The 144179-nt window shown below is 44.0% G+C and overlaps 2 protein-coding genes across 2 annotated transcripts; one reads left to right on the forward strand and one right to left on the reverse strand.

The window, feature by feature from the left end:
* Positions 1-8156: 8156 nt before the first annotated feature.
* Positions 8157-28144, forward strand: LOC141182575 (oocyte zinc finger protein XlCOF7.1-like). The gene is made up of 7 exons (XM_073660728.1): positions 8157-8221; positions 22510-22704; positions 22834-22938; positions 23022-23145; positions 23229-23323; positions 23510-23600; positions 26980-28144. The coding sequence occupies exons 2-7, from the start codon at positions 22633-22635 to the stop codon at positions 28026-28028; spliced, it is 1536 nt and encodes a 511-aa protein (XP_073516829.1). The 5' UTR covers positions 8157-8221; positions 22510-22632; the 3' UTR covers positions 28029-28144.
* A 15361-nt stretch (positions 28145-43505) lies between these two features.
* On the reverse strand, positions 43506-113970 carry LOC141182577 (uncharacterized). The gene is made up of 9 exons (XM_073660730.1): positions 113887-113970; positions 98786-98935; positions 98477-98656; positions 98282-98393; positions 98101-98198; positions 97812-97902; positions 86709-88183; positions 72623-72628; positions 43506-46017 (listed from the first exon to the last, which is right to left on the reverse strand). Exons 2-9 carry the CDS (start codon positions 98855-98857, stop codon positions 45223-45225), a joined length of 2829 nt encoding a protein of 942 aa, XP_073516831.1. The 5' UTR covers positions 98858-98935; positions 113887-113970; the 3' UTR covers positions 43506-45222.
* Between the last annotated feature and the right edge of the window lie 30209 nt (positions 113971-144179).

Genomic DNA, 144179 nt, shown 5'->3' on the forward strand with positions numbered 1-144179 from the left:
GTTCTCTGACCCGTGGTAATGATTTTACCGCCGATCAGAGCCCATGTTTCCCACACAGTCAGGCAGATGACAGCGTGGGAAACCACAGATGTTCGGGCCTCCCCATTTATATGAATGAGGTTCAGGTTCAGATACCGTTCGGGTACCCAAACCACCAAACCAAAGGTTTTTTTAGATGTTCAGCAGGACCCGCCGAACCCGAACATCCACGGTATCGCTCATCACTACTCATCAGTTAAAGGTGCACAAATCTCTCCTGTAATGTGTTCAACCTCAAGAATTTATTTTTCCTTTCAGTTAGGCTGTGTGCCCACGTAGCATTTTTCAAGCGTATATGCTGCGGAATTTCCGCAGCGTAAACGCTTGAAAAACGCATGTATATCCGCACCCCATGGTCCCCAATGGGATTCCGCAAGTTCTATGCACATGCTGCGGATTTTTCCGCAGCGTTTATGCCGCGTTCAAAAATCAGCAGCATGTCATTTAATTTTGCGTTTCCGCAAGCGGAATTGCCTTTGTCCAATGCATAAAAAACGCAAGGCAATTCCGCATGTGGAAAACGCGTGATAAACTCGCGAAAGATGCGCGATAAACGCGTGCGGAATTCCGCGTGCGTTTTTCCGGGAGAGGACTTGCATTTATGCAGCAGAAATTTTCTGCTTCATAAATGCAACGTGGGCACATAGCCTTACAGTAAGCAGAGGAACACGTGCGGGCTGGATCTTATGGATATATAAGGCCAGATAGGAGATAGGTAAAGATAAATCATTCCATTACTCTCATCAGTGTAAGCAATCAGCAATCATTCCATTACTCTCATCAGTGTCTCAGGGGCCTCAAATAGGCTATGTGCGCATGATGCGGATTTGAAGCAGAAATTTCCTGAGCGTTTTTGCCTCTCCCTGGCAGAAAAAACGCATGCAGATTTTACATGCGTTTTTGATGCGTTTTTACATGCGTTTTTTGAAGCGTTTTTGTACATCAATGAATGCTTTTTGGAGCTAAATAAAGTTATTTGGTGGGACATTGCTTAAACCCTTGGATTACCATAAGAACTGGGGTGAGTATATTGGTTCATTTAAATTATTAAAGAATGGGTCTGTTGTATTTCAAATAAAGTTTTATACTGTGTCTGTGTGTTTTTTTAACTCTTTACTTTAATTTAATTAAGTTTGGTCATGAAAAGGTCTGATTGACACCTTGACACGACCAAACTAAAGAGCTAGGTGTCAGCTAGTCCCATTCACCCAATCTTGATTAGCATTTCTATTCATGTAATTTATGAGGTTGCTGTGAGCTGCTAATTTTAGCCTGGGAAGGTGCCATTAGGCAGACATGGTCCTTGGCCATAATTAACATCTCACAGCTGGTTCGTTAGCCGCTATGTCCCTCCGATCAGCACTCAGCAGTGCTTTGGATACAACATGTTGTTGTTGCGTCCAAAATGCGGTGTTCTAATGCCGCACTTTTGTTGTCGGTGCATGTGAATCCACCGCATATAATGACACTTCAATCGGTTAAAATCTGCAGCGGAGACTGGCGTGTCCAACTACAGAAATTGGCATGCTGCGCTGAGTTTGGGTACGTGGCTACTGTCAGGAGCCGCTGCAGGTTTGGCGCTGCGTGTTTATATAGCATCAAACCCACAGCGTCCAGATGTTACAGTATAGTGGATGGGATCTCTAGAAATCCCATGTCCACTACCAGAATGATAATATTTGTGGACTACGTTGCGGCAGATGGGCTTTGGTGACTAATTTATAAAATGGGTGCAATTGCTTTATTCGGCCACATTTGCAAAAATAAGAGCGAATGACTCTATGTCTAATCAATTTTTCTTGCACAGAGGTAGAAGACAAGGGTTCCCCCTGTCTACCTTATTATTTGCAATAGCAATTGAACCTTTTGCGGCAGTAATTAATAAAACGTCTGAGATAAATGGATTTAAATATGGGACCAAGGAAGAGAAAGTGGCATTGTATACAGATAATTTACTTTTATTCCTAGGGGATGCTCGGGAGTCTATGGAGAGCACAAAGGCAAATATTTCTAGTTGATTTATTCCTTCTAAAGACCATACTAAGCACTAGGGGGCACTCAATAAAGGTGGAAGAATGGCCATTCCAGCAAACAGGAAAGGGTTCTTTAGTCAGTCAGACCGTGGATTGCCCTACCACAAACGGTAGTAATGGCAGACACTATAACAACTTTTAAAAAAGGGCTGGATGATTTCCTCAGTACACATAACATTGTGTGTTATAGATAATTTAGTGACAACAAATGTAGAATTGAAGGAGAAAGGTTGAACCTGATGGACCTAGGTCTATTTTCATCCTATGTAAGTTTGAAACATCCCCATGTTTCTGTATGGCGACCTCCACACCAGGATATTTAGGACCTATGTGAGAAAATTCACCAAAATGAGGATGAAAACCATAATTTAAAAAAAAAACGGCAAGAGTCCAGTGGACTGATTGATCCGAATGTTAAAGGTGAACTCAGCAGGAAGTAAGAATGAAGACCAGTCCTCCTGCTGAGCCGCAAAAAGACACCTTAAAATGTGTTCTAAAGATTGACTGGCTCTTACTTTCTGACCTTTGGTTTCAGGGTGGTAGGCACAGGAAAATGTCAAGTTAATCCCCAGTTTTTTATAAAAAGCTCTCCAGAATTTGGAGACAAATTTTACTCCCTTAGCAGACAAAATGTTAAGAGGAATTCCATGCAATCTCAATGACAAATAAACAATGTGTCTCAGCATTAGGTAACCCTGACAAAGGAACAAAATGAGCCTGCTTACTAAATTGTCAACAACCACCCAAATAATAGTCTTACTACCAGACAGAGGCAAATCCGTGATGAAATCCATGGACAGATGAGTCCACTAATTTTCTGCAATTGGCAATGGAGCAAATACTCCGGCTGGGAGATTATCACAGGCTTTATCTCGTGCACAAACTTCACAAGAGGATACAAAATCTTTAGTATCGTTAGTCATAGGCGGCCGCTAAAAAAGCCTAGTAATTAGTTTCCACAAATCTTTGACCCCAGGATGACCACTCAAGGTGGAATCATGAAACTCCTGCAACAAACGCAATCTTAGGTACACAACTACTAATAATTTGAACCTAGGAGTGGCGGAAGGAGCCAACAATTTACCTTTTTACGGATCTCAGCTTTCAACTCTGAGGATACCAAAGAAACCACAATGGCCTTAGGGAGAATGGAGGTTCTGGAACAGAAACTGAAGTTAAACTCTGTAATAGCGCGTCAGCCTTCATATTCTTGAACCCCGGCCTGAACGTGATAGAGAAATTAAATCTAGAGAAAAATAAGGACCCTCAGGCCTATCTAGGAGTTAGCCATTTAGGTGGTTCAATACACACTAAATTCTTATGGTAAGTGACTTGATGAACTGCCCCCTCCAGAAAATGTCTACATTCCTTAACCCCATTCTGACATTGTCAGTAATGGTACGTCCCTGTGCCCTATGGACCAGGTACGTACTATTACGACTGTGTGATCGTGTCCACACAGAGGCTGCCGCTGACACCCGCCACGCAGTGTCAGGAGTGTTGACCGCACCGCTCCCCCGCACTTTAACCCCCTAAATGCTGCAATCGCTGCAGCATTTAGCAAGTGAGCAGGGGGACAGATGCCCCTCTATTCTTGTATCACAGATCCTGTGCTGTCAGTGCAGGGTCCCGATCATTGCCATGGTGACCCGATGTTGTCATGACTAGCATTGAGCGAATTTGTTCGACATTTCAAATTCGGGTTCGGAGTTCGCGCCAAAAAATCGTCTCCTCCCACGAACATCCTTGATTTGCAACGCTGTCACGCAGAAACATCTGCGTGACAGCATTGCAAATCAGGGATGTTCGTGGGCGGAGCCGATTTTTTTTTGCGCAATCAAGCCAGAACCCCAAACACGAACCCGAATTTGAAATGCCGAACAAATTCGCTCAACACTAGTCATGACGACATCTGGGTCACCAGGCCCCAGCAAGTTACTTTGATCATGCGCAGTGCATGTTCAAAATAACTTGTGTCTGTTGTATAGCAGTGATCCTGCACTGCTATTGTTACAATTTATGTTGTTTTACTATCTGCCATCTTGTTTTGGTTTGCTGGCTTCTAGTCTTTTCCTCTGGTGCTGGGTTTCTTGGTCACGTGATCTCTGCACTCTTTATTACCCAGCACCTGGCACCCATTCCCTGCTGGACATCAGTGTTGTAACGCTCGTGCTCTGGCTAAGTAGCCTGGTTTAGTTCTTCTTGCTTTGGACTATTGTTATCCTGGGACTTCTTGTTCCACCAGTTTTGTTTCCTTTAATTTTTGTTTCTGCAACTAACTTTTCTGTTAGGAGGTCTCCTGCTTTTGCTCCCAGTCCTTAGATCTTTTAGGGACCCCTTTCCCTTTCCTACAGGTCTTCGTTTAAGTTCAGTGCAGGAGTTTCGGTGGGGCTATTCATAAGGAATAGGGCACCCACTCCAGTGTAGGGTAAAGCTGAGTCTCAGTGCAGGGAATGCTATTCCCTCCTATTCCTTAGTTCTAAGTTGCAGTACATAACAGCTATACATTATAACTGTGATCAGACTGCAGAAAGTGGAAGTCCCATCCATAGTGGGACTAAGTAAAAAAAAAAAGTTATAAAAATATTACAAAATATATAATTATCTATATTAAATATATATATATATATATATATATATATATATATATATGTGTATATCATACACACAGTTTGTTGAAACCAGAAGTTTACATACACTATATAAAAAGACACATATGCATGTTTTTCTCAATATCTGACATGAAATCAGAATAAACCTTTCCCGTTTTAGGTCAATTAGGATTACCATAATTTTTAATATTTGCCAAATGCCAGAATAATGAGAGAGAGAGAATGTTTTAAGGCATTTTTATTACTTACTGCAGTCAAAAGTTTACATACAGTACATTTCATTAGTATTTGGTACCATTGCCCTTAAATTGAATGACTTGGGTCAAACATTTGGGATATCCTTCCACAAGCTTCTCACAATAGTTGGTCGGAATTCTGGCCCATTCCTCCTGACAAAACTGATGTAACTGATCCAGGTTTGTAGGTCACCTTGCTCGCACCGGCCTTTTCAGCTTTGCCCATAAATTTTCAATAGGATTGAGATCAGGGCTTTGTGATGGCCACTCCAAAACATTGACTTTGTTATCTTTAAGCCACTTTGTTACCATTTTGGCAGTATGCTTCGAGTCATTGTCAATTTGGAAGACCCATTTCTGCCCAAGCTTTAACTCCCTGGCTGATGTCTTGAGATGTTGCTTCAGTATTGCCACATAATCTTCTTTTCTCATGATGCCATTTATTTTGTGAAGTGCACCAGTCCCTCCTGCAGGAAAACAACCGCACAACACGATGCTGCCCCCCCTATTCCGTGAGGGATCTAGTTTCCAAAATGGCATCACTTGTGAGGGGTTTCCACTGTTTAGGCACATCAGGAGTTCCCAAACGAGACATGACGTCCGCTAATTATTCAAGCAAATTTTACATTCAAAAAGTCAAATGGCACTCCTTCCCTTCTGAACCCTGCCGTACGCCCAAACAGTGGTTTCCTCCACATATGGGGTATCGGCATGCTCAGGAGAAATTGCACAACAATTTTGTGTTCAATTTTTTTCCTGTTACCCTTGCGATGTGGTTTTCACCACCATGAGAGGTGCAGTTTTTAGAATGGTGTCACTTTTGGGTATTTTCTGTCATAAAGGCCCCTCAAAGTCACTTCAAATGTGATGTGGTCCATAAAAAAATAGTTTTGTAAATTTTGTTGCAAAAATTAGAAATCACTAGTTAACTTTTAACCCTTATAACTTCCTAATAAATAAAAATTTTGGTTCCAAATTTGTGCTGATGTAAAGTAGACATGTGGGAAATGTTATTTATTAAACACCAGCCATATCAAATAAAGTTTACCACTATCATGGAGTACAATATGTCACGAAAAAACAATCTCAGAATCAGTGGGATAAGTTGAAGCGTTCCAGAGGTATTACCTCATAAAGTGACAGTGGTCAGAATTGTAGAAATTGGCCTGATCATTAATGTGCAAACTATCTTCAGTGGTAAAGGGGTTAAAGGCTGATTTAACAACGAGTTACTCATAATTCTTAACAGCATAATTTATTTCAGCAGATGAAAATTTTCTTGAGAGTAATGTACATGGCTGCAAATTGGTCAGAGCTTTGGAACCCTGAGAGAAAATGGCCTCTACCCCGACCCATGAAGCATCCACCTCCACAATGAATGGTTCTTGGAGATGGGGTTGGATTAGAACAGGATCAGACATAAAACACTCCTTCAATTTTTCAAAAGCCCTCAAAGCATCCGGTGGCCAAACCTTGAGATCCGCCCCCTTACATGTGAGGTCAGTAAGAGGTTCAGCAATCTGAGAAAAACCCCTAATGAATTTCCTATAATAGTTGGTGAATCCTATAAAACCTTACAATGCGTTCAGGTCACTAGGTTGGAACCAATCTATTATGGCTTTCACCTTTCCAGGATGCATCGGAAACCATCAGACGATAAAATGACCCGGGAATGAAACTTCCTGAACAGAAAAAAAACATTTCTCAATTTCATCAAACAAAGAAAGAATTCTCCCTCAATCTTTGAAATATTACACGGATATGTTCCTGGTGAGAATCCAAATCAGGAGAGAAAATTCTATATCATCAAGATAAATCACAAGAAATCTCCCAAAGTAATCAGAGAAATATCATTCAGAGAGTTGTGAAATCCTGTTGGTGCATTGGAGAATCCAAATGGGAGGACGAGATTATCGAATAAACCCTCAGACGTTAAAGACGCCGATTCCCACTCATCACCTGTCATGGTGCAAATCAAATTGTAATAAGCCCCTCATCTCCGCTCCGTACACCTCGTACACACGCGGCTCCGCTCCGTACACCTCGTACACACGCGGCTCCGCTCCGTACACCTCGTACACACGCGGCTCCGCTCCGTACACCTCGTACACGCGCGGCTCCGCTCCGTACACCTCGTACACGCGCGGCTCCGCTCCGTACACCTCGTACACGTGCGGCTCCGCTCCGTACACCTCGTACACGCGCGGCTCCGCTCCGTACACCTCGTACACGCGCGGCTCTGCTCCGTACACCTCGTACACACACGGCTCCGCTCCGTACACCTCGTACACACGCGGCTCCGCTCCGTACACACGGCTCCGCTCCGTACACCTTGTACACACGCGGCTCTGCTCCGTACACCTCGTACATACGCGGCTCTGCTCCGTACACCTCGTACACACACGTCTCTGCTCCGTACGCCTCGTACACGCGCGGCTCTGCTCCGTACACCTCGTACACATGCGGCTCTGCTCCGTACACCTCGTACACACGCGGCTCTGCTCCGTACACCTCGTACACATGCGGCTCCGCTCCGTACACCTCGTACACACGCGGCTCTGCTCCGTACACCTCGTACACACACAGCTCCGCTCCGTACACCTCGTACACACGCGGCTCCGCACCGTACACCTCGTACACACACGGCTCTGCTCCGTACACCTCGTACACACGCGGCTCTGCTCCGTACGCCTCGTACACACGCGGCTCTGCTCCGTACACCTCGTACACACACGGCTCTGCTCCGTACACCTCGTACACACGCGGCTCTGCTCCGTACGCCTCGTACACACGCGGCTCTGCTCCGTACACCTCGTACACACGCGGCTCTGCTCCGTACACCTCGTACACACACGGCTCTGCTCCGTACACCTCGTACACGCGCGGCTCTGCTCCGTACACCTCGTACACACGCGGCTCCGCACCGTACACCTCGTACACACACGGCTCTGCTCCGTACACCTCGTACACACGCGGCTCTGCTCCGTACGCCTCGTACACACGCGGCTCTGCTCCGTACACCTCGTACACACACGGCTCTGCTCCGTACACCTCGTACACACGCGGCTCTGCTCCGTACACCTCGTACACACGCGGCTCTGCTACATCCACACTGTAAACCCCTCCTGACCCCACACATAAACTTCAGCTCATCCAGCACCATGACAACCAGCACAGCAGAGTCCTGCATCCACTGAGGCCCCTGATCATGTGACCCCTGACTCCTCCCCTCCTGTGACCTCATCACAGGTCCTGTGCGCACAGAGCAGCCATATATGTGGTGGCGGCTCTGCAGGTGGAGGTATGTGGAGACCCCATTACTGGGGCAGGGGGCATTAACCCCTTCAGCACGGAGACTCTTTTGGGGTCTTGTGTTGCCCCTTTATAAGAATCATAAGGTTTTTGTTCTGTTTCCTGTAATAGATACATACGACCCAACTATGGAGACAGGAAGGGAGGAAACGTATTGTTCTCATAGTACAGGACCCCTTTACTGGCCCCACAGTGTAATGCCCCATTATGCCCCTTATGCAGGATGTATGATGCCCCCCACATAGTGTAATGCCCCCATTATGCCCCTTATGCAGGATGTATGATGCCCCCACACAGTGTAATGCCCCCATTATGCCCCTTATGCAGGATGTATGATGCCCCCCACATAGTGTAATGCCCCCATTATGCCCCTTATGCAGGATGTATGATGCCCCCACACAGTGTAATGCCCCCATTATGCCCCTTATGCAGTATGTATGATGCCCCCACACAGTGTAATGCCCCCATTATGCCCCTTATGCAGGATGTATGATGCCCCCCACACAGTGTAATGCCCCCATTATGCCCCTTATGCAGGATGTATGATGCCCCACACAGTGTAATGCCCCCATTATGCCCCTTATGCAGGATGTATGATGCCCCCACACAGTGTAATGCCCCCATTATGCCCCTTATGCAGGATGTATGATGCCCCCACACAGTGTAATGACCCCATTATGCCCCTTATGCAGGATGTATGATGCCCCCCACAGTGTAATGCCCCATTATGCCCCTTATGCAGTATGTATGATGCCCCCACACAGTGTAATGCTTCCATTATGCCCCTTATGCAGGATGTATGATGCCCACCACACAGTGTAATGCCCCCATTATGCCCCTTATGCAGGATGTATGATGCCCCCACACAGTGTAATGCCCCAATTATGCCCCTTATACAGGATGTATGATGCCCCCACACAGTGTAATGCCCCCATTATGCTCCTTATGCAGTATGTATGAAGCCCCCACACAGTATAATGTTCCCCCAGTAGCGCCTGAGGTCCTGTAGTTGGAATAATCCCTCTGGAGTTGGTTTTCCCTTTGCCTGCTCCCCTACATGTAGACCCTCGAGCATGTATACATGCATGTAGGGGAGCAGGCCTTACTAGATATCGAGGCTTTGTACAGTAATATACCGCATGAGGATGGTATCAGAGGAGTAAGACATTTCTTGAAATCGAGATCAATAGAGTGTAGCAGACATAATGACTTCATGGAGGATCTTCTAAAATTCGCTATTACTCATAACTTCTTTCTTTTTGACAGGAAGTACTTCCACCATCTCAGGGGTACTGCGATGGGGAGCCACTGTGCACCCTCACATGCTAAAGTATTCCTGAGCTGGTAGGAGGAAACTACAATATTCAGGGATGATCATAAGTGGTGGCATCCATATATTGGGGTATGATATAGATATATTGACTACATTTTTATCATCTGGTCAGAGACGAGTGAGCAATCTTTTGAATTTGTCAGAGAACTCAATATCCATAGAGTGGGCCTGAGATTTATATCAGAGTTTAATTATTACCAGCTGCCTTTCCTAATCAAGAAGGATTGCAATGGGACCCTAGGAACACTCATCTATCATAAACCTTCAAGCACTAATAAACTATTGAAGTGGGATAGCCACCACCCCATCCTCATAAAAAGAAGAATACCCAAGGGCCAGTTTTTACGGTTGGGTACTGCTCTAATGTCACAGATTTTAATATACAGGCTATAGACCTGAACATCAGATTCAGGGAAAAAGGGTACTCATGGTACATTTTGGATTCCACATCATCGTTTGCAGAAAAATGGGAGAGACAGACACTCCTCCATCCCTAACCTAGAGACCAAGAAAAAGATTGGACAACACGAGTAAGAAAAACTTACGACAATCAGAGTGACTGTATCTTTCATATCCTCAGAAAACACTGGGATATACTTGTGGCTGATCCGGACCTGAGGGTCCTGTGGGATCTACTCCCACAATAACTTTCAGAAACGGTCAGACAATTAGGGACCATTTAGTGCATAGTTACTGTCAGGGAAATATTGAGAAAGTATTAACAATTTCTCTCTGTCCCTGAAACCCCTCTTCATCCCTCCCTTATCCACCATTTGTCACCAGAGGAGAGCTGAAACTCCAGCTGTTGGTATGCAAAAAACAGTACAAGAAGTTCAGTAGCCTATTCTACTTAACATACAAATGCATCTCCTCTTAGCACAGACCTGGGATAGATTGACACCTTCCAGCATAGGGGCAGAGATGGAAGGAAAGAGGAAATGACTCGTTTAGGCTCAAAAGGGGTTTAACAAAGACTGCAGAATCTTCGAAATAACTAAAGTTTCATAATTCTCAAAATGAAGGGACCCATATTTTTAGTGACAGGGTCAGCTTGGGAATGATATGGATATTTTCCTGTCTCTGTAGGTCACTCTGGGGGGCTGTGGCGCAAAAGTCCCAAAATAACAGATCGCAGCTATACCGTGTGAGGTCTCTTGAGAATGGTAAAATCATAACGGAAAAAAATGTATCACTTTCGGGCCTCTACGATCAACCCACAATAAGTTATCTCAAAAAACAGATATCTAATAAAGATATGAAGGCTGGAGACCAGCCCCCGTAATGTCATCCCAGGGGGTGTGTGGGCCGGTCTTTCACTTCAGCATAAAAGAATCTGCTGAGGTTGGAGTAGTATTCATTGCGGGAGTATATATTTATTATAGCAACGGATCTTGCTCGATAACAGTCAAATCAAGCTTAGTGTCTCCCCTTCACCTATATTGAATTGTCTCAGCGATCATTATAGTAAGTCTTCTTTAATCCTGTTTATTTTGTGTAACTACTTATGTATTGTATTGTCCACTTTTGTAAAATCTTGTATATTTTTCATAATACTGCCTCCCTTTTGGATTAAATATAAAATGTAATAATTCTTTTTCTTTTTTGCTGTAATTGTTCCCTCCCCCGAAGCCATACGCTATCAGAACGCAGGCGTCCGCCCAGGCCTGTATTATATTTCAAATCTGGACGGCGGTGGCAACAATTTATATTAACCCCTTGAAAGCCTGAGGCGTATTAGAACGCCCCAGGCCATCACCCCCGGTCCAGTTAGGGCTCCGGCTGTGAGCCTGCATTCAACCGAGCACATGTCAGCTGATTCTTAAAGCCCATCGGTGACCCCAGTGGTTGTCATGTAATTATCACTATGAGAGCCACCTAGTGGTCGGCGCTCATAGCACAGGAGCATTTCTGCTACATAGAGGTGATCTGCTCATCACCTCTATGTAGCAAAGGCGATCGGACAGTTGCTGCTTCTAGTCTCCTATGGAGACTATAGACGCAAGCAAAAAGTGTAAAAAAAAAGTTTTTAAAAATATTAAAAAAACATAAAAGTTTAAATCACCTCCCTTTCGCCCCAATCAAAATAAAATAATAAAAAAAACAACCCACATACACATATTTGGTATTGCCGTGTTCAGAATCGCCCGATCTATCAATATAAAAAAAGAATTGATCCGAACGGGAAACGGCATAACGAGAAAAAAATTCTAAACGCCAGAATTACTTTTTTTGGTCGCCGCAACATTGCAATAAAATGCAATAACGGGCGATGAAAACATCAGAGCTACTCCAAAATGGTACTAATAAAAACGTCAGCTTGGTGCGCAAAAAATAAACCCTCACCCGGCACCAGATCCCGAAAAATGGAGACACTACAAGTCTTGGAAAATGGTGCCTTTTTTTTTTTTTTAGCAAACTTTGGATTTTTTTTCACCACTTAAAAAAAAAAGAACCTATACATGTTTGGTGTCTACGAACTTGTAATGACCTGGAGAATAAGAAGGGCAGGTCAGTTTTAGCATTCAGTGAACGTGGTAAAAAAAAAAAAAAAAAACATCTGTGGTATTGCACTTTTTTTGCAATTTCATTGCATTTGGATTTTTTTCCTGTTTTCCCGTACACGATATGGTAAAACCAGTAATGTCGTTCAAAAGTACAACTCATCCCGCAAAAAATAAGCCCTCACATGACCATATTAAAAATAAAAACGCTATGGCTCTGGGAACAAGGGAAGCTAAAAGCGAAAATGCAAAAACGGAAAATCCCAGGGTTAATTGGGCTATCGTGAAGCTGACAGTGACCGTACGGGGGCGTAGACACACATTCCATGCGTTGGAATCTGGAGGTGTGATGCCATACGCTCACTGGTCGCTTGCCGATACCTACGTAGTGGGTAGTCGGGATCGTGTGCTCGCCACTCCCTGACGAAATCCAGACATAGTAACGGCAACGGTGAGATATTGTGTGATCTCCCCGGTGTCGTCACTGTGGAACCCTGACAATTTCTATAAAAAACCTGCACCCAAGGGGACTTGGCTAGATAGAGGAATCTACGATTTCTTTAGATTTGCAGAACATTGTCCATTTAATTGGATGAGACCATGTAAATCTTTCTTGAGTTCCTCCATGCTTAAAATCTTTTTCTAGTGGGATTATTCCAACTGTAAATCCTCAGGACTAGTATATATGATCACACCTGCCCCTAGATTATGTAGGCAAGATCAAGAGGGAGTCTGGGAGGATTGTGGGGGGGCATTTGGGCAGTATACGCCATGGTTGGGACACCCCATTAGCGAGATATATGAACAGTGTACATTGAGATCAAACTGGAGACATCTCCTTTTGTATCATTGAGATGGTTAAACCCAATGTGAGAGGTGGTGATCACAATAGATGTATCCTCAAAAAAGAAAGTAAGTGGGTTGTTAGACTGGATTCACAAGCCCCTAAGGGACTCAATGAGCAAATTTCTTATGCCTGTTTTGTGTGAATACAGACCCATCCTGGATTATATTTTTAGATTGTATACTCTACCCATTGCTACTCAGTTCCCTGTGAATGGGATTCACATATTATTGTACTTCATCGAGATATCTGAGCTTCTATATCAGAATTATTACTTAGCAATTATTCCACATATACTATTTATTAATTAACAAGTGTGGTGATCCTTGTGTATCTCTAATTGTGCAATAGAGGTCAAATTTGACCATTTAGGAATATACTGTGGGCCATCATCCCATATCTTATGAAGTGATAAAGTAGATCTACTTGCCTATTGCATGATGGGAGGATGTGCAATACTTGTTTTTAGTCTCCCATGACGCTGATCTCAGAGATAGAAAAATCTTATGTTGGTGTAATGCAATCCAAAACCATTATGCGCTCCGGTGTGGAACACATGCTTCTGGACATGCACAATCGCAGATAGGAGACTGTGATGCACTCCGGCGTGGAACGCACATGTCCCGGCACGTTTGTGCTTTCTGCCTGCCTGTCTCCGTTGTTTTGTGCTGGATTTTGGGGAATACTTGAGAATTTATTTTTGTTCCATCTGTCTTTAATTAATCCATCAGATAAGTCCTCAGAGAATTATAATTAGAGGAACCCATGGACACATTAGGATTTGTGAAGCTGACCTCCGCTCTCCTCTATTTCCTTTGAATTTATTGTGTGACTTGTATTTCAAAACAGTAGCTCTTGGTTTGTTTCACTTCCATGTGTAAATTGAATTTGACTCGTAGTCTTTGATATCTCTTTCAAACTTAGTTTTTTTGATGTCTGAGATCCATCCTCCAGACTTTGTAAATTCTTTTGCATATTTTGTTTGATTTTTGTATCCAAAAAGACTTCTACACTTGGCGGAAAACTTTCAACTAGTTATTTTCAAGAAACAAATATCAAACGCTATGTGACTTGGTTATCCTTGGTTAGGTTTTTTTTTTTATTTAGATTGTGAGCCCCAATGGGGACAGCGATGATAATGTATGTAAAGCTCTGCGGAATATGTTGGCGCTATATAAAAATAAAGAATATATATATATATATATATATATATATATATATATATATATATTATAATGTGGACATATACCCTGTAAAGCATGCAACTATGTTAACCGCTTCCCGACAGCCCACTGTACATAAATGTCCGCGCTGCCTGGGCTCTGTGCAGCGCAGACGTTTAAAAACGGTGGGTGGTCTCGCAGCGCTCAGGACCCCCAGGGTCCTGCAAGCGCTGCGAGAGCGGTGCAGAGCGTTAGCTCTGACAGGGAACATCATCGGGACCTGATTGGATCAGGTCCCAGTGATGTTAACCCTTTGCTGCCTTCTATATGCCGCGATCTATCGTGATCGCGGCATATAGAAGACAGCAGGAGGAGAGGGGGTGGTATACTTACCTCTCCGAAGACCCCTGATACCTTTCAGGACCTTGGGTTGCTATGGCAGCTGGAGGTCACATGACAGCCTCCAGCTCTACCATATATGGTGTCCTGCCAGTGTCAGCCTACAGCTGAAGCCTGGCAGGACACACTGACTGTGTGAAGATCTCATGTAATGTAATATATGTCTATTACATTACATGAGATCAGCGATCAGAAAAATAAAAATTAATGTCCCATACAGGGACTAAGTAAAACTGTAAAAAAAAGTTTAAAAAAAATGTTTTGAAACTGTTAAAAAAAAATACAAAATAAATTAAAATAAATAAAATATTAAACCGATAAATCCGTATATTTATGCAAAAATAAAAAAAGTATACATATTTGGTATCGCCGCGTCCGAAACAACCCGAGCTATAAAACTGTCACACTAATTAACTCCTTCTGTGCACACCGTAATAAAAATAAATAAAAAATGGAGGAAAAAACTATGCTTTTTCCTCATATCGCCAAACAAAAAGTGGAAAAAAATGCGATCAAAAAGCAAAATGGAAATAAAAATGGTACCGTTGAAAACGTCATCTTGTTCCGCAAAAAAAAGAGCGGTATGGCGGCTTATCAGCCGAAAAATAAAAAAGTTATAGCGCTCAGAATAAAGCAATGCAAAAAAATTTTTTTTCTATAAAATTGTTTTATTGTGTAAAAGCGCCAAAACATAAAAAAAATATACAGTAAATGTAATATCGCTCTAAACGTACCGACCCGAAGAATAACGCTGCCTGATCACTTTCACCACATGCAGAACGGCATACAAAAAAACCCTCAAAAAACAATTCCTTAATTGTTGGTTTTTGTTAATTTTACCTCCCAAAAAACGGAATAGAAAGCGATCAAAAAATGTCACGTACCCAAAAATGGTACCAATAAAAATGTCAACTCGTCCCGCAAAAAACAAGCCGTCACATGACTCTGTCGGCCGAAATATGGAAAAATTATAGCTCTCAAAATATGGTGGTGCAAAAACTAGATTTTGCAAAAAAAAAGCGTCTTAGTGTGTGACAGCTGTCAGTCATAAAAACCCGATATAAATCTGGTATCTCTGTAATCGCACCGACCTGAAGAATAAAGTAATCTAATCAGTTATATCACACGAGGAACGGCGTAAAAAAATAAATAAAACCAATTCTTCACCTGCTACTGATTTGTTTATTATGTCTCCCAAAGATCGCAGTAAGGCTCTGCTCACATTTATCCTGCGCTCTGCGCTGAGCACTTACGCCAGAGTTTCCGTGTAAATCTCTGAAATACGTGACTCAGACGGAACCCATGACGGAAGATTCCCTGTAATGAGGCAGATATAGGCCACTGTGAATGCCGTCTGGCCTGTGATCCCACGGTGTCATTTGTTTTAGGCGTGCATAAAAGTGCGGTTGGCCACAGTTTTGTGCACTTCTGAAAAAAAGGACACCGCTAAACAGAGGCCAGACGGAGTCCAGAGCAACTCTGCTGCCTCATTACAGTGAATGGATCCTGCAGGGGTTTCATCTGAATTACATCACTTTGAAATTTAGATGGAAACCCCGATGTAAGTGCTCAGCCTAGAGCGCCGGATGTTACGTAAAATGTTCCCAATAAAAGCTTCCGCTCAGTCCTCAAAAAAAGCTAGTCCCCACTCAGGTCCGTCATCTGTTAAAAATATAAGGGACTTCCAAGTTACTGGTAGCAGAAAGGCTCTGGAAAAGCGAAATGGCCCTTGCCCCCCCAAAAGAAATTCAGAAAATTTTGTGCTCCCAAATCCAAATGCCTATTCTACAATAATTTGTTCTCCAAATGTCAAATAGCACTCCGTCCCCCCCAGATCTCGCCGTATGGTTGAGCGGTACGATGCAGCCACATATGGGGTATTGCCACTTTTAGAAGAAATTGTGTGACTCATTTCGGCACCATTTTTACCCATTGCCCTGTGTGAAAATGTAAAATCTGAGGGTAAAACATTTTTTTGTGGTAAAAATATAATTATGCTTTTTTCACTGCCCAATGGTATAAATGTAAAAATTAAAAAATACTCACTACTTCCCTAGATGAATTCCTTGAGAGGTGTAGTTTACATAATGGGGTCACTTGTGGGGGTTCCTGCAGTTTCAGCATGTCAGCGACTCTTCAAATGTGACATGGTGTCTGCAACCTATCCCAGCCAACATAGCGCTCCTTTCTCTTCCGAACCCTGCCGTACACCAAAGCAGTGGTTTTCCCCCACATATGGGGTATCTGCGTACTCAGGAGAAATTGCACAACAAATTTCATTGTGAAATTTATCCTGTTACCCTTATGATAATACAAAATTAGGGAATGAAAAACATTTTTTGTGGGAAAAATGTGAAAATTTTATTTTTATGGCTCAATATTATAAACTTCTGTGAAGCACCTGGGGGTGCAAGGTGCTCACCACACATCTAGATAAGTTCCCTAAGGGGTCTAGTTTCCAAAATGATGTCACTTGTGGGGGGTTTCCACTGTTTAGGCACATTAGGGGCCCCCCAAATGCAACATGGCGTCCGCTAATTATTCAAACAAATTTTACATTCAAAAAGTCAAATGGCGCTCCTTCCCTTTCGAACCCTGCCGTGCGCCCAAACAGTGGTTTGCCTCCACATATGGGGTATCAGCGTGTTCAGGAGAAATTGCACAACAAACTTCATGGTGCAATTTATACTATTACCCTTATGATAATGCAAAATTAACGGATGAAAAACGTTTTTGTGGGAAAAATGTGAAAATTTTATTTTTACAGCTCAATATTATAAACTTCTGTGAAGCACCTTGGGGTTCAAGGTGCTCACCACACATCTAGATAAGTTCCCTAAGGGGTCTAGTTTCCAAAATGGTGTCACTTGTGGGGGGTTTCCACTGTTTAGGAACATCAGGGGCTCCCCAAATGCAACATGGCGTCCTCTAATTATTCAAACAAATTTTACATTCAAATGGCGCTCCTTCCCTTCCGAACCCTGCCGTGCGCCCAAACAGTGGTTTTCCCTCACATATGGGGTATCATCGCGCTCAAGAGAAATTGCACAAAAAATTTTGGGGTCCATTTTTTCCTGTTACCCCTGTGAAAATAAAAAAAATTGGGTCTAAAGTAACATTTTTGTGAAAAAAGTTAAATGTTAATTTTTTTCTTCCACATTCCAAAAATTCCTGTGAAGCACCTGAAGGGTTTAATAAAGTTATTGAATGTGGTTTTGAGCACCTTGAGGGGTGCAGTTTTTAGAATGATGTCACTTTTGGGTATTTTCTGTCATAAAGACCCCTCAAAGTGACTTCAAATATGATGTGGTCCCTAAAAAAATGTTTTTGTAAATTTTGTTGGAAAAATGAGAAATCGCTGGTCAACTTTTAACCCTTATAGCTCCCTAACAAAAAAAATTTTGGTTCCAAAATTGTGCTGATGTAAAGTAAACATGTGGGAAATGTTATTATTAACTATTTTGTGTGACATATCTCTCTGATTTAAGGGCATGAAAATTCAAAGTTTGAAAATTGCAAAATTTTCACCAAATTTCCGATTTTTTCACAAATAAACGCAAGTGATATCGAAGAAATTTTACCACTATGCTGAAGTACAATATGTCACGAAAAAACAGTCTCAGAATCAGGGGGATCCGTTGAAGCGTTCCAGAGTAATTACCTCATAAAGTGACAGTGGTCAGAATTGAAAAAATTGGCCCAGTCACGAAGGCAAAAACAGGCTCTGGTGCGAAGTGGTTAATAAAACCAACACATTTGAAGAAAACCTAACAGGACTACAATTTTCAATACACAATTTCATCAATTGTAACACTATAGGGGTCATCTACTAAATAGAGTGTATAGAGAGTTAACTACAATATGTGGGATGGATGTCAGATCCGCTATAAACATGTATTAGAAGACATTTATCTGACGCAATCAATCCCACAACATTAAACCTGTCTGTGGTTTCAAGACGCTTTTCACAAAAACATAAAGGGGATATCAGACCCTTCAGATATTAGGAATAGAAAAGGTTTATAAACCATTAAGAGGTGGAGATATGAAAAGAAAAATCTTAAATAGAAAGTCATATTGGATATTTAGATTACACACTAGAGCCCCACAGGGAATGAACATCAGACAGGATTAATATTACAGTACAATTAATTGTATTTGTTTTTGATTTCCAGTGATTTTATTGAATGTCTCATGCATGAGTTGTATTTGTGTATTCTCTTTTACTTCCATACAATACAGGGTTAAATTGTCTGAGAAGAGCTCAGTAATCAATGGACACCCAGGAAAGGGAAGGATATAAAAGTATCACAGAGACTCGCATGTTGTAAATAATGAATAAGCATTGGTTTCATATGCGGGCACTTGGTGGTATGCCATCACAACAGTTTTATGAACTCACAATAAGGCTATGTGCCCACGTAGCAGATTTGATCCAGAGCGTTTTTGCCTCTCTATGGCAGAAAAAAACGCATGCAGATTTACATGCTTTTTTTCTGCCAGAGAGAAGCATTTTTTCAGCGTTTTCGCATGCGTTTTTTCAAGCAGTTTTCCAAGCGATTTTGAGCATCTCTTGGAAAGTGCTTGACAAGTTGGTCACACTATATAAATCCCTGCAACCGGCATGGATTTATATATTGTGACCAAGTAATAGTTAAAAAAAAGAATAAGAATGATAAAAAAAAAAAGATTATACTCACCTTCCGATGTCTTCCTGGTGTCATCTCTGCTGCGTCCGGTCTCTTGCAATGCTCGCGCTGTTGTGAAGGACCTGCGGTGACATCATTGAGTCATGTGATGGGTCACATGACTCAGTGACGTCATGGCAGGTCCTTCACAACAGCGCAAGCATTGCAAGAGACCGGACGGCGTGGACAAAACACCGGGATGACATCGGAAGGTGAGTATAATCTTTATTTTTTGTATTAAATTCTTTTATTTACAGATTCTATGGTACCTGAGTCTGGAGGAGAGTCTTCTGTCCTCCAGGCCTGGGTACCATCCGCACATTAGAATGCGTCAATTACGCAAGTACAGATGCAGTCTTGCGGTATTGACGCGTTCTAATGCAAGTCAATGGCGGCGATTACGCTGCGTGTCCGCAAAATTAATGGACATGCTGCGTATTTTTGAGCGCAGCATAAACGCTGCGGAAAAATACGCAGCATGGGCATTGAAAGTGCGGATTTGCATTGGAGACCATGGGGGAAGGTTTACCAAGTGTTTCCCAAGCGTTTACGCTGCGGAAATTCCGCAGCATAAACGCTTGAAAAACACATCGTGGGCACACAGCCTTAATGTGAGGTTTTAACAATATAGACAATGCTGGAGAATCCATCTCTCCTCCTTGCTCTACTTGAACCTTGAAATATCCCTGACCAGGGCGGCTCCATGCGGTGATCTTCAGACAAAGTGCATTGAATAAACAGTGAGCTGACCTCCCTCTCCATTTTCCCATTACATGCATGTTTTCCCTATAGTGATGAATATTTATTTTTGCTAAAACTGTGATATTTTCACTTTAAAACTTTTTTAAACCTTTTTTATAAACTTTTTTTAAACAGCTCTCCTTAGTGCGATCATACAACACAGAAGCCTCTGATCGCTCCGGTGATGCACTGTACTACTGTAGTGCCGTGTATTATCCCTGCCTGTGCAATAGTAACGTCCCCATACACATGAGATAAGTGTTGACTGATCGGTCATTTGGCAGACGGCTATCTCTCCCGACTCCCCCATACACACAAATATTCCAGCTTTTCTGTGGTCTGTATGAGAGAGTCGCCTCCAGACTCCTCTAGCGGAGGATTATCTACAGGAAGAACAAACATTTTAGCCTCTGAAATTCAGGATCACAGATCCTTCTCTGCCCTGACATTATCTGTTGGGAGGCCCCCAAATACATTATATAGTCAACCAAACCCCCCGAAATCAGTGCTTTCATGCAGCTTTAGTCTAATGTGTCTGGGGGCGTTAAAAGGTAACTTATTGAATGCTGCCTCTGGCCCGGCCTAATAGACTTTCGTACATTGCAGGCCCAAACACCATTATTAGGCATTTAAGTATCATAGTAACTAGGCAGCCCCATACTATTGAGTACTTGAGGGAGGAAGGTCATTCAGCCGAACTCTGTCAAACCTTCTTAGATGCCATGTTTGCTTTTTGCAGGAGCAAGTGGTTAAACTGCCAGGGATTTTATTGCAGCCGCACCCATGCCATCCCTGCGGTGTACATCTATGTTCTGGTGCTCAAAAGAATTCATATAAGAACAAACACAAATGTTTAACATGTTAAAAAATGACAATGTGTCTTCTGCTTTTTGCATGTTTTTTTTTCTACAAGAATTGTTGGTGACAGTTTTCTTTTGAAACTTTTTAATATCTGCTTTTTTCTGTTTTTTTTTTCTTGTAATATAGGAAAGCCTAAGGCCAGAAGTAAACCCCATAATACACTATACATGTAGACTTCAGTATCAAATCATTTCTGTCTGCGGTGTGTGTGCAAACAAAACAGCTTTTATAAAAGCCTCAAACTTCTGTGTGTGAATCAGACATGAGATCTAACTTGATAGAAGATTACAGTCCGGGGAAGACGAGAAACATTCATATAGATGGCCAGTGGTGCAGTAGTCAGTGACGGACTCTGGCCAAATATGGTTTTAGATCCGTATTAGAAGATGTTGCCTCATCATGACGTAGTTATTTCTCATGTCACTTGTAATGAATATCTCCTGCAGTATTGCTAATTCCAATTCCATTGTCGGAAAATGGGACGAGAATTAGCGTTATGGAAGGTGTCATGAACTCACAAAGAGATGACACCGGGGAGATTACATAATCTCTCACCGTTGTCGTCACTCTGTGGGGATATGTGTATATGCCCCCGTACGGTCACTGTCAGCTTCACGATAACCCAATTATTATTGTTCGCTGCCACCACCGTCCAGATTTGAAATATAATACAGGCCTGGTCGGACGCCTGCGTTCTGGTAGGGTATATGGCTTCGGGGGAGGGAACGATTACAGAGCAAAAGAAACAGGACTATTACATTTTATATTTAATCCAAAAGGAAGGCAGTGTTATGAAAAATATACAAGGATTTTACAAAGGGGACAATACAGTACAGAATATACAGTTACACAATATAAACAGGATTAAAGAAGACTTACGTAATAGATCGCAGAGACAATTCCGTTTAGCTGGAGGGGGGCGCCCCACTTATTGATTTGACGGTTATCGAACAAGATCCGTTTATTATAGTCTCTATACCCCCCTGGCAATGAATACTCATCCATCCTCCTTGGATTCTTTTATGCCTAAGGGGAGACCTGCCCACACAGCACCTGGGATGACATTAAGGGGGCTGGCTCTACCATTTTTTCCGTTATGAATTTACCTTCCTTTAGAGACCACACATGACATAGTTGTTGTCTGTTATTTTGTTACTTTTGCACCCCAGCTACCTGGAGGGACTCACAGCTACGATAAAATAAGCATATTGTTCCTTGGCTGACCCTGCCACTAAAAACATGGGTCCCATTATTAGCGGAGTTATAGAACTTACAATATTTCATATTTCGTATCAGCTCCGGACATCCTGAAGTTTGTGTTAAACCCCTTTGAAGCCTAAATGAGTTTTCCTTCAATCTCTGCCCCTGCTGGAAGGTGTCAACCTATCCCAGGTCTGTGCTAAGGGGAGATGCATTCCTATGTTAAGTGGGTCAGTAGCACCTTTTGTGCTGCATTTGTCTACAAGTGACTTCTGCTGTGTGTGTTAAATTGCATGGAAACAGTTGGTTTGGTCCAAATGGTGGATAAGGAAGAGGTGAGAGAGAAGAGGGGTTTGGGAGAAATTGTTAATATTTTCTCAATATTTCCCTGACGGTGAGTCTATGAGAAACGTATTCAGCTGCAGACTCCGAGGAAGAAACTGCTTGTTGTCTGTGGCCTTAGGTTTTATTACTAGATGTAAAGAAAAAACAAAATACTGTCAAATAATAAATCTCCTTATATGTTTCCCCTCGTTATCTCCAATAGTTGTATTATTGCACAGGATTTTTATGATGTTCCATCGGCTTATCTTCTCATTCATGTCTCTACAATACCGGATCCTCTCAGTGCAGATCTTCTATATAACAAAATTTTCCTGATTTACCTGATATGGACAGGGAAAAGATGGCGGAGAGGATATTCCACCTCACCCTAGAGATCCTCTTCCGGATTACTGGAGAGGTGAGAGATTCTGATGACGTCACATTACATCAATCTTATCTATAGGAATAACAGACGGACAGAACTGGAGAGGTGAGGACTCTGGAAATGTCTGTAGTGAGATTTATTAATGTTTCTCTCCATAACCAGCGATTAATCACGGGGCCTCCACCTTACCTCCTGATACATGAGGACATCAATGACCAGAAGATCCTAGAACTTGCCTACAAGATGATTGAGCTTCTGACTGGAGAGGTGACACTGCTGGGAATTCTGGGACATTATACAGTAACGCTATGGAGGAATCGGGGGGATGACGGTATCATTGTATGTGTCAGGTTCCTATAAGATGTCAGGATGTCGCCGTCTATTTCTCCATGGAGGAGTGGGAGTATTTAGAAGGACACAAAGATCTGTACAGGGACTTCATGATGGAGGTTCCCAAGCCCCTCACATCACCAGGTAATAGACAGGACTAAATACACACAACCTATAATTATCTGTATGTAAAGAATGAATTCAGCCCCTGTATGTGTTTCCTCCAGATATATCCAGTAAGAGGACAACACCAGAGAGATGTCCCCATCCTCTTCTTCCACAGGACTGTAAACAAGATCCCAATGTTCCTCAGGATCATCAGGTAGATGGAGAGAAGGTGTCATGAGATCTCCCCTATGATGTGTAGACAGCTGTAAAGGTCTTGTTTTATCCACCAGTATTATATGTTTTATACTTGTGTAATGAGAACGGTGGAGATGGCAGGATTAGAGCTGATCATAGATGGGACTTCTCCATCTGTCTGTGACTTTTATAATATTTGTTTCAGGGTGAAGATCTGACCCATATTAATGCTACGGAGACATATGTGAGGGGTGATGAGCGGTGTAAAGAGGAGATTCCTACATATGACTACCCAGGTGAGTAGTAATCACTAAATGCAGAGAAGTCACAGATTCTTCTCAGTCACCGGCTGTGGCTGCTTTATCGGTGGTGTAGTCTGGCCGTATAGCAATCGTGCGATCACCATTTTGCCACTAGACCACAACATTCTCCTCCGTCCGAAAATGTTCAATTTACTTTGGGAAATTGTGAAAGACCTTTTCTATACAACTTACAACCTGAAGGAATCACCTACCCCCTGGGATTAGGAGACGCTGACCGTTACCTGCCCAGGTCTGTAAACTACAAAGCCAAATGACAGTGTACGTAGAATGTGCTGACAAGTGAGAAAATCACTTGAAGAAAAATATTTTGATTGGCCTGTAAGAGAAAGCGGAGAGTAATGATGGTGTTGGCTTCCTAGATCCCTGATATCTTATTGGATGAATCTACCTTCTCTCCCTTCTGTGCTGCTGAATGTTCTCATATGGTCCCTACAAGACCAGGTCCAGTCTTTCCAGACTTTTTTGATCGACAACATTAAATGTGCAGTGAGGCCAAGTGTGAATTTCTGTACAATAACAACAGAGTTTCCCTTTATCCTGATTTTTCAATATCTTTTAAAACCAACTAACTTCAAACAGGATTGTGATAAACTACATAAAAAACATTACACCTGTGCCATGATATATCTCTAAGCTGTGCGTGGCTGATGGCTGTAATATACATTTATTCACGCCTGCAGGAGATGTGTTGGCTCCAGCCCTGGTTTCATGGAGTCACTCCGCGTCATAAATTCCATTATGTTTTCGATCCTAAGAAATTCAGATTACTGCACAATCTCTCCTGAAATGGGGGCGATAATACTTTCTCTACTCTTCTGCTCAGGACTCATAGTAGCTCCAATGGTCCAACATAAATGAGTGTGACTCCAGTTTAGTGTTGGATTTCTCCCTTCATGCATATGTAGTAGTTGGGGATGTTACATGTTTTTATATTCTTTCTTTTTTTACAAGTTCATTCTGTATGATAGTTTCAATGCGGTGGGATCGGCCGGCCTCACTTATGTGACGCTGTAACTCCCTGGTAGTCTTTCAAAAAGAAGGTCTCCATTGCCTCTTCCAAATGCTCGAGATCTAAATTTAAGACCCCTCAGCTCTGCAGTATTATAAAAAGTTCTCTTTGAAGGTCTAATATTTCTTCTTGACACTCATCTGACAGAAAATATTGTCCCTTACGATAGTTTAGATTGCCAAGAGCCACAGAGCCCAATACTCTAATTACCCCAGAGAGGTTTCACCACTAGTTACTCATTTATTACTGATGAAGACTGTTGAGTTTGATCATTTCAGTCGATGTTTTATTGTGTATAGTCACAGTTTTTGACTTCAGTAATCCTCTGATTTAACCTCTTCAGGCACCCAGTTTTCTGTTCCTAATCAGGGCCATTTTTCAAATCTGACGTTTGTCACTTTACGTGGTGATAACTTTGAAATTCTTCACAAAGGATAATAGGAAACAAATGGACCTTACAAATTATTTTTCAACTTCTTTTGAATGTGACAATACCCTATATATGGTTGTACACTACTGTCTGGGCACATGGCAGGTTAAGAAGGGAAGGAGCGACATTTAGCTATTAGGAATGCAGATTTTGCTGGAATAGTTCCCAGACACAATGTATTGGGGGCACTGTTTATGGTCACCTGGAAGCTCGAAAGATGGCCACCACGAACAGGCTTGCCTTATCTACCCCATTTATAGATTTCAAAAATTACTTTGCTCATCACCCTTTAACCCCTCTACATGGTTCTGGACTAACACAGAGATCCCTAGGCTTGGGCCACGGTGTTACCTGCTGTTCTGTGGAGTGAGATAGGAAGAAGAATAGTCAGATAGCCGGGTCAGAACCAGGAGGACAGAGAAAATACTAAATCAGAAGACACAAGAGTAGTAAGTAAACGGGCCGAGGTCACAACAGGAAACAAATACACAAGCCGGGAGCTGAGCACAGAGGACTGAACCAGAGGAGAACAAGGCTGTATCTGGCAGCTCCCGGTAATATGCTCCGAGCTTTAGTAGGGTGCGGTGCTTTCCAAATGGCTGAAGCAGGGAGCAGATTACTTCAGCTGGACAGCACACACACCCATACTGCCAGACTGGATGGTACTACTGGTCCCAGGCTCCCTAATCTTAGTGGCAGCGCAGAGCCTGCGCCACCCAGAGCTTCTGGTTCTAACGTCTCTTCCATCACAAGTGCCGCCTGCGGAATGAATAAGGCTTCTCCTGGTGACAGAAGGAGACGTCACACAAGTCGAAGCAGGAGGAGAAGTAGATGTCCCAGAGGAGATGGTACACACCTTTTGCAGAAGCCCTAATATAACAAAATGGCAGAAAACCAGAGCAGTAGAAATCCCCATAAAGTGACTCCATTTTGGAAATTATAACCCTCAGTGAATTAATCTATAGGAGAAGTGACTATTATGACTTCACAGTCACTTTCCAAAAATTAGCACACGGTGGATGATGGAGAGTGAAAATTGCAAATATGCCATTTTATTACCCAACACATAGTGTCCAGATTGTGCTCCAGGAGACACACACCATCAATTAAGTGGGTTCTTCTCACTATAGGAATGCCAAATACATGGATGCTAAATGTGGTTTGGGCACACTGCAAGGCTCAGAAGCGAGGGGGAGATCTGACTTTGGGAGAGCGGATATTGCTGGATTGGTTTATGGAAGCCATGTTGATTCTCAAGAGCCTTTGAGCCACTAATAATGTGGAAACCTCTGTTTTTCCATTGACAGATGATGGACTTGAGTGGGGACTTGTTTTTTGTGAGATGAGTAGAAGTTTTTATTGGTGTCATTTTTGCCTACATAACATTTTTTGATGGCCTCTTATTCCATATTTTGGAGGCAGAATGAACAAACAGTTGGACACCACGCTCTACTGGTTCATCCTATGAGGTTTTCTATTAGACTGTGAACTGTCATTCTGTCAATAACTTGCCATTCCTACAGGCATTTTAAGTACAATTATCACAAGAATCCCATAGAAAAATAAATAAAGATTGCATGCCACTTCTAAATCAATCTAAACAAACACATCTCTGGGCTACATGCTATTCCAGGAAAATGAAGATATATATGCTCAAGTTTAAAAATCTATTTTATTAGACACAAATCGAAAAAATAGAGGAATATTGAAAATATTTTAAATATTCCTCTATTTTTTAGATTTGTGTCTAATAAAATAGATTTTTAAACTTGAGCATATATCTCTTCATTTCCCTGGATTAGCATGTAGCCCAGGGATGTGTTTGTTTAGACATTTTAAGTAGAAATCTTCAAAAATATAAATTTCAGGGACATTTTATTCAAAATTAATAATTGTGTTTTTTTTCTTGGTAGATGACTGTACCAGGAGATCAGATGGACAGGAGATTTTTAAATCTGACGATCTTGAGATCCCACAAGATACAATTGAAGTGAATGCCATTACTCCAGATATACCATCATCCCTTCACAGCAAACATCAATCATCTGATCCTATGAAACAGGTCCTATCTTCTGATTCATTACCGACTACTAAGGAAAATCAAAATAAAATAAGCATTAATAAACGAACTGCTCCTAAAGCAAAGAAATCTTTTTCACGTTCAGAAAATGGAAATAGTTTTACCCTTGAAAAGTCTATTCTTAAACATCAAAAAATACACACAGCGGACAATAGATTGTTTTGTTCCAAATGTGGAAAATGTTTTAACCAGAAATCAGTTTTTGTTGATCACCAGAGAACCCACACAGGAGAGAAGCCTTTTTCATGTTCAGAATGTGGGAAATGTTTTAAACGGAAAGCGCATCTTGATAACCACCAGAGAATTCACACAGGGGAAAAGCCCTTTTCCTGTTCAGAATGTGGGAAATGTTTTAACCAGAAATCAGCTTTGGTTAACCACCAGAGAACCCACATAAGGAAGAAGCCTTTTTCATGTTCAGAATGTGAGAAATGTTTTAACCAGAAAGCGCATCTTGATAGCCACCAGAGAACCCACACAGGGGAGAAGCCCTTTTCCTGTTCAGAATGTGGGAAATGTTTTTACCAGAAATCAGCTTTAGTTAAGCACCACAGAACCCACACAGGGAAGAAGCCTTTTTCATGTTCAGAATGTGAGAAATGTTTTAACCAGAAAGCGTATCTTAAAAACCACCAGAGAACCCACATAGGGGAGAAGCCTTTTTCATGTTCAGAATGTGGGAAATGTTTTAACCGGAAAGCGCATCTTGATAGCCACCAGAGAACCCACACAGGGGAAAAGCCCTTTTCCTGTTCAGAATGTGGGAAATGTTTTAATCGTAAAATGATTCTTGATAGACACAAGAGAACTCACACAGGGGAGAGGCCTTTTTCTTGTTCAGAATGTGGGAAATGTGACTTTCAAGAATCATTCTATGATTAAAACAAGAGAACCCACACAGGGGAGAAGCCCTTTTCCTGTTCAAAATGTGGGAAATGTTTTACAAGGAAATCAGGTTTGATTAAGCACCAGAGAACCCACACAGGGGAGAAGCCCTTTTCCTGTTCAGAATGTGGGAAATGTTTTAATCGTAAAATGATTCTTGATAGTCACAAGAGAACCCACACAGGGGAGAAGCCCTTTTCCTGTTCAGAATGTGGGAAATGTTTTAACCAAAAATCAGTTTTGGTTGCGCACCAGAGAACCCACACAGGGGAGAAGCCTTTTTTATGTTCAGAATGTGGGAAATGTTTTAATCATAAATCACATCTTAATAAACACCAGAGAACTCACACAGGGGAGAAGCCTTTTTCATGTTCAGAATGTAGAAAGTGTTTTACAGACAAATCATCTCTTGTTACACATCAGAGAACTCACACAGGGGAGAGGCCTTTTTCTTGTTCAGAATGTGGGAAATGTGACTTTCAAGAATCATTCTATGATTAAAACAAGAGAACCCACACAGGGGAGAAGCCCTTTTCCTGTTCAGAATGTGGGAAATGTTTTAATCGTAAAATGATTCTTGATAGTCACAAGAGAACCCACACAGGGGAGAAGCCCTTTTCCTGTTCAGAATGTGGGAAATGTTTTAACCAAAAATCAGTTTTGGTTGCGCACCAGAGAACCCACACAGGGGAGAAGCCTTTTTCATGTTCAGAATGTGGGAAATGTTTTAATCATAAATCACATCTTAATAAACACCAGAGAACTCACACAGGGGAGAAGCCTTTTTCATGTTCAGAATGTAGAAAGTATTTTACAGACAAATCATCTCTTGTTACACATCAAAGAACTCACACAGGGGAGAAGCCTTTTTCATGTTCAGAATGTGGGAAATGTTTTAACCAGAAATCAGCTTTGATTAAGCACCAGAGAACTCACACAGGGGAGAAGCCTTTTTCCTATTCTTCTTTTTTTTAATGCAAGAAATTTTTATTGAGATTTTTTCATTAGTTTTTTTTTTTTTTTACAAAACAAGAAATCAGTACATAGAAATAATAAAATAACATACCATAGGGATCACATACATGCATCTCTCCTATATATCCTTTCAGCTTGCCCATTACCGTCTGATAACTTTCAGTTACTATTTCTTACAATTAACATTCCACATTCTTGATATCTTTTATATAACCTTAATATTGTAATAAACATTATAATCCTATACACATATAGGTGTGCTATATTACCCATACCACATGTATATTGGAATTCCTTAACATTACAATGAAACATTAGACCTCACCAATACCCCCCTTCTCCCATAAGTCAATGTCTCTCCAACAATAACCCCCTTGATGGCATTCCAGGTGTATCCAACCATAAGCCCCATATTTTCTCTAATTTATTCATTCAGTTTTGTTTTTTATATACCCCTTTTTGTAATCTGATAATATTATTTACCTTATTTTTGCATTCACTAATTTCTGGAGGTGAGGGGTTAATCCATTTGGATGCAATATGTTTCCTAGTTTTAAATAAAATACGTGAAATCCCTATTGAAATTGGGTCAAATTCCATATCATCCTCTAATATACCTAATAGGCATTTTTTGGGGTCTGGTTGAATATCTATTTTATATACCCTCTTTATAATAGACAGAACTCCTTTCCAGTAGTTACCTAACTCCCGGCATTCCCATAGCGGATGTAATAGGCCCGCAGCATCCATTTTACATCTTGGACGTTCAGCAGCAGTCCGGTATCCTATGTTACATAGGAATCTAGGCGTCTTATATTTCCTGTGTATTAATATGATCTGGGAAAATCTCTGAGCCTCATTTACAGATAATTGGGGTACCAGTTCTAATACCGCTCTCCATTGATCCTCAGAAATTGGACCTATATCTTCCATCCATTTTTGTCTAGCTGGAGAAGGAAATATTTTTAAATAATTATCAAGAAGGATTCAGTAAATATCAGAAATACGACCCTTAGTATTTCCCTTCTCTAATACCAGCTTAACAAAAGTATTATTTTCTACCCAAAAGGGCGTCCATCTTGATTGTGCATTAAATGAATGCCGAAACTGTAGATATTTATACAATTGTTTATTTGTCAACCCAAATCCCCCCTTTAATTGATCAAAGGACTTAAGTATCCCTTCAGACAATGTTTTATATCGTATATACAGTACAGACCAAAAGTTTGGACACACCTTCTCATTAAAAGATTTTTCTGTTTTTTCATAACTATGACAATTGTACATTCACACTGAAAGCATCAAAACTATGAATTAACACGTGGAATTATATACTTAACAAAAAAGTGTGAAACAACTGAACATATGTCTTATATTCTAGGTTCTTCAAAGTAGCCACCTTTTGCTTTGGTGACAGCTTTGCACACTCTTGGCATTCTCTTGATGAGCTTCAAGAGGTAGTCACCGGAAATGGTCTTCCAACAATCTTGAAGGAGTTCCCAGAGATGCTTAGCACTTGTTGGCCCTTTTGCCTTCACTCTGCGGTCCAGCTCACCCCAAACCATCTTGATTTGGTTCAGGTCTGGTGACTGTGGAGACCAGGTCATCTGGCGTAGCCCCCCATCACTCTCCTTCTTGGTCAAATAGCCCTTACACAGCCTGGAGGTGTGTTTGGGGTCATTGTCCTGTTGAAAAATTAATGATGGTCCAACTAAACGCAAAACGGATGGAATAGCATGCCGCTGTAAGATGCTGTGGTAGCCATGCTGGTTCAGTATGCCTTCAATTTTGAATAAATCCCCAACAGTGTCACCAGCAAAGCACCATCACACCTCCTCCTCCATGCTTCACGGTGGGAACCAGGCATGTAGATTCCATCCGTTCACCTTTTCTGCATCGCACAAAGACACCGTGGTTGGAACCAAAGATCTCAAATTTGGACTCATCAGACCAAAGCACAGTTTTCCACTGGTCTGATGTCCATTCCTTGTGTTCTTTAGCCCAAACAAGTCTCTTCTGCTTGTTGCCTGTCCTTAGCAGTGGTTTCCTAGCAGCTATTTTACCATGAATGCCTGCTGCACAAAGTCTCCTCTTAACAGTTGTTGTAGAGATGTGTCTGCTGCTAGAACTCTGTGTGGCATTGACCTGGTCTCTAATCTGAGCTGCTGTTAACCTGTGATTTCTGAGGCTGGTGATTTAGATAAACTTATCCTCAGAAGCAGAGGTGAGTCTTGGTCTTCCTTTCCTGGGACGGTCCTCATGTGAGCCAGTTTCTTTGTAGCGCTTGATGGTTTTTGCAACTGCACTTGGGGACACTTTCAAAGTTTGCCCAATTTTTCCGACTGACTGACCTTCATTTCTTAAAGTAATGATGGCCACTCGTTTTTCTTTACTTAGCTGCTTTTTTTCTTGCCATAATACAAATTCTAACAGTCTATTCGGTAGGACTATCAGCTGTGTATCCACCAGACTTCTGCACAAAACAACTGATGGTCCCAACCCCATTTATAAGGCAAGAAATCCCACTTATTAAACCTGGCAGGGCACACCTGTGAAGTGAAAACCATTTCCGGTGACTACCTCTTGAAGCTCATCAAGAGAATGCCAAGAGTGTGCAAAGCAGTCATCAAAGCAAAAGGTGGCTACTTTGAAGAACCTAGAATATAAGACATATTTTCAGTTGTTTCACACTTTTTTGTTAAGTATATAATTCCACATGTGTTAATTCATAGTTTTGATGCCTTCAGTGTGAATGTATAATTTTCATAGTCCTGAAAATACAGAAAAATCTTTAAATGAGAAGGTGTGTCCAAACTTTTGGTCTGTACTGTATGTTATATATGTTTTATATTGTATAAATTTCTTTATCCACCCAACTTCGGAATCCCTCTAATTTATAGAACTCTTCATATTTATAATTAAAGCATATAGATGTAGATTCATTGCTGTCTCCTATTTCCATTATATCTTTACCCCTATCCCAGACCTCGTAGAGTAGAGCAAGTGTAGGGTATATTGATTTCTTGTGTGCGAGGTCATTCAGTTCCACTATATGAATAGGAATATTCCAAGATGTTCCTGAAGTAATTAACCGCTTAATACTATTTGGGTTTGCAGCGCTATGCCACCCACCCAAATGTTACAATTGCGCTGCCATATAATACAGTGGGGCAAGAAAGTATTTAGTCAGCCACCAATTGTGCAAGTTCTCCCACTTAAAAAGATGAGAGATGCCTGTAATTGACATCATAGGTCGACCTCAACTATAAGAGACAAAATGAGAAAACAAATCCTGAAAATCACATTGTCTGATTTGGAAAGAATTTTTTTTCAAATTTTGGTGGAAAATAAGTATTTGGTCAATTACAAAAGTTCATCTCAATACTTTGTTATATATCCTTTGTTGGCGATGATAGAGGTCAAACGTTTTCTGTAAGTCTTCACAAGGTTGGCACACACTGTTGCTTGTATGTTGGCCCATTCCCCCATGCAGATCTCTAGAGCAGTGATGTTTTGGGGCTGTCGCTGGGCAACACAGACTTTCAACTCCCTCCAAAGGTTTTCTAAAGGGTTTTGATCTGGAGACTGGCTAGGCCACTCCAGGACCTTGAAATGCTTCTTACGAAGCCACTCCTTTGTTGCCCTGGCAGTGTGCTTGGGATCATTGTCATGCTGAAAGACCCAGCCACGTTTCACCTTCAATGCCCTTGCTGATGTAAGGAAGTTTGCTCTCAAAATCTCACGATACATGAGCCCATTCATTCTTTCATGTACACGGATCAGTCGTCCTGGTCCCTTGGCAGAGAAACAGCCCCAAAGCATGATGTTGCCACCCCCATGCTTCACAGTAGGTATGGTGTTCTTTGGATGCAACTCAGCATTCTTTCTCCTCCAAACACGACGAGTTGTGTTTCTACCAAACAGTTCTACTTTGGTTTCATCTGACCATATGACATTCTCCCAATACTTTTCTGGATCATCCAAATGCTCTTTGGCAAACTTCAGACAGGCCCGGACATGTAATGGCTTAAGCAGGGGGACACGTCTGGCACTGCAGCATCTGAGTCCCTGGCGGCTTAGTGTGTTACTGATGGTAGCCTGTGTAACGTTGGTCCCAGCTCTCTGCAGGTCATTCACTAGGTCCCCCAGTGTTGTTCTGGGATTTTTACTCACTGTTCTTGAGATCATTTTGACCCCACGGGGTGAGATCTCGTGTGGAGCCCCAGATTGAGGGAGATTATCAGTGGTTTTGTATGTCTTCCATTTTCTAATTATTGCTCGCACAGTTGATTTTTTTCACACCAAGCTGCTTGCCTAGTGCATATTCTGTCTTCCCAGCCTGGTGCAGGGCTACAATTTTGTTTCTGGTGTCCTTCGACAGCTCTTTGGTCTTCACCATAGTGGAGTTTGGAATGTGACTGTTTGAGGTTGCGGACAGGTGTCTTTTATACTGATAGCAAGTTCAAACAGGTGCCAGTACTACAGGTAATGAGTGGAGGACAGAGGAGCCTCTTACATAAGAAGTTACAGGTATGTGAGAGCCAGAAATCTTGCTTGTTTGTAATTGACCAAATACTTATTTTCCACCAAAATTTGAAAAAAAAATTCTTTCCAAATCAGACAATGTGATTTTCAGGATTTGTTTTCTCATTTTGTCTCATAGTTGAGGTCTACCTATGATGTCAATTACAGGCCTCTCTCATCTTTTTAAGTGGGAGAACTTGCACAATTGGTGGCGGACTAAATACTTTTTTTCCCCACTGTATATTAGTGCATTAGGAATCGCCAAAACACCAGATTCCTTGTCACTTTGTAGATATTCACATTTTATCCTAGCCGATTTCTTTTTCATATAAGAGAACGAAACTTGCTATGAATTTTCTGAAAATGGGAATTATGGATCCAAATAGGGGCATTATGCAGAATGTATAAGAGTTGGGGCATCAATATAATTTTTAATAAGTTCCCTCTTCCTACAGCTGATAATGGTAATCTCCACCACGCATCGATTTTCTTTTTATACTTTTCCAGAAGAAGATATAGATTCAGTGCAATGTAATCCGGAGATCTTTTTGTTATACTTATACTCGGTATTAGAATTTCTCAACCGTTTGTATTCGTGCATGTTCTAATATGCTGGAATCAGGGATATCCTCAAATGGTAGAATAACCGACTTATCCCAATTAATGGATAGGCCTGACCATTCACCAAACTCTCCAATAATGTTCAGAATAGGATCAATAGACTTCTGGATATCACCTACTGTACATATATAACTGTTTGTGTATTATACAATCACTGTATTTTATGTAGTGTGGGCCCCCGCTTCTGCAGTGCCACCATGTAACCAATTGCTGGTGAAATAAAGGTTTTTGACTGACCTCATGATTGGTGTTTCTGCTTTGGGTTTCTGATTATTCACAAATGGTCTGCCATTCATATCCTAGCATAGATATGTCACCATCTTATTGGTACTAGACAATTGTCTGATATGTAGATACTTTCCTTTGGTTTGATATATATTATTTGCTTCGTTCAATTTTTGTTTTTAATGTGTTAACCCCTTTACCCCCGAACGTGGTTTGCTCGTTAATGACCAGGCCAATTTTTACAATTCTGACCACTGTCACTTTATGATGTAATAACTTTGGAACGCTTCAATGGATCCCCCTGATTCTGAGATTATTTTTTGTGACATATTGTACTTCATGATAGTGGTAAAATTTCGATGTGACTTGCATTACTTTGTGAAAAAATCAGAAATTTGGCGAAATTTGAATTTTCAGGCCCTTAAATCAGAGATTTATGTCACACAAAATAGTTAATAAATAACAATTCCCACATAAAACACACGTCACCCACTATAGGCAATACTAAGGGGTGTAATGGAGTCTAGACACAATGAAATTTAAAAAATTACAGTTTTTATTAAGTCATATATTAAAAGAAAAAAGTTTTTTTCCATAGAACAAAACAATGATTAAAAAGTTAAGAAGGAAAATTTTCAGCTGTCCAGGATTAGGTATATGGGACTCAATCCAAAGGCTCTTGTAGGATCGAGGGTAGGGTTAAGATATTTATTCCCTCAATGAATATATAGATATCAGCAATCCAGCTTTTAATGCTTACTGGCCAGAGGGTATAAAGTACAAATGCCCTATAAAGTGCCAGTGCCAGCAGCATGGGCATGTTACCCTAATAGATATACAGATATCAACAATCCAGTTTTTTGATACATGATGACCAGAGGGTATAAAGTACAAATGCCAAATAAAGTGTCAGTGCCAGCAGCATGGGCTTATTGCCCCAATATAGCTATATCAAAGGGACATTCAGATAATAATATTGTGGTGAGACCCAACCACTATATCCCCAGTTGTCATAATGTCAATTACTTACAGCCAGAGGAGAGAGAAAGTGACCCAGTGATCCTGGTGCTGCACCCCGACGACGCTGTTTCGCCATGCTTCTTCCAGGGGGGGTTAACCACTATAGCTTAACTGGCTCTTTAAATAGTGCCCGTGCCCTATCAAATCGCACTGATATGTACATGTGATGCTCGGTGTATTGGGCGCATGAACGCCGTCTGGCATCTCGTAACTACAGAAGAGACTTGGAACGCAAGCGTGGAATGCTTCGCCCTCCTAGGTGCGCCTGACCGGAAGTCCACGAGCGCCGCCGGCTGCGCATGCGCACCCACCGAGCGTGACACAGGAGATGGAGAATGAGCGATGCGCCCAGTAGCGGAGTACAAAAGAGGCGGGGCTAGTAAGGTCAGAAAACGAAACAGTCTTCATCCTATTCCCAATGAAAGGGAAGAGATTGGTCTCTACCCTATTTTCTCTTCTGTTTTCAGTCCATATGTTTATGTATATAAATATATATATATATATGTGTATATATGTCTTTTAGCTACAGCAATGTAACCTATGATTAAGAACCCCTGTTTGGTTGGAAACGCGTAAGATCTGCCTTACATATGGCGCTTTTTTAATGGAACTAATAAAATGGACGTTTTAACTTCACATCTCTTGTGATGGATACGGAGAAGGTGCTGGAGTTTACTTCTAGTATGTGATACTGTGCGGGCGCCATATTGCTGCAGGCAATTTTGTTTTTCCTCCAACAATATGGCACCGCCGGCCGCGCTTGCGCAATGGCATCTATCGGCAAATGAGAGACGCTATTGCGCATGCGCGGGCGTAGGCGCCATTTTCATGCATATAAATGTCAGACTTGGATATACCCAATTGCATATGCATTATTTAAAATAGGGGGCAGGTCACTGAACGCACAGTGACCTATCAGAAAGCAGACAAATGAATACACAAGCAGATCACCAAGATAAAGCCCCTCCCCAAATGTCCGCCCCAGAGCACGAGCATATCATTACCTCAGAAATGAATATAAAGATTAAACAAGAACCACTGGATGGATTTCATCAACAAAGGTATCATGTCAATCACCTGACTGTGTATGTACTTTAGTTTGCACAATCCTGCGCTTTAAGTGAGGCAGCCACACATAGAACTAATCATATATAAATACAGACGTATAAACCTGCTGCCAATCTATTGTGAGTATATGTGATCTCATATTAGCTATGGAGCGATGATAAACCCTTATGTACAATATGTGACTCCATATTATTGTACATTAGCTTAAATAATTTCAATTTCAGCTAAATAAAATGCCAAATTTGGTATTGATTTATTATTTTTAATGCATGCTACATCAATTTGATTGAAATACTCAGTGACTGTGTGTAGAAGCATAAGGAGGAGCACAATTACGATAATATAGTACATTTTTATATATTTTCAGTTTTTTTTGTGTTTTATAAGAATTCTTAGTGACGACATTTACTCACTATATGGCATCAAAATACACAAGACCGGTAATCTAACAATAGACCGCAATGCATACAGAACAGAGGTTTAGACAATGATTCAAAATCAGCGAGATAAGAAAAACCTATTAGAAGAACATGTGTGGAAGCCGCACGCTAACAATCGCTGGGTATCTAAGGTGGAGACAAGCTGGCGTGTCAGCCATATGCTGCGGAAGGAGAACAGATCATTCGGGGGGAGACAGACTAGTCACAGCGGGGATTTACGGGCCGTCTTTTCAGTAAACTTGTATACAGCCCCCATAAAGAACGGAGTTTTTCCGTATATAAAGATCCAAGGCCGCAGTGTTTCAAGGCAGATGGAGAGACTAATGGAGGCTCTAATCCTGGTGATCAAGAGATGGAGAAACAGCAAATGCCGATAAGTGTGAGAGGAAGAGGAGGGTGGAGATGGAGATGTAATAGAAAAGCATGATGTTCCTTCTCAGATTTACACCATGCGGTACCCCGGTGCTTCGCTGACAGACCACCAAGCCTATCTGGTTCTCAGTATCTTCTCCGTATCACCACCTCTAAGGGGTTTATGTGTTTTATCAATTGCATAAATGATTAATGTGCTGAGATGACTTTGATGTTCCTGTATAAAATGTTTGGAGATTTGTGATATGTTTCTATTTGCACCTTAGTTCTCGATATCATTAATACGTTCTCTGATTCCAGCCTGTAACCGGCGTTTTGTGCTGCCGACATATTGTAGATTGCCGGCCGTGCATCCATCTTGTATATTACACTGCTCGTGTTATAATTAAGAGACGTTTTGATCTGATCGGTGTTTTTGTTACTTCAGTCAGTAAAATTCTGACATTTGTGGGAGTATTTGCATGTTTTGCCGGATGTTGTTCCACACTTGAAAAAACCCTTTAAGTGTAGAAAACTAGAGGAAGCAGCTTGTGTAGTTGTCAAAAATCTAGGGGAGAGGCTCGATCCAAAGATGGTGCTTTTCTGGATACTACTACACCCACCTTTGATTATTTTAGCTATATCTGGGTCCTCTATCAAAATGGATAAATTACTATAATCGATTGTTTTAATTGAGGAAACTGACTGCTGTATTGCAGGACAAGTGTAGGGGGACGTCCTTATGATCTGATTGATTAGATTTATGTTTGAACCGGGTTTTGTGCACAACTATTTTTTCGTCTCTATTTAGCCTCCAATTGCTATAACCTCTCTTGGATTGTCTATTTCTGATGTTTCTTACTTCTCTTATATAGTCAGTTTCCATGCTACAATTACGTTTTGCCCGGATCATCTCCCCTACAGGTACACCTCTAGTTGTATGTTTTGGGTGATGACTCTTTGTGTGCAGGATTGTATTACCTGCTATACTTTTCTGAAAGTTGAGGTGATTATAGTTTTAGAGGGAATGCCAACCAGATTTAAATACAAAAAATCTGTGTGTGTCCGTTCTTGATGGAAAGTAAACCTTAAGATAAATGGGTAGCAATTGAAATAATTAATTTTGTACAGCAGATACATCGATGATATGGAATTCTGATGTATCTGCCGCATCACCATATAAAGTCTCTATATGGATTGTCCACGCAGTATACATACGACTCCTCATATCAGCTCAAAACTAAGTTGGCTAAAGAGGGGGAGTATTTTGCCCCCATTGAAACTCCATTGATTTGCATGTAATGTTTCATTAAATGAAAAATAATTGTTTTGTATGAGCAAATGTACAACATCCAAAATAAATAATTGTAAATCTGATGAAAAATTACTGTATTTTTTCATGTGAAAAGTGAAAATTTAGAGCATAAAGAGCTATTTTGTGGGGGATCGATGAATACAATGAGAAACTATCCAAGAAAAATTTGGACCGCTCCTTCACTGTATCTTTTACCAGCTTCTCTTCCCTTCCCCTTATTGTCGGGGTCCCTCAAGGATCAGTCCTAGGCCCCCTTCTTTTCTCCTTATACACTGCTCCTATTGGACAAACAATCAGCAGATTCTGTTTTCAGTACTATCTCTATGCTGATGACACCCAATTACACACCTCTTCTCCGGACATCACCCCTGCATTATTACAAAATACCGGTGATTGTCTTTCCGCTGTCTCTAACACTATGTCCTCCCTCTATCTAAAACTGAATCTGTCAAAAATTGAACTGCTCGTATTTCCTCCCTCCACTAACCTACCTGTGCCCGATATTGCCATTTCTGTTTGTGGCTCCATCATTACTCCCCAGCAACAAGCCCACTGTCTTGGGGTCACACTCGATTCAGATCTTTAATTCACTCCTCACATCAAATCACTCTCTCGCTCGTGTCATCTACACCTCAAGAACATTTCAAGAATCAGGACTTTTCTTACCTTTGACTCGGCAAAAACTCACTGTAGCTCTTATTCATTCTCATCTAGACTATTGCAACTCTTTACTTATCGGCCTCCCTCTTTCTAAACTTTCCCCTCTCCAATCCATCCAGAATGCAGCAGCCAGGATCATATTCCTCTCCAACCGATACACCGATGCCTCTTCCCCACATACTGGCTGGTGACCAGTTCATGTAGTGTTATGTACTTACCCTATTTAGCATATTATGGCTGTATTATACAAAATATGTATATGTTACCTTTTGTGTCTCCCCTATTTCCTCATAGACTGTAAGCTTGTGAGCAGGGCCCTCACTCCTTTTAATATCTGAGTTATGCTTATTTGGTAATGTCTTTTTGTCTGTTCAAGCCCCCCCTAAAATTGTAAAGTGCTGCGGAATATGTTGGCGCTATAAAAATAAAAATTATTATTATGGTTGCCATATGATGTCACTCATGGCCTGCAACATCTCAGTACTATCCTGAAGGAAACCAGGTGCCCTCTGGACGAGGGTCTGGAGGAGCCAGGCAACCCACTCCCCCAGCCTCTCACCCAGAAAGCCAATGCCAGACACGATTGGTCTCATGGGGGTGGATATATTTCTTTGTGGGCTTTGGGCAGAGCATACAAATATTGGCATGGCAGGATTTTCTATTTTCAGATACTACATTTCTTTCTTTGAAAAAACCCTAAACTGAAACCTTGTTCCAACAAAGTAAAAAGTTTAGTTTTAACAGGCTGAGTTGGATTATCTGATAAACGCCTTTACACATTATTGTCAAACAGCATATCTTCAACCCAGTTCACATAATCCTTTTATCCGTGACAACCACTGATCCTCCTATGTCTGAGGTTTTGATAAGTTGTTCTTGGTTCTGAGTTGTTGTAGGGCGCACTGTAAACTGGGTTGGATATTGCTGGTATAAATTCATCCATCTTGGAATTTCTCAGAATGCGTCTTCAGCTCTGATTCTCTTATTTTGTAATTGATCCACAGCTGGTTTGTGTTTTTGTACTGGATATAAATTTGGATTTGGTACACTAATAACATCTTGATGAGATTATCAGCAGTACTGTTATGAGTATTTTCTTTTTCCAAGCAGAACAGTGAAAGTTTCTCCGTAAAGCGTAATGACCTGAAGGCGTTTTCTGGATTCAATTCACCACAATGTACATTAATTCCATCATTGTCAGAATGATTTCTAAGAGGGATATTCCTGATGAATTTGTTGACATCACAAATTGTGGAAAAAAGGTTGAAATTGTAAGTGGGTACAAAGTTTATACCATATGACGAGTCTGTATCGGTCCTCAGTTAAGGCTGTAGTAGATAAGTTACAGGGAATCTGTCACCACTGGCACTTATCTGACCTCTAAAATGGTGTAAACGTGATAGAAATGTAAATCTATACCTACAGTGGGTGCTCCAATTGAGCATCTCTGGAGAGACCTGAAAATGGCTGTCCACCAACGTTCACCATCCAACCTGAAGGAACTGGAGAGGATCTGCAAGGAAGAATGGCAGAGGATCCCCAAATCCAGGTCTGAAAAACTTGTTGCATCATTCCCAAGAAGACTCATGGCTGTATTAGCCCAAAAGGGTGTTTCTACTCAATACTGAGCAAAGGGTGTGAATACTTATGACCATGTGATATTTCAGTTTTTCTTTTTTATTAAATTTGCAAAAATTTCTACATTTCTGTTTTCTTTCAGTCAAGATGGGGTGCAGAGTGGACTTTCATGAGAAAAAATGAACTTTTTAGAATTTACCAAATGGCTGCAATGAAACAAAGAGTGAAAAATTTAAAGGGCCCTGAATACTTTCCGTACCCACTGTACCTGTATGCCTCATATTAAAAGTCTTGTTCCTATGAAATGTTTTTTTATTCCTACAAGTTTCTGATGCGTTCCCGTCGCGGGGCCCGCAAGAAATCCCACCTCCTGTGTGAATTACACGTTTCCCCTCTCCCCTGCACGTCCGTGCCCTGTGAGGTGCAGTTGCCGCTGCCAAACCACACACCAGCCAAACCAGGAGTGGTATCCGCAAGGCTCCCAGCACTTTAAATGCTGCGATCGCAGCACTTAGGGGGTTAGAGACCAAACAGAGGGACAGAAGCCCCTCTGCTCTTGGATCGGACACCCCGCGCCATCAGCACAGGGTCCCGATCGTTGCCATGGTGACCCGATGTTGTCATGATGACATCCGGGACACCAGAAAGTTACTTGGATCATGCTCAGTGCATGATCAAAGTAACTGGTGTCTGCTGCACTGACAGGTTATAATGTACAGCAGTGATCCTGCACTGCTATATATTATAGCTGCGATCAGACTGCAGAAAGTGAAAGTCCCATAGTGGGACTAAGTAAAAAAGTGGAAAAAAAAACCTACAATAAAAGTACACATATTTGGTATCACCGCGTTTGGAACGACCTGACCTATAAAACTGTCCCACTAGTTAACCCCTTTAGTGAACACGGTAAAAATAAAAAAACTAAGCAAAAAATGGTGGTTTATCATCAAACAGCCAAATAAAACGAGATCAAAAAGACAAATGTAAATAAAAATGGTACCGCTGAAAACGTCATCTTGGCCCGCAAAAAACAAGCTGCCATACAGCTCCATCAGGGGCTCCCCAAACACGACATGGCGTCCGCTAATTATTCAAGCAAATTTGACATGCAAAAAGTTAAATGGGGCTCCTTCCCTTCTGAGCCCTGCCGTGCGCCCAAACAGTGGTTTTCCCCCACATATGGGGTATCTGTGTACTCAGGAGAAATTACACAACAAATGGTATGGTGAAATTTCTCCTGTTACCCTTATGAAAATGCAAAAGTGGGGGCTGAAAAACATTTTTGCTGGAAAAATTTGAAAATTTTATTTTTATGGCTCAATATTATAAACTTCTGTGAAGCACCTGAGGGGTCTAGTTTCCAAAATGGTGTCACTTGTGGGGGGTTTCCACTGTTTAGGCAAATCAGGGGCTCTCCAAACGCGACATGGCGTCCGCTAATTATTCAAGCAAACTTTACTTTCAAAAAGTCAAATGGCGCTCCTTCCCTTCCGATCCCTGAAACACCGAACATGAGGTCAGTGAAAAACCTTTATTTCACAAGCAATTGGTTACATGGTGGCACTGCAGAAGCGGGTGCCCACACTACATAAAATACAATGATTGTATAAATACACAAATAGTTAAATATATAATATATATACATAAATACATATACATACACACACACACATGTATTCTGAACCACAAAGGAGCAAGTATGTACAAGTAGAATGAGGCCAAGCGTATAAAGCAATAGACCTAGTGTAGCATGTCAATGATCCTGGGGTAGCCTAAAAATAATAACAAGACAAGTGCCCAGAAGATGCTGGTTAGATGTTAGAGGAAGTGTTCAACATGAGGGCCAGGTCAAAACTTGTAGACAAGAAGACAAGATAGGTAATATGCCTTGACTTCTGTTGTACGTGGTCCAGGGTACCGACCGAGTATGCGCCACACTCGGCACCCTGGGCCACTTAGGTAATATGCCTTCTATGACCTCATGTTCGGTGTTTCTGCTTTGGGTTTTGGCTTGCAAAATGCAGATTTCATTAGAATAGATTGTGGGCTCCAGTAGCTGAGCCCCTGAGGTTCCCATATTGGAAACTTCACTGCCTAAGGAATAAATCTAGGGGTGTAGTAAGTATTTTGAACCCATAGGTGCCTTACAGAATTTTATAACATTGAGTCATGGAAATATGACATTTTAGTGGTAAAAATGCAATTTTTGTATTTGCTACAAATTTATCAGGTACACAAGGGTTAATAGGTGAAACTGAACCCCATAATTTATTAAATAATATCTCCTGAAAGAGGTGATGTCCCATATGTCGTCAGAAATTAGTTAGCCCACATCTCAGGGGCCACTCATTGCCATGGTGACTCGATGTCATCATGACAACATCCGGGTGACCAGAGCTAACAAGTTATTTAGGTCGTGCGCAGTGCAAGATCTACCTAACTGGTGTCCGTGCAGCACTGACAGTTATAAAGCATAGCAAAGCTCCTGAAATATATATATATATATATATATATATATATATATATATATATATATATATATATATACATACATGCATGCAGTTGTGCTCAAAAGTTTACATACCCCGGCAGAATTTTTCATTTTTTGGCCTTGTTTCAGAGAATATGAATGATAAACTTTTTTTGTTTTCTCCACTCATGGTTATTGGTTGGGTGAAGCCATTTATTGTCAAACTACTGTGTTTTTATATCTTAATGACAACCAAAAACATCTAAATGACCCTGAGCAAAAGTTCACATACCCTGGTGATTTTTGCCTGATAACATGCACAGAATTTGACCCAAATGGGTTTGAATGGCTACTAAAAGTAACATCCTCACCTGTGACCTGTTTGCTTGTAATCAGTGTGTGTGCGTAAAAGCTAAGTGAGTTTCTGGGATCCAGACAGACTCTTGCATCTTTCATCCAGCCACTGACATTTCTGGATTGTGAGTCATGGGGAAAGCAAAAGAATTGTCAATGGATCTACGGGAAAATGTAGTTGAACTGTATAACACAGGAAAGGGATACAAAAAAATATCCAAGGAATTGATAATGCCAGTCAGCAGCATTCAAACTATGATTAACAAATGGAAAATCAGGAGCTCTGTAAAAATCAAACCACGGTCAGTTAGACCAACAAAAATTTCGGCCACAACTGCCAGGAAAATTGTTCGGGATGCAAAGAAAAACCCACAAATAACACCAGCTGAACATCAGGACTCTCTGAAAACTATTGATGTGGCAGTTTCAAGATGCACAATAAGGAGGCACTTGAAGAAAAATGGGCTGCATGGTCGAGTCGCCAGAAGAAAGCCATACTTAAATGCAAAGTATCTTACCTAGAATATGCCAAACAGCATAGAGACAAGCCTCAAAACTTCTGGAACAAGGTAATTTGGAATGATGAGACCAAAATTGAACTTTTTGGCCACAACCATAAACGTTACATTTGGAAAGAGGTCAACAAGGCCTATGATAAAAAGGAACACCATTCCTACAGTAAAGCACGGAGGTGGATCGCTGATGTTTTGGGGATGTACGAGCTACAATGGCACAGGAAACTTGGTAAAAGTTGAAGGAAAGATGAATGCAGCATGTTATCAGCAAATACTGGAGGCAAATTTGCACTCATAAGCCCGGAAGCTGCTCATGGGACCTACTTGGACGTTCCAACATAACAATGATCCAAAATACAAGGACAAGTCGACCTGTCATTGGCTACAGCACAACAAAGTGAAGGTTCTGGAGTGGTCATCTCAGTCTCAGTCTCCTGACCTCAATATCATTGAGCCACTCTGGGGAGATCTTAGGCGCGCAGTTCATGCTAGACAGCCCAGGAATTTACAGGAACTGGAGGCTGTTTGCCAAGAAGAATGGGCAGCTTTACCATATGAGAAAATAAAGAACCTCATCCACAACTACCACAAAAGACTTCAAGCTGTCATTGATGTTAAAAGGGGGCAATACACGGTATTAAGAACTGGGGTATGTGAAATTTTGATCAGGGTCATTTGGATGTTTTTGGTTGTCATTAAGATTTAAAAAGAGAAAACACAGTAGTTTGACAATAAATGGCTTCACCCAACCAATAACCATGAGTGGAGAAAAAGTTTTTTGTTATCATTCATATTCTCTGAAACAAGGCCAAGAATGGAAAAATTCTGCCGGGGTATGTAAACTTTTGAGCACAACTGTAAGAGATTTCAAGAATGTGGAATGTTAATTGGAAGATATAGGAACTGCAAGTTGTCAGGCAGTAATGGGCAAGCTGAAAGGATATATAGGAGAGATGAATGTATGTGATCCCTATGGTATGTTACTTTATTATTGTATGTACTGGTTTCTTGTTTTATCAAAAAAAAGAACTAATGAAAAAAGTCTCAAAAATGTATTGGATTAAAAAAAAAAAGACTAAGAAAAAGTTTTCTCCACTGTGTGGGTTCTCTGGTGCCTAATCAAATCTGATTTCTGGTTAAAACATTTCCCACATTCTGAACATGAAAAAGGCTTCTCCCCTGTGTGAGTTCCCTGGTGCTTAACTAAAGCTGATTTATCGTAAAAACATTTCCCACATTCTGCACATGAAAAAGGCTTCTCTCCTGTGTGAATTCTCTGGTGGCTAACCAAAGCTGATTTCTGTTTAAAACATTTCCCACATTCTGAACATGAAAAAGGCTTCTCCCCTGTGTGGGTTCTCTGGTGGATATTAAGATGTGCTTTCTGGTTGAAACATTTTTCACATTCTGAACAGGTAAAAGGCTTCTCCCCTGTGTGAGTTCTCTGGTGCTTAACCAAAGATGATTTATCGTTAAAACATTTCCCACATTCTGAACATGAAAAAGGCTTCTCACCTTTGTGGGTTCTTTGGTGCTTGACAAAATCTGATTTCTGGTTAAAACATTTCCCACATTCTGAACATGAAAAAGGCTTCTCCCCTGTGTGGGTTCTCTGGTGGATATTAAGATGTGCTTTCTGGTTGAAACATTTTTCACATTCTGAACAGGTAAAAGGCTTCACCCCTGTGTGAATTCTCTGGTGCTTGACCAAAGCTGATTTCTGGTTAAAACATTTCCCACATTCTGAACATGAAAAAGGCTTCTCCCCTGTGTGGGTTCTCTGGTGGATATTAAGATGTGCTTTCTGGTTGAAACATTTTTCACATTCTGAACAGGTAAAAGGCTTCTCCCCTATGTGAAGTCTCTGGTGCTTAACCAAAGCTGATTTATCGTTAAAACATTTCCCATATTTGGAACAAAAAAATCTATTGTCCGCTGTGTGTATTTTTTGATGTTTAAGAATAGACTTTTCGAGGGTAAAACTATTTCCATTTTCTGAACATGAAAATGACTTCGTTCCTTTATGAGCAGTTTGTTTTGTAATGCTTATTTTTTTATTTTGATTTTCCTTAGTAGTCGGTAATGAATCAGAAGACAGAACCTGTTTCATAGGATCAGATGATAGATCTTTGCTGTGAAGGGATGATGGTATATCTGGAGTAATGGCATTCACTTCAATTGTATCCTGTGGGATCTCAAGATCATCAGATTTAAAAATTGAAGATATCAGTTGTTCCTCTGATCTCCTGGTACAGTCATCTGCCAAGAAAAAAAACAATTATTAATTCTGAATAAAATATCCCTGAAATTTATATTTTTGAACATTTCTACTTAAAACGTCTGTAGAAACGACAAGTTATTGACAGAATGACAGAGAAACGTGAAAACCTCATAGGATGCACCAGTAGAGCGTGGTGTTCAACTGATTGTTCATTCTGCCTCCCAAATATGGAATAAGAAGCCATCAAAAAATGTTATGTAGGCAAAAATGATACCCATAAAAACTTCTTCTCATCCATAAATCAATCCAGCAATATCCGCTTCTCCCAAAGTCAAATCTCCCCCTCACTTCTGAGCCTTACAGTGTGCCCAAACCACATTCAGCATCCATGTATTTGGCATTACAATAAGAAGAAGAACCCACTTAATTTACGGTGTGTGTCTCCTGGAGCACAATCTGGACACTATGTGTTGGGTAATAAAATGGCCAATGTGCAATTTTCACTCTCCACCATTCATTGTGTGCTAATTTCTGGAAAGTGCCTCTGGAATCAAAATAATCGCTACGTCTATAGATTAATTCACTGCGGGTTATAATTTCCAAAATAGAGGTCACTTTGTTATATTAAAGAAGTTGTCCAGTACTTTTTATTGCCCCAATGTCCCCCAATGTATTTTCCCTGTGCCCATAAGTCTTTTTGTAAATACCTTCTGCAGTCCTTCTTGCCTGTGAGCGGCGCTATCTCTGGCCGCTGTCAGGCATCACGTGACCCCCCCCCCGATAGCGTCACTCACAGGCAAGAAGGACAGCAGAAGGTAATTACAAAGATTCTTATGGGCACAGGGTAAATACATTGGGGGGCATTGGGCAATTGTAAAAAGTACTGGACAACTTTTTTAAGGCTTCTGTAAATAGGGTGTCCAATCTCCCCTGGGATCTGCTCCAACATCTGCATCTGTCACCAGGCGCCGCCGTAATCATTCTGCAGGTAGCGCTGGTGATGGAGGAGACGTTGGAACCAGAAGCTCTGGGCAGCACAGGCTCTGTCCAAACACTAAGATTAGGTAGCCTGGGACCTGTAGTACCATCCAGTCTGGCAGTATGGGTGTGTGTGCTGTCCAGCTGGAGTAATCTGCTCCCTGCTTCATCCAATCGGAAAGCACCACACCCTACTAAAGCTGGAAGCATATTGCCGGAAGCTGCCAGATACAGGCTTGTTCTCCTCTGGTTCAGTCCTCTGTGCTCAGCTTCCGGCTTGTGTATTTGATCTCTGTTGTGACCTCGGCCCGTTTACTGACTACTCTTGTGTCTTCTGATTGGTATTTTCTCTGTCCTCCTGGTTCTGACCCGACTACCTGGCTATTCTTCTTGGGGTTAAAGGGTGATGAGCAAGGCAATCTCTGAGATCAGGAAAATGGAGTATATAGCACCAAGCCTGTTCATGGTAGCCATCTTTTGAGCTGCCAGGTGACAATGAACAGTGCCCCCAATACATTGTGTCTGAAATATATTCCAGCAAGATCTGCATTCAGATAGCTAAATGGCGCTCCTTCTATACAACCTGTACAACGATATATAAAGTATTGTTGGATTCAAGAGAAGTTGGAAAATAATTTGTAAGGTCCATTTGTTTCTTATTATCCTTTGTGAAGAATTCCAGAGTTATCACCATATAAAGTGACACACGTCAGATTTGAAAATGGGCCCAGAGAGGAACACAAAACTGGCTGCAGGAAGGGGTTAAATCAGAGTATTTTGGGAACTAACTGCTGCAGTCAAAAACTGTGAGTATAGACAATAACACATCTACTGAAATGATCAAACTCAACAGTCTTCATCAGTAAAAAATGAGTAACTAGTGGTGAAACTTCTCTGGGGTAATTACAGTATGGTGCTTGGTGGCTGTTAGTAATCTAAACTATCGTAAGGGACAAATGAGTTTCAAGAAGAAATATTACACATTGAAACAGAACTTTTTATAATAGTGCAGAGCTGAGGTGTCTTAAATTTAGATCTCGGGCATTGGGAAGACGTAATGGAGACCTTCTTTTAAAGACTACCAGGGAGTTACAGACTCACATAAGTGAGGCCGGCCGATCCCACCAAAATCAAACAAAGTGAATCTGTAAAATAGACAGAATAAAAGATATGTTACATCCCCAACAACAACGTATGTAAGAGGGGAGAGCTCCAACACTAAACCGGAGTCGCACTCATTTATGGTGGACCATTGGAGCTACTATGAGTCCTGACCAGGAAAGTAGAGAAAGTATTAGTGCCCCCATTTCAGGAGAGATTGTGCAGTAATCTGAATTCCTTAGGATGGAAAACATAATGGAATTGATGACGTGGAGTGAATCCATGAAACCAGGGCTCGAGCCAACACATCTCCTGCAGGCGTAAATAAATGTATATTACAGCCATCAGCCACGCACAGCTTAGAGATATATCATGGCACAGGTGTAATGTTTTTTTATGTAGTTTATCAAGATCCTGTTTGAAGTTAGATGGTTTAAAAAGAAATTGAAAAGTCAGGATAAAGGGAAACTCTGCTGTTATTGTACAGAAATTCACACTTGGCCTCACTACACATTTAATGTTGTCAATCATAAAAGTGACGTTTGGTCAGAAAGACTGGACCTGGTCTTGTAGGGACCATATGAGCACATTCAGCAGCACAGAAGAGGGAGAAGGTAGATTCATCCAATAAGATATCAGGGATCTAGGAAGCCAACAGCATCATTACCCTCCGCTTTCTCTTACAGGCCCATAATAATTTTGATTTTCTCACTTGTCAGCACATTCTACGTACGCTGCCATTTGGCTTTGCACTTTACAGATCTGGGCAGGTAATGACAACGTCATCTAATCCCAGGGGGTAGTTGGATCCTCCAGGTTGTAAGTTCTATAGAAAAGGTCTTTTACAATTACACAAAGTAATGTGAACATTTTCGGATGGAGGAAAATGTTGTGGTCTAGAGGTAAAATGGTGATCACACGATTGTGATACAGCTGGACTACACCACCGATAAAGCAGCCACAGCCGGTGACTGAGAAGAATCTGTGACTTCTCTGCATTTAGTGGTTACTACTCACCTGGGTAGTCATATGTAGGAATCTCCTCTTTACACCACTCATCACCCCTCACATATGTCTCTGTAGTATTAATATGGGTCAGATCTTCACCCTGAAAGAAATATTGTAAAAGTCACAGACAGATGGAGAAGTCACATGTATGATCAGCTCTAATCCGGCCATCTCCACCGTTCTCATTACACAAGTATAAAACATATAATACTGGTGGATAAAACAAGACTGAGCACAAGACCTTCACAGCCGTCTACACATCATAGGGGAGATCTCATGACACCTTCTCTCCATCTACCTGATGATCCTGAGGAACATTAGGGTCTTCTTGTTTACAGTCCTGTGGAAGAAGAGGACGGGGACATCTCTCTGGTGTTGTCCTCTTACTGGATAGATCTGGAGGAAACACATACAGGGACTGAATTCATTCTTTACATACAGATAATTATAGGCTGTGTGGATTTAGTCCTGTCTATTACCTGGAGATGTGAGGGACTGGGGAACCTCCATCATGACGTTCTTGTACAGATCTTTGTGTCCTTCCAAATACTCCCACTCCTCCATGGAGAAATAGACGGCGACATCCTGAAACCTTATAGGAACCTGACACATACAATGATACCGTTATCCCCCCGATCCCTTCATAGCGTTACTGTATAATGTCCCAGCATTCTCAATAGTGTCACCTCTCCAGTCAGCAGCTCAATCATCTTGTAGGCGAGTTCTAGGATCTTCTGGTCCTTAATGTCCTCATGTATCAGGGGGTGAGGTGGAGGTCCTGTGATCGGGCTCAGGGGTCTTCCCCATCCCTCAGACACAGGGTCCTGACAGCGCTCACTAGAGGTCTTCTTCACTACTGTGTAATCCTGGTTATGGAGAGATACATTAATAAATCTCATTACAGACATTTCCAGAGTCCTCACCTCTCCAGTTCTGTCCATCTGTTATTCCCATAGATAAGAATGATGTAATGTGACGTCATCAGAATCTCTCACCTCTCCAGTAAGCCGGAAGAGGATCTCTAGGGTGAGGTGTAATATCCTCTCCACCATCTTGTCTCTGTCCATATCCATCCTTGATAGGCGATTTAGAAAAATTCTCTTAATATAGAAGATCTTCACTGAGAGAATCCGATATTGTAGAGACCTGAATGAGAAAAAGAGCTGATGTAAAATCATAAAGAATTCTGTGTATTAATACAATTACTGGAGACAATAAGGGAAATATATCAGAAGATAGAATGTGTAGATGTTGTATTCTCTAGTCTTTTATGGACTGGAACATAAGTTGAATTGATGACTTAGACATCTCCTCCATACTTCCAATCACTGGCTAAGTTGGCCACTGCTTCAGTAAGAATCACCCAGAAACCCAAGCAGCAATGGTATTTTTATTATTTTACAACATTCTGCTTTTGTCCCTGACGTACTAATAAAACCTATATATTTTAGGCCACAGACAACAAGCAGTTTCTTCCTTGGAGTCTGCAGCTGAATACATTTCTTATAGACTCATCTTCCATAATGCTAATTCTTGTCATATACATTACACGTGACATGAGAAATAACAACTTCATGATGAGGACGACATCTTAATCTTCTAATACGGCTCTAGAAACAAATTTGGCCAGAGTCCATCACTGACCTCATCATCACCGACTGTCTATATGAATGTTTCCCGTCTTTCCCAGGTTATAATCGTTTATCACGATAGATCTCATTTATAAGAGCTTGTTTGTAAGAACACCAAGACAGGAGTTATTTGATGCTAATGTCTCCTTGTACAGTGTTTTTTTTACCTGGATATTATGTTTCTAAAAGCATTTTACTATAGGTTTCCATATATTACATGAAAAACAGTAAAAAAAGAAAACTAAGTGTTAATACATAAAATAAAATTGGGGTTGGCGGGACTGTGACAACATTATACTGTATGTGGGAAGATGGCGGTACTGTGAGAACATTATACAGTATGTGGGAAGATGGTGGTACTGTGGGAACATTATACTGTATGTGGGAACATTATACTGTATGTGGGAAGATGGCGGTAATGTGAGAACATTACACTGTATGTGGGAAGATGGCGGTACTGTGAGAACATTACACTGTATGTGGGAAGATGGCGGTACTGTGAGAACATTACACTGTATGTGGGAAGATGGCGGTACTGTGAGAACATTATACTGTATGTGGGAAGATGGTGGTACTATGAGAGCATTATACTGTATGTGGGAAGATGGCGGTACTGTGGGAACATTATACTGTATGTGGGAAGATGGCGGTACTGTGAGAACATTATACGGTGTGGGGAAATAGAGGTACTATGAGAGCATTATATTGAGAGGCTTAATGACCGCAGTCGCTCCTGTGCCCGGGCCCAGCTAACACCAACCCCTGCTGCAGCTGGATGTGTGTTCTCGGACTGACATTCAGCTTAGTGCCACAATACACGCTGCCGACCAATCAGAGGCCAGCAGCTGACATCAGCATGTACGTCATTAGGGGCGCATGGAAGTAACATCATGCTCTCCTGTCGCTTCCAGCTGAAGTCAGCGGCAGCTCCAGAAAAAGACACCGCGCGGTGAGGGAGCGGAGAGAAGGTGAGGATAATGTTTTTTTTTTAAATCAGAGAGTACACGGTGCCCTTGGCCATAATACTACATGTAAGAGGATGGGCTGTGCATTACACTACATGTACGGACTATGGGCTGTGCATTATACTACATGTACGGACTATGGGCTGCGCATTATATTACATGTACGGACTACGGGCTGCGCATTATGCTACATGTAAGAGGATGGGCTGTGCATTATGCTACTACATGGAAGACTATGGGCTGTGCATTATACTACATGGATGACTATGGGCTGCGCATTATATTACATGTACGGACTACGGGCTGCGCATTATACTACATGTACGGACTATGGGCTGTGCATTATACTACATGTACGGACTATGGGCTGTGCATTATACTACATGTACGGACTATGGGCTGTGCATTATACTACATGTACGGACTATGGGCTGTGCATTATACTACATGTACGGACTACGGGCTGTGCATTATACTACATGTACGGACTACGGGCTGTGCATTATACTACATGTACGGACTATGGGCTGTGCATTATACTACATGTACGGACTACGGGCTGTGCATTATACTACATGTACGGACTATGGGCTGTGCATTATACTACATGTACGGACTATGGGCTGTGCATTATACTACATGTACGGACTATGGGCTGTGCATTATACTACATGTACGGACTATGGGCTGTGCATTATACTACATGTACGGACTATGGGCTGTGCATTATACTACATGGATGACTATGGGCTGCGCATTATACTACATGTACGGACTACGGGCTGTGCATTATACTACATGTACGGACTACGGGCTGTGCATTATACTACATGTACGGACTACGGGCTGTGCATTATACTACATGTACGGACTACGGGCTGTGCATTATACTACATGTACGGACTACGGGCTGTGCATTATACTACATGTACGGACTATGGGCTGTGCATTATACTACATGTACGGACTACGGGCAGTGCATTATACTACATGTACGGACTATGAGCTGTGCATTGTACTACGTGTACGGACTATGGGCTGTGCATTATACTACATGTACGGACTACGGGCAGTGCATTATACTACATGTACGGACTATGAGCTGTGCATTGTACTACATGTACGGACTATGGGCTGTGCATTATACTACGTGTACGGACTATGGGCTGTGCATTATACTACATGTACGGACTATGGGCTGTGCATTATACTACGTGTACGGACTATGGGCTGTGCATTATACTACGTGTACGGACTATGGGCTGTGCATTATACTACGTGTACGGACTATGGGCTGTGCATTATACTACGTGTACGGACTATGGGCTGTGCATTATACTACGTGTACGGACTATGGGCTGCGCATTATACTACATGTACGGACTATGGGCTGCGCATTATACTACATGTACGGACTATGGGTTGTGCATTATACTACATGTATGGACTATGCATTATACTACATGTACGGACTTGTGCATTATACTACATGTATGGACTATGCATTATACTACATGTATGGACTATGGGCTGCGCATTATACTACATGTACGGACTATGGGCTGCGCATTATACTACATGTACGGACTATGGGTTGTGCATTATACTACATGTATGGACTATGCATTATACTACATGTACGGACTATGGGTTGTGCATTATACTACATGTATGGACTATGCATTATACTACATGTATGGACTATGGGCTGTGCATTATACTACATGTATGGACTATGGGCTGTGTATTATACTACATGTACGGACTATGGGCTGTGCATTATACTACATGTACGGACTATGGGCTGTGCATTATACTACATGTACGGACTATGGGCTGTGCATTATACTACATGGATGACTATGCATTATACTATATGTACGGACTATGGGCTGCGCATTATACTACATGTATGGACTATGGGCTGTGCATTATACTACATGTACGGACTATGGGCTGTGCATTATACTACATGTACGGACTATGGGCTGTGCATTATACTACATGGATGACTATGGGCTGTGCATTATACTACATGGATGACTATGGGCTGCCCATTATACAGTATGGAGGATTTTGGGGAGTGCATTATACTCCTCTTATGGGGCCCCATCACTTCTATGTTCGCCCCTGGTGAGTGTAATAGTTTATTAATTTCTATACACTAAAGAACCGAGGCAGAACAGGGGACATATACCAGGTTGGGGCCAATGATAAGGGACATACATATACACTGGGTACGGAAAGTATTCAGACCCCTTTAAAGTGTTCACTCTTTGTTTCATTGCAGCCATTTCGTAAATTCTAAAAAGTTCATTTTTTTCTCATTAACCCCTTTACAACCCGAGGTGGTTTGCACGTTAATGACCAGGCCAATTTTTACAATTATGTCCACTGTCACTTAATGAGGTAATTACTTTGGAACGCTTCAACGGATCCCCCTGATTCTGAGATTGTTTTTTTTGTGACATATTGTACTTCATGATTGTTGTAAAATTTCTTCCATATCACTTGCGTTTATTTGTGAAAAAAATGGAAATTTGTCGAAAATGTTGAAAATTTTTCAATTTTCAAAATTTGAATTTTTATGCCCTTAAATCAGAGAGCTATATCTCACAAAATAGTTAATAAATAACATTTCCCACATGTCTACTTTACATCTGCACAATTTTGGAACCAAAATTTTTTTTTTTAGGGAGCTATAAGGGTTAAAAGTTGACCAGCGATTTCTCATTTTTCCAACAAAATTTCCAAAACCATTTTTTTAGGGACCACATCACATTTGAAGTCAATTTGAGGGGTCTTTATGACAGAAAATACCCAAAAGTGACACCATTCTAAAAACTGCACCCCTCAAGGTGCTCAAAACCACATTCAAGAAGTTTATTAACCCATCAGGTGCTTCACAGGAATTTTTGGAATGTGGAAGAAAACAATTAACATTTAACTTTTTTCACAAAAATGTTACTTTAGACCCAATTTTTTTTATTTTCGCAAGGGTAACAGTAAAAAATAGACCCCATATGTGGGGAAAAAACACTATTTTGGCTCATGGCAGGAAGGGAAGGAGCGCCATTTGACTTTTTGAATGTAAAATTTGCTTGAATAATTAGCGGACGCCATGTTGCGTTTGGGGAGCCCCTGATGTGCCTAAACAGTGGAAACCCCCACAAGTGACACCATTTTGGAAACTAGACCCCTCAGGGAACTGGTCTAGATGTGTGGTGAGCACCTTGAACCCCCAGGTGCTTCACAGAAGTTTATAACATTGAGCCGTAAAAATAAAATGTTCACATTTTTCCCACAAAAATGTTTTTCAGACCCCAGTTTTGCATTTTCACAAGGGTAACAGGAGAAATTGCACCATCCAACATGTTGTGCAATCTCTCCTGAGTAAACCGATACCCCATATGTGGGGGAAAACCACTGCTTGGGCATACGGCAGGGTTCGGAAGGGAAGGAGCACCTTTGACTTTTTGAATGTAAAATTTGCTTGAATAATTAGCGGATGTGCCCCTGCTGTGCCTAAACAGTGGAAAAACACCACAATTGACACCATTTTGGAAACTAGACCCCTCGGGGAACTTATCTAGATGTGTGGTGAGCACCCTGAACCCCCAAGTGCTTTACAGAAGTTTATAACATGGAGCCGTGAAAATAAAAAAATCAAACTTTTTCCACAACAATGATGTTTTAGCCCCAATTTTTCTATTTTCACAAGGGTAAGAGGTGAAAATGGACCCCAAAAACTGTTGTGCAATTTCTCCTGAGTACGCCAATATGTGGAGAAAATACAGTGTTTGGGAGCACGGCTGAGTTCAGAAGGGAAGGAGCACTGCGTGGTCTTTTGAATGCAAAATTGGCTGGAATTGAGAGTGGACGCCTAAATAGTAGGGTGCCTAAATAGTGGAAACCCCCCACAAGTGACCCCATTTTGGAAACTACACCCCTCAAGGGGTATAGTGAACATTTTGAACCCAGAGGTACAACACAGAATTTGATAACATTAGGTCATCATATTGAATAAGCTGTCATTAGTCTTGAGCGCACGTGCTCGCTACTTGAGTTTGCATCGGGTACTCAGGTATGCACCATGTATCACGCGTGCTCGAGTGACATGTTCAAGTCCCCACCCGCATGTTTCACAGTTATAAGACACCCAAAAAAAAACATGCAGAGATCGTTCGTGCATGACAGGCAATCCCCGCAATGTTTTTTTGGCCGCGAAGCATATGGGGCGGAGACTCGAACATGTCACTCGAGCACCCGCGATACTCAGTGCATACCTGAGCACCCAATGTAAACTCAAGTAGCGAGCACTTGTGCTCAACACTAGTCGCCATATCGTCATCTTTTTTTTTTTACTTTTGAAAAAAAAAACAACCTTAACCCCAACCCTAATACAACCCCAACCCTAACCCTAGAGTTTATTTTTTACGCAGTTCCTCGTGCAGTATAACTGATTAGACGACTTTTTTCTTCGGGTCGGTGCAATTACAGCGATACCAGAATCATATGGGGTTTTTATGATTGACAGCTGTCACACACTAAAAGACGCATTTTTTTTGCATAATCTAGTTTTTGCATCGCCATATTTTGAGAGCTATAATTTTTCCATATTTTGGCCGACAGTCATGTGACGGCTTGTTTTTTGCGGGATGAGTTGATGTTTTTATTGGTGCCATTTTCAGGCACGTGACATTTTTTGATCGCTTTCTATTCCAATTTTTGGGAGGCAGAATAAACAAAAAACAACAATTCAGGAATTGTTTTTTTTTTTTTCATTTTTTTATGCCGTTCCGAATGTGGTAAAATTGATAAGGCAGCGTTATTCTTCGGGTCAGTATGTTTACAGCGGTACCACATTTATAGAGTTTTTCTATGTTTTGGCGCTTTTACACAATAAAAGCTATTTTATAGAAATAACATTCTTTTTGCATCGCTTCATTCTGAGAGCTATAACTTTTTTATATTTCGGCTGATGGAGCTGTATGGCAGCTTGTTTTTTAAGGGACAAGATGACGTTTTCAGCGGTACCATTTTTATTTATATTCGTCTTTTTGATCGCGTGTTATTCCATTTTTTGTTTTTGCGGTATGATGATAAAGCATTTTTTTTTTTTGCTTTGTTTTTTATTTATTTTTTCTACCGTGTTCAATAAAGGGGTTAACTAGTGGGACAGTTTTATAGGTCAGGATGTTCCGGACGCGGCGATACCAAATATGTATACTTTTTTTTTTTTTTTTATAATAATAATATTTATTGATGGGTACATTATATTTTTATTTTTGGTGGATTCTTTTTTTGATTTTTTTAAATATTTTTACAATTTTTTTCTTTTTTTACTTTTATACTTTTTCCCCACTCTGGGACTTTCACTTTTTTACTCTGATCGCCTGTATAGCATAGGGATGGAGCACCATCCCTGTGCTATACAGGCTGTCAGCGCTGCAGATGCAGAAGATAATTTGGTCGTGCACTGCGCATGACCAAAGTATCCTCCTGCTGTCTGGTGACCCAGATGTTGTTATGATGACATTGGGTCGTCATGGCAACACCCGGGAAGCCGCGGCAAACAGCGTTGGACGCCGGCAGGAGAGGTGAGTATCGGTGATCACCTCCCTTTGCCCTGGCAATGCTGCGATCGTCTTCAATCGCAGCGTTGCAGGACCGCTCCTAGCACATAGCACCGGGTGTCAGCTGTGACAATCAGCTGACACCCAGGTTGTGCGGGCGAAATCAACAGGGCGTACTAATACGTACCTGGTTCTTAAAGCCTAGGGCGCAGGTGCGTATTAGTACGCCCTGGGCTTTTAAGGGGTTAAAGTACACTCTGCACCCCATGTTGACTGAAAAAAAAAACAGAAATGTAGAAATTGTTGCAAATTTATTAAAAAAGAAAAACTGAAATATTACATGGTCATAAGTATTCAGACCCTTTGCTCAGTATTGAGTAGAATCACCCTTTTGAGCTAGTACAGCCATGAGTCTTCTTGGAAATGATGCAACAAGTTTTTCACACCTGGATTTGGGGATCCTCTGCCATTCTTCCTTGCAGATCCTCTCCAGTTCCGTCAGGTTGGATGGTGAGCGTTGGTGGACAGCCATTTTCAGATCTCTCCAGAGATGCTCAATTGGGTTTAGGTCAGGGCTCTGGCTGGGCCAGTCAAGAATGGTCATAGAGTTGTTCTGAAGCCACTCCTTCGTTATTTTAGCTGTGTGCTTAGGGTCATTGCATGTTGGAAGGTGAACCTTAAGCCAAGTAAGAGGTCCAGAGCACTCTGGAAGAGGTTTTCATCCAGGATGTCTGTACTTGGCCGCATTCATGTTTCCTTCAATTGCAAGCAGTCGGCCTGTCACTGCAGCTGAAAAACACCCCCATAGCATGATGCTGCCACCACCATATTTCACTGCTGGGATTGTATTGAGCAGGTGATGAGCAGTGCCTGGTTTTCTCCACACATACCGCTTAGAATTATCACCAAAAAGTTCTATCTTCATCTCATCAGACCAGAGAATCTTATTTCTCATAGTCTGGGAGTCCTTCATGTGTTTTTGTTCAAACTCTATGCGGGCTTTCATATGTCTTGCACTGAGGAGAGGCTTCCGTCAGGCCACTCTGTCATAAAGGCCCGACTGGTGGAGCGCTGCAGTGATCGTTGACTTTGTGGAAGTTTCTCCCATCTCCCTACTGCATCTCTGGAGCTCAGCCACAGTGATCTTGGGGTTCTTCTTTACCTCTCTCAACAAGGCTCTTCTCCCACGATTGCTCAGTTTGGCTGGACGGCAAGGTCTAGGAAGACTTTTGGTGGTCCCAAACTTATTCTATTTAAGGAATATGGAGGCCACTGTGCTCTTAGGAACCTTGAGTAATGCAGAAATTCTTTTGCAACCTTGGCCAGATCTGTGCCTTGCCACAATTCTGTCTCAGAGCTCCTTGGGCAGTTCCTTTTGAGCTCATGATTCTCATTTTGTCTGACATGCACTGTGAGCTGTCAGGTCTTATATAGACAGGTGTGTGCCTTTCCAAATCAAGTCCTATCAGTTTAATTAAACACAGCTGCACTCCAATGAAGGAGTAGAACCATCTCAAGGGGGATCAGAAGGAAATGGACAGCATGTGACTTAAATATGAGTGTCTGAGCAAAGGGTCTGAATACTTATGATCATGTGATATTTCAGTTTTTATTTTTTAATAAATTTGCAAAAATTTCTACATTTCTTTTTTTCAGTCAAGATGGGGTGCAGAGTGTACTATAATGAGAAAAAAATGAACTTTTTAGAATTTACCAAATGGCTGCAATGAAACAGAGTGAAAAATGTAAAGGGGTCTGAATACTTTCCTTACCCACTGTATGTATCAGGATGGGGGGTGGTCGAAATCTCGCAACGGGTCCCGTCAGACCTTAGTTATACCTCTGATTATACTGTGTGGGGGCATGGCGGTACTATGGGAACATTACACTGTGTGGGGGGCATCATACATCCTGCATAAGGGGCATAATGGGGGCATTACATTGTGTAGGCATCATACATCCTTCATAAGGGGCATAATGGGGGCATTACACTGTGTGGGGTCATCATACATCCTGCATAAGGGGCATAATGTGGGCATTACACTGTGTGGCGGCATCATACATACTGCATAAGGGGCATAATGGGGGCATTACACTGTGTGGGGGCATCATACATCCTGCATAATGGGGGCATTACACTGTGTGGCGGCATCATACATACTGCATAAGGGGCATAATGGGGGCATTTCACTGTGTGGGGGCATCATACATCCTGCATAAGGGGCATAATGGGGGCATTACACTGTGTGGGGGCATCATACATCCTGCATAAGAGGCATAATGGGGGCATTACACTGTGGGGGGCAACATACATCCCGCATAAGGGGCATAATGGGGGCATTACACTGTGTGGGGGCAGCATACATCCTGCATAAGAGGCATAATGGGGGCATTACACTGTGTAGGGGGCATCATACATACTGCATAAGGGGCATAATGGGGGCATTACACTGTGTGGGGGCATCATATATCCTGCATAAGGGGCATAATGGGGGCATTACACTGTGGGGGCATCATACATACTGCATAAGGGGCATAATGGGGGCATTACACTGTGGGGGGGATCATACATCCTGCATAAGGGGCATAATGGGGGCATTACACTGTGTGGGGGGCATCATACATCCTGCATAAGGGGCATAATGGGGGCATTACACTGTGTGGGGGCATCATACATACTGCATAAGGGGCATAATGGGGGCATTACACTGTGTGGGGGCATCATATATCCTGCATAAGGGGCATAATGGGGGCATTACACTGTGTGGGGGGCATCATACATCCTGCATAAGAGGCATAATGGGGGCATTACACTGTGTGGGGGCATCATACATCCTGCATAAGAGGCATAATGGGGGCATTACACTGTGTGGGGGGCATCATACATACTGCATAAGGGGCATAATGGGGGCATTACACTGTGTGGGGGCATCATACATCCTGCATAAGGGGCATAATGGGGGCATTACACTGCGTGGGGGGCATCATACATACTGCATAAGGGGCATAATGGGGGCATTACACTGTGTGGGGGCATCATACATCCTGTATAAGGGGCATAATGGGGGCATTACACTGTGTGGGGGCATCATACATCCTGCATAAGGGGCATAATGGGAGCATTACACTGTGTGGGGGCATCATACATACTGCATAAGGGGCATTACACTGCGTGGGGGGCATCATACATACTGCATAAGGGGCATAATGGGGGCATTACACTGTGTTGGGGGCATCATACATACTGCATAAGGGGCATAATGGGGGCATTACACTGTGTGGGGGCATCATACATCCTGTATAAGGGGCATAATGGGGGCATTACACTGTGTGGCGGCATCATACATCCTGCATAAGGGGCATAATGGGGGCATTACACTGTGTGGGGGCATCATACATACTGCATAAGGGGCATAATGGGGGCATTACACTGTGGGGGCATCATACATACTGCATAAGGGGCATAATGGGGGCATTACACTGTGGGGCCAGTAAAGGGGTCCTGTACTATGAGAACAATAAGTTTCCTCCCTTCCTGTCTCCATAGTTGGGTCGTATGTATCTATTACAGGAAACAGAACAAAAACCTTATGATTCTTATAAAGGGGCAACACAAGACCCCAAAAGAGTCTCCGTGCTGAAGGGGTTAATGCCCCCTGCGCCCAGTAATGGGGGATCTCCACATACCTCCACCTGCAGAGCCGCCACCACATATATGGCTGCTCTGTGCGCACAGGAGCTGTGATGAGGTCACAGGAGGGGAGGAGTCAGGGGTCACATGATCAGGGGCCTCAGTGGATGCAGGACTCTGCTGTGCTGGTTGTCATGGTGCTGGATGAGCTGAAGTTTATGTGTGGGGTCAGGAGGGGTTTACAGTGTGGATGTAGCAGAGCCGCGCGTGTACGAGGTGTACGGAGCGGAGCCGTGTGTGTACGAGGTGTACGGAGCGGAGCCGCGCGTGTACCAGGTGTACGGAGCGGAGCCGCACGTGTACGAGGCGCACGTAGCGGAGCCGCGCGTGTACGAGGCGTACGGGGGCATTACACTGTGTGGGGGCATCATACATCCTGCATAAGAGGCATAATGGGGGCATTACACTGTGTGGGGGGCATCATACATACTGCATAAGGGGCATAATGGGGGTGTGGCACCCCAGGGGTCTGGTTTCCACAGTAACAGCAATGTTATGTCTGAGAGCAGGTGGGAGGTCTCTTGGTCAGGGATCCTATGCATGCCACACCTCCTGCCCAGTCCTGGGAGGGGAAGAACTTCCCCTATATAAACCTAGGGCTGAGGCAGGGTTAGTGTGTAGAGAAGAAGTAGAGACAGAGAAGAGAAGCAGATATAGGAAAAGAACATCAGGAGCTCTGTGGGAGCAGTGCTATAAGGAGTCAGGGGCTGGCAGCTGCAGGGCTCGCCCTGACTGGGAAGCTATCACCGGACCCGGAGTCCGAGGCTGTGGGGACTAACTTCTACCCAGCAGCAGAAACCGACCGGCAGGGGATTTCAGGTCCTCCGGCCAAGAAACCCGAAGGCACGGTCACACGCGTGGGACCAGCACCGCCGTCGTGGAGCGGAAGCTACTAGAAGGCCCCGAGTCACCGGCCATACGGGTGAGCACCACACGGTACACTCAGGGACGTGGGCTACTTATACCCGCCTCTAGCAAGGTAGCCAGAAGAGTACAGTCAGTTTGGGAGGCCTACAACTCCGCCTGGCCAGGGGAGATCCCATCTGCTCAAGGACTGACCAGGCCCCGATCGCTAGCCAGTACTCCGGGAGGGTCTATCTTTATCACCAGTAAAGACCCTGAACTACACCGCATCGTCTCTGAGTGATTCCTGCTACCCCCATCATCCACGTCGGCTGCCCTGAGGCCATACCCCTCCCGTTGGGGGTGATACTATCACGCTGCACAATCCTACCACCGGCCTCAGCGGTCTGCCCTGCAGCGGCAGCTCCTTCGCTGCATTCAACGGGTGGCGTAGTCGTCCAACATCTACCGCTAATACAACGCCACTTAGTCTGACTCCCTGGGCACAGACCGGGTCACCGCCACGAGACTACAACCCTCAACAGATCCGGCTCCGGGTAAGCTCCTGCATGCGCAACGCTGTGCGACACAGGCCCAGGGGTGCGTCAATTTTTGGCGTAGTCGGCAGGATCTCGTGCCCGCAACCACCGGGTACTGCGTGCCTGAAAAAGACTGTTCAAACTTACCAGTTTTGAAGATTCCCGCCATCCGCGAAGTTTTCCCGCCATCCGGCGCCATCTTCTGCCTTCTTCCCGCCATCCGTGGAGTTTTCCCACCGTTGGACGCCATCTTGAAGACGCCGCGCGGGAAGAAGAGGGGCGTGGACTCCAAAAGCGCGCGAGAACTGAAGCCCCGCCTCACGTCCGGACGTTGCGTAAGGTCCTGGAAGGAGCCCAGCAGACGCCGACGTCACAGGAGCGCGACGGAAGGTCCTCAACCCTGACGATCCACTGCGGAGCCGCGGCCTACGGAAGAGGATCATCGCAAGGTAGGCCACGGTCCACTAGGGGGGAGGAAGATGTCGGATACGGAGGAGAGCTTCACTGCCTCAACCCCCGCCAGCGCCACCGCTGCTGCAGTCATGCCTTTCACCATGCCCTATATCCCGGGAGCGGCCTGGCTACCCCAGTACTCAGGGGAGTCACATACCCTGCATGACTTTAGAGAAAAGCTGGATAGCCTCTTCCAGGTGTATCCCCTCACAGAAGAGCAAAAAGTGAGCATCCTGGTGGCCCAATTAACCGGGGCAGCCCAAAGGGAGGTAAAGTCCTGGCCACCTGGGGGGAGGACTGTTGCAGGGATACTAACCCGGCTGAGGGACACCTTTGATACCCGCACCTCAGCCGAGATCAAGCTTAGATTCTACGGGTGCAAGCAGCGAGCACACGAGAGTATAAGGGACTATGCCCTGAACCTACAAGAGGCCCTGAGAGCCATTAAGCAGACCGACCCTGACGGCGTGGGAGACGAGGACAGGCTGTTGACTGAACAATTTATAGAGGGTTTATATTGCAATGCCCACCGAACCCAGTTGCGGGCAATGGCCTTACAGGACCCTCATCTGGGATTTGCACAGTTCAAGGACAGAGCCATCCGAGTGCTCCGAGAACCGGCACCAGGTGGCGTTGTGACCCACAGACGCCCCACTACCACTTACCACCAGGAGGCGGCACCCTTGTCGGCAGGGCCTGTGGGAGCTGATGCGCAGGCTTTGAACAATGACCCGGCTCCAGACCTGCACCATCAGGTCCAAGAGCTAGCTAAAAGCGTTGCCGCGCTAACCCGAACTGTGCAGTCTTTACAGGTTTCCACTCCAGGGAAGATCCAGCTGGCATCCGGACCGGAGGACATCCCGTGGCGTCGACCAAGGAGGACCCCACCGGCCAGAGGAAGACCCAGCGACCGATACAACGAGGACGGACGACCCATCTGCCGCCGCTGCAATCAACCCGGACATATGGCAAGGTACTGTCCTTTAAACTGGCACAACCTGGGGTAGAGGGCCAAACCCCAGGAAAAAGATCATCAGGCCCATCGAACTGGCGCGACAAATATGTGGGAGGACGTCCAGTCTTGCCTGTGGTACTGGATGGCATCCCCATGAGTGCCCTACTGGACACCGGGTCACAGGTTACCACTATCCCGTACGTGCTCTTCAAGCAGTACTGGAATGACTCGGATATCACCCGCTACCCTGACGACGACTTGAGTATCATCGCCAGCAATGGTCAGCCCGTGCCACAGATTGGATTTAAAGAGGTGACCATTAAAATCGGTAGAGTCAAATTGGCGGCACAGGGACTGATCATTGTAGACATTGACAAGCACGAGAGTCACCCAAAGATAACTCTAGGAACTAATGTAATTGAAAATTGTCTTGCAGAGGTGATTTTCCTTTTACAGCAGGTTGCCAAGAACGCCAGCTCCGGCCAGCAGCGAGTGCTCCAGAAGGAGATCCGGGCACTGATGCGACGGCAACAGATAGAACTCTCCGGTGGTGAGATTGGTAGCGTAAGAATGTGTGACCCTTTTCCTATTGCCATGCCCCCAAAAAGTGAAATGATGATTTGGTGCCGGGCAGCTATTGGTCTGAGAGGTAGAGATTACCAGGCAATGGTAGAACCAGTTTACTCAGACAGTAGGCCCACCATTTTGACAGCACGGGGGGTGGTCAATGTACGCCATGGGAGGGTGCCCGTTCGCATAATAAATATCGGGAAGAGGGAAGTGTACCTGCCCCGGTATGCCACGCTAGCCAAATTGTATACCATCAATCAAAATTCCATACAGTCCGTAGAACCCTTGCCTCCATCTTCCCCGGAGGAAGGTAACGGCTCTAAGGAAACAATGGAGGACTGGTGTCAGCAACTACATTTGGGTACTGACTCCACTCCCTCACACCAGAGACAGGGAGTCTATCGGGTGGTTCAAGAGTACGAGAGAGTGTTTAGTAAACACCCGTTAGACTTCGGGCGAGTCAAGGGGGTAGAACACCACATCCCCACGGGAGACCATCTTCCCATAAAAGAGAGGTATCGACCCGTACCCCCTGCACACTACCAACACGCCAAGGGGATGCTTAGGGACATGAAGGAGGCTGGGGTGATCAGGGATAGCTGTAGCCCCTGGGCAGCTCCACTAGTCTTAGTCAAAAAGAAAGACAACACCATGAGGATGTGTGTAGATTACCGGAAAATCAACCGTATCACACACAAGGATGCGTACCCCTTACCAAGGATAGAGGAGTCTTTGGCTGCTTTAAGATCTGCTAACTTCTTCTCTACCTTGGATCTCACTAGCGGGTACTGGCAGGTTCCTGTAGCAGAGGCGGACCGGGAGAAGACCGCATTCACCACCCCGATGGGACTTAGCGAGTTTACCTGCATGCCGTTCGGACTCTGTAACGCACCAGGAACCTTTCAACGATTAATGGAGTGCTGTCTGGGCCACAAAAACTTCGAGACGGTCCTGTTGTACCTGGACGATGTCATCGTATATTCCAAGACTTATGAGGACCACCTGAAACACCTGGCGGAAGTGTTCGAAGCTCTGGCAAACTACGGCCTAAAGGTAAAACCCTCCAAGTGTCACCTCCTAAAACCAAAGGTGCAGTACCTGGGACACGTGGTGAGCGCTGACGGAGTGGCTCCCGACCCTGATAAGATCACCGCAATTAAGGAATGGCCAAGTCCCTCCAGTGTAAAGGAAGTGCGGCAGTTCCTCGGGTTGGTAGGCTATTACCGCAGATTCATCCCCGGTTTCACCAAAAAGGCAGCTCCTATGCAGGACCTCCTGATAGGCCAGTCCCGGAAGGCCAAGAACCAGAAGCCGCCCTTCAAATGGGAGAAGTTAGAAGAAGAGTCCTTCCGCCAGCTGAAGATGGCCCTCACGGGGGATGAAATCCTGGCGTACCCTGATTACAGCCAGCCCTTTATCCTCTACACCGACGCAAGTAACATCAGGCTAGGAGCCGTACTGTCCCAGATCCAGCAGGGGAAAGAACGAGTAATCGCTTACGCCAGTCGAAAACTGCGACCCACCGAAAGAAACCCTGAGAATTACAGCTCATTTAAGCTAGAGTTCCTGGCAGTGGTGTGGGCAGTCACCGAACGCTTTAAGCACTACCTCGCTTCTTCCCGGTTCACCGTGTACACGGATAACAACCCGTTGACACACCTGGACACGGCAAGACTCGGTGCCCTAGAGCAGAGATGGATGGCCCGTCTGTCCAACTACGAGTTCACAATCAAATACCGGGCAGGACGCTCCAATACCAACGCGGACGCCCTGTCCAGGATGCCAAACCTACCGGACGTAGGAGAAGATCCAGAGGGACTGGAAGAAGTCGAACTCCCCGCGTTCCACCGTCCTGGGACTATCCAGTATTCCCATCGGGTAAGGAGTAAGCAAGCCGCTACGTTTAACCCCTTGCCTCACTACAACTGGGAGGAAACGCAAGACAGTGACCCTGCCGTCCGACTGGTGAAGGAGATGCTGACTCGGCCAGAGGCTCGCCTTGACCCAGACGCTCCGGAGGAAGCCAAACAACTGTGGGCTGAGAAGAGTCGACTGTTCCTTTACAAGGGGAAGTTGTGCCGCAGAATGGTTAACTCCCGGACGCATGAACTAATCTGGCAAGTAGTGGTGCCACGAAGAGACGCAGCCATGGTGATGGAGGCATACCACGACGGGGCTGGACACTTCGGATGGAAGAAGCTGGAGTTCCTGCTGCGCGGGCGGTTCCACTGGGTAGGCATGAGGGGAACCATCGAGAGGTGGTGCAGAGACTGTGGCCCGTGCAACCTAAGAAGGAAGGACCGTGCCAGCCAGAAGACCCCCCTTCAGTCCATCGTCACCAAGCAGCCGTTGGAACTGGTAGCCTTGGATCATGTAAAACTGACCCCAAGCAGAAGTGGCTACGTCTTCGCGTTAACCATTGTGGATCATTACTCCCGGTTCTTGGTTGTCGTCCCCGTTAAGGACTTAACAGCTCAAACAGCAGCTAGAGCCTTCCAGCAGCACTTCTGCCGTCCACATGGGTACCCGGACCAAGTGCTGACGGACCAGGGACCTGCCTTTGAAGCGGAGGTCTTCCAGGAATTCTGCAATCTGTATGGCTGCCGGAAGATAAGGACGACACCCTATCATCCGCAAACTAATGGACTTTGTGAGAAAATGAACCAGGTGGTAATGGATCTTCTGAAAACGTTGCCCCTGGAAGAACGCAGTCTGTGGCCTGAGAAGCTGCCCGACCTGGTGGACCTATACAACTACATCCCTGTAGGTTCCACCAACTGTACCCCGGCTTACCTAATGAGGGCAAGGCCTGGTAAGCTACCTGTTGACCTGGAGATGGGAGTCCTGACACCCGAGGACACTTCACCGGAAGCAGACTGGGACACAGAGAGGCAGCAGCAGTACCGGAAAGTACAGGAGAGCGTGGAGCGAAGTCTCTGTCTCGCTAGGGAAAGACAAGAGAAAACTTACAACCAGTATGCTCCCGCTGTTCCCCTGGTACCCGGAGAGCAGGTCTTGAAGAGGAAAAGACGGCTCCACAAGTTGGACGACCAGTGGGAGAAGGACCCGTACACCGTACTGCCCTCAAGCCACGACAACCCAAAGGTCTGTACCATCAGTAAAGACGGAGGGGAAACCACAGCCATTGTATCCCGGGATCACCTGAAGAAGTGTCCCGAACAGCTACGGAACCCAGAAGGAGAGCAAGAAGACCCTCGACCCGTAGAGGAAAGGGAAGATATGGTTAGTACTGTGCTCGGAGACTTCCCTCGGTCCTGGACTCAAGTCAATGGTGCAGTTGTGGTACCCGTCCTCACGTTCCTCCAACCAGCATCCCAAGTGCCTACGGAGCAACAGGTAGAGCTGGAAGAGCAGCCGGTCCAGGAGGCAGCAGACTCCACACAAGCAGAACAGGAGGATCAACCCTCTGCTCATAGTGAGCCTGCCGTACCCCTAGTGAGCCAAAGAGCCCGTAGACAGCTGCCCAGTTTACCCTTGACAGCTCCTACACCCTGTAGTTCAGGGCCAGATAGTCAGCTCTGTAGGTCCACTAGGGCCACTAGAGGCCAGTTACCCGCACGTTGGAGGATTTGAAGTGTTTAAATTGTTTTATTTGTGGTCACCTGTCTGTTACTTGTAAATAATTATGTGTTTCTAGTTATTTTTAGGAGTCCTTGGTGGATTTACCGGGAATCCTTGTACAATTGGTTGGAGCGTAACCTAGGAATGGACTAAAGACTGTTAAGGACTCGGGGCAGGACAGACCCCTACCTGGTTACGTCTCCCTGTTTTGGTGAAATGGACACCTTGCTTTTCTTCAAAACTGCACCCGGCTGCGGACACGCCGTAACCATCTTTATGTGTTTTTCTTATTGTATTATTATTGTTTATACCTTGTTATGTTTTTCTAAAAATATGTTTAGTCCCGGAGTACTAAATTTCACTAGGGGGGAATGTGGCACCCCAGGGGTCTGGTTTCCACAGTAACAGCAATGTTATGTCTGAGAGCAGGTGGGAGGTCTCTTGGTCAGGGATCCTATGCATGCCACACCTCCTGCCCAGTCCTGGGAGGGGAAGAACTTCCCCTATATAAACCTAGGGCTGAGGCAGGGTTAGTGTGTAGAGAAGAAGTAGAGATAGAGAAGAGAAGCAGATATAGGAAAAGAACATCAGGAGCTCTGTGGGAGCAGTGCTATAAGGAGTCAGGGGCTGGCAGCTGCAGGGCTCGCCCTGACTGGGAAGCTATCACCGGACCCGGAGTCCGAGGCTGTGGGGACTAACTTCTACCCAGCAGCAGAAACCGACCGGCAGGGGATTTCAGGTCCTCCGGCCAAGAAACCCGAAGGCACGGTCACACGCGTGGGACCAGCACCGCCGTCGTGGAGCGGAAGCTACTAGAAGGCCCCGAGTCACCGGCCATACGGGTGAGCACCACACGGTACACTCAGGGACGTGGGCTACTTATACCCGCCTCTAGCAAGGTAGCCAGAAGAGTACAGTCAGTTTGGGAGGCCTACAACTCCGCCTGGCCAGGGGAGATCCCATCTGCTCAAGGACTGACCAGGCCCCGATCGCTAGCCAGTACTCCGGGAGGGTCTATCTTTATCACCAGTAAAGACCCTGAACTACACCGCATCGTCTCTGAGTGATTCCTGCTACCCCCATCATCCACGTCGGCTGCCCTGAGGCCATACCCCTCCCGTTGGGGGTGATACTATCACGCTGCACAATCCTACCACCGGCCTCAGCGGTCTGCCCTGCAGCGGCAGCTCCTTCGCTGCATTCAACGGGTGGCGTAGTCGTCCAACATCTACCGCTAATACAACGCCACTTAGTCTGACTCCCTGGGCACGGACCGGGTCACCGCCACGAGACTACAACCCTCAACAGATCCGGCTCCGGGTAAGCTCCTGCATGCGCAACGCTGTGCGACACAGGCCCAGGGGTGCGTCAGGGGCATTACACTGTGTGGGGGTATCATACATCCTGCATAATGGGGGCATTACACTGCGTGGGGGGCATCATACATCCTGTATAAGGGGCATAATGGGGGCATTACACTGTGGGGCATCATACATACTGCATAAGGGGCATAATGGGGGCATTACACTGTGTGGGGGCATCATACATCCTGTATAAGGGGCATAATGGGGGCATTACACTGTGTGGGGGCATCATACATCCTGTATAAGGGGTATAATGGGGGCATTACACTGTGGGGGGCATCATACATACTGCATAAGGGGCATAATGGTGGCATTACACTGTGTGGGGGCATCATACATACTGCATAAGGGGCATAATGGGGGCATTACACTGTAGGGGCATCATACATCCGGCATAAGGGGCATAATGGGGGCATTACACTGTGTGGGGCATCATACATACTGCATAAGGGGCATAATGGGGGCATTACACTGTGGGGCCAGTAAAGGGGTCCTGTACTATGAGAACAATAAGTTTCCTCCCTTCCTGTCTCCATAGTTGGGTCGTATGTATCTATTACAGGAAACAGAACAAAAACCTTATGATTCTTATAAAGGGGCAACACAAGACCCCAAAAGAGTCTCCGTGCTGAAGGGGTTAATGCCCCCTGCGCCCAGTAATGGGGTCTCCACATACCTCGACATGCAGAGCCGCCACCACATATATGGCTGCTCTGTGCGCACAGGAGCTGTGATGAGGTCACAGGAGGGGAGGAGTCAGGGGTCACATGATCAGGGGCCTCAGTGGATGCAGGACTCTGCTGTGCTGGTTGTCATGGTGCTGGATGAGCTGAAGTTTATGTGTGGGGTCAGGAGGGGTTTACAGTGTGGATGTAGCAGAGCCGCGCGTGTACGAGGTGTACGGAGCAGAGCCGCGTGTGTACGAGGTGTACGGAGCGGAGCCGCGTGTGTACGAGGTGTACGGAGCGGAGCCGCGTGTGTACGAGGTGTACGGAGCAGAGCCGCGTGTGTACGAGGTGTACGGAGCGGAGCCGCGTGTGTACGAGGTGTACGGAGCGGAGCCGCATGTGTACGAGGTGTACGGAGCAGAGCCGTGTGTGTACGAGGTGTACGGAGCAGAGCCGTGTGTGTACGAGGTGTACGGAGCGGAGCCGCGTGTGTACGAGGTGTACGGAGAGGAGCCGCGTGTGTAAGAGTTGTACAGAGCGGAGCCGCGTGTGTACGAGGTGTACGGAGCAGAGCCGCGTGTGTACGAGGTGTACGGAGCAGAGCCGCGGGTGTACGAGGTGTACGGAGCAGAGCCGCGGGTGTACGAGGTGTACGGAGCAGAGCCGCGTGTACGAGGTGTACGGAGCAGAGCCGTGTGTGTACGAGGTGTACGGAGCGGAGCCGCGTGTGTACGAGGTGTATGGAGCAGAGCTGTGTGTGTACGAGGTGTACGGAGCAGAGCCGTGTTTGTACGAGGTGTACGGAGCAGAGCCGCGCGTGTACGAGGTGTACGGAGCAGAGCCGCGCGTTTACGAGGTGTACGGAGCAGAGCCGCGCGTGTACGAGGTGTACGGAGCAGAGCCGCTCGTGTACGAGGTGTACGGAGCAGAGCCGCGCGTGTACGAGGTGTACGGAGCAGAGCCGCGCGTGTACGAGGTGTACGGAGCAGAGCCGCGTGTGTACGGAGCAGAGCCGTGTGTGTACGAGGTGTACGGAGCAGAGCCGCGTGTGTACGAGGTGTACGGAGCAGAGCCGCGCGTGTACGAGGTGTACGGAGCAGAGCCGCGTGTGTACGAGGTGTACGGAGCGGAGCCGCGTGTGTACTAGGTGTACGGAGCGGAGCCGCGTGTGTTCGAGGTGTACGGAGCAGAGCCGTGTGTGTACGAGGCGTACGGAGCGGAGCCGCGTGTGTGCGAGGCGTACGGAGCAGAGCCGCGTGTGTACGAAGCGTACGGAGCGGAGCCGCGTGTGTACGAAGCGTACGGAGCGGAGCCGCGTGTGTACGAGGCTTACGGAGCAGAGCCGCGTGTGTACGAGGCGTGCGGAGCGGAGCCGCGTGTGTACGAGGCGTACGGAGCAGAGCCGCGTGTGTACGAGGCGTACGGAGCAGAGCCGCGTGTGTACGAGGCGTACGGAGCAGAGCCGCGTGTGTACGAGGCGTACGGAGCAGAGCCGCGTGTGTACGAGGCGTACGGAGCAGAGCCGCGTGTGTACGAGGCGTACGGAGCAGAGCCGCGTGTGTACGAGGCGTACGGAGCAGAGCCGCGCGTGTACGAGGCGTACGGAGCAAAGCCGCGCGTGTGCGAGGCGTACGGAGCGGAGCCGCGCGTGTGCGAGGCGTACGGAGCGGAGCCGCGCGTGTGCGAGGCGTACGGAGCGGAGCCGCGCGTGTGCGAGGCGTACGGAGCGGAGCCGCGCGTGTGCGAGGCGTACGGAGCGGAGCCGCGCGTGTGCGAGGCGTACGGAGCGGAGCCGCGCGTGTGCGAGGCGTACGGAGCGGAGCCGCGCGTGTACGAGGCGTACGGAGCGGAGCCGCGCGTGTACGAGGCGTACGGAGCGGAGCCGCGCGTGTACGAGGCGTACGGAGCGGAGCCGCGCGTGTACGAGGCGTACGGAGCGGAGCCGCGCGTGTACGAGGCGTACGGAGCGGAGCCGCGCGTGCACGAGGCGTACGGAGCGGAGCCGCGCGTGCACGAGGCGTACGGAGCGGAGCCGCGCGTGCACGAGGCGTACGGAGCGGAGCCGCGCGTGTACGAGGCGTACGGAGCGGAGCCGCGCGTGTACGAGGCGTACGGAGCAGAGCCGCCCGTGTACGAGTTGTACGGAGCAGAGCCGCGCGTGTACGAGGTGTACTTAGCGGAGCCGCGCGTGTACGAGGTGTACGGAGCAGAGCCGCGTGCACAAGGTGTACGGAGCGTAGCCGTGTGTGTACGAGGTGTACGGAGCGGAGGTTTAATTTGATAATCTTGTTCTGCCATTTGGATTCTCCAATGCACCAACAGGATTTCACAACTTTCTGAATGATATTTCTCTGATTACTTTGGGAGATTTCTTGTGATTTATCTTGATGATATAGAATTTTCTCTCCTGATTTGGATTCTCACCAGGAACATGTCCTTGTTGTATTAGAAAGGTTGAGGGAGAATTCTTTCTTTGTTACAATTGAGAAATGTTTTTTTTTCTGTTCAGGAAGTTTCATTCCCGGGTCATTTTATCGGCTGATGGGTTTACGATGGATCCTGGGAAGGTGAAAGCCATAATAGATTGGGTCCAACCTAGTGACCTGAAAGTGTTGCAACATTTTGTAGGATTCGCCAACTATTATAGGAAATTCTTTAGGGTTTTTTTTCTCAGATTACTGGCCTCACACGTAATGGTGCAGATCTCAAGGTTTCGCCACCGGATGCTATTGGGGCTTTTGAAAAATTGAAGAAGTGTTTTATGTCTGCTCCTTTTCTAATCCAACTCGATGTCCAAGAACCATTCATTGTGGATGTGGATGTTTCGGAGGTCGGGGTAGGGGCCGTTTTATCTCAGGGTTCCAAAACTCTGACCAATCTGGGGTCATGTGCTTTTTTCTCGAAAAAATTTTCATCTGCTGAAAGAAATTATGCTGTTGGGAATTGTGAGTTACTCACTATTATATTGTCCTTTAAGGTTTGAAGACATTTTCTGGAGGGAGAAGCTCATCAAATCACTGTGGTCACTGACCAGAAGAATTTAGCGTATATTGAATCAGGTAAATGGCTAACTTCTAGACAGGCCAGAGGGTCCTTATTTTTCTCTAGATTCAATTTCTCTATCACTTTCAGGCCGGGGTCCAAGCAGTTTTAGTTCTGTTTCTCCTCCAAAACCTCCATTCTCCCTGAGGGCATTGTGGTTTCTGTGATATCCTTGGAGGTTGAAGCTGAGATCTGTAAAGTCCAATCGTCTCCTTTCGCCATGCCTAGGTCCAAATTATTTGTAGTTGGGTACCTAAGATTGCGTCTGTTGCAGGAGCTTCATGATTTAATCATGAGTGGTCATCCGCGGTTCACAGCTATGCAGAAAGCTATTACTAGGCTTTTTTGGTGGCCATCTATGAATAATTATATTAAAGATTTTGTATCTGCTTGTGTAGTTTACGCACACGCTAAAGTCTGTCTTAACAGTCCAGGTGGAGTATTGGCTCCATTGCAATTCCAGAAAGACAGTGAAGTCCATGGATTTCATCACAGATTTGCCTCTGTCTGGTGGGAAGACTGTCTTTGGGTGGCTGTTGACCGATTCATTAAACGGGCTCATTTTGTTCCTTTGTCAGAGGATTACCTAATGCAGAGACATTCTACAGGTTTTTTATTTCTCATAAAGTACGGCTACATGGGATCCCTATTAACATTGTGTTTGATAGGGGAGTGTAATTTGTCTCCAAATTCTGCAGAGCTTTTTGTAATAAACTGGGAATTCATTTATTTTCCTGTGCCTACCACCCTGAAACCAATGGTCAGACAGAAAGGACTAATCAATCTCAAATTTTAAGGTGTTTTGTTGCAGCTCAGTGTTTTGTTGCGACTTCATTCTTACTTCTTGCTGAGTTTGCCTTTCAGGCCACCGCCCCACTATTACTATTTGGGCAGTATTGTTTCTCAGGAGTGGGAGCCAAAACCAGGAGTGGGTGATAAATGTAGAATTGGTGACTTGTTTCTATTATACCTTTTTTCTGGTTGTTCCTCACCTGGTTTTGGCTCCCACTCCTGAGGAAAAATACTGACCAAATACTGACAGTGGAGCCGTGGCCTAACAGTCGGGTTAGTCAGTCTGCTGGAACCTCGCCGTTTTATTGTAATTATGGTGATCATCCCCATTATTTTGAATTTTCCTTTCTTTTTCCTGTTTGCCCGAATGGCCATTTCTCCACCCGTAATAAGTGCTCCCTAGTCCTTAGTATGGTCTTTGGAAGGAATAAGTCAGCTAGAGATAGTCGCCATCATGCTCTCCAGAGACCCCCAAGCATCCCCAAGGAATAATCGTAAATCATGGGCAAACAATGCCACCTTCTTTTCCTTGGTCCCATATTTAAATCCATTTATCTCAGACATTTTACTAATTACTGCCACAAGAGGTTCAGTTGCTATTGAAAACAATGAGAGACAGGGGGCATCCTTGTCTTGTACCTCTGTACAACAAAAATCGGTTAGCCATAGAGCCATTCGCTCTTATTTTGGCCTTTGAGTCCGAATAAAGCAATTGCACCCATTATATAAATTTGTCACCAAAGCCCATCTGCCGCAATGTAGGTCACAAATATGGCCATTCTACACTGTCAAAGGCCTTAGCTGGGACCAAAGACAGGATCACTCTCTGACCAATATTATCAGTCCTTGCTTGTATATTAATATAAAGCCTTCTGAGATTGATCGCTGTGGACTTATTTGGCATAATCCCAGACTGATTGGGGTGTATTATTGAGATTACTTTTGAGAGTCTGTTAGCAAGAAGTTTGACGTCTACTGTTAAAAGAGAGATGAGTCTATAGGATGCCGGCAAGCTGGGGGTCTTGCCTTGTTTAGGTAACACTGTAATTATGGCTTCCTGCATGGACGTGGGCAATGATCCACCTTGAAAACATAAATTGTATACATCCAATAACACTGGTAGTAATATTTCCTTATATCTCTTATATACTTCCACTGGAAGACCATCCATTCCCGATGCTTTATCGTTGGCCATTGAGCCAGTTCCCATTCTAGCTCTTCTACATCAAGCGGTTCATCTAATAAATTCCGAGAGTTTAAGGAAAGGACCGGGAGCTGAGCTTTATCTAGGAAGGTCCTGGGTCTGTTCTTCTGAGGGTTGAACCTGAGAAGTATACAGCTTGCATAGTATTCCTCCAACACTTTCAGTATGTCCACTGTGGACTGTACCACATTACCCTCCCTAGTCTGCAGACTGGATATAAAGGCGGAGTCCCTCTGGGTGGCAGCTATCACAGATATAAGTGACCTGCTTTATCCCCCTCTTCACAATATTGCATCTTATGAAACAGCTTCTTCCTTCCTGCGGCTGCAATGTTCCCTGATTCAGCAGGTCCTGAGCTGCTTTCAGCCTGTTTTGCGCAGCCGGCGTTGGATCTGTAATCATCGCACTCTCTGCATCTCCCAATTCCTGAAACACCAATTGATCCTGCTGCTTAGTTCGGGATTTAGCTGCTGAGATTTCTGTTATAAATATTCCTCTAAGGTCGGCCTTCATGGCTTCCCATACATATAAGATAGAAGGTGTATTTTTATTAATCACAAGATACTTCTTTAGTTCCCCTTTAATTTTCCCCTTAAGGTCTATAACTTGTAACCAAAAGGGGTTAATTTCCCTGTGGGTCTGTACTGCATTGGGGGATTAAGCTTAGGGAGACACAGAGGAGAATGATGGGATAGCGCTCTGGGCAGGAGCTGATGTCAGATATAAGACCCTGCATCAGTTCATTTCCAAGAGACAAATCATTTCTCCACAAAGAGGAGAATGTGGACGAAAAACAGGAGTATTGGTATACATTAGGAGGACGGACTCTCCAAAGAGCAATTAAAGCTGTCTCCTTAAAGGGGTGGTGCCACCATAGAACATATAGGTAATCCTGTAAGTATCATGTAAAGAAATGCTTTTGTAAATTAAACCTATTACAGATGATGCCACATTCAAAATATATGTTCCTCTGATGATCAGTATGGCGCCCCCTAGTGATAGCATTACTGGTATTTATGTCCATCCTTCTAGCCATCTCTAGAGGCCGAGCATGCGCGGTTCCCTCTCCAATGCAGGTTGGATCCCTCCGCCCGTCAGCCTGCCGGATCTCATCCAGCTGACTAACAGCCGCTGTGAAGTGTGAAGTCCCTTTGCCTCGGCTGTCCTCACTCAGGCAGGTGTTTTCTATCAATGGCGGCTGCTGGAAAACAGCTGAGTGTTGGCTCTAATCCTGATAATACATGGAGGAACGCACAGACTTAGGACATTGTCCTCCCACAGACATACAGGACAGGTCACCAGCAATTCTGGCTCCAGCACAGGTATGTCTCAGACCTTCCCTGCAGTCAATGAGTGACAGGAATATTCATAAGCCACATGTAAACCAGGGCTGGGAAAGTGCAGAATGTGAACCCAGGTAGAGGATAACACCTCTCTCAGGGACACAGATAACAATAGGAAACAACTTTACATCTATGTCCCCTCATCCAGTAATAGTGACTGCAGACACGGGATTACAATATCTGTGAGTGCAATACAGAGGACCAGTATACGAGGAGTCCTACACCTCCATTTATGATGAAGGAATCCATATCACCTGATAATCATATGTGGCATGCAGAAGTAGTGCTGTTGCTTCAAAAGCATCTAGAGGGGTTAACACAATCACAAGAGACAGGGAGTGGTTAGCAGAGCCCCAGGGGGATTGTGGGGAACTTGTTTACTATTCTGGCTGCAGCCAAAGAAAGAAGTGGTGTGTGTGATCTGTATCTCACAGAAGTGCAGGAAAGAGAACAGGATTCAAGTCCAGGGTGAAGCTCAACTCAGGTCAGATACCCTGCACTGTTAGTTCAGGAAGTCTATCATTGGGCAGGAAGATAAGGACTGGAAGGAATTGTGTCACAGAGATCATCTTCCTCATCAACCCCCCCCCCCTCCATCTCCATGCAGGATGAAGAACGCTGTGTACAATTGAGTCCTTGTGAAGGAAAAACCTGTGGTTGTGTATCCATTAAAACTGTGCTGTACTGTGCTACCGGATAATAGACTGTGTACTGCTGTGCTGCAAAGGAGACTGTACTGTTATTACTGGAGCCTGTTGCTTAAAGAGACATTTACATTGCACTGGCCATGCCTCATTAAATGTTACTGTTCTACCGTTTTTGACTCTTGTCAAATGTGTCTGGTCAGCAATTGAATCTGTCCTGTGCCTGAGAGAAGCTGCAGCCTATGGTTGCCTGGAATAATGGTTCCCCCAGGATTCCAACGAATTCATGTAACCGGTCTCGCCCCTATCTGAACTTAGGCTGCGTGCGTGTAACACATATGATTAAAATATCTGTGAGTGCAATACAGAGGACCAGTATACGAGGAGTCCTACACTGCTATTTATGATGAAGGAATCCATATAACCTGATAATCATATAGTGAATTTTACTCCAATAACATTTACTGTCATTTGCCTGTGGATGAAGAAAGCGATAATTCTGAAGACACTTCCTCAGATCCTGATAAAAAAATAAAGGATGAAATCCTTAAATTTGTATCAAAAAGTCCCGATGAATACACCGATGTCTCATCTTGCGCAAAAGACGTACTAGATAACCAGACAGTAGAGGACGTGTAAGTATGTATACTTTGTTCTTTATTATTCTTTATTCTTTCCCCTGTTCCCTTTCCTCTATTTTCTTCAGGCTGTTAGTATAGTATTTAGATCCTTTTGTGTGTAATGTATATCCTCCCCTTCTAAAAAAACACAATAAAAATAATTTGACAGAGAAGAGAAAGAACTTACTGATGGCTTTACTAATTCATCTCCTTCTCTCCTCCCACTGGTCGGCCTCCCTCATCTCTTCCATTGCTGATTTCTCCTCCCATGTATCTTGCTGTCCACCTTACTTGACACTGCTTTCCCCCCTGGCTAGCTGAGTCAGTAGAGCAGTCAGTAAGTGCTCTACCTTCTCAAGTATCTTACAGGCACAACTAAGAAGGGAATAGGTTTTTCTTCTTGGTCAGCTGAGGCAGTAAATGCTTTTCATCCTCTCAAACAGCTTTCTCTAGGGCTCCTGTTCTGAGCCAACCTGAGGTCAATCTGCTTTTCTTTGTCGTGGTAGAAGCTTCTGCTATTAGTATGTGAGCTGTTCTTTCACAGAAAAAAATAGGGTATCTACATCCTTGTGCTTTTCTTTCCCAGAAGTTCACTCAAGCAGAGTCTATTCATGATATAGGTGACCGAGAGCTTCTGGCAGTTAAAAGAGCCTTTGAGGAATGGAGAAATTGGTTGGAGTGGGCAAGACATGAGGTGGGCAAGACATGAGGTTCTTATGATCGGTAGAGACAGATCTGTCTCTACCGATCATAAGAACCTGTTGTATAGTGACGCTGCTAAGTGCTTAAGCACCAGACAGGCTTGGTGGGACCATGTTGCCTGGTTTGATTTTGCCATTACTTATCTCCCCAAATCCAAGAATGTCAAGGCTGACTCTTTGTCCCTTAGTCTAGTCGCAGAGTTGATGGACGAAAATCCAGTCAAGATTCTTATTGAGGGGGTGGTGTTTAGTGCTTTGGGGGTAGATATCAGGCAGCGCATTCAGTGTGCCGGAAGGTTTACCTATAAATAAACTTTATGTTCCACCTTCTTTAAGTGTAGATCTTCTTAATGAAATACATGATTCCATTTTAGCTAAGTACTCGGTCTCTTCTGCCATTTGGAGATCTCTTTCCAGGTCCTTTTGGTAAATAAAAATGGAAAAACTGGAAAGACAAGAAATACAAGATAGGGTCTTATCTTGTCAGAAAAGGGTGTAGGGAGTTAAGAAATAAGCTCACCTGATGGGGTTGTGACAGTCACAATCCCTGTGTGAAGCATGTGAAGGCTGCTGCAGGATCACCAATGGGGTTTGATGCAATAGAATATGGAATCTGTTGATTCAAAAAACACGCTGCCAAGTATCCAAAGTGTGATCATAGACGCAGATGTGGTATGATTGCAGTTTATTGCGTCAACGCATTTCAAGGTCTACAAACCTCTTCATCAGGACAAAACCACAGTAAGGATTACAATTCAAAAGTACTGGAATATATGGACAATACATTTAAAAGAAAGGCGAGCAGTAACGGACCCCTGAGATCATATGATGCTACGTCACAGTGACAAGTGCACAACATAAAAAAGTGTGTGTATTTTTTAAAAGACCAGGAAAAAACACAAGGATAGTTGGTATATAGTAGTTTTTATAGTAGTTTTTCTTTCTCTAGTCCTACAGTGCCTCGCAGAGAAATAAATTCATTACCTTCTCTCCCCCTTTTTTTCTGCTTTCAAAATATTTTCATTTGACTCGTACTTGGCATATCTACCCCACATCCACATCTATAACTTTGCTAGTCACATACACACCCATCACAGGCAGAGCTAGACTCTGCAGATTTCCCTCTTCTCCAGTCTCAATCCAAGGTCCCCAACAGCCTCGAATACAGTATGGTCACCATAGACCCAGTATTATATCCCCCACAGCCCCCCTATACAGTTTGGTCACCTCAGCCTCCTATACAGTGGAATAGTAAAATTAACAACCTCATCCACAACTACCACAAAAGACTTCAAGCTGTCATTGATGTTAGAGGGGGCAATACACGGTATTAAGAACTGGGGTATGTGAACTTTTGATCAGGGTTATTTGGATGTTTTTGGTTGTCATTAAGATTTAAAAAGAGAAAACACAGTAGTTTGACAATAAATGGCTTCACCCAACCAAATTTTTTTTTTGTTATCATTCATATTCTCTGAAACAAGGCAAAGAAAGCAAAAATTCTGACGGGGTATGTAAACTTTTGAGCACAACTGTATATACTGGACTCTAGTTAGCAGTCATTGCTAGAGAGAGCCTCATGCTGCATGGTTAGGAGTTTGGTGGTTTGTTGTTGTTTGAGAAGGCGTTTGGTGGATTTATCTAAGACTGTTGCATGGTTTTGGTTGTGTATTAATCCTCTCTTTCTCCTACTTTGGTTTTTCCCATCCTCCACTCACCACTGTTATCCTCTGTTGTTTGTGTGCATATATTTGTATGATTGGTATTTTCCTTTATCCCTGTTTGCATTACCTTGTTACTCTGGTTGGTGTATTGCCTTACACTATTACTCCTCTCTTCCCTTGGTGGAGGAAGAGAACAGGCAGATTGAGGAGTTCAGACAAGGTACGTGGTCCCGGCATTTTCACCTTCAGAAGTAATTCGAGGAACATGGGCAAGTTAGGACGTCCCTAGCGTTAGGGACAGGGAAGGAGCCCCTGGTCCTGGGATACCCGACAACAGAGTCATGACATTAACTCTGGCTGAAACTGTTTTCTGATCCATCATGGATCCTATCACGGCTCTCACAGGGCAACTGCAGCAACTTAGCCTAGAGGTTGCAGATCTATGCACTGTCATGTTGCAGCTCCCTAACACGTCAGGTCCTGGGACCATGACTCCCAGGCAACCCCCTGTGGAGCCCAAGATTGCTTTGCCTGACAGCTTCTTTGGGGGGGCGTGACATGTTTGTTTTCTTCAGGGAGGCCTGTAAGCTGTACTTCAGGTTATGTCCTATCTCCTCAGGAACCGAGGAGCAATGGGTGGGGATACTAATCTCGCTCCTTCAGGGTGACCCCCAAGTATGGGCATTTTCTCTCCCGCCAGACTCCCAATTGCTCCGGACGGTGGAGGAATTTCTTTTAGTCCTGGGTCATATATACAACGACCCTGACCGCATCTCCCTGGCTGAGTCCATGCTATGTCAGCTTCAGCAGGGAGATCGGCCAGCGGAGGTGTATTGCTCTGAGTTTCGGAGGTGATACACTGACACTAAGAGGAATGACCCCGCACGACGTAGCCAGTTTTGTCAAGGGCTATCGGTATGCCCTTGTCGTATAGGAGACTCCAGTTTCTCTTGAAGCAGCCATGTCTCTGGCTATCCAGGTGGATCACAGTCTTCGCCAGAGACATAAAGAAACACCCCAATATGCGAGAGGTCCAGCGCCAAGGGAACCCTGGTCTGAGTCATCTGAGGAGCCTATGCAGTTGGGTGTGGTGACTCGTTCTGTGTATCAAACTCGAGTTCAGCGTAAAGGGGGAGTATGGAATCCATCTGGACAAAAATAAGGTGATCATTTCGGCCTTTCTGGACAGTGGGGCGGGTTTAATTTGATAAACGTTAGGTTCGTCCAGGTCCGGGGCCTCAAACCATATACACTGTCCAGACACATACCCATAATCAGCATCAACTCTGCATCCTTGAGCCAGGGGTGTTTTACTCAAGTCATCCGAGGGTTACATCTACAGGTAGGCCATACACTCAGAATGTATTGAGTTTTATGTGCTAGAGGGTCTGCCCTCTCTTGTGGTTCTGAGACTACCTTTGCTCACACTGCACAACCCTGTGGTAGATTGGCAGACTCAGGAGGTAGCAAATTGGATCAAGTATTGTCAAGGACACTGGGCACCTGGCTGGCTAGTGTGGATACCCAGTCTGTGCCTAAATACCTGTCTGACTTTGAGGATGTGTTCTCGGAGCAGGGGTGTCAAAATCTCCCTTCCCATCAACCTTATGACTGTGCCATTAATCTTGTTTCTGGGGCCAAGCTGCCTAAGAGCAGACTTTGTAAAATCTCTGGTCCATAGAAGCGGGCCATGAAGGACTATATCACGGAAAGTTAAAAAAAAGGATCATATCACACCATCGTCATCCCCCATTGCTGAAGGGGTTTTCCTTGTAAAGAAAGACGGGGGGTTACGCCCCTACCTAGATTTCCGCAAACTAAATCCAATCACGGTCTGGGAACCGTATCTGATCCCTCTCACCCCGGACTTATTTAATCAGATCGTGGCAGCAAAATGGTTTTCTAAACTGGTTCTCAGGGGGGCATATAATCTCATTCGTATTAAAGAGGGGGATGAGTGAAAAACAGCTTTCAATATGCCTGAGGGACACTATGAGAACCTTTGCCATGCTATTTGGGTTGAGTGATGCTCCCGCCGTCTTTCAGCATTTTGTAAATGTCATGTTTAGTCACCCGGCAGGTATATTTGTTGTGATCTATCTTGATTACATTAATTTTTGCGCCTGACCTTGAGTCATATCAGGTACATGTCAGGTAGGTCTTACAGATACTCAGAGTCAATGAAGTATTTGTTAAACCAGAGAAGTGTATGTTCTCTTGAGGAGATCCCTTTTATAGGCTAGATTTTATCATCCACCGGTTTTCACATGGATCCAGCAAAAGTCTGGGCGGAACAGGATTGGGATTGTCCTGAGGATTTAAAGGCGTTACAAAGGTATTTGGGTTTCGCCAACTACTACCGCAAGTTCATAAAAACTTTTCGGTAGTGGCCAAACCTCTGGCGGATATGACCAGAAAATGGACTGACTTTTCTAAATGGTACAGTCCGGCCAGGGAGGCATTCAATACCTTAAGGAGTGTTTTGTATTTGTGCCGATTCTCATGCAGCCTGACGTCACTCAGCCATTCATTGCTGAAGTTGACATGTCAGAAGTGTGTGTGGGGGCTGTTTTGTCGCAGGGTGCATCTCCTAGTAAATGGCATCCATGTGCATACTTTTCTAAAAAACTGTCACTCGCTGAGAGAAATTATGACATTGGTAACAGGGAACTCTTGGCAACCAAGTGGGCTTTTGGAGAGTGGCATCATTTTCTGGAGGGGGCAGATCATCCGATTATGGTAATCACGGACCATAAGAATCTGGTATATCTAGAGTCTACGAAACGTCTAACGCCTAGACAGGTGGGATGGCCGTTATTCTTCACCAGATTTAACTTTTTCGTTACATATAGGCCAGGGAACAAGAACATTAAGGTGGATGCCTTTTCCAGCGGTGGAGATAATTGTGAACCAGTTTCTATACTGCAAAATGGGGTGGTTATTGCATCTATATGCTCCGATCTTGAGAAGGAGGTTATTGAGGCTCAGGGGGACGCACCTGCTGCCTGTTTATTAGGTAAACTGTTTGTACATGTGAATCTCCATCTTAGAGCTCTCAGTGAACATCATGATTGGGTCTTGGACAGACATCCCTGTTATAAAGACACTACAGATCTCCTTACTCTGCGTTTTTGGTGGTCAGGAGTTCATCAGGATGTTCACGAGTATGTAGCCGCCTGCCGTGTCTGAGCATGTTCTAAGATCTCTCATACTTGTTCATCTTGGTCTCTCCATCCATTGGCGATTCCCAGTAGACTGTGGATTCATTTATCGTTCGATTTTATCACTAATACTAATCTACCCGTGTCGGTAGGTAATACTGTAATTTTGGTGGTGGTGGACAGATTCAGTAAGATGTCACATTTCATTGTGCAACCCGCATTACCTAACACCAAGACTTTGATGCAGATTTTCATCAGAGAGATGGTAAAATTACATGGGAACCCTACTGATATTTTTTCTGATTGGGGGATGTAGTTTATTTCCAAATTTTGATGGGCATCTTGCAATCTTTTGAGGATCCATCTGTTGTTCTCTTCAGCAGTCTTCCGCAGTCTAAAGGGCAAACTGAACATGTTAACCAGAATCTTGAGACTTATCTTAGGTGTTTTATGTCTGAGAATCAGGAGGATGGGGTTACTGACTTACCTCTTGCTGAATTTGTAGTGAATAATCATTGTCATGAATCCACTGGTAAGTCCCCATTTAACAGGAATACCTGAAGAAGGTTTTCCATCATCAATTACGTCTGTGTGGCAAAGGGTTCTTGATTGCTTGAGGAAGATGGGATCCAAATATAAGAGTGTGGCTGATTGGAGACGTGTGGTGGGTCTGGACCTGTGTGATGACTTGGTGTGGTTGTCTTCAAGGAGCATTAAGTTGAAGGTTCCATCTTAGAAACTGGGTCCCAGGTTCACTGGTTCTTATAAGATTGTGGCCGTCGTCAATCCCGTAGCATTCCACCTTGATTTGCCGCCCACCTTTAGGATCCATAATGTTCCATTAGTCTCTACCCAAAAAATACGTTGCGTCCTTTGTATCATCAGCGCTACTGCCATCTCTGGTCATTGTGGATGGACATTTGGAATTCCAAATAGGTAAGATCGTTGATTCTTGCTTAGTTCATCTGTCACTTCAGTAACTGGTACACTGGAAGAGTTATGGTCCTGAGGAGAGGATGTGGGTACCAGCATCTGACGTCCATGCAGCCAGGTTGATCTGGTCTTTTTATGCGGTACACCCTGATAAACCCAGCTATGAGGTTCCAGAGGTCCCTCGTAGAAGGGGTTACTGTCATGGGTTTACTGCGACAGAGAGGAGCCAGAACACTGCAGAGTCTGATTCCTCCTAATCCTGCACTCATTAGAAGCCTTTCACCTTCATATTAAATGGTGCAGATTTCTTCTAACAGTACAGGAGTTAATCTGCTCAGTTGAGAGCTCCTTGAAGCTTTCCTGCCTTAGTGTTCACAGCTATTCACTATTAGCCACTCCCCGTTCCTATATATACTGGATTCTAGCTAGCAGTCATTACCAGAGCTAGCTGTTGTTTGAGAAGGCGTTTGTGGATTTAGCTAAGACTGTTGCATGGTTTTGGTTGTGTGTATAATCCTCTTCTTCTACTTTGGTTTTACCCCATTCTTCCACTCCCCAGTGTTATCCTCTGTTGTTTGTGTGCATATATTTGTATGATTGGTATTTCCTTTATCCCTGTTTGTATTACCGTGTTAGTCTGGTTGGTGTATTGCGATACACTACTACTCCTCTCTTCCCCGGGTGGGGGAAGGGAGCAGGTGGATTGAGGAGCTCAGACAAGGTACATCGCCCCAGCATCTTCACCTTCAGAAGTAATCCAGGGAACAGGGCCAGCTAGGGCACCCCTAGCGTTAGGGACAGGGAAGCTGTGACAGCAGAGCTGTGAGCAACAAGCATGCTGAGAGATTTCACCAAGATATTGCGGATATGGAGAAAAGATATCAATGAAAATGCTTGCAGATAATGATTGAACAATTGTAAGAAATGATTCAATGCAGGAGTACAAGAAGCAAGCAAAAAAGAGTTGTCCCTGAATGAGGACCAAATTTTGTATCGCAATTTCTGTAACTGTTTATATTTCGCAATAGTGTTTAGACAGGTTTTAGTTATTTGAACTGTTGTTAAGTTTCCTCTAAATAAATATCAGAAAATTGGCATAACAAAATATTTGCATCTTTATATTTGCAAAAATAATGTTTCAAAGTACTGAAACTTTTATGCATCAATTATATGTACACACAAAAAGCAAAGACACACCAAGAATAATTAACCTACCATTTCATGGAGGGGGTGACTGCTTAGTATTTGAATTGCACACAAAAAGGCTTGTATAGGGTGCTGTTCACACTAGGGGGAATTTTAATTCTTCTTGGTGTGGCTTTGCTTTTTGTGTTTAGAGTAGGGCTCGTAAGCATGAGAACCCTTGTCGCGGGTTCCGAGCTTACATATTTTGGCCAACATATCAACTAATATCTCATATATTATATATATGTATTTTTGCACTTTTTAATTCCAGGGTGCAGCCAGGCCCATCAGTTCTGGCATTGTAAACTGGGGTGTCTGTTCCTATGGGGTGCACTTGGATAATACTGGGCAGCCCGCCTAATCTAATAGTATGGGCTTAACTAGTAGACTGTAAGCCGGATACTGTGCACTACCCTAGTGTGAACAGCACCCTATACAAGCCATTTTGTGCAGTCACCCCCTCCATGAAATGGTAGGTTGTGAGTGATTGTCTCATCAGTATTTTGCACCTGTGTAGCCGCCATCTTTATGTGGGTTTGCTGCACCCTGGTAGTGCATTTAGTTCTGAAGATCTGGGCAGGTCCCTGCTGCCCTTTTTTGCTGTGTTTTTTCATCAATTATATGTAGCAGTAAAAGGAAAACTCTGATATCACAGAAACAAGAGGCAACTAAAAATTTTATTGTGCAATTTGAATTCACATGGTCAAAATCATTAAAAATGGCTCATTTCATAAATGATCTGAAAGGTCCTTGAGGAAGTCTTCAGCTGCTCATTCAGGACATGCAGCCTCTGTGCAGGTTCCTGTAGTTTCTTCTCCTACTTTGCACCAATCAGTTAGATAAGTGGAGTGGAGGAGAGAGCAATTTTCTGATTGATCAGGATGGACACTGTTTCAATGTTTTCCTCAGTAACAGGAAGCTGCCTAAAGTCTATAAGACACACTCACTTATTAGAAAGATTTTTCTTGCTAATAAGTTTGTTTTTCCAAGTTAAACATTTCCCATATTAAGAAAAAAAAAAGGCTTCTTCCTTGTGACTGCTCTGGTGACTAAGAAGAGATGATTTATTCGCAAAACATTTTCCATTAAAATGGCTTCTATCCTGTGTGAGTTCTCTGATGTGTAACAAGAGTTGATTTCTCGGTAAAACATTTCCCACATTCTGAACATAAATAAGGCTTCTTCCCTGTGTGGGTTCTCTGGTGTATAACAACATCTGCTTTCCGGTTAAAACATTTCCCACATTCTGTACATGAAAAAGGCTTCTCCCCTGTGTGAGTTCTCTGGTGTATAACAACATCTGATTTCACAATAAAACATTTTCCACATTCTTTACATGGAAACGGCTTCTCTCCTGTGTGAATTCTTTGGTGATTAACAAAATTTGATTTCTGTGTAAAACATTTTCCACATTCTGAACATGAAAAAGGCTTCATCCCTGTGTGAGTTCTCTGGTGTATAACAACATCTGATTTCCGGTTAAAACATTTTCCACATTCTGAACATGAAAAAGGCTTCTCCCCTGTGTGGGTTCTCTGGTGTATAACAACATCTGATTTCCGGTTAAAACATTTCCCACATTCTGAACATGAAAAAGGCTTCTCCCCTGTGTGGGTTCTTTGATGTCTGATCAGACTTGATATCTGTGTAAAACATTTCCCACATTCTAAACATGAAAATGGCTTCTCCCCTGTGTGAATTCTCTGGTGACTAACAAGATGTGATTTCTGTGTAAAACATTTCCCACATTCTGAACATGATAAAGGCTTCTCCCCTGTGTGGGTTCTCTGGTGTATAACAACATCGGATTTATGACTAAAACATTGCCCACATTCTGAACATGAAAAAGGCTTCACCCCTGTGTGAGTTCTTTGGTGCTTAACAAAAATTGATTTCATTGTAAAACATTTTCCACATTCTGAACATGAAAAAGGCTTCTCCCCTGTGTGAGTTCTTTGGTGACTAACAAGATTTGATTTCTGGTTAAAACATTTCCCACATTCTGAACAGGAAAAAGGCTTCTCCCCTGTGTGAGTTCTCTGATGTTTGATAACACTTGATTGCTCTGCAAAACATTTCCCACATTCTGAACATGAAAATGGCTTCTCCCCTGTGTGAGTTCTCTGATGTTTCATAAGACTCGATTTCTCTGTAAAACATTTCCCACAATCTGAACATGAAAATGGCTTCTCCCCTGTGTGAGTTCTTTGGTGACTAACAAGATTTGATTTCTGGTTAAAACATTTCCCACACTTGGAACAAGAAAATATATTCTCTGCTGTGTGAATTTTTTGATGTTTAAGAAGAGACATTTTGAGAGGAAAACTATTTCCATATTCAGAATGTGAAAATGGCTTCTTTGCTTTAGGAGCAACTTGTTTTTTAATGCTTATTTTGGGACTTTGATTTTCCTTAATAGTCAGTAATGAATCAGAAGACAGGACCTGTTTCATAAGACTAGATGATAAATCTTTGCTGTGAAGGGATGATGGTAGATCTGGAGTAATGGAATTCACTTCAATTGTAGCCTGAGGGATCTCAAGATCATCTGATTTAAAAATTGAAGATGTCGGCTGTCCCTCTGATCTCCTGGTACAGTCATCTGCCAAGAAGAAAATCAATTATTATTTTTGAATTAAATATCCTTGAATTTTATAGTTTTGAACATTTCTACTTAAACTGTCTGTAAAAATGGCAAGTTATGTAAAAATATTGAATTATTCACCAAGACAATGACAGTTCACAGTCTAATAGAAAACCTCATAGCGTGAACCAGTAAAGTGTGGTGTTCAACTGTTTGTTCATTCTGCCTCCAAAATATGGAATAAAAAGCCAAACAATGTTATGTACAGTGGGGAAAATAAGTATTTGATACTCTAGTGATTTTGCAATTTTTTCCATCTACAAAGAAGGGAGAGGACTGTAATTTTTATCGTCGGTACACTTCAACTGTGAGAGACAGAATCTAAAAATAAAAAACAGAAAATCGCATTGTATGATTTTAAAATAATTAATTTGTATTTCATTGTATGAAATAAGTATTTGATCACCTACCAACCAGCAAGAATTCTGGCTCTCACAGACATGTTAAGTTTTTCTTTAAGAAGCCCTCCTACTCTGCACTCATTACCTGTATTAATTGCACCTGTTAGAACTTGTTACCTGTATAAAAGACACCTTTCCACACACTCAATCAAAGACACTCCAACCTCCACCATGGCCAAGACCAAATAGCTGTCTAAAGAAACCAAGGACAAAATTGTAGATCTGCCCAAGGCTGGGATGGGCTACGGGACAATAGGTAAGCAGCTTGGCAAGAATGGAAAAACTATTGACACAATTATTAAGAAATGGAAGAAACACAAGATGACTTTGAATCTTCCTCAGTCTGGGGCTCCATGCAAGATCTCTCCTCGTGGGGTAAGAATGATTCTGAGACAGGTCAGGAATCAGCCCAGAACTACACGGGAGGTCCTGGACAATGACCTGAAGAGAGCTGGAACCACAGTCTAAAACATTACCGTTAGTAACACACTACGCTGTCATGGATTAAAATCCTGCAGGGCATTAAAGGTCCCCCTGCTCACACAAGCACATGTCCAGGCCCGTTTGAACTTCTCCAATGACCATCTGGGTGATCCAGAGGAGGCATGGGAGAAGGTCATGTGGTCAGATGAGGCCAAAATAGAACTTTTTGGTATCAACTCCGCTCGCCGTGTTTGGAGGAAGAATAAGGATGAGTACAAACCCAAGAACACCATCCCAAACATGACGACTGTACCGTATTGAAGGGAGGATGGATGGGGTCACGTATCGCAAGATTTTGGCCAACAACCTTCTTCCCTCAGTAAGAGCATTGAACATGGGTCATGGCTGGGTCTTCCAGCATGACAATGACTCGAAACACCCAGCCAGGCCAACTAAGAAGTCGTTCCATAAGAAGCATTTCAATGTCCCGAAGTGGCCTAGCCAGTCTCCAGACCTGAACCCAATAGAAAATCTTTGGAGTGAGCTGAAACTCCATGTTGCCCAGCGACAGCCCCAAAACCTCAAAGATTTGGAAAAGATTTGTATGGGGGAGTGGGCCAAGATCCCTCCTGCAGTGTGTGCAAAGCTGGCCAAGAACTACAGGAAACTTCTGACCTCTGTAATTTCAAACAAAGGTTTCTGTACCAAATATTAAGTAAAAATTCATGCAATGTGATTTTCTGGATTTTTTTTTAGATTATGTCTCTCACAGGTGAAGTGTACCTACGATAAAAATTACAGATTTCTCCATTCTTTGTAGGTGGGAAAACTTGAAAAATCAGCAGTGTATCAAATATTATTTTCACCATTGTAGGTGAAAAGAATATCAATAAAAACTGCTACTCAACTCACAAAAAACAAGTCCCCAACTCAGGTCCATCATCTGTCAGTGTAATAACAGAGGTTTCCACATTATTAGTGGCTCAAAGGTTCTAGAAAAGCAACATGGCTTCCATAAACCAATCCAGCAATATCCGCTCTCTCCCGAAGTCATATCTCTTCCTCTCTTCTGAGCCTTGCAGTGTGTCCAAACCACATTTATCATCCATGTACTTGGCATTACTATAGTGAGAAGAACCCACTTAATTTATGGTATGTAAGTGCCCAGATTGTGATCCAGGAGACAATGTGTTGGGTAATAAAATGGAATATTTGCAATTTTCACTCTCCAACATCCACAGTGCAGAAAGTGCCTGTCGAATCAAACTATGGATATGGAAACTAACAGTGCAATAGTTACTTTGTGTCCTTCTCCTATTGGGGAGAATCAAGCAAACACTGGTGGAGCTATTAATTCTATCTTACCAGTGGTGAATAAGGATAGTGGTGTTTCCAATGATACAGAGCAATCATCACTAATTCATTTTGGGTTAAATGAATTAATTGGTGCAACCTCAACGCAGAGTGTTAGTGCATTGGATTTTTCTATTTTAACTATCCATCCTGATTCCCAAAATTCCTTACCAATAATATCTCAGTCATTAAGTGTAGGGCATACATCATTAGAGGAAGGTTCCACTGATAAATCAGTGAAGCTACCACCTCCACAAAATATAACTTCTTCAATAGAATTGTTATCACCAGCTGTAATATTAACTAATGAAACTGCACCGCCTCTCAATGGTAAAAAAACACACCGCTCCTTTATGATACAAAAATCCCACCGTTTTTTCAGCCGGCCCAAGTTCGCCAACCAAAAAGAAATATCGGGGATGTAGGGGGCGAGGTAGAGCCATCCCAAAAAATAGCAGCCCTGTAGGATTTGCTAATTAAAAAGACAAAGCCATTAGGGTAAATATTGAGGAAAGCGAAAAAGATGAGAAACAGAAAATGGTAGGCATTTTTACCCTGTCTGACCACACCTTGTCTGAGGCTGAGATCTCACGATTGAGTAGAGGACTCTCTTTTTGACCTGTTTCAAGTTTGAATGTTTTCAATTTATATGTAGATTTGAATGAGTACTTTAGGAAATTGACGTTAAAACATCACTTTATTATTGAAGAAAAACGTAAATCAATAAACGCCAGTATACCCCTTGCTAATAATGGAGTCGAAAATCACGTGCCCGCTATGGGTTTCCACCATGTTCCTCTAGGTGGTAAATCTCATTTTTATCCTACTCACCATAAGGGAACTCATCTCGAGACTTTTCAGCAACTGATTTTAAAAGACATTCGCACTTTTACTCATATTAAAAAGAGGGATAACCTGACGGCTCCAGAAAGACAAGCCATCTCTAGTTTACGGAAGAATAAAGGAATAATTATTAAGGAAGCTGATAAGGCGGTGGTATTGTGGTGATGAATCGGGGTTGGTACACTGGAGAAGGTTTGCGGATACTGGGCGATACTGATTATTATAATAAATTAGATTGTGATAATTCTGTCACCATCTTTATGGAATATAAAAGCTTAACTAAGGGAGCCCTTAGGGAGGGGATCTTGGATGCGAGAGAGAAAAGATTTTTGGATATATAATTTTTTCAGACCCCTTATTTTTATTTCCGACCCAAGATCCATAAAAGTACTACCAATTCCCCTGGTCGCCCCATCATTTCGGGGATAAAATCTATAACAGCTAATTTATCACATTATGTCGATTTGTTTTTACAAAATATGTGATTAGGCTTGAATGTTATTTAAAAGATTCTTCACATTTTATTAGCTTGATGAGGGATTTACCTCCCTAGGAGGAGGGCGGCATGGTGGCTCAGTGGTTAGCACTGCAGCCTTGCAGCGCTGGGGTCCTGGGTTAAAATCCCACCGAGGACAACATCTGCGAGGAGTTTGTATGTTCTCCCGTGTTTGTGTGGGATTCCTCCGGGTTCTCCAGTTTCCTCCCACACTCCAAAGACATACTGATAGAGAATGTAGATTGTGAGCCCCAATGGGGACAGTGCCAATAATGTCTGTAAATTGTCTGAATTGTAAAGCGCTGCAGAATATGTTGGCGCTAAATAAATAAAAAGATTATTATTATTATGTTTTTTGTACCTTAGATGTGAGTTCCTACTCCAACATTACACATATTTTAGGTTTAGAGGCTATTGATCATTATTTGTGTTCAGATACCTCTATATTTTTGGAACAGAAAAGGTTCTTATTAGAAAGTATTGAGTTTATCTTAAACAATAAAAAAATTTATTTGAAGAGACCACATATAAACAGATGAGTGGTTGTGCAATGGGGACAAGACTCGCCCCTAGCTATGCTAATTTATTTATGGGGAGGTTTGAGTCCGTCTTCATCGTACAGTCCCATCTATATACTAGACATAGATGAGAGGTTGTGCGATGGGGACGAGATTCGCCCCTAGCTATGCTAATTTATTTATGGGGAGGTTTGAGTCTGTCTTCATCGTACAGTCCCATCTATATACTAGACATATATGTCTCTATAGGAGATTTATAGATGATCTTTTCTTTGTCAGGGCTGGTACCCATGAGGAAGCATCTATATTTGTATCTGAATTAAATAATAAAACCTGGGGTCTTAGTTTTTCATCTAATATATCCAGTTTAAGTATTCAATTCCTTGACCTCCTGATTAAAAAAAAACCCAGAAGGAAAGATAATCACCTCCACGCATTTCAAAGAGGTGGATGTGAATAGTTACCTAGCATATGATAGCAGCCATCTTCCAGTCTGGGTGCGTAATATTCCCTATGGACAGTATTGGAGAATTAGGAAAAATTGTAGTAGAGATGTGGATTTTATTAATGAATCTAGGATTTTAAAGATGAGATTCAGGGAAAAGGGATATCCTGACAAATTATTAAGTGATTCATATAAGAAAGCCAAATGTTTATCCCAAGAAAAATGCTTGGAAATGATTATTATTATTATTATTATTATTTATTATTATAGCGCCATTTATTCCATGGCGCTTTACATGTGAAAAAGGGGGTATAATACAAGAACAATGATAAACAATAAGGGGAATCTGGCCGGACCTACCAATGTGGTAAAAAAAAATTAGACTATTAACCCATTGAGTGCCGAGTATAGTCTCATTACAACATTTAGCCAATCTAGAGTTACTCTTAATAACCTATTGAAGACGTATTGGTTCATTTTATCCAGTGATCCCATTTTGGGCAAGCAACTGCCGGCCAAACCAAGGATTATATATAGGAGGTGTCAGAATCTGAAAAATGTGTTAGCGCCTAGCTCCACATCACTGACTAAGAATTATATAAAGTATAAAAATATAAACCAAGGAAGGGGGGATGGGTCCTTTACATGTAGAACATCAAAATGTCTCTGTTGTGGGATCATTAATAATGGAACAAAAACTTTTAGCTTGCCCACCACGGGGGAGACTTTTCAGATTAGATGCCGGACAGACTGCCGTCATGTGTGATATATTTGTTGGAGTGCACATGTGGTCTACAGTATGTAGGTCGCAACATACAACCAATGCGCGCCAGGCTAAATAAACATCGGCAGAATATTAGAAATGGAGATTTGTTCCATAGTTGTCAAAGCACTTCTTCTTAGAAGATCAGAAATATCCAAAATATCTGCACCTTACCATTATTGATCATATATCTGACACGGTGCATGATAGATAGAAAAGGTTGGTAAACCGGGAAAATTATTGGATCTATAAGTTGGGAACTTTATCCCCGGAAGGTCTGAATCTCTCACTTGAAAATATTATTAACTAAGTAATATAATTTATGTGGAATTGAAAAATATAGTGGATATTTATTTTTATTAGGTTTTTAATATGAGTGTAATTATGAATATATGCAGCTTTTACTCTTTTTATATTCTTCTTTTATATGTACAGTATATATAGTTTTTTCATGTAGTTTTATGTTAGTGTTGATGTTTTGTCTCTGTTATCGGCCAAGTCAGGTTGGCCCTTAGAATGGGAACCTGTATATATAGTAATGGGGATTTGAGGGTTAACTGGTTAATTGTTGGCACCTGCTGGTTAATTGGTTAAACCTCTATATAAAGTGCTTGTGTGGTAATATTGGCCATCACCTGATGATGGCGGTATTAGCCGAAACATGTTGTGAAGCCATTTGATTAATAAAGAAAATGATGGAGTAACAAATACCCCGGCCTGCTGTCACCTTACCCCATTGAAAACCGCAGCGACTTTGTACTTTGTATTCTTGATTCCCTCTTGGGTGGGCGGTTGGGGGCTGCAGATATCGGCTTATTAACCGTTTACAAGGACCCGCGGTGATGTCACGCCCCATGTGATTCTGTCAGCCGGTCAGCCTGAGACCCGTGCGGTGTGCGGTTCACACCGGAGCCTTAATCCGTGGTTGTGCAGGGGTGCGCAACCACACAAGGTTAGTACATTTCTATTTCCATTTTCCTCCCCTCAAAGATCACTGGGTATACATAGGACCGCCTCTCTTTTCTTCTTTTTTTGCATGTGGAATCAAAATATTCCCTACTTCTATAGATTATTCCACTGAGGGTTAGAATTTCCAAAATGGAGTCAATTTATGGTGATTTCTACTGCTCTGGTTTTCTGCAATTTGGTCACATTAGGGCTTCTGCAAAGGAAGTGTCCCATCTCCTCTGGGATCTACTCCTGTGACGTCTGCTTCTGTCACCAGGAGTCGCCTTATTCATTCTGCAGGCGGCGCTGGTGATGGAGGAGACGTCAGAACCAGAAGCTCTGGGCGGCGCAGGCTCTGTCCAGCCAGTAAGATTAGGGAGCCTGGGACCTGTAGTACCATCCAGTCTGGTAGTATGGGGGTGTGTGCTGTCCAGCTGGAGTAATCTGCTCCCGGCTTCAGCCATTTGGAAAGCACCGCACCCTACTAAAGCTGGAAGCATATTGCTGGAAGCTGCCAGATACAGCCTTGTTCTCCTCTGGATCAGTCCTCTGTGCTCAGCTCCCGGCTTGTGTATTTGTTTCCTGTTGTGACCCTGGCCCGTTTACTGACTACTCTTGTGTCTTCTGATTTTGTATTTTCTCTGCCCTCCTGGTTCTGACCCGGCTACCTGACTATTCTTCTTGCCATCTCACACCACAGAACAGCAGGTAACACCATGGCCCAAGCCTAGAGGTCTCTGTGTAAGTCAAGATCTATGTAGATTGATTAAATGGTGATGAACAAGACAATTCGTGGGATCTGGAAAATGAAGTAGATGGCACCAAGCCTGTTTGTGGTGGTCATCTTTTGAGCTGCCAGGTGACCATGCGACATTGTGTCTGCAAACTATTTCAGCAAGATCTATATTCAAATAGCTAAATGTCGCTCCTTCCCTTCTTAACCTGCCATGTGCCCAGACAGTAGTGTACAACCGTATATAGGATATTGTAGGATTCAAGGAAAATAATTTGTAAGTTCCATTTGTTTCCTATTATCCTTTAAGAAGAATTTCAAAGTTATCACCACATAAAGTGACACACGTCAGATTTGAAAAATGGGGCCTGATTAGGATCACAAAACTGGCTGCAGGAAGGGGTTAAATCAGAGAAATTTGGGCAGTAACTACTGTAGTCAAAAACTGACTACAGACAATAACATCTACTGAAATGATCAAACTCAGCAGTCTCCATCAGTAATAAATGAGTAACTAGTGGTGAAACCTCTCTGGGGTAATTGGAGTATGTGGCTCGGTGGCTCTTGGCAATCTAAACTATCATAAGGGCCAATATTTTCTGTCAGATGAGTTTCAAGAAGAAATATTAGACATTGAAAGAGAACTTTTTATAATAGTGCAGAGATGAGGTGTCTTAAATTTAGATCTCAGGCATTGGGAAGACGTAATGGAGATCTTTTTTTAAAGACTACCAGGGAGTTACAGACTCACATAAGTGAGGCAGGCCGATCCAACCACAATCAAACTATCATACAGAATAAACCTATAAAAAAAGACATTTTTTTATTCTATGTTACATCCTCAACAACAATATATGTATGAAGGGAGAAATCCAACACTAAACTGGAGTTGCACTCATTTGTGGTGGACCATTGGAGCTACTACGAGTCCTGACCAGAAGAGTAGAGAAAGTATTAGCGCCCCCATTTCAGGAGAGATTGTGCAGTAATCTGAATTCCTTAGGATTGAAAACATAATGGAATTTATGACGTGGAGTGAATCCATGAAACCAGGGCTGGAGCCAACACATCTCCTGCAGGAGTGAATAAATGTATATTACAGCCATCAGCCACGCACAGCTTAGAGATATATCATGGCACAGGTGTAATGTTTTCTGTATAGTTTATCACAATCCTGTTTGAAGTTAGTCGGTTTTAAAAGAAATTGAAAAGTCAGGATAAAGGGAAACTCTGTTGTTATTGTACAGAAATTCACACTTGGCCCTCACTGCACATTTAATGTTATCGATCATAAAAGTGAAGTTTGGCCAGAAAGACTGGACCTGGTCTTGTAGGGACCATATGAGCACATTCAGCAGCACAGAAAGTTTTCGCATCGCCATATTTTGAGAGCTATAATTTTTCCATAGTTCGGCCGACAGTCATGTGACGGCTTGTTTTTTGCGGGACAAGTTGACATTTTTATTGGTACTAATTTTGGGCAAGTGACTTTTTTTTATCGCTTTCTACTCAGATTTTTGGGAGGTGGAATAAACAAAAAACAACAATTCAGGAATTGTTTTTTTGGTATTCTTTTTATGTCGTTCTGCGTGTGGAAAAATGTATAAGGCCGGTTTATTATTCGGGTCAGTACAATTACAGCCGTACTACATTTATATTGTTTTTTTAGGTTTTGGCGCTGTTACACAATAAAAACTATTTTTTTTTCCATCACTTTATTCTGAGAGCTGTAACTTTTTTATTTTTCGTGTGATGGAGCTGTATGGCAGCTTCTTTTTTGCGGGACAAGATGACGTTTTCAGCGGTACCATTTTTATTTACATTCATCTTTTTTATCGCGTTTTATTCCACTTTTTGTTTGGAAATATGATGATTAAGCACCGTTATTTGCTTAGTTTTTTTTTCTTTTACTGTGTTCACTAAAGGGGTTAACTAGTGGGACAGCTTTATTTTATAGGTCAGGTTGTTCCGGACACGGCAATACCATATATGTGTGCTTTTATTGTTTATTTTTTTTCCATATATTATTTTTAATATATCTTGGAAAAATATATATTTTTTAATATATTTTTACAACAGGCTGATCGCAGTTATAAGGTATAGCAGAGCAGGATCACTGCTATAACTTTTAAACTGTCAGCTCTGCAGACACAAGTTACTTTGATCATGCACTGCGCATGATCAAACTAACTTGCTGGGGCTGGTGACCCGAATGTTGTCATGACGACATCGGGTCACCATGGCAACGATCGGGACCCCGCTGCTGTCCCTCTGCTCACTCGCTAAATGCTGCAATCACAGCGATTGCAGCATTTAGGGGGTTAAAGTGCTGCCGGGAGCGGTGCGGGCACTGCGTGCCGGGTGTCAGATGTCAGAATCAGCTGACCTGGGCGGCGATTGCGCTAGTACAGCCTGTGTGCGGGTGCAATCGCCATGTCGTAATAATATGTACCTGGTCCATAAAGTCCAGGGAACAGGGATGTATTTTTACTTACAACGTCAGAAAGGGGTTAACAGTTTTGTGTAGGGGAGAATGTTGTGATCTAGAGGAGAATGGTGATCACACGATTGTGATATGGCCGGACTACACCACCGATAAAGCAGCCACAGCCGGTGACTGAGAAGAATCTGTAACTTCTCTGCATTTAGTGGTCACTACTCACCTGGGTAGTCATATGTAGGAATCTCCTCTTTACACCACTCATCACCCCTCACATATGTCTCTATAGTATTAATAAGGATCAGATCTTCACCCTGAAACAAATATTGTAAAAGTCACAGACAGATGGAGAAGTCCCATCTATGATCAGCTCTAATCCTGCCATCTCCACCGTTCTCATTACACAAATATAAAACATATAATACTGGTGGATAAAACAAGACTGAGCACAAGACCTTCACAGCCGTCTACACATCATAGGGGAGATCTCATGACACCTTCTCTCCATCTACCTGATGATCCTGAGGAACACTGGGATCTTCTTGCTTACAGTCATGTGGAAGAAGAGGACGGGGACATCTCTCTGGTATTGTCCTCTTACTGGATAGAACTGGAGAAAACACATACAGGGACTGAATTCATTCTTTACATACAGATAATTATAGGCCGTGTGTATTTAGTCCTGTCTATTACCTGGTGATGTGAGGGTCTGGGGAACCTCCATCATGACATCTTTGTGTCCCTCTAAATACTCCCACTCCTCCATGGAGAAATAGACAGCGACATCCTGACACCTTATAGGAACCTGACACATACAATGATAATGTCACCACTGCGATCCCTTCATAGCTTTACTGTATAATGTCCCAGCATTCCCAGCAGTGTCACCTCTCCAGTCAGCAGCTCAATCATCTTGTAGGTGAGTTCTAGGATCTTCTGGTCATTGATGTCCTCATGTACCAGGTGATGAGATGGAGGCCCTGTGATTGGGCTCAGATGTCTTCTCCATCCCTCAGACACAGGGTCCTGACAGCGCTCACTAGAGGTCTTCTTCACTACTGTGTAATCCTGGTTATGGAGAGACACATTAATAAATCTCACTCCAGACATTTCCAGAGTCCTCACCTCTCCAGTTCTGTCCATCTGTTATTCCCATAGATAAGAATGATGTAATGTGACGTCATCAGAATCTCTCACCTCTCCAGTAAGACGAAAGAGGATCTCTAGGGTGAGGTGTAATATCCTCTCCGCCATCTTGTCTCTGTCCATATCCAGTTTTGATGGGTAAATCAGGAAAACTCTCTTATATAGAAGACTGTCACTGAGCGGATCGAATATTGTAGAGATCTGAATGAGAAGAAGATAAGTAGAAGTAACATCATAAAAATCCTGTGTAATAATACAATTACTGGAGATAATTAGAGAAAAGATGAGGAGATTTATTATTTTACAGTATTTAGTTTTTTTCTTTATATCTGCTAATAAAACCTATATATTTTAGAACACAGCCAACAAGCAGTTTCTTCCTCGGAGTCTGCAGCTGAATACGTTTCTCATAGACTCATCTTCCATAAAGCTAATTCTCGTCTCATTTACCGACATTGGAATCGGCATTAGCAATACTGCAGGAGATATTCATTACACGTGACATGAGAAATAACTACTTCATGATGAGGACGACATCTTCATCTTCTTCTACGGCTCCAGAAACATATTTGGCCAGAGTCCATCACTGACTACATCACCTCCGGCCGTCTATATGAATGTTTCCCGTCTTCCCCAGACTAATCTTCTATCTCGTTAGATCTCATGTCTAATTCACACACAGGAGTTTGAGGCTTTTATAAAACCTTTTTTGTTTACACAAATATTGCGGACAGAAATTATTTGATACCAAAGTCTACATGTGCAGTGTTTTATGGGGTTTATTTCTGGCCTTAGGCTTTCCTATATTACAAGAAAAATACCAGAAAAAAAGCAGAAATTAAAATGTTTCAAAAGAAAATTGGCACCAACAATTGTTATAAAAAGAAAAAAACATGCAAACAGCATAAGACACATTTTGTTATTTTCTAACACGTTAAACATTTGTTTTAAAATAATTAATTCCTTTGAGCACCAGAACATAGATGTACACCGCAGGGATGGCACAGGTGCCGCTACAACATAAACCCTGGCAGTTTAACCAATTGCTGCTGTCAAAAGCAAACTTGGCATCTCAGAAGGTTTGACAGAGTTCGGCTGAATGCTCCTCCTCCCCCAAGTGCTCAATAGTATGGGGCTCCCTAGTTCCTACAATACTAATGTCTAATAATGATATCTGGGCCTGCAATGTACGAAAGTCTATTAGGCCGGGCCAGAGGCAGCGTCAAATGAGTTACATTTTAAAGCCCCCATACACATTAGACTAGAGTTGCATGGAAGTAATGAATTGGGAGTTGGCTGACTATATAATGTATTTGGGGACCTCCCGACAGATGATGTCAGGGCAGAGAAGGATCTGGCATCATGAATTTTAGAGGCTAATTGTTTGTTTTTCCTGTAGATAATCCTCCGCTAGAGGAGTCTGGAGGTGACTCTCTCATACAGACACAGGAAAGCTGGAATATTTGTGTGTATGGGGGAGTCGGGAAAAATAGCCATCTGCCAAATGACCGTTCAGCCAACACTTATCTCGTGTATGGGGCTGTTAAGTACAATACTCAAAAAATAAAGGGAACACTTAAACAACACAATGTAACTCTAAGTCAATTACACTTCTGTGAAATCAACCTGTCCAGTTATGAAGCAACACTGATTGTGAATCATTTTCTCCTGCTGTTGTGTAAATGGAAAATACAGCAGGTAGAAATGATAGTCAATTAGCAAGACACCCCCTATAAAGGAGTGGTTCTGCAGAACATTTCTCTGTTCTCATCCTTTTTGGTTGTTTGGGTCACTTTTGCATTTTATCATTGCTCTCACCCCTAGAGGTACAGTAGCATGAGGCGGTGTCTACAACCCACAGAAGTTGCTCATGTAGTGCAGCTCATCCAGGATGGCACATCAATGAGAGCTGTGGCAAGAAGGGTAACTGTGTGTCAGCACAGTGTCCAAAGCATGGAGCATATACTGTACCAGGAGACAGGTCAGTACACCAGGAGATGTGGAGGGGGCCTTAGGAGGGCAACAACCCAGCATCAGGACCGCTACCTCCTCCTTTGTGCAAGGAGGAACAGGAGGAGCAGTGCAAGATCCCTGCAAAATGACCTCCAACAGGCCACTAACATTTATTTGTCAGCTCAAACTGTCAGAAACAGATTCCATGAGGATATATGAAGGCTCGAAGTCCACAAGTGCGTGTTGCGCTTACAGTACACCATGGTGAAGGGTCATTGGCATTTGCAAGAGAACACCAAGATTGGCAGATTCCACATTGGCGCCCTGTGTTCTTCACGGATGAGAGCAGGTTCACACTGCGCACATGTGACAGAGTCTGGAGATGCTGTGGAGAACGTTCTCCAGCACGATCGGTCTGGCAGTGGGTCAGTAATGGTGTGGGGTGGCATTTCTTTGGAGGGCCGCACAGCCCTCCATGTGCTAGCCAGAGGTACCCTGACTGCCATTAGGTCCTGGGATGAGATCCTCAGATCCATTGTGAAACCGTATTCAGGTGCAATGGGCCCTGTGTTCCTTCTGATGCATGACAATGCTAGGCCTCGTGTGGCTGAAGTGTGTCAGCAGTTCCTGCATGATGAAGGCACTGATGCTTTGGAATGGCCTGTCCATTCCCCAGAGCTGAATCCAATCGAGCACATCTGGGACATCATGTCTTGTTCCACCCATCAATGCCACGTTGCATCACAGACTTTAATTTGGTAGAGTCACATTTCCCAACTCTGAAGACCGTATGCTGCCACTGTACTTGGCAGGCCCAGTCCAGATGGTATGGAGATAAATGAAGGATACCAAAGTCCAAAAATAAACTTTACTTAACAAGAACTTGATGACAAGTATATACAGTATATCAGATAGCAGGCACAACACTTTATGAATGTTTCTCCTGCATTATGCAGAGTCAAGAACTTTATGGTTACATGTGGCGGTACACAACTTTTGTTAAAAGCTACAACAGTCCAGCAAGCCATTTTGAGAAGGTCCATCATCCCTGTGAGGACCATACAGGTTGAGATGTGTCGTTACAGCCCCTCAGGGCAACTCAGAGCTCCCAGTTGATTTGTGAGGACCTCACTGGCTGAGGTGCATCAGTACGACTCCACACTAGTACTTTCAAAGTCCATTCGATGAGGGCCACACACTCATTGCTGTGGCACTGCATCTTCAGCTCTTCTTAGGAGAACAGATGTCCCAGTTATGCGACACTGTAGCTTCCTCTCTAGTATAGACAACTGTTTGTTTAAATCCTGTTCGTCTAAGATAAGGAATCCTTCCTTAACGTAATTCCCTTTACTCACAGTGGCATGTAAAGGTTTAAACACCCATGGTCAAAATTACAAAACGGAAAATGGGCCGATGCAAAAGTTTGGACACCCTGATTGGTTAGTACCTAGTAGCACCACCTTTTGCAAGTATCACAGCTTGTAAACGCTTTTTGTAGCCAGACAAGAGTTTTTAAATTCTTGTTTGAGGGATTTTCATCCATTCTTCCTTGGAAAATTCTTCCAGTTCTGTGAGATTTCTGGGTCGTCTTGCCTTCACTGCTATTTTGATGTCTAGCCACAGATTTTCAATGATGTTCAGATCAGAGAACTGTGAGGGCTATTGTAAAACCTTCATCTGGTGCCTTTGAGGTTGTCTATTGTGGATTTTGAAGTGTGTTTAGAATCCATTATCCATTTTAAGAAGCCATCCTCTTTTCAACTTCAGATTTTTTAAAGATGGTGTTATATGTGCATCAAGAATTTGTTGAAACTTCATTGAATCCATTCTTCTCTCTACCCGTGAAATGATTCCGTGCCATTGGCTGCAACACAACCCTAAAGCATGATTGATCCACTCCCATGCTTAATGGTTGGCAAGATGTTCTTTTCTTGAAATTCTGTGCCCTTTTTTTCTCCACACATACCTTTGATCATTGTGGCCAAAGAGTTTTATTTTAACCTCATCAATCCATAGAACATGTTTCCAAAATGCATCAGGCTTATTTAGATGTTCTTTTGCATATTTCTGACACTAAATTTTATGGTGAGGACGCAGGAGAGGTTTTCTTCTGATGACTCTTTCATGAGGCCATATTTGTGCAGGTGTCCCTGAAAATGTGCAACAACTAAAGAGTCTGCTAAATCTTTCTGAAGGTCTTTTGCAGTCAAGGGGGGTTTCTGATTTGCCTCTCCAGCAATCCTACGAGCAGCTCTCACTGAAATTTAGCTTTGTCTCCCTTGCTGTTAACTTAACGTGACAGAGCTGGTGTGTCACTCTCCATAAGGAAAAAAGTTACCACTTAGACCTCAGTCCAGAGCCTCTCACCTAGCCAAATCAGTTCTCATACTGACGAGGGCCAACAGCCCGAAACGCCGTGTCTGCAAATTGAGATTTTGATTTGGCTTTTATCCTAAGTCATATTGCACGACTCGTTAAAGGGTTGATTGTGACTTGTAGGATTGCTGCTTCCAATAGGTGGCGCTATAGAGTACAACTCCTCTTTTTATCTGAAGAGGCAATTTGCATATTGCTGTTAACTGCAATTTCTTAATTACATTTCGAACTGAGGAAAGAGTATAAAGGGAATTGTACTAAAATATGTATGCATATACAGTGCCTACAAGTAGTATTCAACCCCCTGCAGATTTAGCTGGTTGACACATGCGGAATTAACTTGGCATTGTGACATTTGTACTGTAGATCAGCCTGGAAGTGGGAAATGCACTGCAGCAAATTTTGTTTTTGTTTTTTTTTTGTTTGTTTTTTTAAAACGTAAAAAGTTAATTCAGAGTGTCATTTATTATTCAACCCCTCAAACCACAAGAATTCTGTTTGGTCCCCCTAAAGTATTAAGAAGTAGTTCAGGCACCAAGAATAATGAGCTTCACATGTGTGGATTAAAGATCTCTTTTGCCAGCCTTTTCTGACTATTTAAGACCCTCCCCAAACTTGTGAACAGCACTCAGACATGGTCAACATGGGAAAGACAAAGGAGCATTCCAAGGCCATCAGAGACAAGATCGTGGAGGGTCACAAGGCTGGCAAGGGGTACAAAACCCTTTCCAAGGAGTTGGGCCTACCTGTCTCCACTGTTGGGAGCATCATCCGTAAGTGGAAGGCTTATGGAACTACTGTTAGCCTTCCACGGCCAGGACAGCCTTTGAAAGTGTCCTACCGTGCCGAGGCCAGGCTTGTCCGAAGAGTGAAGGCTAACCCAAGGACAACAAGGAAGGAGCTCCGGGAAGATCTCATGGCAGTGGGGACATTGGTTTCAGTCAATACCATAAGTAACGTACTCCACCGCAATGGTCTCCGTTCCAGACGAGCCCGTAAGGTACCTTTACTTTCAAAGCGTCATGTCAAGGCTCGTCTACAGTTTGCTCATGATCACTTGGAAGACTCTGAGACAGACTGGTTCAAGGTTCTATGGTCTGATGAGACCAAGATTGAGATCTTTGGTGCCAACCACACACGTGACGTTTGGAGACTGGATGGCACTGCATACGACCCCAAGAATACCATCCCTACAGTCAAGCATGGTGGTGGCAGCATCATGCTGTGGGGCTGTTTCTCTGCCAAGGGGCCTGGCCATCTGGTCCGCATCCATGGGAAGATGGATAGCACGGCCTACCTGGAGATTTTGGCCAAGAACCTCCGCTCCTCCATCAAGGATCTTAAGATGGGTCGTAATTTCATCTTCCAACAAGACAACGACTCAAAGCACTTAGCCAAGAAAACCAAGGCCTGGTTCAATAGGGAAAAAGTCAAGGTGTTGGAGTGGCCTAGTCAGTCTCCTGACCTTAACCCAATTGAAAACTTGTGGAAGGAGCTCAAGAATAAAGTCCACATGAGACACCCAAAGAACCTAGATAACTTGGAGAAGATCTGCATGGAGGAGTGGGCCAAGATAACTCCACAGACCTGTGCCGGCCTGATCAGGTCTTATAAAAGACGATTATTAGCTGTAATTGCAAACAAGGGTTATTCCACAAAATATTAAACATAGGGGTTGAATAATAATTGACCCACACTTTTATGTTTAAAATTTAATAAAATTCAACTGAGCAACATAACTTTTTGGTTTGTAAGATTTATGCTTCTGTTCATAAAACCTACTCTCATTTGCAGTTTGAAGGCTCTAACTTATTTGCATCTTATCAAACCAGCTAAATCTGCAGGGGGTTGAATACTACTTGTAGGCACTGTATGTGTATTTGCATACTATCATGTACAGTACAGACCAAAAGTTTGGACACACCTTCTCATTTAAAGATTTTTCTGTATTTTCATGACTATGATCTTCTGCCTCTCTTCACCCCACACGACCCCAGCGTTCCTTCTGGCTGCAGCACCCCCTCTCCTACTATCAAGCAACTGTGGTCATCCTCAAGCAGGATCTTCAGCCTCACAGTACCTGGACTCGGCTAAATATCGCTGCTATTAACCCCTTGTTCTCTGTAGGGATAGTTAGTGATGGGCGGTGGACTGTTATTAATGTATGTATGTTTTTAGGTAAGTGGGTGGGAAGTATAATTAGGTTACTGTGGGGCTAATTATATATTATTATTGTGTACTGTGATAGTGTGGTAATTAGTAGTATAATAACTGAAGACTTGTGTGTAATAAATATCTTTCATTGGTACACGGTTTCATCTCAGTTAGTCGCCATTCAGTATAGTTTATAGCAAGGGAATCAGAGTACGTAACATGTGAGGTATTAGCCGGATATTGGTTATTGACAGTCAAGGCTGGCATTAATAATTAATATATGGAATACCACCCTGCAACAAAGGGCAACTTGAAAATTCTTTGCTATCTTCTTATTGCCTTCTCCTGCTTTGTGGCCTCCACCATTTTAATTTTCAGAGTGCTCGGCAGCTGCTTAGAAGAATCCATGGCTGCGTTTTTTTGGCACAAGGTTAGAGGAGGTTTTTATAAATCTGGGAAATTTCCATCACCTGGCCTTTCCTTATGATGATAGTGAACAAGCCATAACCCTAAGGTATGTGCGCACAATGAGTATTTGGTGCAGAAATTTCGGCAACGTTTCTGCATCTCTTGGCAGCAAAAACACAACGGCTAATTAAGGTCAGAAACCTTGGTCAAACAGAGTCCCCACACTACAGCCGTGATGTAGTGACGTCATTGTGCCTGCAATGCACGGAGTCTCAGACTCACAGGCGCAGGCTGAATGGTGGATTAGGGAGCTTTCAACTCCTGATTCACTATTCTATTCAATGGTATCACCGTCATGGGAATGTGGATGTCGCTGAAACTGTGATGATGGGGAATGAGAGGGAGCCCGATGGCTTGTTGTGGATGTATATAAACAGATGTAAGCAATGATGCTGCTGAATAATTGATACAGTCACTACCTTACCCGATCCCCTACCTAAACAAAGCTGATACTGCCCAACCGCGGAGGTTGGCACACTAAGGAATGACAATTGCGCCTCTGCTCACTGATGGCTGTCCGTCAGACTCCCTGGTTAACTCTGATATATATATCAAAAAAATACACTGATACATTAAGTAGGATCAGATATGTCTCAAGGTATATATAAAGGAAAGGGTATGGTACTCATCAGAGAATGTTCCAATAATCCGCCTCAATGCGTTTATCCAACAGGTTCATCAGGAGGCTTGATACAGGGATGATAATTCATGATGTTCAGCATAGTGTGCCTAATAGCCAGGAGTCCATGTTTAAATATCCCACTTCATCCAAAACCCCTCCCAGACTAGGAGGCTCATTCCCATTCCTAGAGGTGAGTGGTCATAGGATATATAGAATGGAGTCTGTCTACAATAATGTACTGCGCCTGCGCTACTTCTCATGCACTAGAGGTTCGATAATGTCCATCCCCTAGTGTGCATGTCCGGAAGTGACGTGCTTTATACTGAAACGCCAGATAAACTGATTGCCTCCGCGCCACTCATACCCGTGACTGTGCATGCCCGTAGTTATGCACTCCATGCCAGAGCGCATCTAGGGTCATTGTCAGCGATTGCGCACGCCTGGATGTGTGTATTCTATGCCGGAGAGCATTACAGTCTCCTATGTATGACTGTGCATGAGTTCCATGCTGGAGTGCATAATGAATTTGGATTGCGTTCCAGCAATATAGAAAAGTCCTCTCTCTGAGATCATCATGGGAGACTAAAAACAAGTATTGCACATCCTCCCATCCTCCCATCATGCAATAGGCATGTAGATCTACTTTATCACTTCATAAAATATGGGATGGTGGCCCACAAAATATTCCTAAATGGCCAAATTTGACCCCTATTGCATAATTAGAGATACACAAGGAACACCACACTTGTTAGTTACTAAATAGTATAAGTGGGATATAACTGATAAGAAATAATTCTGATATAAAAGCTCAGATCTCTCGATGAAGTAAAACAATATGTGAACCTCATTCACAGGGAACTGAGTAGCAATCGGTAGAGTATAAAATCCAAAACTGTAATCCAGAATGGGGCTGTATTCATACAAAACAGGCATAGGAAATTTGCTCATTGAGTCCCTTAGTGGCCAGTGAATCCAGTCTAAAAATCCACTCACTTTCCTTTTTGAGGATATATCTATTGTGATCACCTCCTCTCACATTGGGTTTAACCATCTCCATGATACAAAAGGAGATGTCTCCGGTTTCACATTGATGTACACTGTTCATGTGTCTCGTTAATGAGATGTCCTGATCATGGCGAGTATCGCGCAAATGCTCCTCTCCCCCACCCTCCTAACTAACTAACTCTTGGTCGTGCATACATAATCTAGGGGGCAGGTGCATGTGGCCATATATACAAGTACTGAGGTATTACAGTTGGAATAATCCTTCTAGAAAAAGGAGGAACTCGAGAAAGATTTACATGGTCTCATCCAATTACATGTACAACGTTCTCCACATATAAAGAAACCGCAAACTCTTCTATCTAGCCATGTCCCCTTGGGTGCAGGTTTTTTATAGAAACTATGCACTAAACGGTCCCTAATTGAACGACCCTTTCTGAAAGTTATTGTGGGAGTAGATCCCACAGCACCCTCAGGTCCGGGTCCACCACAAGTATATCCCAGTGTTTTCTGAGGATATTAAAGATACGGTCACTGATTGTCACAAGTTCCTATTACTTGTGTTATCCCATATTTTTCTTGGTGTCTTGGTTAGGTATGGAGGAGTATCTGTCTCTCCCGTTTTTCTGCAAACAACTGTGTGAAATTCAAAATGTACTGTGGGTACCTTTTTCTCTGAATCTGGTGTTCATGTCTATTGCCTGTATATTAACCCCTTAAGCCCCGCGGGTGGTTTGCACGTTAATGACCGGGCCAATTTTTACAATTCTGACCGCTGTCACTTTATGAGGTAATTACTCTGGAACGCTTCAACGGACCCCCCTGATTCTGAGATTGTTTTTTCGTGACATATTGTACTTCATGATTGTGGAAAAATTTCTTCGATATCACTTGCGTTTATTTGTGAAAAAAACGGAAATTTGGCGAAAATTTTGAAAATTTAGCGATTTTCAAAATTTGAATTTTTAAGCCCTGAAATCAGAGCGATATGTCACACAAAAGAGTTAATAAATAACATTTCCCACATGTCTACTTTACATCAGCACAATTTTGGAACCCAAATTTTTTTTTGTTAGGGAGCTATAAGGGTTAAAAGTTGACCAGCGATTTCTCATTTTTCCAACAAAATTTATAAAACCATTTTTTTAGGGACCACATCACATTTGAAGTCACTTTGAGAGGTCTTTATGACAGAAAATACCCAAAAGTGACACCATTCTAAAAACTGCACCCCTCAAGGTGCTCAAAACCACATTCAAGAACTTTATTAACCCTTCAGGTGCTTCACAGGAATTTTTTGAATGTGGAAGAAAAAAATGAACATTTAACTTTTTTCACAAAAATGTTACTTTAGACCCAATTTTTTTTATTTTCACAGGGGTAACAAGAAAAAATGGACCCCAAAATTTGTTGTGCAATTTCCCCTGGGCACGCAGATACCCAATATTTGGGGAACAAACACTGTTTGGGCGCACGGCAGGGCTCGGAAGGGAAGGAGCGCCATTTGACTTTTTGATTGTAAAATTTGCTTGAATAATTAGCGGACACCATGTTCTGTTTGGAGAGCCCCTGTGTGCCCAAACTTTGGAGCTCCCCCACAAGTGACCCCATTTTGGAAACTAGACCCCCCAAGGCACCTTTCTAGATGCATAGTGAGCACTTGGAACCCCCAGGTGCTTCACAAATTGATTCGTAAAAATGAAAAAGTGAAAAAAAAAACACTTTTTCATTTTTACGAATCAATTTGTGAAGCACCTAGGGGTTCCAAGTGCTCACTATGCATCTAGATAGGTGCCTTGGGGGGTCTAGTTTCCAAAATGGGGTCACTTGTGGGGGAGCTCCAATGTTTGGGCACACAGGGACTGTCTAAATGCAACATGGTATCCGCTAACAAATTGAATGGAAAATCGGCTCAAATTGTTAGCGGACACCACATTGCATTTGGAGAGCCCCTCTGTGCCCAAACTTTGGAGCTCCCCCACATGTGACCCCATTTTGGAAACTAAACCCCCCAAGGCACCTTTCTAGATGCATAGTGAGCACTTGGAACCCCCAGGTGCTTCACAAATTGATTCGTAATAATGAAAAAGTGAAAAAAAAAACACTTTTTCATTTTTATGAATCAATTTGTGAAGCACCTGGGGTTCCAAGTGCTCACTATGCATCTAGATAGGTGCCTTGGGGGGGTCTAGTTTCCAAAATGGGGTCACTTGTGGGGGAGCTCCAATGTTTGGGCACACAGGGACTCTCCAAATGCAACATGATATCCGCTAACAATTTGAGCCGACAATTTGTTAGCGGATATCATGTTGCATTTGGAGAGTCCCTGTGTGCCCAAACATTGGAGTTCCCCCACAAGTGACCCCATTTTGGAAACTAGACCCCCCAAGGCACCTTTCTAGATGCATAGTGAGCACTTGGAACTCCAGATGCTTCACAAATTGATTCATAAAAATGAAAAAGTGTTTTTTTTTTCACTTTTTCATTTTTACGAATCAATTTGTGAAGCACCGGGGGGTTCCAAGTGCTTACTATGCATCTAGATAGGTGCCTTGGGGGGTCTAGTTTCCAAAATGGGGTCACTTGTGGGGGAGCTCCAAAGTTTGGGCACAGAGGGGCTCTCCAAACGCAATGTGGTGTCCGCTAACAATTTGAGCCGATTTTCCATTCAATTTGTTAGCGGATACCATGTTGCATTTAGAGAGTCCCTGTGTGCCCAAACATTGGAGCTCCCCCACAAGTGACCCCATTTTGGAAACTAGACCCCCCAAGGCACCTTTCTAGATGCATAGTGAGCACTTGGAACCCCAGGTGCTTCACAAATTGATTCATAAAAATGAAAAAGTGTTTTTTTTTTCACTTTTTCATTTTTACGAATCAATTTGTGAAGCACCTGGGGGTTCCAAGTGCTTACTATGCATCTAGATAGGTGCCTTGGGGGGTCTAGTTTCCAAAATGGGGTCACTTGTGGGGGAGCTCCAATGTTTGGGCACACAGGGGCTCTCCAAACGCAACATGGCGTCCGCTAACAATTTGAGCCGATTTTCCATTCAATTTGTTAGCGGACACCATGTCGCGTTTGGAGAGCCCGTGATGTGCCTAAACAGTGGAGCTCCCCCACAAGTGTCCCCATTTTCGAAACTATACCCCTCAAGGATTTTATTAAGGTGTATAGTGAACATTTTGAACCCAGAGGTACGGCACAGAATTTGTTTACATTAGGTCATCATATTGAATAAGTTGTCATTATTCTTGAGCGCAAGTGCTCGCTACTTGAGTTTGCATCGGGTACTCAGGTATGCACCATGTACAGCGTGTGCTTGAGTGACATGCTCGAGTCCCTGCTCCGCATGTTTCACGGTTATTAGGCACCCAAAAAAAAACATGCGGGGATCGCTCGTGCATGGCAGGCAATCCCCGTAAAGTTTTTTGGCCGCGAAGCATATGGGGCAGAGACTCGAGCATGTCACTCAAATACCCACGATACTCAATGCATACCAGAGCACCCGATGCAAACTCAAGTAGCGAGCACTTGCTCTCAACACTAGTCACCATATCGTCATCTTTTTTTCTTACTTTTGAAAAAAATCCCAACCCCAGCCCTAGCCCTAGCACAACCCTAGCCCTAGCACAACCCTAGCCCTAGCACAACCCTAGCCCCAGCACAACCCTAGCCCCAGCACAACCCTAGCCCCAGCACATCCCTAGCCCCAAACCCAGCCCTAACCCTAGCCCAATCCTAACCCAAGAGTTTATTTTTGACGCCGTTCCTTGTGCGGTATAAGTGATTAGACGACTTTATTCTTCGGGTCGGTGTGATTACAGCAATGCCAGAATCATATGGGGTTTTTATGACTGACAGCTGTCACACACTAAAAGACGCATTTTTTGTAAAATCTAGTTTGCATCGCCATATTTTGAGAGCTATAATTTTTCCAGATTTTGGCAGACAGTCATGTGACGGCTCGTTTTTTGCGGGATGACTTGACGTTGTTATTGGTGCCATTTTCAGGCACGTGACATTTTTTGATCGCTTTCTATTCCGATTTTTGGGAGGCAGAATAAACAAAAACCAACAATTCAGGAATTGTTTTTTTTTTTTTTATTCTGTTCCGCGTGTGGTAAAATTGATGAGGTAGCTTTATTCTTCGGGTCAGTACGTTTACAGCGGTACCACATTTGTATAATTTTTCTATGTTTTGGCGCTTATACACAATAAAAGCTATTTTATAGAAAAAAATATTTTTTAGCATCGCTTTATTCTGAGAGCTGAAACTTTTTTATTTTTCGGCTGATGGAGCTGTATGGCGGCTTGTTTTTTGTGGGACGAGATGACGTTTTCAGCGGTATCATTTTTATTTATATGCGTCTTTTTGATCGCATGTTATTCCACTTTTTGTTTGGCGGTATGGTGATAAAGCATTGTTTTTTGTTGCGTTTTTTTTTTTTTTTTTTACCGTGTTCACTGAAGGGGTTAACTAGTGGGACAGTTTTATAGGTCAGGCTGTTCCGGACGCGGCGATACCAAATATGTGTACTTTTATTGTTTTTTTTTTATTTTTTTTATAATAATATTTATTGATGGGTACATTATATTTTTATTTTTGGTGTATTATTTTTTTTATTTTTTTATAATATTTTTCCACATTTTTTTTTTTTTTTTCCACTTTCAGACAGTTTGTACACCTTATTACTTTGTCCCACTCTGGGACTTTCACTTTTTTTTTTCTGATCGCCTGCATGGCATAGGAATGGAGCACCATCCCTATGCCATGCAGGCTGTCAGAAGTGCACAGTGTTAAGATTGCTTGGAGATGCACTGCGCATGTCCAAGCAATCTTCCTGCTCTCTGGTGACCCGGATGTTGTCATGATGACATCGGGTCGTCATGGCAACACCCGGGAAGCAGCTGCAGTCTGCGCTGGAAGCCGGAAGAGGAGGTGAGTATCGCCGATCACCTCCCCTTGCCCCCGCAATGCCGCGATCGATTTCGATCGACTTCGATCGCAGCATAGCGGGGGTTAATGTGCTGGGAGCGGTGCAGGACCGCTCCCTGCACATAGTACCGGGTGTCAGCTGTGACAATCAGCTGACACCCGGCGGCGATCGCGCCCGCACAGCCTGTGTGCGCGCGCGATCGCCATGACGTACTAATACGGGTCTGGCTCTTAAGTCCCAGGGCACAGACGCGTATTAGTACGTCAAATGTTATTAAGGGGTTAAAATCTGTGACATTAGAACAGTTCCTTCTCAACTGTAAAAATTGGCCCTTGGGTATTCCTTTTTTTAGGGGGATGGGGTGATGACTATCCCACTTCAATAGTTTATTAGTGCTTGTAGGTTTATGGTAGATGAGTGTCCCTAGGGTCCCATCCCATTCATTCTTGATTAGTACATCCAGGAAAGTCAACTGGTTATAATTAACCTCTGATATAAATCTCAGGCCCACTCTATTGATGTTGATTTCCCTGACAAATTCAAGAAATTGTTCACTCCTCTCTGACCAGATGATAAAATTGTCCTGAATATATCTATACCATACCCCAATATATGGATTCCACCACTTATAATCATCCCTGAATATTGTGGTTTCCTCCCATCAGCTCAAAACTAGATTAGCATATGATGGGGCACAGAGGCTCCCCATCGCAGTACCCCTGAGCTGGTGAAGTACTTCCTGTCAAAAAGAAAGAAGTTATGAGTAAGAGTGAATTTAAAAAGATCCTCCATGAAGTCATTATGTCTGCTACACTCTATTGATCTCGATTTCAAGAAATGTCTTACTCCTCTGATACCATCCTCATGTGGGATGTTACTGTACAAAGCCTCAATATCTAGTAAAGCCTGCTCCCCTTCATGCATGTATACATGCTCTAGGGTATGCATGTAGGGGAGCAGGCAAAGGGAAAACAAATTCCAGAGAACTTATTCCAACTGCATTACCTCAGGCGGTACTGTAGGAACATTATACTATGTGGGGGCATCATATATACTGCATAAGGGGCATTACACTGTGGGGCATCATACATCCTGCATAAGGGGCATAATGGGGGCATTACACTGTGTGGGGCATCATACATCCTGCAAAAGGGGCATAATGGGGGCATTACACTGTGTGGGGGCATCATACATACTGCATAAGGGGCATAATGGGGGCATTACACTGTGTGGGGGCATCATACATACTGCATAAGGGGCATAATGGGGGCATTACACTGTGTGGGGGCATCATACATACTGCATAAGGGGCATAATGGGGGCATTACACTGTGTGGGGGCATCATACATACTGCATAAGGGGCATAATGGGGGCATTACACTGTGTGGGGGCATCATACATCTTGCATAAGGGGCATAATGGGGGCATTACACTGTGGGGCCAAGAAAGGGGCCCTGTACTATGAGAACAATATGTTTCCTCCCTTCCTGTCTCCATAGTTGGGTCGTATGTATCTATTACAGGAAACAGAACAAAACCTTATGATTCTTATAAAGGGGCAACACAAGACCCCAAAAGAGTCTCCGTGCTGAAGGGGTTAATGCCCCCTGCGCCCAGTAATGGGGGATCTCCACATACCTCCACCTGCAGAGCCGCCACCAAGTATATGGCTGTTCTGTGCGCACAGGAGCTGTGATGAGGTCACAGGAGGGGAGGAGTCAGGGGTCACATGATCAGGGGCCTCAGTTGATGCAGGACTCTGCTGTACTGGATGAGCTGAAGTTTATGTGTGGGGTCAGGAGGGGTTTACAGTGTGGATGTAGCAGAGCCGCTCACTGCTGTCAACAACGTTGTCAGAGTATTACGCCACTTTTACGGACTCACAATAAAACATACAAAAATGAAACAAAAAGGGATTTTCCTGGGAAATATGTTAAGGAACATCCTTTCCACGTTAATGACTTGTATATAAGGCAAAATAAATAACCAAAAACAAAAATACTCCTCCACACCTTCGGCTATGTTCACACACAGCGTTTTTGATGCATTTTTGCACTTTTGCATTGCTTTCAACTGTGAAAAATACATTCACCAGTAAATAACATTTTACAACCTTATCTGGCCATGTGGTGTGTGACACATCATCAGACACATCCATACAGTGCTGAAAAGACATGGGAACAGCATGGGGAAGACCCCTGGAAGCATGACTCCCAGGTCAGACGTGATCCTATATTACTGCGATAATAATACAGACATTTTTGGCAACGTGACAAATATTAAACTCCATTTAAAATGGGCAAGGCGCGTGACAAGGGAGGGGGAAGTGGACATGCACGCCGAGGCCGTGGGCAACATGAAACTGCTCCTGCTGAGGGAGCACAACAGGCACCCACATCATGTCAAACTACCTTCCTGTCCCAATTTCTAGGGGGCCGCGTAATACCACTCTTGAAGCCAGAGCAGTGTGAAAAGGTTGTTGGTTGGTGTTAGGAAAACTAACACTTCCTTACTTTAGGTGAGGGTACGGTGAGAATAGAGAGGAAAACAATCTTGAATTGTGTGGATAAAACAAAAGCTTATTTAATGTTCATTCAAAAGTGATTACAAAAATGAAGAAATATAGTTCATAGCACGCAAAAAGAAGAATCAGGTTAGAAGAGAGAAAGGAAACAATTATAGGTTCTTACGTATCCAGTATGGAAGCATGATCAGTGTTGGAGATACTCGAGGAATGAGTGATCTCCCCCATTCATGTCTGGCTCTGCTTATATACCATCTCGCCTCATAGACATACATTGGAGAATATTTTTACAGTTTCATAACCCAATATGGCGACTTGCTGATATATTAGTAGCTTCTACCATATTAGAACAAAACTAGTAGCTTGTGACATATGCATTTTGGCTACGTGCACATCACCTCATGTTGGTATATTTTAAACATATGGCTAATGACCTTTAAGGATCATTAGTTATACCCAAATAACCCATATAGACAAGAGTCCTATAGGTTTGACAAACTGAACAGGTTTCTACCAAGGTCCCAGAATAACTGCACATTCTTTCTCTGTATTTGAATCTAAGCATGGTTAGAGCCTAAGCATGTTAAAGCTTATGTATATATATTTTTCTATCATAAGAAATTAATATTTTACAGTCCCCCCGATTATGATTTAAAAAATATCATAATCAATCCTAAACTCATTCTCTCACCATTCGTATCACATTCATTCTTTATTCTGAAAACCTTGTATCGACACCTGTATTGAATGTCATCTGAGTTCCCAAAAACTTCTGAATTAAAAATAAAAATTCACTAAAAAAGTTATATTTTTTCTTTTTAACATTTCTCTTAAAATATCATCTTCCTTTTTCATTTCTGTCTTTATTTTTTTATATATTTTCTTAATTTTACACATGATAAAAATCTGATTAACAATACACAGCAAGATCCAAATAAATATGGTTATGATTGGATTTGTTAATACACTTCCTGCAGCCATTTTTGCTGAAGACTGTGACCAACTAGTTACTGATCTTCCTAGATTTTTCCACCAAGATGAGCCTGACATACTTGTCCACTCATGTTCAATATCATCTAAATGACCTTGCTCATGTCCAAATACAAATTTCAGCTTCTTTTAGTTGTTTTGTTAACAAACCTTTGTCTTTATTTATCTCATTTGTCCACATATCCCAAGGAAAATTATTTATTTGGCACAAATTGAACTGTATTGAAAGGATTTTTCAGATTTCTTGTCCCTATTGATGTAATATTAATACTTCCTACCTACTTGGAGATATTTTCACATTTCCCTGAATATAATATAAACCTATTGTCAGATTTTCAGCATGTACACAAGATGAGAAGAATGCAGAAACAACTTCATTTTCTGATATAACTTGGAAACAAATTTTGTTCGAGCTTATTGGAGTCACCAAGTCATGTATCGTGTGCACATTCTCAACTCTGGCATGACATGAGGTATGATTATGGAAACATGAGTTATAAATGACTTTATCCTGTCCAGGTAGACACATTACCTTAGAAACAAAATGTACATTGGCTACGGAAAGTATTCAGACCCTTTTAAATTTTTCACTCTTTGTTTCATTGCAGCCATTTGGTAAATTCTAAAAAGTAAATTTTTTTAAAGTCCACTCTGCACTCCATCTTGACTGAAAAAAACAGAAATATAGACATTTTTGCACATTTATTAAAAAATCCAAAATGAAATATCACATGGTCATAAGTATTCAGACCCTTTGCTCAATATAGAGTAGAAGCACCCTTTTGAGCTAGTACAGCCATGAGTCTTCTTGGGAATGATGCAACAAGTTTTTCACACCTGGATTTGGAGATCCTCTGCCATTCTTCCTTGCAGATCCTCTCCAGTTCCATCAGGTTGGATGATGAATGTTGGTGGTGTAAGGCAGCGCTATTCATCATGCTGAGGGGCACTCGCTTCACCAGGTCAATTAAAGCACACATGCAACGTCTTTCCGGTATTTCAAAATCCAGCAGTTTATTACTTATCATAAACCGCTCAAAACATAGTCCATCTCAGTGGCTCGCCGACATATTACACATATAATGTCCAAGAGCTTTTCCAGTGACAGATATGTCCACTTGGCTCCAGATACAGCCTTCAGCAAGGTAACAATATCAATGTCCACATCAAGCAGTGTTTTTACCTTTGCCGGGTCGTAGCTGCTTGTAGTGCCGACGTCCCTGCCCTCTGCTAGGCAGGGACGCTGTTCCCCTCACCGCTCTGCTCCGTGCCCGGCGTCCCTCTCCCGCTCTGCTGGCAGCGCGCGCTCCTTCCCGGCCACTGTGCTTAGGGCGCGCGCGCTCTCCCTCCCTCTTAAAGGGGCCGCGCGCGCCGTCCTAAGGAGTCCCCGGCCAATGGCCGGAGGACTTTACCATATATAAGGCACCTCCTCCAAAATGGAGGTGCCCGAGCAATGTTGTTGCACCATTCTACTCTGCTTCAGCCCTCAGGTCCCGTTGCCAGTTACCTGCCAGTTACCTGCCAGATTCCTGCCAGCTTGCTGTCCTAATCCTGCCTGATTTCCAGCTACCTGCCTGCTTGCCTGTGGTCCGACGGTCTGCCTTACAACTCCGGTCAGTCTGTCTATGGACCAGCTTGCCCGCTCACCTGGGAGGGCTTCTCCGCTACCTGCCTGCTTGCCTGCCCGGAGGCTCCGCTGTCATGTGCTGTGACCACCAGCTATTCCAGACTCTTGCCCGCTCACCTGGGAGCGCTTCTCCGTTACCTGCCTGCTTGCCTGCCCGGAGGCTCCGCTGTCACGTGCTGTGACCACCAGCTATTCCAGACTCTTGCCCGCTCACCTGGGAGCGCTTCTCCGCTACCTGCCTGCTTGCCTGCCCGGAGGCTCCGCTGTCACGTGCTGTGACCACCAGCTATTCCAGAGACTCTTGCCCGCTCACCTGGGAGCGCTTCTCCGCTACCTGCCTGCTTGCCTACCTGGAGGCTCCGCCGTCACGTGCTGTGACCACCTGCTATTCCAGAGACTCTCGCTTGCTCACCTGGGAGCACACATCCTCCATCTGCCTTGCTAGCCTACCTGGAGGTTCAGCCATCACAGGTCTTACCTACCCTTTACCTAGAGACTGCCCCGGTCACTTGCCGTGACCTCCAGCCCGTTCTTCCAGAGACTGCCCCGATCACTTGCCGTGACCTCCTGCCCGTACACGCAGAGACTGTCCCGGTCACCTGCTGTGACTGCCTGCCTGGTCGCCACCCGCTCCCTTACAAGGACCGCCCCCTTGTATAGTAGCCCAGAGGTTCCGCCTCCCAGACCCGTTACAGTTTGCTCGGGCCATGGAACCCGGTGGCACCCAAGTTCCCTCGCTCTCGGACCTGTGTCATGAACTGTCCCGTCAAAGGTCCCAACAGGAGTCCATCCTGGGTCACCTGCGGAATGTTAATACTCGCCTGGACACTCTGACTGCTCCACCAACAACCTCCGCCAGTGCCATGTCTCGCAATCCGGCAGCTCCGCTGTCCACTAACACCATGATTTCCTACCCCGGACCTCGGCTTTCTGCACCTCCTCGCTTCGGAGGCGACTCCGCCCAGGCTGGGGGCTTCATAAATCAGTGCACCCTGCACTTTGAACTATTGTCCCACCAGTTTAACTCCGACCGAGCCAAAATTGCATTCATCATGTCCCATCTCACCGGGGAGGCCCTGGCCTGGCTAAATCCTCTATGGGAGAGAGGAGACCCCCTGGTGTCCAACTTGCCTGCTTTTCTCACGGCTTTCCGGAAAGTCTTCGACGAACCCGGACGGAAGACCTCATCTGCATCATCATTGCTACGCCTCCGTCAGGAAAGTCTCACCGTGGGCCAATATGCCATACGGTTCCGTACCCTTGCCTCGGAGCTGGCCTGGGATAACGACGCTCTGGTTTCCGTCTTCTGGGAGGGTCTGTCCGGCCGTATTAAAGATGAACTTGTCGGTCGGGACATTCCTACCACTCTCGATGACTTAATAACTCTTGCCACCCGGATTGACCTACGGTTCCAGGAGCGTGCCAGAGAGGTCACCCGTGAGAGGAGGTTACCACGTCTAGCTCCTACTTTTCAGAAACCTGTCACTCCTTCTGTCTCTAACCAGGTACACCCTCCTGAGCCTATGCAGGTCGACCAGACCAAGATGGTCAAGACCCGTCAGGACTTACGCCGTGCCGAGGGGACCTGCTTCTACTGTGGCAGTAAGGAGCACCGGATCCGTGCCTGCCCGGAGAGGTCGGGAAACGCCTGTGTCTAGGTTTGCTCAGAGAGGTCCACCTAGACAAGAATAAATCCTCTCCATCCCTGCTGTTGTCAGTTTCAATCATCTACGGGGAGAACCGTTATTTCGAACTAGCCCAACTGGACTCTGGAGCAGCCGGGAATCTTATTTCACAGTCCCTGGTAGAGAAATACCACATCCCCACCAAACCTCTGGCTGTACCCTTGTCTGTTGCTGCCGTGGATGGGGGGCTCTTACCACGCCCCATCCAACTCATCACCGAATCCATTACTCTGCAGGTGGGAATGCTGCATTCTGAAAGTATCTCCTTCCATGTTCTGCCTGGACTCTCTCACGCCCTCTTGCTAGGCCTACCTTGGCTCCAGAGACATGCACCCGTGCTTGACTGGCAGACCGGAGAAGTCCTTCGCTGGGGACAGGGCTGCCATAAGACCTGTCTGGTTCCCGTTCATCCCGTCCGTCCTTCTCCTACCCCAGCTAATCTACCTGGACTTCCGATTCCTTATTGGACTTATGCTGATGTCTTTAATAAAAAGGAGGCAGAGACACTACCCCCTCATAGACCATACGACTGCCCTATCGACCTGTTACCTGGTACTTCTCCTCCCCGTGGGCGTATTTATCCATTATCCGCTGCTGAGACCCGGTCGATGTCCGAATATATTGAGGAGAATCTGGCCAGGGGATTCATCCGGAAATCTACCTCCCCGGCGGGAGCAGGCTTCTTTTTCGTCAAAAAGAAGGACGGCTCTCTCCGTCCCTGTATAGACTATAGAGGCCTTAACCAGATCACGGTGAAGAATAAGTACCCCCTTCCGCTCATTCCGGAGTTATTTGATCGTCTGAGGGGGGCTAGAATCTTCACCAAACTGGACCTCCGTGGGGCGTACAACCTGGTTCGTATCCGTCAGGGGGATGAATGGAAGACGGCATTCAACACCCGGGACGGCCACTATGAATATCTGGTAATGCCCTTTGGCCTCTGTAACGCTCCTGCCGTCTTTCAAGAGTTGGTCAATGACATCTTCCGGGACCTTCTCTACTCCTGCGTAGTGGTGTACCTGGACGACATCTTGGTCTTCTCTCCGGATCTCCAGACTCACCGGAGGGACGTTCGTCAGGTCCTGCTCAGGCTCAGGCAGAACCATCTCTACGCTAAATTTGAGAAGTGCCTCTTTGAGCAGACCTCGCTTCCGTTTCTGGGCTACATTATCTCTCAGACCGGCCTACAAATGGATCCTGAGAAACTGTCTGCCATCGAGAAATGGCCCCGACCAGAGGGGTTGAAGGCTATTCAACGGTTACTGGGCTTCGCCAACTATTACCGCCTCTTCATACCGCACTTCTCTTCCCGGACTGCCCCAATTTCCGCGCTCAACCGTAAGGGTACTAATCCCAAAGAATGGCCGCCCGAAGCAGAGGAGGCCTTTCTTTCCCTAAAACAGGCCTTCTCTTCCGCCCCGGTGCTGCATCGCCCGGACGGCAACAAGCAGTTCTTCCTGGAAGTTGACGCCTCCTCCTCTGGAGCCGGAGCGGTACTTACTCAAAAATCATCTTCCGGGAGAATGGTAACTTGTGGCTTCTTCTCCAAACTCTTCTCCTCTTCTGAGCGCAACTATTCCATAGGAGACTGAGAGTTATTGGCCATCAAGCTGGCGTTGGAGGAGTGGCGTTACCTACTCGAGGGGGCTCTTCATCCGGTAATAATTTACACTGACCACAAGAACTTGGCTTACCTCCAGCATGCCCAGAGACTGAACCCGCGCCAAGCCCGGTGGTCCTTGTTTTTTGCTCGCTTTGATTTTGTTCTTCATTTTCGCCCGGCTGACAAAAACGTCAAAGCAGACGCCTTGTCCCGTTCCTTTCTGGTGTCCGATCTCGAGGAAGAACCTAAACATATCATCGATCCCGCCAGAGTAATGCAGGTGGCTCCCGTGAGTCTAAATCGTCTCCCTCCCGGTAAGACGTTTGTTTCAGTACCTGATCGGGAGAAGATCCTACACTGGGGCCATTCGTCTAAACTAGCTGGCCACGCCGGTCAGAAAAAGACCCTCCAGCTTATTGCCCGGCACTATTGGTGGCCTACCCTGCACAAGGACATAATAGACTTTGTTTCTGCCTGTGTGTCCTGCGCCCGCAACAAAGTCCCGAGACATCTGCCAGCCGGACGCCTCCTTCCGCTTCCTGTACCTGCTGCCCCCTGGCAGCATATAGCGATGGACTTTATAACTGATCTCCCCGTCTCTGCCGGTTGTACGGTCATTTGGGTGGTCGCTGACCGCTTTTCCAAGATGGCTCACTTTATTCCCCTGCCAGGCCTTCCGTCTGCACCCGAGCTGGCTAAAGACTTTATCCGCCACATCTTCCGTCTTCATGGCCTGCCCCTCCACATCGTGTCGGATCGTGGGGTACAGTTCACCTCACGTTTCTGGAGAGCCACTTGTAAACTACTAGACGTCACCCTGGACTTCTCTTCCGCTTACCACCCACAGTCCAATGGTCAAGTGGAGCGGATCAATCAGAACCTGACCAGTTACCTCCGGGACTTCGTTAATGCCCACCATTCTGACTGGGTGGATCTCCTACCATGGGCCGAGTTCTCTTATAATAATCACGAGAGCGAATCCTCCTCCAAATCCCCGTTTTTTGTAGTCTTTGGTCAGCATCCTCGGATTCCTTTTCCTGTCTCCACCTCTGTGGACAACCCGGCTGCGGAATCTCTCGTTAGCAAATTTTCCTCCATATGGGAGAGTACCCGGTCCGCACTCCTTCTGTCATCCGAGCGTATGAAAAGACACGCTGACAAAAAACGCCTGGATCCTCCACAATTTCGTCCAGGAGATAAAGTCTGGCTCTCATCTAAATATGTTCGACTCAAGATACCTTCTTACAAGTTAGGGCCTCGGTTCATCGGTCCTCTGGAGGTCATCAGTCAGATCAACCCGGTGGCCTATAAATTGAAACTTCCGGCCAACTTACGGATCCCTAACTCCTTCCATGTATCTCTCCTCAAACCCGTGGTGCTTAACTCTTTTTCCAAGTCTACAGGTACGCCTCCTGCTCCGGTTTCTGCTGAGGACGAGTTTGAGGTAGAGAACATTCTTGCCACCAAAAGGGTAAGAGGAAAGACCTTTTTTCTGGTAGATTGGAAGGGGTTTGGTCCTGAGGAGAGAACGTGGGAGCCCCGGGAGAACATCCATGCCCCTCTCATCCTAGCTAAATTTCTATCTGGCCTAAAAAAGGGGGGGCCTAAAGGGGGGGGTACTGTAGTGCCGGCGTCCCTGCCCTCTGCTAGGCAGGGACGCTGTTCCCCTCACCGCTCTGCTCCGTGCCCGGCGTCCCTCTCCCGCTCTGCTGGCAGCGCGCGCTCCTTCCCGGCCACTGTGCTTAGGGCGCGCGCGCGCGCTCTCCCTCCCTCTTAAAGGGGCCGCGCGCGCCGTCCTAAGGAGTCCCCGGCCAATGGCCGGAGGACTTTACCATATATAAGGCACCTCCTCCAAAATGGAGGTGCCCGAGCAATGTTGTTGCACCGTTCTACTCTGCTTCAGCCCTCAGGTCCCGTTGCCAGTTACCTGCCAGTTACCTGCCAGATTCCTGCCAGCTTGCTGTCCTAATCCTGCCTGATTTCCAGCTACCTGCCTGCTTGCCTGTGGTCCGACGGTCTGCCTTACAACTCCGGTCAGTCTGTCTATGGACCAGCTTGCCCGCTCACCTGGGAGCGCTTCTCCGCTACCTGCCTGCTTGCCTGCCCGGAGGCTCCGCTGTCACGTGCTGTGACCACCAGCTATTCCAGACTCTTGCCCGCTCACCTGGGAGCGCTTCTCCGTTACCTGCCTGCTTGCCTGCCCGGAGGCTCCGCTGTCACGTGCTGTGACCACCAGCTATTCCAGACTCTTGCCCGCTCACCTGGGAGCGCTTCTCCGCTACCTGCCTGCTTGCCTGCCTGGAGGCTCCGCTGTCACGTGCTGTGACCACCAACTATTCCAGAGACTCTTGCCCGCTCACCTGGGAGCGCTTCTCCGCTACCTGCCTGCTTGCCTACCTGGAGGCTCCGCCGTCACGTGCTGCGACCACCTGCTATTCCAGAGACTCTCGCTTGCTCACCTGGGAGCACACATCCTCCATCTGCCTTGCTAGCCTACCTGGAGGTTCAGCCATCACAGGTCGTACCTACCCTTTACCTAGAGACTGCCCCGGTCACTTGCCGTGACCTCCAGCCCGTTCTTCCAGAGACTGCCCCGATCACTTGCCGTGACCTCCTGCCCGTACACCCAGAGACTGTCCCGGTCACCTGCTGTGACTGCCTGCCTGGTCGCCACCCGCTCCCTTACAAGGACCGCCCCCTTGTATAGTAGCCCAGAGGTTCCGCCTCCCAGACCCGTTACACTGCTTCAGTCAGCGTGATTCTGCCACAGCTGTGGCTTTAAGGCTTCCCTGATGGGGCCTCCGGGCCACGTACCTTCCAAGGCTACTGGTATGTTTACAAACATAACATGCAGCCTCTGCCTTCCAGGACTCTTGCCTTCCAAGGCTACTGGGATCCCCCACACACCCAGGGATCCAGCCTCTGCCTTTCAGGCTTCACCAGGCCTCTCTAGGCCTCACTCTCTCTCTAGTCTCTCCAGGCTAACTGTGTCCCACACACAGGGAACAGGCCTCACGCCTTTTTCACACTGTTTCAAAAGCACCAGAATTTATATATCCTTCAGTGCACACAGGACCTGTGATGATGTCACAGTCATATGATCAGTCCTTTTGTGTGCACAGGACCTGTGTTGATGTCACAGTCATGTGATCAGTCACCTGAGGGAGAGTTACATGGTCAGCCAGAACACACCCTGGACCATTACAGTAATGCTGCAAGCCGCTGCATTACATACCCCCCCCCCCCTGTTCAAACTTGTGGGGTTGAACACATAATATACACAATCACGTTATAACCCACAGTTCACACAGAGACCATGTACTTGACAATTGTGCTGCTCAGCCACTGGAACATTAGTCATCGACATTAGCCCATTCCTTAGGGATCTACCATCTGTCATTGTCACTGACTTCGTCAAGTCACATTTCCGGGTCGTAACCTTGTCAGACCTCCCTCGCTCCCAGCGGTCAGTCGTAACCTTGTCAGAGCTCCCCAGCTCCCAGCGGTCAATACAGCAGTGTGATTCACATGCACTTGTACCTAAGGTCCGGTTCGACTCCGTACTGTCCTGTACGCTATTGGGTCGTTTGTATGGGCCTCTCAGACCTGAGTTACTGGATGTCTCACTACCTCTAAACCCACGCCCACTACTCTCAGGACATCTTGAAAGGTCTCTAACTTCAGCTATATCTGTTCTGTTATTTAGGGGGCCCTTTCTCTGTCTGGTCTCACAATTTCTAGACAGCAGCCACCTTCTGCTGGTCAGGCGATGCTGCCTTTCCATTCACAGTCTGGCGAGATTCAACTGTTCTACCTCTCGCAGGTAGGTCACTCGGTACTCCATCAGCATGCGTATATATGCAAGACTTTCTTCCATTCCTACAGCAGAGAATGACACCATGCCGTCTTCATCTGGTGTCCAGTCCTGACGATCACGTGGACTGCTTACTTTCATCACACCAGACTTCTTTACCATCATTTGCATGGTTTGGCCATTTCTCCCAATGAGCTTTCTTACCAGAGCCTGAGGCACCCAGATGACCTCTTCACGCAGACTTTGAGCTTTTTTCATAAGCTCCAGTTGTCTAATGGCTTGTTCAGTCTTCAACTGGTCAAACTGCTTTGTGCGAATACATCGCCAGTGCATGCCACTTAGGATAGCCACCCTCTTCACTGTGACTTCGGTTGTGGACAGGACCACCAGTTGTTTAGCTACTGAGGTCGAGTACACCTTACAGGCTCCCACAGCCTTCTTAAACTCTTCATGCATGGACTCACTGGTGCATTCTTCTCTCAAATCCTCGGGTACATCTATGAGGCACTTGTACCGAGAGGTTTCTGTCTCACCAGTGGTCTCCAAATGATCATCTTGGCTCCGGTTTCAGGGACAACTGACTTTCAGCTTCTTCACCCTGTATGCTTCCCCTGAGCTGACTCACAGCTATGAACTCAAGAATTCTCGTCTTGACCACTCCCATTTCATACTTATTTTCTGTTAACACTCTCTTAGCTCTCCTCAGGTCCCCCTTCTCATGGTATAAAGGAGTAAGTGCAACTTGTTTGCCCTTTTCCTTCTCCAAGGAGGCCTCGTTCACTGAGTGATACTTTGCCAGGTGACCTTTGAGCTCGAAAACTTCTTCCTCTAGCTCAGCTACTCGCCTCTCAGCAGCCCATCTCTGAAGCTCTTCCTGCTTCAACTGCTCCTTTAACAGTAGAGTTCTCTCAGACCTCTCTGTCTCCAATGCACCCACTCGGCTCTCAACAGCCAGTCTCTCAAGCTTCTCTTGCTTCAAATGGGCTTGTAGCAACTCCTTGAGCTCCTTGATCTCGGCTCTTACATCCACCGAATCATCCGAGCTCGCATTATTCGAGGAGGTATTTGCTTCATACCTCCCATCTCCAGTGGCCAACTCCTGGCCCTGGTCTGTGGCTTCTCCGATAGACTCCTCCATCTTTTTCCGCTCAGCTTCCATCTTGTCGATTCTATCCTTAAGGCACGGCTCTGCCCTCTGGAGATTATCACAGAATGTCTGCAGCTCCTTCACCTGAGCTTCCAGACCTAGGGTCTTTCTGTGGAGATCATCATTTTCATCACGGGTGTCCTGCAGAGTGGTCTTAACCACTTTGCGCATGTGCTCTGCATCCGCCTTGTCATCATCTAGTTTTTTTTTAACCTTGAAGAGATCCTCTAGCCGCTCCTTCTTCTGCATTAGAGACTTTACTTGGTCCTGGAATTGCTGCAGCTCCCTCATGAGTTCACCATACTCCTTCTTGGATTCACCCAGCTCCCGGTTGAACTGTTCACGCAGCTGTTCTAGATCTTGATCACGTCCAGAAACTTCATCCTGCAGTGCCCCTTTTAAGGCAGATAGCTCCCTATCCCTCTGGAGTAGACCCTCATCCAGCCTTTGCTTCTCCTGCCTCAACTCTAACCGTACCAGGGAGAAGCGATCTTTCATCTTGCACAGCTCGTCTTCAAACTCCGCTTTGTCAAGCGTCAACTGAAAAACCTCCTCTTTATTTTTCTGGAACATTTCCTACAGTTCTTGCTGCAAGTTCCTCACAGCCTGGTTTATTTTCTGACATTCAGACTCCAGGCTCAGCTCTTGGTCAGGATTGGCCACTTCCTCTTCCAGCGCCCCCTTTAGGGCTGTCTGTTCCTGATCCTTCTGTCTCAGTAGACCATCCTGCTTGTAACTAATCTGCAGAACTACATCCAACTCTTCCTCCTTATCTTCTTCTAAAGGAGGGTCCACACTTGGAATAAAGGCACACAACATTGCATTTTCTTTATTTGCCCTTTCCGCAAAGTCTACAGGAGCAACTTTTTTATGGCCCTTGCGCCGGCGGCGACGAGAGGGGGACTTTTTCACCTCGTCTAGCTCCTCCTGACTGAACTCTCTTTCTACTTTCGTAGTGTCACCATCAGCTATGGGGTCTGTGTCACTCCCCATGGTGTTGTGGACTAACAAGTCACCTCCCACTTTGACGTCAAGCCCTTCTACTGGAGCTACCCCGTTATCAACGGTCCAATTGTCATTTTTAGGCGGTACCAACACACGACCAGTAACCAATTCTGGTTTTGTATGATCCACCCCTTTTTGTTGACTCCGCCCCCTTTTAACAACCACACCAGTAAGGAGTACTTTACAAAAAAAATCAGCAATAGTCTTAGGACCCAGTTCACAACATCTCTTATCACCTCCCCGGGCACTCTCGGACAATACCGGCGCCCCAGGAGAACTCACATAATGGTCCGCTGCCGCCATTCTATACGGTGCCAACAGCTCCTGCCGTTCCTGCACCATGTCCTGTAGACATTTCTCAAATACCTGCTGCGGTTTTAACCGGCACTTTAATCGCTCAATAGCTTCAGTCTCATTTGCTGCTCCATTCACAGCCATCGTGGTACGCTGTTCACACTAGACACTTCGCACCGCTTTCCCCAGAACATTTTCGTGGCCCCGCCGAGCCACAGCAAACCAGGTTTGAATGCGAGGACAATTTTCGTAACCCTGCCGAGTTACAGCCAAATGCTTTAATCTTCGTGACCCCGCCGAGCCACAGCAAACCAAGTTTGAGTGCGACTACAATTTTCGTAACCCCGCCGAGTTACAGCCAGATGCTTTAATCTTCGTGACCCCGCCGAGCCACAGCAAGATGCTTGCATCCACACTCGTTGTCCTGTGCTGTTACCCCTAGCAACCAGGCTGCAGTTGCCCCTAGCTGTATACTTAGGGTCATTGTCTTATTGGACGGTGAACCTTCGGCCAAGTCTTAGTTCCAGAGCACTCTGGAAGAGATTTTCATCCAGGATATCTCTGTACTTGGCTGCATTCATATTTCCTTCAATTGCAACCAGTCATCCTGTCCCTGCAGCTAAAAAACACCCCCATAGCATGATGCTATCACCACCATGTTTCACTGTTGGGATTGTATTGGGCAGGTGATGAGCAGTGCCTGGTTTTCTCCACACATACTGCTTAGAATTATCACCAAAGAGTTCTATCTTCGTCTCATCAGACCAGAGAATCTTATTTCTCATAGTTTGGGAGTCCTTCATGTGTTTTTGAGCAAACTCTAATAAATTTGCAAAAATGTCTACATTTCTGTTTTTTTTCAGTCAAGATGGGATGCAGAGTGTACTTTAATGAGAAAAAAATGAACTTTTTAGAATTTACCAAATGGCTGCAATGAAACAAAGAGTGAAAAATATAAAGGGGTCTGAATACTTTCCGTACCCACTATAAGCATGAAAAAATGTCTAATTGTTCAGTGTTTGTACCATCAAATCAAAATCTGTGTACTGTAATAGATAATATAGCAATTGTGTATTACTAACAGGAATTCCCATAACGGTTATAGGAACCATGGTTTCTTCTGTTCCCGATATTGGGATTAGCGATGTTCCTATACAAATGTTCTGTTCACATCCTAACCACCTATTTACCCACATATCTGTATGATTTAATGCAAAATTATATTCTGTAGGCAAATTTCTCATAATTCCTAAAGGGGTAATTCCACTTTGCAATGCCTGTGCAATCATTTTCAGATTGGTGGAGTATTCAATCTGAATTTCTAGACATGCTCCGGCCACTTGGGATTCCTGTTCACTTTCTATTAGAGCTAAAGTAGCATCTTGTAGATGTGACACTGAAGATCCCAGCACAGCAGCAGTGTTCAAAACCATCTTCTGAAGGAGTTGATTCAAACTTTTCTGAATTTTTACCCTTTTACATCCAATATACCCAATATTTTCCAAATCTGATTTAAGTGTATGAATGTCCATAGTGTTAATTAAACTTCCCACTGTTCCTAATTCCACCAAAAACCTTCTAATATCCCCCTCTTACTTCTAACCTGTGTTGAAGTTCTTCTCCCAAACCATTGTTCTGTTCCCATTTCCATGTTGATGAGATGTGATTGACATTGGGGATGTCTGGATGAGATTTTCCAACTAGACATGTTAAAAGTCCAGACCATAGTCATCAACACTCCATCTCTTAATAGAGATTTAGATTGGAATTGATTGATTTGGAAAGGAGTAGATGGTTGAAACCTTGTCTGTGTACATACATTATCTAATCCTGACAAAAAATGTACATCTTTACATTGTTTATAATTATTTTTAGTTAAAACACAACATTAATAAAGTCCAGAATCTTTAAGAGATGGATTATCTAGAGAAAAAAAAAATTCTTATCCAGCCATCTCACATTCCCGTATTGACTTCTGTGTATAACATTTGTTGGACCATTTGAAAAACTTCCCAAAAATAATTTGTTTCTGGTCCATGTTAACAAAGACTCGGGAGGTAACTCTAACCTTGTGTTGCATTTCAATAAAAGAGGAGACATATTTTCTTGACTATGTACTGCTTGTGGTGCAACCCTTATTTCTGGAGCGATAGTATTTGTTACTGTAAAGACTACAGATACTTGTACTTGTACTGATTCTCTGGTTCTCTGGAAGTTCCATGTTTTTACCCAATCTTCATCTCCTTCTGTAATAGAAAGTAATGAAGGATCCAAAATTTTCCCAAAAAGTTGTGTCTTTAACACAATCTCTGTTTCGGATGTTCTAACTGTCCCTTTTGCGAGCATATCATTAGTAATATCACCCGACCACACAGCTTTCTCTTCACCTCTTATCTCTATATTCCAGTATAACACATCTGTAGGATTGCATTCCCATGTGCCTGTCTTATTATTATGTATATAAAATCCTTGTAACTGTATAAACTTAGACTTAGGTCCTATGGTAGCATGTAATATTAAGTGTCGTGTATGAAGTGTAGCTCAATTCAGCATTTTACACCATAACCCATGCAAATGTTTCCAGTAATATCTACTGAATCGTCCGGTATGTCTTCCTCTATTAGATTTTGTATACTTGATCTTCTTGGTATCCGTGAATGTAAAGTTCCTTTGATATGTCCATTCACTTCACTAGTATTTGTTCCATGATATAAAATGTCTTCTGCGTAGATCACAATTGAAATAGTACAAAGTAGCAAAAATGTGGTTCCCATCAGATAATAGCTTTTCCTGGGAAACTCTTTCTTTTCTTGAAGGATTGGTGTTGAATCCCTTCCATCAAGGACATGGTATTCTGTATTCCAGCTCTTATTGGAATCCATTTCTTCCTGAAAGTAATGCAGTATCGTTATTTTGCAATATACAATTTGCATTGATCAACATGTACCCACAATTTTTGTTGTCTGCGGATATTTTTAACCATGTTGGATGCTGGTTGCACTAGGATCTTAACTCGTCCCATGGTGTTGATTATTTCAAAGGCACCTTCCCAGTTACTTTCCCAAGGTCCACTCTTCCTGAAAGATTTAGTCATGACTAGAGCCCCTTTTTTGAATTTGGATTCATATGGTGGCTCCATCCTCTGCATTTATGTGGAAGAATGGTTTTCAAGTTTTCCTGCAACAATTGCAACCATTTGGACCTTGCAACGGCATCTTTTTGAGGTGTGGACAAAAATGGTTCATGTAGGAAAATCAATGGCATTTTCCTTCCTGTCATTAGTTCAAAAGGAGTAAACTGAGTTGTGGAGGAAGTTGTTCCTCTAACACTCAACAGTACAAAAGGTACTGCATCTACCCAAGTATGACCTTTGTCCAATAACATTTTGGCAATTCTGGATTTTACTGTCCTATTCATCCTTTCCGCAATACCAGCAGACTGTGGATGGTAAGGTACATGAAACTGTTGTACCCCTAGAATAGTACAAACTGCTCGCATGATCTTTCCTGTGAAGTGACGTCCTCGATCAGAGATAATCATTCTTGGGATCCTGCAAGTACAAAAGACATGATTAACGAATGCTCTAGCTGTAGACAAAGCATCATCTTTCCTGACAGGTAAAATTTCAACCTATTTAGAAAAAACATCTACTACAACCAATGCATACCTGAGACCATTTTTACCTGATGGTAATGGACCAATGTATTCGATTAGTAACATAGACCATGGACCGTCTCCAGGTGCGGTTCGCAGTAGTGGCGGTTTCTGTCCTTTTGGTCTTGGATTAATTTGGGCACAAATGAGACATGATTGAACAATACTTTGTACAGTCTCTTCCATCTGTTCCCAGTAAAATTTCTCTTTGAGAATGCCTAACAATTTCTGTTGACCCAAATGACCCAAGCTTTCATGATTATATCTCATGAACTCATCCTGTAAATGTTTTGGTACAACAGAACGCAAGTCCCCATTGAAGTCATGAAACAAAACCCCGTTTTCACAAACAAAGGGAGGTTTTGGATCAACCCGGGAAGGAACAAGAGTTGTATCTTTTTCTTGTTCTTCCGCAAAAGAAGGGATATGCGTGTCTGTTCTTTGAACTGCTGAAACCTCGAGAGGTTCAGGTTCAAACACTTCTCCTGTCAGGGCAGCTTCTTTGGCTAACATATCTGTGGTTGCATTTCCAACAGATAATTTATCATCAGACTTTTTATGGGCAGGAACTTTGACAATAGCAAAACCATTAGGGGTTTTTGAAGCTATCTCAAAAATTGTTTTCAGTGTGTCACTATGTACAAGAGAACCATAAGAAAGAAAAATGAGCTGCACTCACCAGTCCTTAAAAGCAGAATCTTTATTCCATGAGAATAAAAAGTCCGGCAAGCAGGGAGAGCGGGAAAAAAAAAAAACAAAAAACAAAAAAAAAATTCCTAATGCAGTCTAATAAAAGTGAGGAATTTTTCTCCTTTATTTTAGAAAGCCTTGATTTTGTGCTCTCAAATAACTGTTTTCAGTTCCAGAACCAATGGTACCTCCAGAATATTGGGACTGCAATGGGCACACCCGCAGCGTGTGTCTATGCAAATATTTTTTTATCATTTTTTGAAACGCAATTTATCATTTCCTGCAAAAATCCGTTTGTTAAGTATATTAGATCTTTTTTAAGATATATTTATGGTCGGGTACCGCAGAAGATTTTACGGCTTTTGTTCAGTTTTTGAACACCACAAATACAGCTAATATGAATTTTACTGCGAATTTTGGAGGACTTTTTCTTGATTTTCTGGACGTTTCCATTTCAATTGAAAATAATACCATTCATAGAAAATTATTTAAAAAAACGTCAGCTGGTAACACTTTGTTACATTATAATAGTGCTCATCCAGTGCAGACTAAATCTGGGGTTCCATACAGCCAATTTCTCCGTCTGCGTAAATTGAATACTTCTGACCAAACCTTTCTTGATCAGGCTTCTGAGTTGAAAAACAACTTTCTTGCTCGTGGTTATCCTAGACATGAACTAAATGCCGCACTTGAGAAAGCACAAAAATTTACACGAGATAGTCTTTTATTAAAACGCTATAAGTCATCCTCCCATCATGCACAAACTGCTACTAAAAGGTTTGCTTTTCATTTCAAACATAGTCCTATTAATGACACGATTAAAAAAGCCATTTTGAACAATTGGCATCTTTTGGAGTCTGATCCAGATTTATTATCAGTGGCCAAAAACAAACCTATAGTATCCTACATGCGTAGTCAGAATATAGGAGACTTAGTCAGTAAACACAGACTTCCAGTGGAATCTAAAAATTGGTTGCAGAAAAACATTCCCTCCGGGAATTTCAGATGTGGTTCTTGTTCTTTTTGTAATCTGCACCTCACGACTAATCCCTTGCGTATTGGCCCGATTACACATTTTGTTAAGGATTTCATTACCTGTAGGTCCAAGAATATTGTTTATGTAATTTTTGTCCTTGTTATTTTTTTTACATAGGGAAGACTATACGTTCTTTATTTATTAGGATCAGGGAGCATTTACATTCCCTAGAAACCCAAAAGGGCTCTAAAAGATTTATTAAGCATGTTACTGAATTTCATAATGCTAACCCTAAATCATTGAGATTTGCTGCCTTAGAACAGCTTCATTTCCCCAGTAGAGGTGGCAATCTGAATAAGCTGCTGCTTCAAATCGAAATGAAATGGATCATTCACCTGAATGCTAATGGTCCATTGGGCTTAAATAATCGTCTGGATTTTTCTATGTTTTTATGATTCTGTTCTCATTTGTGTTTTTTTATTTTGTGATCATGTGTTCTTGTTTAATTTGCATATAAAGGATGTGATGTCATGTTTTGTGTGTAACACAGACCTGTAGAAGCGTCTTCACGTGAAACAGCTGTTGTCGGCTTTTTTCTTCCCCGCTCTCCCTGCTTGCCGAACTTTTTATCCTCATGGAATAAAGATACTGCTTTTAAGGACTGGTGAGTGCAGCTCATTTTTCTTTCTTATGGTTATGTTGGACTGTTTAAACTTTTTTATGAGCTTTTGCACCTGAAATGTTACCAAGTCCTATGTAGGTCTCTGCATTGTACATGTTCAGCTTTGCACTGACTATTGCAGGTGGTGCAGGTTTTTCACTTTCCTTGCTGTAAGACGTATTGTTCTGTAAAGTTCATTGTTCTACAGTTGTATGTATAAATATATTTATATCTGTTTCCTTTTTGTTATATAAATAATTCTATGTGTTTTAATAAAACTGTATGAGAACTATGGGCTGAATTTTCATTTCTAGAATTATACAGTGGTGGCCAAAATTATTGGCACCCCTGCAATTATGTCAGATAATACTCAGTTTCTTCCTGAAAATGATTGCAATCACAAATTCTTTGGTATTATTCTCTTCATTTCATTTGCTTGCAAGGAAAAAACACAAAAGAGAATGAAGCAAAAATCAAATCATTTATCATTTCACACAAAACTCCAAAAAAGGGCCGGACAAAAGTATTGGCACCCTCAGCCTAATACTTGGTTGCACAACCTTTAGCCAAAATAACTGCGAACAACCGCTTCCGGTAACCATCAATGAGTTTCTTACAATGCTCTGCTGGAATTGTAGACCATTCTTCTTTGGCAAACAGCTCCAGGTCCCTGATATTTGAAGGGTGCCTTCTCCAAACTGCCATTTTAAGATCTCTCCACAGGTGTTCTATGGGATTCAGGTCTGGACTCATTGCTGGCCACCTTAGAAGTCTCCAGTGCTTTCTCTCAAACCATTTTATAGTGCTTTTGGAAGTGTGTTTTGGGTCATTGTTCTGCTGGAAGACCCATGACCTCTGAGGGAGACCCAGCTTTCTCACACTGGGCCCTACATTATGCTGCAAAATTTGTTGGTAGTCTTCAGACTTCATAATGCCATGCACACGGTCAAGCAGTCCAGTGCCAGAGGCAGCAAAGCAACCGCAGAACATCAGGGAACCTCCTCCATGTTTGACTGTAGGGACCGTGTTCTTTTCTTTGAATGCCTCTTTTTTTTCCTGTACACTCAATGTTGATGCTTTTTCCCAAAAAGCTCTACTTTTGTCTCATCTGACCAGAGAACATTCTTCCAAAACGTTTTAGGCTTTCTCAGGTAAGTTTTGGCAAACTCCAGCCTGGCTTTTTTATGTCTCGGGGTAAGAAGTGGGGTCTTCCTGGGTATCCTACCATACAGTCCCTTTTCATTCAGACGCCGACGGATAGTACGGGTTGACACTGTTGTACCCTCGGACTGCAGGGCAGCTTGAACTTGTTTGGATGTTAGTCGAGGTTCTTTATCCACCATCCGCACAATCTTGAGTTGAAATCTCTCGTCAATTTTTCTTTTCCGTCCACATCTAGGGAGGTTAGCCACAGTGCCATGGGCTTTAAACTTCTTGATGACACTGCGCACGGAAGACACAGGAACATTCAGGTCTTTGGAGATGGACTTGTAGCCTTGAGATTGCTCATGCTTCCTCACAATTTGGTTTCTCAAGTCCTCAGACAGTTCTTTGGTCTTCTTTCTTTTCTCCATGCTCAATGTGGTACACACAAGGACACAGGACAGAGGTTGAGTCAACTTTAATCCATGTTAACTGGCTGCAAGTGTGATTTAGTTATTGCCAACACCTGTTAGGTGCCACAGGTAAGTTACAGGTGCTGTTAATTACACGAATTAGAGAAGCATCACACGATTTTTCAAAGGGTGCCAATACTTTTGTCCACCCCTTTTTTAGGTTTGGTGTGGAATTATATCCAATTTGGCTTTAGGACAATTCTTTTTGTGTTTTTTTCATTGAAGACAAATTAAATGAAGAGAATAATACCAAAGAATTTGTGATTGCAATCATTTTCAGGAAGAAACTGAGTATTATCTGACAGAATTGCGGGGGTGCCAATACTTTTGGCCAACACTGTAAACCTTGTTGTGATATTAGTGAAGAGAAACTGCAGGTGGATCTGTATCAGAGCATTTACACATTGCGATTTGTTAGAGAAATGATCTGCAGCAAAGTCCTAACATGTAGACCCGCACTAAATCCTTCAGATATCACCGACAATTTCTTCTGTCTTCAGCAGCAACCATTAACCCCTTTCTGACATGTGCCGTACTATTAAGACACATGTCGGGCGCACCTTTCCGGGCGCGTGTCAGCTGATCTGTACAGCTATCATGTGCCCCTAATAGCTGCGGGTGGAGTCGTGATCCACCCACAGCTGTTAACTAGTTAAATGTCAATCTCTGAAAGCGGCATTTAACTCGCGCTTACAGGAAGTGCGTCACTAATGCCGCCCATCGACACCCGTGTCACATGACCGCGGGTCGCCGATGGGTTGGCATGACAACCCGGGGTCTGCAGGAGACCCCTGCGGTTGTTATTGCCAGATGGCTATGAGCGCCGACTGCAAGTGAGCATTTCTGCTACACACAGGCGATGTGATCATTGCCTGTGTGTAGCAGAGGCAATCAGATAATTGCAGCTTCTAGTCTCCCATGGGAGACTATTGAAGTATGCAAAAAGTAAAAAAAAAAGTTTTAAAATATATATATATATATATATATATATATATATATATATATATATGGACACACCTTCTCATTTAAAGATTTTTCTGTATTTTCATGACTATGAAAATTGTACATTCACACTGAAGGCATCAAAACTATGAATTAACACATGTGGAATTATATACTTAACAAAAAAGTGTGAAACAACTGAAAATATGTCTTATATTCTAGGTTCTTCAAAGTAGCCACCTTTTGCATTGATGACTGCTTTGCACACTCTTGGCATTCTCTTGATGAGCTTCAAGAGGTAGTCACCGAAAATGGTCTTCCAACAATCTTGAAGGAGTTCCCAGAGATGCTTAGCACTTGTTGGCCCTTTTGCCTTCACTCTGCGGTCCAGCTCACCCCAAACCATCTCGATTGGGTTCAGGTCTGGTGACTGTGGAGGCCAGGTCATCTGGCGTAGCACCCCATCACTCTCCTCCTTGGTCAAATAGCCCTTACACAGCCTGGAGGTGTGTTTGGGGTCATTGTGCTGTTGAAAAATAAATGATGGTCCAACTAAACGCAAACCGGATGGAATAGCATGCCTCTGCAAGATGCTGTGGTAGCCATGCTGGTTCAGTATGCCTTCAATTTTGAATAAATCCCCAACAGTGTTACCAGCAAAGCACCCCCACGCCATCACACCTCCTCCTCCATGCTTCACGGTGGGAACCAGGCATGTAGAGTCCATCCGTTCACCTTTTCTGCATCGCACAAAGACACGGTGATTGGAACCAAAGATCTCAAATTTGGACTCATCAGACCAAAGCACAGATTTCCACTGGTCTAATGTCCATTCCTTGTATTCTTTAGCCAAAACAAGTCTCTTCTGCTTGTTGCCTGTCCTTAGCAGTGGTTTCCTAGCAGCTATTTTACCATGAAGACCTGCTGCACAAAGTCTCCTCTTAACAGTTGTTGAAGAGATGTGTCTGTTGCTAGAACTCTGTGTGGCATTGACCTGGTCTCTAATCTGAGCTGCTGTTAACCTGCGATTTCTGAGGCTGGTGACTCGGATAAACTTATCCTCAGAAGCAGAGGTGACTCTTGGTCTTCCTTTCCTGGGGCAGTCCTCATGTGAGGCAGTTTCTTTGTAGCGCTTGATGGTTTTTGCAGCTGCACTTGGGGACACTTTCAAAGTTTGCCCAATTTTTTGGACTGACTGACCTTCATTTCTTAAAGTAATGATGGCCACTCGTTTTTCTTTACTTAGCTGCTTTTTTCTTGCCATAATACAAATTCTAACAGTCTATTCAGTAGGACTATCAGCTGTGTATCCACCTGACTTCTGCAGAACACAACTGATGGTCCCAACCCCATTTATAAGGCAAGAAATCGCACTTATTAAACCTGACAGGGCACACCTGTGAAGTGAAAACCATTTCCGGTGACTACCTCTTGAAGCTCATCAAGAGAATGCCAAGAGAGTGCAAAGCAGTCATCAAAGCAAAAGGTGGCTACTTTGAAGAACCTAGAATATAAGACATATTTTCAGTTGTTTCACACATTTTTGTTACGTATATAATTCCACATGTGTTAATTCATAGTTTTGATGCCTTCAGTGTGAATGTACAATTTTCAAAGTCATGAAAATACAGAAAAATCTTTAAATGAGAAGGTGTGTCCAAACTTTTGGTCTGTACTGTATATATATATATATAAAGTTTAAATCACCCCCCTTTTGCCCCATTCAAAATAAAACAAGCAAAAAATTAAATGTACATATTTTGTATCGTCGCGTTCAGAATCGCCCGATCTATCAATATATAAAAAGAATCTGATCGGTAAACGGCGTAACGAGAAAAAAAATCAAACCGTAAAAACGTCAGCTCGGTGCGCAAAAATAAGTCCTCCCCGGCCCCAGATCACAAAAAAGTGAGACACTACGGGTCTCGGAAAATAGCGCCATTTTTTTTTTTTTTTTTTTAACAAACTTTGGATTTTTTTTTCACCAGTGAAATAAAAAAAGAACCTCTACATGGCATCTACAAACTCGTAATGACCTGGAGAATCATAATGGCAGGTCAGTTTTAGCATTTAGTTTGAACATGGTAAAAAAAACACTTTGGAATTTCAGTTTTTTTGCAATTTCACCGCACTTGGAATTTTTTTTTACCGGTTTCCAGTACACAATATGGTAAAACCAATGGTGACGTTCAAAAGTACAACTTGTCCTGCAAAAAATGAGCCCTCACATGGCCATTATGACCGAAAAATAAAAAAAGTTATTGTTCTGGAAAGAAGGGGAGCAAAAAATGAAAAGTGAAAATGGCCCGGGCATGAAGGGGTTAAAAAACTAACATAAACATACTGGCTTATGTGACTTGGCTTTCCATGTGGCCCATGCAGCCTGGTTAGCCGTCCAGGTCATATATGAGGCTAAACATTTTTTGACAGATTTTTTTTGTCTGTAATGAGGCATTTTGGTAAAGTTGCTTTCGCTGAGGGTCTGATTGCTGGTGCTGCCGCTGTTCCATAACACAGAATCTGGCAGAGGTCACATTACATATTTTACAGAGCGGTAAAAGTGCGCCTCTTACAAATTTTATACCGAAAAATTGCCATAGACATCAAATGTCAAAGAACGGATGGTCCTCCGTATAAATAAAGCAAAGGTTCGTCCACACACAAGCTGCTCAATCAAAGCATAGAAGAGAGGAGTAGAAGTCGGCAAATTGTTGCAAAAAGGTATAAGTATTTTATTAATTATAAAAACCACACAAAGTAGAGTACAGACAAGGAGGTAATGCCAGATGGTGGGGTGCATCGAGGTAGGACAAGCAAATGATAAATTCACAACATTTCAAAAGAAGACACAATTGCACAATGTCCTATGGCCCAAATATATAATCACATATTCCGTATACAATGTCATAGCTAGGCTATTGTCAAGAAATGTGTCATGTATAAATTGAAGGTAGAGGGAAAATTGTGTGAATATTAAAGGTTCTTCCTCAATTAGGCTGTATAGAAGACACAAATAAATGGGAAAGGAGCATATGCTAAATGGTCAGGGCAAAATGATTGCTGTTAAATAAAGACTTATAATCAGCTCACTCGAATCCATTCAAGATGAAAGGGGATTTACAGCGGTGAAATTGAGAATTACCTATCCAAGGTGCATAGCAAGTCACAGGGGGAGCGTGGAGATGGTAAGGACCATAGCCTCGCAGCCCAACGCACGTTTCACGGCGTCACGGCCGCTTTCTCAAGGGCAGAGAGTGTGAGGAGGACATGGTTCGGGGTCTCTATATACCCATGCTGAATAAAGGAAGTCCGGTCACGTGGCCGGCGCAACGCGCACCCGGAAGTGGCCAGCTAAACCAAGGGGCGCGTCACACAGACCACATGACGAGGGGGTGAGTGACGCAGCACTTATTCAGCATGGGTATATAGTGCACATGCTCAGTCTGACCTCCATTATCACCCTACGGGGCTCTCCAGCGATGTTGTTTTTTTCTGGCAGCCACATAGCAATGGTCAGACATCCTACCTACTTCTTAAGGCGCGTTTCAGACATCCGTGTTTCCAGTACGTGTGGTGTCCGTTTCCACACGTACTGGAGACACTGACACACGTAGACCCATTTTAATGAATCGGTCTGTGCACATGTCGGTGTGTTTCCTCGGACTGTGATCATTGGGCAAAACACGCTGTCATGTCGGCTTTTTTCTCGCAGCACTGGTCGCAACTTCCCACACAGGTGCACAGTGATGATGTGTGTCATCAGTGTGACACATACCGACGTTTGGGAATTAGTGTACACTTAGCGCTGTTTCCAAGTGCCGGGTGCTGAACGCTGACCTCATCATTGTCCCCTGCTTGTGCTGCGCTGTAGTATTCAGCCCCTGCTGTGTCCAGCAAGTGTATAAATAAGAATAAAGTAAAAAAAATCCTTATACTTACCTGTCCTAAGTGTCCCACGCTTTAATCCACCTGACCGCTCACAAAGAGGAGACGGGGAGAATGACTCACTGCAGCGAGCGAGCCCTCAACCTCCGCTGAGCTTAGTGAGTGACAGGACACCACTCAGTGAGCTTAGCGGTGGTCCAGGGCCCGCTCGCTGCAGTGAGTCATTCTTTCCGGCGTGAGCGGTCAGGTGGATTACAGTGGGGGACATCTTCAGACAGGTAAGTATAAGGATTTTTTAAATTTTATTCTTATTTTTACACCAAGACACAGCGGGAGCAGAATACTACTCTCATCATTGTCCCTTGCTAGCGCTGATCGCAGCGAAAGCAGGTGACAATGATGAGGGCAGCGTTGAGCACCCGGCGCTTGGGAACAGCGCTCACTGTAAGCTGATTCCAGGCGCCAGTACTTGTGATACTGATGCGGCACATGACTGCCACACGTATCACACACACGAGACACTGATATCTCCAGTACTGTTTTTTCCAGTATCGGAAATATCCGGATGTGAAAGAGACCTAATTCGGTAATTCCCCATTTTTCCAAGCAGTGTGAGTCGGACACTCATTGATCAGCAAGTTTTCACCTGTCTCTTGGATCGGTGGTAACTTGTTTTCACTTCACTACACAAACCCTTTAAGGCCCATAAACACCCAATCCCTACAATCCTTTGGTTGACAGCTCTCTCATGACTATCATACAGGAGTGCTTAGCCTTGTGTTCTTGTGCTCTCTATTAGAGAGCAGGTGTCGAGCTCCTCTGGTGGCAGCTTATCTTCAGAGAGAACAGGAGGATCAACTACTGGAATTCCAATGCGCCGGATCATTCTCTCCCCTGACATCGGTTATCAAGGGAGAGGCAGGAAGCCCCAATACATGTCAGATTGTTGGCTGATGCTGCCGGCTTTTGCTTTTTGTGTATGGAAGCCTTAGGCTGTGTTCACACATCTTGTGTTTTGCTACGTATTTAGCAGCAGATTTTTATGCAAATTTTCAGCTGCGTCTTGCAGTACCAGCAAAGTCTATGAGAAACCAGAATTCTCTTTTCACATATGTTGCTTTTTGTTTGCTGTGTATTTTCTGCCTTGCTTGCGTATTTGGAAAATAGAGCGTGTCACTTCTTTCAGTGTTTCTGCAGCAGAAAACGCACTTGCTTTTTTTGCTGCGTATTTTCACCAATAGGAAGTAATGGGTGGTCAAAAATATGCAGCAAATACACAGCAAAAAAACGCAACAAATACGCAGCAAATACGCGTTTTTTACCCAGCTGTTTTCCTGCCAGAGAAAAGTTAGCAGCAGATTTGCAGCAGAAAAATACACGTGTGTGAACATAGTCTTAGAGTAATCTGTGTAAGGGCTCATTCAGACGTCCATGCACCTCGATCTGATCTCAGAATGCAATGCATGGACTTGCCGAGGCTCTGCCAACCAGAGCATGACAGCCTCATACAAAATCTATGAAGGCTCATGCTTGGGTCGGGAGACCCGCAGCCAGTACGTGCATTTCATTCCCAGACGTGTATGGATATCTGAATGAGCAATGATAGACAGTACTGACGGTGCAGAAATCATGAACCTCCGTGCAGTAACTCCGATCTAGTCATCTCTGTAATGATACAGCTAGAATGGAGTTGCTGTATGGAGGACGTCCTTATAGACGTCCTTATTCTGTGTGCCCAGAAATCTTGAACCTCAATACAGTAACTCCAATCTAGTCATCCCTGCAGTGAGACAAACCTCAAGAAAAGAAACAAGTTGAGCCTATACCAGGCCCAGACTGATTGTGGCACTTTGAGTATTTGGTGAGATTTTTACCTCAGTATTAATGTTGAGCCACCCCCGTAGTGTTCGAGTTCGGTTCGGTTCGTCAAACACCCGTGTGTTCGCCGAACTGTTCGTCGAACTGTTCGTCGAACACCGTTAAAACCAATGGCAGGCAAACAAAAACACATAGAAACACATAGAAAACACCTTCAAAGGTGTCCAAAAGCTGACAAACTGCTCAGAAGACATAACTAACACATGGAAAAGTGACAAGTACATATAGTCATGCGAAAAGAAAAGAGGTGGAGGAGTAAAAGGAGGGGGAGACACAGATATAGGCATGTCATGCCCTTCTAAAATCCAAAAAGTGAGAAGCCGACACGGCCAGTCCGTTCCTGCCCGTGCCACCTCCGTGTCGCCGGGTTTGTGCCAGAGCCACAGTGGACCCTGATGGCCAGCCCCCCTCTCCCAATACTGGTGCCTGTCCGCTGGTGTGTCGAGCGAGCCCCCCTGTGGTGGAGGCAGCTCTAAGCTTTTTAATTTAAATTGTCCCTCTAATTTGAATGAATACACTTTAAATCCATTTACAAGGATCTATTGGAGGGCAAGTCTCATGCCAGCAGCCGCGTAATTCCAGCTCCAGTAGCGTCCACTAAAGCTGCTGCAGTTAAAAAGCTTTTATAAGGATCGAGCTCGGCTGTCCACCGCAAGGCGTCTTACCGCCAGTCCCAGCCCCTATGCCTTGGGGTGCCTCCTGATGCTCTTCACTGAGTATCCCGTGGTCCCGAAGCATTTCCTTTGAAAAAAATTAAGTGTCCAAACTACAGGTGGTGTAGCTTGCTTAACAGCCGGGATAATCCGCTGACTAGCAGACACTGCTACTAGGCACAAAGGGTCTAGGGGACCCTTTTATAGCCAAAATCACGGCCCTGTATTGCAATACGTCACCTAGGCTGAAGATAAATGGAACTGTAGCACCCTGAGGGCTCGGTTGCTACAGAGGTATTGCACCTCACCCAGAGGTGTGATATCTCACTCTCAGGTAAGGATGGAGTGTGGATCAGGACCCGACACCTGCATGCATTACACCACATTGCCGTGGGGCAGGGCGACCAATATGCCCCTGAGATGGGCACGACAGTCCCTGTCCCTGGCAGGAGTGGGGGGAGGGAATACTGAGGAAGGGGAACCCTGTAGTGCAGGAGCAGGGAGGAAGCAGTTCCTGGGTGCATTGAGAAGGGAGTATAAAAGGTGGGCACCATCTTAGTTCAGTGCAGAGAAGTCTGAGCAGAAGTGACAGGGAGCAGGGGCTCTGCATGAGCTCTGCTCCGGAGGCGGGCCTAGTAACAGAGGCCCAGGCCTGGAAGAGGGAGAAGGAAGGAAGAGGAGCGGAGAAGGCTCCAGAAACGAGGAACGAAGGGATCCCAGGGGTGCGGACGGGCGAGTCGCCACCGCACGCCCGAATCCACCTGCGTGGAGGGATCAGGCCAAAGGGGGAGACCGGTCCCCGAAACTAGTGGAAGCGGGAAACGACCCTCAGCTAGAAACCGGAGGCTGTGACATTTTATGTGGCGCAGCCCCTCGCTACACCCGCTAGAAGGCACCACATAGGGTCAGGGAAACTGGCGCCAAGTTTACAAAGAGGAGGCCCGAGGCAGCCGGACAGAAGGGTTGGTAAGAAAGGCCAGACAAAGGACACACAAAGGGGGTCCTGTGAAGTGCTCCAAACTTATCTGGGAGTTGTCTGAGCCCCTCACCTGGTGAGCACAGTACGACGTGGGCAGCCGTTACCTGCAGAAGTGGTCTGGATAATAAGAACTGTGAGTAAAGGCCCTGGACTGCATCACTGACTCCGTGTCGTTACTGCTGCTGCCCTGCACCATCACCCCCATCCTCCGCATACACTGCCCTGAGGCTATACTCCTCCCGTGGGGAGTTATGCTACGCTCTGCTGCACCCACAACACCAGCCTCAGCGGTCTGCCCTGCAGCGGCGGTTCACTCTGACCGCAATCCACGGGTGGCGTAGTCGGACATTTAAACCTCAAAACCACATAAATAGTTCCGCCACTGGTTTGACCGCCCTGAGCCATGGAACCGGGTCGCCGCCACGGAGACTACAACCAACCGGAATCCACCAAAACGGGTGTGGCTCCGGGTGTCCCAAGGCCCAGGGGGCGCGTCAGAACATTTTCATCACCTTTCATAATCACCAATGGGACAAGGCAGGGATGTCCTCTGTCCCCTCTCTTACACATCCTAGTGACGGAGCACCTGCTCTCATCAATTCGCCATAACCCCAATATTAGGTGGATTGAGGTGGGAGGCACCGAGTACAAGTGCTCTCTATTTGCTGATGATGTCCTAGTATATATCACTCATTCACATATATCCATCCCTGCTGTTATGGCTGAAATAGATCACTTTGTTACATGGTCAAATTTTAAAATCAATGCAGCGAAGTCTGAGGCTCTCGATGTCTCCCTCCCCAAATCCATACAGGATTCCATCCAGTCCAACTTTCCCTTTGCCTGGCCCTCACAGGGTATCAAATACTTAGGAATTCCTATTCATAGAGACCTCTCCCATCTATTTTATCTTAATTTTGGGCCCTTTATTGAACAACTCCATACAGACCACGGTTGGCAAGTTAGAACTGTAAGATTCACTACGTGAACCACTGGTGTTTTTTGGAAAAGCACATGTACACTGTGTTCCAAATTATTATGCAAAATGTGTTTAGGAGTGATAAGGGAAGAATTTGTTTGTTTGTCAGTTAAACTCATTGATGGTGATGTGTGTCAGGGCTCTTTATATCACTGTAAGCAATTGCAGAAACCTGTGCTAATTAGTTTGGCAGGTGTGTCCAATGAAAGGCAAGACTACTTAAGAAGGCTGTCCCACATTATTAAGCCGCCTACATTTTCTGCCAAAATGGGAAAGAAAAAGGATGTGTCGGCTGCTGAGAAGCAACAAATTGTGGAGTGTTTAGGTCA

The sequence above is a fragment of the Phyllobates terribilis genome, unplaced genomic scaffold (assembly GCF_046119375.1).
Source record: "Phyllobates terribilis strain yellow unplaced genomic scaffold, ASM4611937v1 Scaffold_35__1_contigs__length_13245226, whole genome shotgun sequence".
Classification (NCBI taxonomy): Eukaryota; Metazoa; Chordata; class Amphibia; order Anura; family Dendrobatidae; genus Phyllobates; species Phyllobates terribilis.

Bases quoted from the DNA above. Each gene is read 5' to 3' on its own strand.
- LOC141182575 (XM_073660728.1), top strand. From the start codon at position 22,633: ATGGACAGGGAAAAGATGGCGGAGAGGATATTCCACCTCACCCTAGAG. The intron at 22,705-22,833 runs GTGAGAGATTCT...CTCCATAACCAG, and splicing joins TCTTCCGGATTACTGGAGAG to CGATTAATCACGGGGCCTCC. The intron at 22,939-23,021 runs GTGACACTGCTG...TGTATGTGTCAG, and splicing joins TTGAGCTTCTGACTGGAGAG to GTTCCTATAAGATGTCAGGA.
- LOC141182577 (XM_073660730.1), bottom strand. From the start codon at position 98,857: ATGGACAGAGACAAGATGGCGGAGAGGATATTACACCTCACCCTAGAG. The intron at 98,657-98,785 runs GTGAGAGATTCT...CTCCATAACCAG, and splicing joins TCTTTCGTCTTACTGGAGAG to GATTACACAGTAGTGAAGAA. The intron at 98,199-98,281 runs GTAATAGACAGG...TGTTTTCTCCAG, and splicing joins CCAGACCCTCACATCACCAG to TTCTATCCAGTAAGAGGACA.